This window comes from Thamnophis elegans, chromosome 1 (assembly GCF_009769535.1).
Source record: "Thamnophis elegans isolate rThaEle1 chromosome 1, rThaEle1.pri, whole genome shotgun sequence".
In the NCBI taxonomy this organism is placed as follows: Eukaryota; Metazoa; Chordata; class Lepidosauria; order Squamata; family Colubridae; genus Thamnophis; species Thamnophis elegans.
In genome coordinates, this window is record NC_045541.1 from 29,415,511 (window position 1) to 29,559,689 (window position 144,179).

General features: G+C 39.5%; 1 protein-coding gene across 1 annotated transcript; it reads right to left on the reverse strand.

Annotated features, from left to right (window-relative positions):
- Positions 1-21,191: 21,191 nt before the first annotated feature.
- SCN2A (sodium voltage-gated channel alpha subunit 2) lies at positions 21,192-88,497 on the reverse strand. Its single transcript, XM_032232369.1, is given in 29 exon segments — positions 21,192-22,381; positions 22,576-22,846; positions 24,431-24,535; positions 26,495-26,632; positions 28,545-28,598; positions 29,339-29,620; positions 30,782-30,904; positions 37,987-38,160; positions 39,297-39,451; positions 40,231-40,351; positions 55,359-55,838; positions 57,123-57,479; positions 57,926-58,099; positions 59,328-59,566; positions 61,100-61,232; positions 64,153-64,253; positions 64,305-64,500; positions 66,083-66,373; positions 67,447-67,653; positions 69,844-69,985; positions 70,682-70,745; positions 73,043-73,315; positions 74,268-74,359; positions 74,972-75,100; positions 76,454-76,544; positions 80,754-80,801; positions 80,804-80,851; positions 80,854-80,878; positions 88,228-88,497. Coding segments are annotated over 29 exon segments (5,973 nt in total).
- Between the last annotated feature and the right edge of the window lie 55,682 nt (positions 88,498-144,179).

The window sequence follows — 144,179 nt, forward strand, 5'->3', positions numbered from 1 at the left end:
ACCTGTTATCATTCAGGATGCATTCACTAATCCATATATATTGAGATATTTACAGCCTAAAGAGTACAGTACTATAAAGCAATATATTTAATTTATTTTTATTATAAGCTCATCAGATGCACAGCAATTTAAAATACACTAGTGACATCCCTAAGAAATAGGAAGAGCTGGTGCCACTCAATGGAAACTTTACAAAATTCCTGCCCAGATGTCTTGGGACTACAATGACCTGAATCCCAAGCCAGAATGGGACTTTTATGTTCAATATATCAGGCGATTGGAAAGAAGTTGGCTTTATCTTTTGTTAAATGATAGCATGGAAAAGCAACCTCAGAACCTACAGATGTGGTTACTAGGCAAAAGATGAACAGCAGACTGTTGAACGTTATCCATCTTTTGCAGCCCCAAACTGGTCACTCTGATTCTGTTCTCCATATAATAAATATTCATGAAAAACAATCCAAAATGGTAAAAGGAAAACCATATCATTTTGTATTGGCCTTTCTCAAAAGCTGGACTTTTTTTCTGTAAATTTTATTTGGAGTTCCTTAGACTTACTTAAGAGCCACAAAATTTAGAATGCTCTTCAATTGTTGGGGCACATGGGTGGGGGTGTCATCTTATCCAAAATGATCCTTCATATCCTGTGAAGCTATGTGTAATATTTTACACAATGAGAGGTGGGAAGACTGTGAACTAGAAAGCAGAACTTTTCTATGACTGCTCCAACATTTAAGATAGATAGATGATAGATAGATAGATATATAGATATATAGATAGATAGATAGAAAGATAGAAAGATAGAAAGATAGAAAGATAGAAAGATAGAAAGATAGAAAGATAGAAAGATAGAAAGATAGAAAGATAGAAAGATAGAAAGATAGAAAGATAGAAAGATAGAAAGATAGAAAGATAGAAAGATAGAAAGATAGAAAGATAGAAAGAGAAAGATAGAAAGACAGATTAGAGAGAGAGAGAGAGAGAGAGAGGGAGAGGGAGAGATGATAGATATGGATGGATGGATGGATGGATGGATGGATGGATGGATGGATGGATGGATGGATGGATGTTAGAATATTTGGATTCTGGAAGGCACTGAAGATGCATCTTTTTAAGAGAGCTTTTGATCCTTGATTCTGATAATGACTAGTGATCATTTTTGGTTCTGTGCCCATGGTCTTTTAATGCTATATGTGATGATAGATTGGCTTTGTAAGAAAGGCTTTTGATCTTTAAGTTTTATAGCTTCATGTTCATTAGACTGTACACACCCAGACTTGTTTGGAGAAGATAGTATGAAATGTTCATAAAATAAATATTTAAAATTGGCTGCCACAAAATGCTAAGATATGATTGCTCTTAGGCTGAGCCTAGGTGGATAAGCCTAGCATGTTCCATAAGAGGGATTTGCTCATCTCCCTAAGCCAACCTTCCCTTCCCCACAGCCAGGTTATACTTTGGTGTTATTGTGGGAACCAGCCATCAGTCTTACCTGTAGTAGAGAAAAAGCATACTGACCATTATCAGAACTATTTAAACTTAATCCAAGATGACATTTCAGATCTTGTAGCTAAATGTGACATCGCATAAACAACCAATAGGATTTAATCATTTTGAAAAATAGTGCTATCGTCTGAACACAGAAAATAATATTGTTGTGTGTTTGTGTATGAAATTAGTTTTCATTGAGAGAACAGACAAAGGAAGTGTAATGGTATATGGGAATAACCTTGAGGAAGACCCACAGACCCAACTGTCAGGTAAAAGGTTACCTCAGTCCACAGAAGAAGGGGTGTGAGAAGTGTTTCAAAAGGGACCCTATCTTTATATCATTATTTGCATTTCCTGAGTGAAATGTCTCGATTCAATTTCATCCTACTATTTTCATCCATTTGTGTACATGAACAATGTCAATTTGCATTTTATTTCTGTTTTCTAGAGTATGACTAGGGGTGAAATCCTCCTGGTTCAGGCCGATAGTTAGGAGCGACTGTTCCTGGTTCTACGAACCGGTAGTAAAAAAAGCTTCAGAGGGTTGCACGGCTCAACTATGAGCAGCACAATCATCTGAAGCTTCCCCACACACACACTTTTTAAAGCATTTCTTTCCTGCCTAATTGCCAGGAACCACCAGGAAAAAAAATGCTTTAAAACAGTGTTTCTCAACCTTGGCAACTTGAAGATGTCCGGACTTCAATTCCCAGAATTCCCCAGCCACCATTTGCTGGCTGGGGAATTCTGGGAGTTGAAGTCCAGACATCTTCAAGTTGCCAAGGTTGAGAAACACTGCTTTGAAATGTGAAAAAAATTGGCCACCCATCCACCCATTCACATGACTCTCTCCCCACCAAGCCACACCCACAGAACCGGTGGGCAAAAAAAAAAAAAGATTTCACCATTGAGTATGACACTATTCTACTGAATCTTAACTCATTTGCAAATTTGTTAATCTTTCTCCCTACCTCATTATGAAGAGCAGAGGCCCTAAGATTGATCCTCTTTGCACACCATTTGATATCTCTGTTCAGTTTAATGAACGATTGATGAATAAGTAAGCAAACCAATTTATTGTAACTGCAAGTCATAATGTATAGTATATCTTAAAATACCATAAATATTAATAAACAACAGTGGAATCATTACATTATAAAATGAAATGATAGATGTAAGAATATCAGATATAAGAAAGTCAACACAAGGTAAAGCCAGAGCTACAACTAACAACTCCGCAGCCATTTAAACTTATTTTTTTAGAATTAAATAATTTTAAATGACAGCAGAGCAAAGGTAGAAATCTGACTGCTAAGAGTTGGACAAACATCTGCAAGAAGATACATTAAGCTGTTTGTCTAAACTTTCATGTTCACCTCCCATAATTTAGCCCTAATCCCATTGTAAAAGGGGCAGCAGATCAGAAGTGGGATTCTACCGGTTTGGCCCAGTTTGGGTGTACAGGTAACTCCAAAGATAAGCTGAGAGCGAACCGGATCGCTTCGACCTTCAGGTGGGCCTGGCCACCCCTGGGCTATTCTCACCCATATTTCCTTGTTTTTTAGCCCAGCTGATAGGCATGGCAGAGTGGATTGCTGTGCCTCAGCTGTTTTCCTGTGAACTGCGCACGTTGGGTGCCCGCAAGTTCAGCGAACTGGTTGATAAACCAGTAGGATCGCACCCCTGCTGCAGATGATATAATGAATCATGTCCTCCACTTAACCAACAACACGAGGAGGGAGATATTGTTCATCAGAATGTGAAGGGAATTTCCCTATGTTCTTCTATATATAAGCCACAAGTTCCTTTTGTACAGACAGTATTTTATAAACGTATCATAATAATGTATCAAAATAAAATTCCATATGGACTAGTCATTTGGCATTCTGATTCTCCTAGAAAGAATATCAATATCATTTTTTTAAAAAACCATGTAGAATTTTTTTAGATTATTCAAATAAAATAGAGGGCATCTTTTTAGGCAGCCCTGTTGGGCTGTAATTTGAAACATGCTAAGACTGCTTCCCTCTCTCTTTTTTTGAAAAGTTTTTTATTTTTTGTTCTCTATATACAATTATAGGTATACATTCACATAGTTATTCTTTTTTACATTCGTCGTTCTTATACATTTGTCATTCCATTTACAGGGTTATACCATACCATTTGGTTTGCTTTGTTTACCATCCCTCGCCTGTTTTGACACCACATTCTTTTCCTTTTCTTTTCTCCCTCCCTCCCTTCTCTACTTTCTTTCTTCCACTCTCCTTTCTCTTCCTTCTTCCCTTCCTTCTCCCTACTCCTCTCTTCCTCTTCCCCTTCCTACCCTGCTTCCCTCTCTCATGTGGTACATTCTACATGTACTAGATTAAACTGCCATTATACTAAATCAGCAGAAACCCTGATTATCCTGGTTGAATTTGATGGAAAATAATGTTTAATTATTGAGTAGAAGGCAAGACTAAGGAGCAAGAATCTCTGAACAGAGAAAGAGAGCCTTCCTTTTGAATAAATGAATATGACTGCATTCCACTTTGCCACAAAAACAAATGTCCATGTACAAAATGGTTGCTAAGGTTTCACCGATGTTTAGTGTTGAGTCCTCGACTTACGACCGGCCACAAGTCCTCGACTTATGATTGACAACTGGCAACTGCTCAGCTGCGCCTGATTGGCCTTCTCAAGCCGTTCCATCGCCGCTAGTTCACCTACCTGTTCCAAGTTTGCCATCTCCATTGGTAGGCCTGGATGACGTCACCCGGAGCTCCACTCCCATTGGGGAGGAGCTACTACAGGAACTACCTACCTTACTGACTGCTCCTCTGCAACTGCGTCATTCTGGACGGGCTCAGTGTCTTCCTGTCTATCTAGGCGAGTTCGCATGCGCTCTTACCGCGCATGCATGCCCACTGGGGGGGAGGAGTGTTGAGTCCTCGACTTGTGACTGGTCCTAAGTCCTCGACATATGACCGGCTACAAGTCCTCGAGTTACAATTGACAGCTGGCAACTGCTCAGATGCGCCTGATTCGTTTAGGTGCGGCTGGCTGAGTGTGGGCTGTTTGCACCTTTCCCATTGGTCGCCCTGCTTGACAGCTCGCGTATAAATAGCAGTCAGGCAGGGCGAGGTGCTGAACTCTGTACATAGTTATTCTGTTAACTGTTCTGTTGGAATAAAGCTGTTCTACTTACCTCAGTCGTTCCACGCCTCTTCATTCTGTCCAGTTTTCAATATTTAGCACTCTCAGATGATATATGATATTTGCATATATCAAGATAAAGGTTTCTTCCATATAAATGCAAAAGTAGACTTATGTAATAACTCTTCACAGACTACTGTGGAATAATGCATACCTTTATGCACAGATTTAAATGCAGGATGTCACATGGAAACCCACTTGAACTCCAAATTAAAGGAACCACAAAGGTCACCATATTTAACAACGTGCTGGCATGTATAAGAGAAACGAGACGCAAAAACTCTTATAAATAGCCAATAGTGTGAGATGCAATTAAATGTCATCCAATTCCGCATTCTACAGAAAAGAGAACAAAGAGTTAGATCAAATATGTCTTCAGAAAGAAGCATTTTTGCTCATGTTTTAAATATTTTATATTTCATTTCACTGGCAAGTTTATGACTGTGATTTACTTGATTTGCCTGAATGATTTATCACAGTCAAATAAAGATACATTTGGGCTGATAGATCTGACTTGTTAGAGCAGGGGTGTCAAACTCGGGCTGTCAGGGTGGCATCATTGCGACTTCCCCCACTTCGCTAAACCGGTTGTGGGTGTGGCCAGCACTTGACGCATCCGGCCCAAAGGCCGTGAGTTTGACAGCCCTGTGTTAGAGTATCTGTTACTGACAATACTCATTTTCACGCAGATGTTTTTAAAATGGATGATTCTTCAATCTTGTCTGGAAAGCTGTCACTATTTGGTGACATCTAGTTTCTGTAAACCTGTTTTTTGTAACCAAGATTGGAAACCCTAATTATCCCACTGAAAAGGTAAGGAAAAAGCCTTGAATGGACTAAACACTTGTCCACATCTCATTCTTCCTTGTGAATCCACTATTAGGGTGCTTTAAGTTCATTGGTATCTGTAAGCATGTCTTGAAATGTCTCTCAATGAGATTTAATTTTGGCTGTGAAGTTTTTGAATCTCTATTTTTCTCTTTATGTTTATACCCAATACTCAGCATACCCCTAAAGAGGTTGGAATAAATTCAGAGTCTGCATCAGTGCCACAGAACAACCAAATGCATTCAAAATAAATGCATAAATTCAATAATGCATTCTTGAATTTTCAAGTTCTCCAGAACTCTTCATCAGTTTTATTATGATCCAAACATCCAAGATGGAGGAGAAAAATATTAAAAGTCCTGAAGTAAGACCAAATATTGTAGCTGTAAGAGGTATAATTTAAATTGAGCTTGAAAATATAAATTACAGGTGGGATACATTGATAAATTGATACATGCCGTTGATAAATACCATGACTATCAGATTTTAAAGATCCTTGTAATCTTAAAAAAGTAATGGATGAATGCTAACCTTCTGGGAATATGAAATTGTCTTTATTATTTGTTTGATAGATTTATAATCCCCATTTCCTCCAGAAGCTCAAGACAGCTTACATGAAGTCTGCCTTAATATTATGCTCTTAGCAATAACCCTGTGAGATAATTGGATTGTGACAGAGTTTAGAGTATTAGCCCAACTCACCTAGTAAGTTTCCTTGATTGTAACTGGACTTGTATCTGTATCTCGCCAGTCCTAGTCTAACACTTAAACCACAATACACGCTGACTTTCTGGAATGGGACAACTTGGTGTTGCCACCTCACCACAGCAACTTGGCATTGCCAACGTGCCATGAGATATCATTGCAGAACAGTTTGCTGTGGGACAATTCAACAATTCAATTTAAATATTTAAAATAATTTTAGCATTATTTTAAAATATCATTATTATTATTGTTTTAATTTTTGTCATTCACATTTAATTTCCCCCCTCCTTTTGTATCCTTTCTTTAATGACTCTGTTCCACCATTTCTTCAATGTTAGTGTAACTTTTGTCCTGTGGCGAATTGTTCTGTGATGAGTTGACCATGGCAAGTTGGCGGTGGTGATTTGGCCGTAGCGATTTGGCTGTGCTGAGAGTTAGTAAAGGAGAAATATGAAATCTTCACAAAGTTAAATGAGAAGGTTTTGTCTGTAATCCTCCTTAATGTTACTCCAAAATAGATTGTATTTGTTTATTGTCATTACTGATTAAGTTTGCTTATGATCTAGTGTTGTTATTCAGTTACTTTGCTCTGCCTGAATATTGACCAATTTGAGGGAACAAAGGTAGAGATAGAGGAAGTTGTGGAGTCAACTGGAATTCTTGCATTACCATGGTTTATAATACCACTGGACCAGAGGTGGGTTTCAAAAATTGTTCGAACCTACTCTGTGGGTGTGGCCTCCTTTGTGGGAGTGGCTTGCCACCCATGTGACTGGATGGGAGTGGCTTGACGCCCATGTGACCGGATGGGAGTGGCTTGCCGCCCATGTGACCGGATATGAAGATGCCGATGACACTTGTCAGAACCACCTTAAATTACCTCACACACAGCACTGGCATGCATAAGAATATGATGTAAATTTGTTTTTTTAAAAGCATCCTTTGTTTGCGTTAAAACAACTTCAATACACGCTGTTCTGATTGCACCACAAATGCAGTAGTCATCCTTACCTTTCACAGAGGCACTGAGTTTTATAAATATGAGCATGATAGTGTAGAATAATCATATCCAAGGACCAGTGGTGGGTTTCAAAAAAATTTGGAACTTCTTCTGTAGGTGTGGCCTGCTTTCCAGGTCCACTGGTAGAACCTCTTCTAACCGGTTCTTTAGATTTGACGAACCGGTTCTACCGAATAGGTGCGAACTGGTAGGAACCCACCTCTGCACTGGACACAATGAGAATTCTTGGTTATGGTGTCAACCATATCCTACTTGTATTGAAAGGCACCACAGCATCTAGTTTTGTGATTTTGCATTTCCTACTTTCTCCAGCATAAGGATGGACCGTCTACCATTTTGGAAGGGCAAGACGAGATCTCATTATTATGACCCCCTAGCCTAAGCTGCTGAGAAGGTGGCCACTTCCTGAGTTTCCTTGCTCTATGTCCAAATTAACCTTTCCTCCTGTTACTCGTGCAAGCAGGGCAATGAAGGATAAACCCTTCAATTCCTATTGGCTGGCATGTATTTTGATGAGCATTTTGTGATGGGTTGCCTTCCCTCAAAGGATAGAACTCAAAAAATAATAATATCCTATTATTACTGCAAATATCCTATAAGTGCACAGAGCCAGTTTGGTGTAATTTTTAAGGCACCAGGCTAGAAACTGGGAGACTGTGAATTCCAGTCCTGCAGTAGCCACAAAGCCAGCTAGGTGACCTTGGGCCAGTCACTTTCTCTTAGCCCTAGGAAGGAAGCAATGGCAAACCACTTCTGAAAAATCTTGGCAGGAAAACTGCATGGGTTTGCCCAGGCAATCACCTGGAATCAACATTGATTCAAAGACACATACATACCAGGGGCGGGTTCCTGCCAGTTCTAACCTCTTCTATAGAAGAGGTTCCACAAATCTACCGTGCCGTTTAGAACCGGTTCCAGCTCCCTCCCCCCATCTGTCCGCATCACGCTTGCCCCGCCCACCGCTCACTGATTGGCTGGCTCACCAATCTCTCCGCCCACCTCTAAGAGTCCTATCTAAACCTTAAAGTCTTAAAGCTGTCAGGTTTGAACATCCCTGGTTTTTTTTTTCTAAAAGGTTAGGGATGCAAGGGTCTTGTAACTTGACAGCTTTAAGACTTGCGTACTTCAAATGCCAGAGTATCTGAGCCAACTTTTTTGTTGCTAAGCAAGAGCGTTGTTAAGTGAGTTTCACCACATTTTACAAGTTGGCCACACCCACCCAGTCACATGACTGCCAAGCCACTCCCCCCAGTCAAATGGCTGGCAAGCCACTCCCACAAAGCAGGCCACACCTACAGAAGAGGTTCTAAAAAATTTTGAAACCCACATACATACATACATAGTATTTACGGTGTTGGCCAAATTATATGGATGAACAATATCATTTGTAAAATGCTCCATATGTCTAGAAGATCAACATGAAAAATAATTAAACTGCTTAAAATATTTCCTGCGTAGAAACATCAAGTTTAAATTATTGCCTTTTATCTTGTTTACAATTGTTCTGTTAGTCTATTTGTCAGAGTCTTTCGTGAACACTCTTTGATTGAAGCAGTAAACATACTTTGTAAAATAAATAAATGAGTAAGTACGGTAGATGAATAAAAGATCCAGGTGTATAAAATATTTTTTCAAATGTTCAAATTGCAGGTTTATATATATATATATATGTAGCGTCTGGCACGGTGGCAGAAGGACATCTAGTGGTCAGTTTAAGCAGGATTGAGTAGAATAGTAGTAATAGTTGTAAAGTACTGGAAAACAATACAGGTAACCCTCAATTTACAATCACAATTGAGCCCAAATATTTTGTTGCTAACTGAAACATTTATTAAGTGAACTTTGCCTCATTTTACGACCTTTCTTGCCACAGTTGTTAAGTGAATCACTGCCATTGTTAAATTAGTAACATTGTTGAATCTGGCTTCCCTGTTGACTTTGCTAGTAAAAAAGTCACAAAAGTGATCACATGACCTCTGGACATTGCAACAGTCATAAATATGAGTCAGTTGGCAAGCAACCAAATTTTGATGGTGTGACTGTGAGGATACTGTCATAAGATACTTTTTCAGTGCTGTTGTAACTTTGAATGGTCACTAAATGAACTGCTGTAAGTTGAGGACTACCTATAGTTTGAAAAACAGTAGAAGACTGAAGTCAGGAATCTGCTAAATGTCTAGAAATTGAAACAAGCTGTCGTATGACTTTGGAATTGTCCCGAGTTCAAAAGGTCCCTTTTTAATCTGAGAACTTCTGGGATGGAAGCAGAACATCAGGATACTGTTGAAATGAAATAGCCTACTTCAGATTCAAGACAGTCATTAATAAAGAAAAATATTTGTAGCTCAGGATTGAAATGAGGGGGTCCTTGGTGTTTTCTGAGCTTGGCTTTTTTCTTGAAGATGTTTCATTAACAAAACTAGGTAACATCATCAGTGGTAGTCTGAGGCACTGATTATGTTACCCAGTTTGGGTAATGAAACATCTGCAAAAAAAATCAACCAAGCTCAGAGAGTACCAAAGACCCCTCAAGGCAGTCAATCTAGCTGAACTATTTTTGCATACCTCCAGAGAAACTACTTAGCTTCAGAGCTTCAGCCAGTTCAGACCAGTTACAGCAAACCAGTAGCGGAGTTCCTGGTTCTATGCTGTCCTATTTAGCCATGGCTTTGAGGCCGGGCACATGTGCGGAATGCCAGGTGCATGCACGGAAGGTGCGCATGTGCGAAACGAGCATGCGTGCGGGGTAAGCGAAGCAGTGGTAAAAATAAGTGAAACCTACCGCTTGTTCTTTTTTTCCCCTCCATAAGTTAAAATATATCAAAAACAAAACAAATCAATGAGAAGTTTTTGCGGGATTCAATCTAAGTCAGTTGTAGGGACCAAAGGTTTTGTCTTCTGAGCTTTCGGACTTTTGCTGGAGCCCATCTTCAGAGAACTTCTCTTTAGATCAGTGGTTCTCAACCTGTGGGTCGGGACCCCTTTGGCGGTCGAACAACTCGTTCACAGGGGTCGCCTAAGACCGTAGGAAAACATGTATTTTCAATGGTCTTAGGAACCGAGACACCAATTTTATGGTTGGGGGTCACCACAACATGAGGAACTGTATTAAAGGGTCGCAGCATTGGGAAGGTTGAGAACCACTGCTCTAGATAGCTAGAAGAGAGAAGAGAGGAAAGAAGTTCCCTGAAGATGGGCTCCAGCAAAAGTTCAAAAACTCGGAAGACAAAACCTCTAGTCCTGGTGTCCGACCCAGATTGGATCCTGCAACATTCAAAAAAGTTTTTGATTCCTAAAGAAGGGGCCTTTTTTATCATCTATGGGGGACATGTGATAAAGCAAAAGCTTTTCGGAGTATGGTCCATATTTTAGTACAAAAATATCTTGGAAATGGAGATAAAAATGAAACCAGAACATTTTCCTTTTGGGTTTAATGGAAAAAGAACAAGAGAAAAAAATTGGAACTTTGTTATTATATATGTTGACAACAGCAAGACTCTTGTATGCACAAAAATGGAAGGACACTTCAATTCCTACTATGAATGAACAGTTGCAGAAGTTGATGGAGTTGGCTGAAATGGCAAAATTGACCACTTCGATGAAAGAAAAGCCCATAAGTACCTTTGTTTTCACATGGAGACCGCTTCTCAACTTTGTGCTTTATGTGGAGAAGAATGAAACTCTAACTTTCCATTCTACTGATTAGATATATCTTTATAGAAATGCCTTGTTCATTTTATTATGAAAAAGCAAAAAGCTGTGATTTGATATTAATGCCTTATTTTACTGTAAGAGAGAGAGAGTTGGAAATCCATGCTTCTTTTTCTTGTCTTACCTTTCCTCACCTCTCCCTCCCCTTTTCCTCCTCATTGTTTTCCTATTTACTTTGTATTTTCTCTTTTACATTACTTTAGAATTCAATAAAAAGGTTAGTGGAAAAGTTTTTTGATTCCATCTTTGGTATGAAGATCCAAACTCATCCGTGTGTGCAGTGTGTGTGTGTGTGTGTGTGTGTGTGTGTGTGTGTGTGTGTGAGGGGGGGGGTGGGCTTTATCTTTGCAAAAAACGACCGTTTTGTTGTGTTGCCAATTTGTTAGATATGGAGTCACTAACTTGATGGTGTTTTTAAAAAGAAAATGATAACGTGGCACCTCCTGGAATCGCTTTTGGTTTGAATGCATCACCCAGAGTTGCTCTGTGAGTGAGATGGGTGGTTTCTAAATTTGATATATAAATAAAGTGGGCTGCTGGGTGGAAACCAAAGCTTCAATTTACAGAAGCAAAGGGTTTTTTTCTCTCTCTCTCTCTCCAATCTGAGAAGAGTGGGGTTGGGGAGAGGGAACATTTTGTGCACGCATATTAAAAGCGATGTCTCACACGTTGCAAGACGAAGAATAATGCCACAAAACATCTGGCTGTAGATGTAGGTCCAATGGGGCTTTTCAGAATAAGACTGAACAAGAATTGCTTTTCAAAACAATGTAATGTTCTGTTTCCTGCCTGCTTGCTTACCTGCATATAGTTTTGAAATTTGAATCAGTGGTGGGTTGCTCCCAGTTCATCCCGGTTGAACTGGTAGTAGCAGTGGTGGGAGGCCCCACCCACTCGCCTGGATGCTTCTGCGCATACGCAGAAGCTTCTGCACATGAGCAGAAGGATTGCGTGTGCAGGAGCGCGCCCGAACCGGTAGTAAAAATATTTGCAACCCACCACTGTTTTGAATGTATTCTGTGTGTGTTTTTACCTCCTAACTCTTTATTGGGATCATGATAGGCTGGCCAAATGACAAGGGCTCGATCCAAAACTGTCCTAAGGAGGTAAATGCAGATGAGGTAAATTTCTGTCATTAGCATTGTTATCTGTCCTGCATCACCTCCAAACATGGCAAGATCTTCTTTGATGCTCGCCCAGGTTCCCTGCCTCATCAAAACATCCTGCAAGACCAAGAGACAGTTTATTATTCTATCTTAACAGGTAGTCCTCAACTTATCTCCTTGCGACCTATTAGATCGCATAGATTAGGCCTCCTCCGAGTTCCATCCGCCAGTCAGTGTCGACTGGCAACCACACGGAGGAGAGCCTTTTCAGTAGTAGCTCCGACCCTTTGGAACGATCTCCCCGTGGAGATTCGTACCCTCACCACCGTCCAGACCTTCCGCACAGCCCTCAAGACCTGGCTATCCCGTCAGGCCTGGGGATAAAGATCGTAATCTGTCCCCACCCGAATGATGAATGAATGTTGTGTACTATTTTTACTTATGTATTGTTTTATGTTTACTGTTTTGTACCCCCCTCCCTATATTTTGTAAGCCGCCCTGAGTCCCCTCAGGGAAAAGGGCGGCCTATAAATAATAATAAAACTAAACTAAACTAAACTAAACTACAGTAGTTTACATTTAGTTCAACATTACCAGGGCGCTGGAAATAAGTGACTTATGACCATTTCCCCACTTAATGACCATTACAACATTCTCATGGTCACATGATCAAAATTCAGACGCTTGGACACTTGCAGTATTCCAGGGTCACGCGCTCCCATTTTGCGACCTTCGAACCAGCAAAGTCAATGAGGAAGTCAGTTTCACGTAACAATTGTGTTACTAACTGAACAACTGCAGTGATTCATTTAACAACGATGGCAAAAAAAGTTGTAAAATGGGGGAGGGGGTGAAATGCACTTAACTACTGCCTCACTTATCAATGGAAATTTTGGTTGTAAGTTGAGGACCACCTGTATCTACGATGACTCTCCTGCGTAAGTTCAGAGATGGTCATACAAAATAAAACCAGTAGAAGATGCAATCTTCGTTCTCAAAAGTTGTGGTAGCCACCAGCATTGACGGCTTTAAAGGTTGTTAAAGGCTGCTAGCCATAGTAGTTACATCTTATGTATCTGACAAGCGTCTCCACAATAAATGCCAGGCCTTATTTTAATTTTGCAGTAGATGGTGAGTTACCTTGAATCATTTGAAATGCCCGTATGAGAAGAGAAATCATGATGAAATGGAGTCTTGGCCTAATCCAAAAAAGCTCTTCCAGTATTCTTCTGTCTTGGAAATTTTCTGGAAATCATTGAGACTGAAATTAAGATCCTTAAAATATATTAGGCCAAGATGGATTTCATAGTCAGGCTCTTGTCCAATTGTATTTTAGACTTGTCTGTAAAATGTTTATTTATACCAGTGTATTATTATAATGTGAGTGCTAACATAATTATTAATGGCTCTAGTGGATATAAAGTAATTGCTGTGTGCCAACATTTATTAGAGTGGCTGACAATAGGCAATCCTATTAGCAAAATTCTTTTATTTAAATTTTAAAAAAGAGGAGAAAGAAAATTGACAGAGTTTTAAGAAATATCAAGGGACGCGGTGGCTCAGTGGCTAAGAAGTTGAGCTTGTCAATAGGTTGGCAGTTCGGCGGTTCAAATCCCTACCGCCGCATAATGGAGTGAACTCACATTACTTGTCCCAGTTTCTGCCAACCTAGCAGTTTAAAAGCATGTAAACAGGCAAGTAGAAAAATAGGGACCACCTTTGGTGGGAAGGTAATAGCTTTCAGTGAGCCCTCAGTGTTTAGTCATGCCGGCCACATGACCACGGAGACCTCTTTGGACAGCACTGGCTCTTCAGCTTTGAAATGGAGATGAGCACTCCCCCCTCTAGAGTTGGGAACAACTAACACATATGTGCGAGGGGAACCTTTACCTTTACCTGTAAGTAATATCAATGCAGCAGTACAAATAAAACTGACAATACTTATGATTCCTAAAGACTAATCTCCATCTAAAATTGAAGCTCTCTGCCAAAACATGAAATGTTGTCTTGAAGCAAAGAAGCCACAATTTAGATTTGATCACCAAGAAGGCCGTTTCTCTTATTTTCTTGAGCCATCACAACTGGGTCATAGGGAAGAGCTCTTCAATAGATCATAGAATTTGTGCAAGATTTTGAGGGGGAATGACGTTCCTCAGATCTGCTCTCATCATCATCCCAGGAAACAAACTGAAAGGGAGGGAGCAGCATAAGTGCCAGTTATGGCTTGTATAAGCATGATTGGATGGAGATGGAGTAGTCCAACCTTTGATGTCATTGGACATTGAACAACCAAAGAATTAATCTAAATCATTAACCATAACAGAGCAATAAAAGCCAGCAAGCAGAGCTGATTGGGGAAGATCTGAAAGTAATTGATCAATAAACACTTGAAAAGTAACACAGGCATGATAATGTAATAGACAGTCATATCCGATGCATCACTTGCTAGTCCTTTAAATGACTTGACTTGAGCCAAAACTGATATTAAAGATGACTTCATCAGATCTTCACTCATCTTCATAGTGCCACACTACTCTAATTTCATTTTAGCTTCAATGCAAATGTGTACATGGACCCTTTTAATAATATTTGACCTGAATTTTTGAATTGCACTAAAAATAGAGAGGAAAAATTTGGGAATAATTAGGCTTCTGCTGTATTGAAGTTAAATTTGGATATATCATCATCACATTATTTCTGAATTGTTTGAAGATTTGTGTAACTAACTGAAAACCTTATTTGAAATGTACTGTGGTAATTGTGTACCTGTTTGGAAAAAGAAACATAGCTCAATATTTAAATTGCTGTAATTAATAATAAAAGAAAATTGCATGTTCCTTACTAATTTTTCTATCAACCAACATCTCCTTCCTAATTTTCCTATCAACCAACATTTTTTTGCTTGTTGCAAAGAAAAGAATATTACATGTGACCTTATTCGTGGTTGATCAAAAATTATGGTTACCATAGGAACTGCAAAAAGTCAGTGATCATATCCCAATATTACAATGCAATGGGTTTGCTATTAATGTTGCCTCTATTTCTCAAAACAGAAATGCTTGGCTAATTTTTGCAAAGCAATTTCTCAGGGAGGAAACTCAATAGTCAATGCATTTAGATTAATTTCTACATGAGAAATGCAACATTTCTCTCGTGGTTTTATTAGTGGTATGGAAAAAAACAACAAGTAGCCTCTAATGGTTTGGCTGAAAAATCAAATTCTATCACTGATAAAGCCTGAAAAAAAGTCTGTATTGCTCATTGCTGAAAAAACACGTACAGGTAGGAAGCAGTTAATGCATTCCAGCTAAATATGGAATAAACCATATACATTTTTAAAAGAGTCAGAGGAGGTGGCCTGTCAAAAAAACCTATCATTTGGAATCTAACTTGGAATCTAATCTAAGAAAAATGATAGACTAACATTTGAGTATACTATTTTTACACCGCTGGTCAGATATTTTAGTCCTCACATTGTGGATAACGGTAGCCAGATAATGGTTTACCTCAAACAGCAGCACCTGACCAACCATGTTTGGGAAGTTAAGCAAGGTCACACCTGATTAGTACTTGACTGGGATTTTAAGCTAGACTAGAACTGTGAATTTGAGGGGGAAATTCCAGAATGTATTGCAGCAGAGAAAACTATATGGACATATCCATGAAGTCATGGGAAGTTTACCTAAAGGGAGCTGTTAATGTTTTTATGGATGTCTATGGATATTCTTAGTCATTCAATTGATAGTTGTCCCAAAGGTGTTTTGTTCCAAAGGTGTTTTGTCAAAATGAACTTTCAGATTCGGGTTTTCCCCACCCAAACGAAAGTTCAAGTCCCTGCCCAGCACCCACATGTCCATCACAAGGTCCAATCAGCCACCACCCCAACTGGAGATGCCTCCCAGTCACACCACTCCAGGTGCAGGGCAAGTTGTCCTTGACTCTCTGAGAAAGGAATGTTATTTTGACTATCTCTCTCTCACTCCATATAATCCCCCCTCCCAATTTCTCACAGCATTAAATGTGGCAGGTCTGAAGGCCCAATGCAAAAGATGGCTTCAAGGCCTGACAACTGGACTTTCTTTGTTTTTTTTTAAGATGTTTTATTTCTCATCCAAGAAGCTTCCTCAGTTTTCTTCTTCTGAGAAGCAAAACATCTTGAAGGAAAAACAAAGAAAGTCCAGTTGCCTTTTGAAAAAGCACCTGGATTTTTATGGGTGTTTAGATATTTATTTATTTATTTATTTATTTATTTATTTATTTATTTATTTGACTTATATACCGCTTCATAGAGCTTTCAGCCCTCTCTAAGCCGTTTACAGATTTTTAGCAAATTGAGTCAGCAAATTGCCCCCACAGTCTGGGTCCTCATTTCACCCACCTTGGAAGGATGGAAGGCTGAGTCGACCTTGAGCCGGTGAGATTTGAACCGCTGAACTGCAGATAACAGTCAGCTGAAGTGGCTGCAGTACTGCACCCTAACCACTGCGCCACCTCGGCTCTTATAGGAATTATAGCAAGGTTTCCTATATTATATAGATAATATAGGAAACCTTGCTACCTGACAGGATAGGTAAGGGGATGTATGATGTCAGGTGTTTTTACTTAAATTATGGTATTTGAAACCTATACATATTAAATATAAGTTGCAAACTTGATGTCACATTGCATTAATAGTTCTTCTATAATGCGCATTTATTTTAGTTTCCTAAATAAAATCCTTTGGAATAGTCTCCATTACATTTCATTACTATTTTTCTAACCTTTCAAGATATTTTCTTCCTCTTTATCCCATCCGCTTTTGTACCAATTGCAGACTTGCTAAACCAGGGGTGTCAAACTCAAGGCCCGGGCCCCAGATCCAGCCTGCGGGGTGCTCAAACCTGGCCCGTGGGGCCAGCCTGGAAATGGCAAAGGACTGGCCCATGGTGCCTCTGGCAGCCAAAATGGGGTGATGGAGGTTGTGTGTGCCCCCCTGTGCCCTTTTTCAGGCTGGACTGTGTCCTGCAGCACTCTGCCAGCCAAAATGGGGAACAAGGGGGAATCACACACAGCCCCCATGCCCAATTTTGAGCCTGGGCAGTGTCCTGCAGAACTGTGCCGGCCAAAACAGGGTGTGGGAGCCCGTGCCCAATTTTGGCCAGCAGGGTACTGCAGGAGATGTCCATTCTATCTCCTCCCTGGCCGGCTCACGGAAGGAAACTACAATGCTGATCCGGCCCTCAAAGAAATCCAGTTTGACACTCCTCTGCTAAACATTCCATTTATTTATCCAAATAATTAATGATGCCCACAGCTTGGAGTTTGATCCTGACCGGCTCAAAGTTGACTCAACCTTCTATCCTTCCAAGTTTGGTAAAATGAGGACCAGATTGTTGTGGGGGGGGGGGGGAATATGCTAACATTTCCAAATGGCTCTGTGAGTACTGTAAAGCACTATGGAGTGGTTTCTAAGTGCTATTGCTATTAATGATGGGTAGAGGACCCAGAACTTATATTTGTTGGACCATGTCTTGGGATCCTTTTAATCTGCTGATGAGCATTCAAGTATGACTTTCAATTGTCATGTCATCCCACCTATATTAACTAGTCCGCTAATCAGTATGCTCTGGGGTAACTGCGAAACGCTTTGCTGAAGTCAGAATAGATCATGTCTATAGCAATTTCAGAATGTATTAAGGAAGATGCAAGACTTCTTTTAACTAATTCTTAAAATTAATCAAGATACTAGCTGGAATAAGAAAATATGAATGTGGTCATATAAAAATAATTAGTCACGTGAAAGATTTTTTTGCCCAGTTATTTCATGTAGAATAATAATAAAAGTACTTAAGAGTATAAAAACTTGGTTGCACACACACAAATATATTTTTGCATTGCTGGGTTCCTTTTCATATGCATGTTTATTAGTTTGTTATTGAAAGTTGAAGTTCTTTCTTTTTCGCTCAGTTGGGCCGACATGCTTCAAACATTTCCCAGCTAAATTTAGAGTTGTCAGCAGAGCTATTCTGTTGGTTGCATTGTAGAGGAAGACCAGCAGAAGCAATTTTGATCTTCTGATTTTTTTTTCACTTATTGCTGATCTTTATGAATATTGCAACTTTTAAGAATTGCAGTGTGATATATGTTGTTCTTCTTTCCTCACCATTTTTCCCCACTTTAGTCAGCTGCTGGCAGGAATTTTGTTCTTCTTTATTCAGCTTATGGTTTGGGTAGCTTTTCAGCTAAAGTGGTCAATAATGTATAACATACAGATAAATCAACAAATTATGCGGCTAGGACTTTTGTACTACTGCAGAGCCAGTTCATCTCAATGAAATCAATTCATGAATCCCTTCCAAAGTCATCAAAGTCAAGTGATGAAACGTTAGAATGTGGTCTATGTGTATTTCTCATGGAGAGAAATATGAGGGTGTAATTTCTCAAAAATGAAACTAACCTGTTCCCAAAGGTACTACTATTTTGGAGTTGATAGCAATATGACAAGTTATTCTATGCTTTATGACTGAGAAATGGATTCGTGTTCAGGATCAATCCAGTGACAAATATACTACAAGCCCCCGGAAATGTACTTATGATCGAAACATCAATTTGTTTTTATTTTTATTAAGTTTATGAGCACATATTTAAGGCCAGAAAGCACATAAAAAATGACAGAATCATGAAATAAAATAAAATAAAAAAGAAGTCTTTATTCTTTTGGCTCAACTGTAGTGTAGCTTACCGTTCTTTATGGTAATAGCATTTTCTCTGCATGCAGTTCACCAAGACACAAAGTCAACAGTTTCAGTAAAAGAAGGAATTAACATTTAATTTTTCTTTGTGGATGGAATACAAAAAAAAATGTCCTGATGGAATCAAATATACAAGTTAGCTACTTTTTTTTTTTGAGGGGGGGAATAATAATTGTGAAATCGCGTATAATATTTAAAAGACTTCTAGTGCAGCATGAATCAATAAGAAGAATAATAGTCTATGTAAACAAACACTGGAAAAGATTAAGGATGTTGAATAATAAGACTAACTGCTGATGCAGGCAGTGCTAGAATTTCAAACAAATCTTTCCCACCACATTTCAATTACAAGTTATAGCTATTTGGAAGCAAGTGCATTTTGGACTCAGTCTGGAAAAAATCACATTAAGATGTGTGCAAAAATACAGTACTAATTAAAAAAAAAGAAAGCAACCCAGAAACCTAACATTCTCCCCATACCTTTTTTTTCGGTATTTTCCCACTTTGTGAAATTCTTCAATTAAAAAGTGCTGTGAATAAAAGGACCTTCTGCGACGTTGACCTGAAAATCAGTTTTGTCGTTTATGTACAAAATGCTGAAAAATAAAACTGAATGGAAATTTGTACACTATTTATAGTTTTCCATAGAAAATGTTTAACCAGTTATTTTGAACAGATTATGCTGTTTGCAATATGAAGTGTACAGCTGGCTACGCACTGTAGAATACTCACATAAAATTCCAGAGAAGAATAAAAGAAGTTAGGGCAGAGCAAAAAGCTTCCCTCCCTCCCTCCCAAACCCCCAACCCCACTAGCTGCAAACTATTGCTTGATGAAATGAGGAATGATGTCTGGTTGAACAATTTTGTTTCACTTTTACCATCAACATATGGCTTCCCATATTAGATTTCTGAACAAATCCAAGAAAAATACAGTAGCGAAGGCAAGATAAACAACATGCATCAGTGATAGCCTCCAAACTACTTATAATGGTACAGAATACATCATATTTTCCTGTTCAAGGTTTGCGAACTACACTTATTGTGGTACATATTTGATGCAATCAATATTGTGCACAGGTCATTTATTCCTTTGCTCAAACATGCACCACAGGGTTAAAGTAACTATTTACATAGACAGCTTTATCTCATTGACACATACAATGTCAACCTTGCTGAGAGCAGAAGATGGCTAAACAATACCGCAGGAGAAAGTAAAAACTAACTTACGGATGTCCGACTTCCCCCATCCCCTTATTGGACAGTACAGTGCTCCAGATTAATGTAAGGGATGCTCCGGGATTCTTAAGAAGATTCTTCCCATATCTCCACCCAATTTTACAATTAAGAGTACAATTTATATATGCTCTTCCTCTAAAGTATGGCCTCTGAACTCAGTGGGAATGATGGATCCAGTATCTACACATGGATGTACACTATAGTCAATGTTCATGTCACCTTCATAATGGAATCGTTTGGAGGAGGAGGAGGAGGAGGAGGGGAGGAGAAGGAGTGGGGAGGAAAAAAATCTGAGTTGAACAACTGTTGATTTTATGAGACTTACAGGCACATAAGAATTGTCAGGATGAGACATAAAGATCTATATTATTTTTAAGCACCTTGGGATCTGGAGCCATCCTGAAACACAGAAGTCTTTGAAACTCTTGTGCAAAGAAGTCCTACATGTTTCCATGCATGGTCTACAAGTGCAGCATGCCTTCATGCAAATCACTTCTGCCTATACATTACAAGAGAATCAAGACAGGACAGCTGGTCCTCCTATCCCCCACCCCCCTTGACCCTGGAATCCCCCTCCCCACCCCCCCACAACATAAAACCCATTTACAAAAATAGTCACATATAATAGTAAACAACCTGTGGATTAAAAAAACGACAACTTCACCAACAAGGGGCTTTTTTGTAAAAATTATGGCAAACGTGTGGCAGTTGGAATGCAAACAGCGGATACAATTATTGTTTCTGAGTGTTTTATGATCAACACAGGTCAATTCTAGGTTTGCATCTCTTTTTTACTGATCCCTACAGTCTGGATAGCCATTTTTCTTTTCCTCTTCAGCAGTGTCAGCTGGGAATGCCAACAGGAGACGCCTGTCAAAAGTGCCATCCCTGTTTTACAGAGCAGCATTTGAATTGACAAGGGGTCACTATCTTGTTAATAGGCACTGACCTTAAGTATATAGCTAACATTTGTATGTATATATATATATACACATATATATATATATACATACATACATATATATTTATAGATATTTTTATGTGTGTATGTCTGTTTAAGTGTGCAAAAACAGTCAGTTTGGCATAAACCTCCTACAGGAGTCCTTTTGAAATAATACTTTACTTTCTCAAGCTGTAAACAATTTGTCATACAGGTATAATTCATTTATTTTTTATAGTCCCTGACATCTTTACCTCTATCTTCTTTTTCTGATTTGTCTTTCTCATATTTATCTTTGTCGGGCTTTGTAACGCTATCGTAGGAAGGTGGAGAGGTGGTGGAGGGGGTCATATCATTTTTTTCAGGGGTAGAATTGTCATTTAGCTTATCAATGATCATATCTTCTTTGATAACTGTGCCTTCTTTAATTCTATCTTTATTAAACATGCAGGAAACTTTTTTAACTTTTTGCCTTAAGAGGTAGCACCTAAAGGCTCGCTGAATAATAACAGCGGATACTTCCTCTTGTTTTCGTTTCAATGTGGTGGTAATTGGTTCATAAGAGGCTTTGGAAGGGTTGGCAGCCATAAACCGGTCTTCCATTTGCACTCGGAGGGCGTCCATTTCATCGCTTTCACCCAAGACACGTTTGGTGAAAGCAAATAAGATGTCAAGGCAGTGGATTCTATCGCCACTCACCATGGGCAGGTCCATCGCAATAAGCTGAACTTTGTTTGGTTTTGGTATTAGAAGAGGAGGATCCAAAGAGGCTGCAAAATCAGAGAGTTTGGCAAATTCTATGAACTGGGTTGCATCTGGATCAAACTTTTCCCAGACTTCATAGAACATCTCAAAATCATCCTCGCTCAGAGGTTCAGCACTTTCTTCGGTAGCCACACTGAAGTTCTCCAAAATGACAGCAATGTACATGTTGACTACAACTAAAAATGAGATGATAATGTAGCTGACAAAGAAGAAAATCCCAACTGAAGGATTGCCACAGTCTCCCTTGACTGAGCTACCCGGATGGTCTATCTCAGGGTCACAATCTGGAGGCCCGCTGTTTAGAATGGGCGCTAGCAAGCCATCCCAGCCAGCAGAGGTGGTAATTTGGAAAAGGCAGATCATGCTGTTGCCAAAAGTTTCAAAGTTGAACATGTCATCAATACCAACTTCTCTCTTCACATAGGCAAAGTTGGACATTCCAAATATGGCGTAGATGAACATGACCAGGAAAAGCAGGAGACCAATGTTGAACAAGGCAGGGAGAGACATCATCAAGGCAAAAAGCAGAGTGCGGATCCCCTTTGCCCCCTTGATTAGACGCAGGATTCGACCTATCCTGGCAAGTCGAATTACTCGGAACAAGGTAGGGGACACAAAATATTTCTCAATAATCTCTGCGAGGAACATACCTATAAACAAACATTAAATGCCTATTAATCTGAAATGAAGATTTATAACTTTAATTAGAATGTAATTACAATCTTGTATGAAAATGTAAAGAATGAAACCTATCAGTATTGTAAATATTAAAATCATCTGTTAATTTCTCATAGTTTTCATTTATAATATGTTATATCTTTTACTACAATGCAAATTTTCTTACCTACAATAGATAAGATGACAACCACAAAATCAAAAATATTCCAGCCTATTGTAAAATAATAATAGCGGAGTGAAATCAGTTTCAAGACACATTCTCCAGTGAAAAGGACAATGAAGATAAAATTAATCCGATACAAAATAGTTTCCATTGCATCGGTTTGGTCATCAGTTTCTACCATCATGGTAACCATGTTAAGGCAGATAAGAATCATGATGCTGATGTCGAAGGCTTGTTTTGTTACAAAATCAAAGACCATGCCTTGAAATTTGTTCTGCAGTTAAAAAAAATAAGGATTATTCATGTATCTCACGATCAGTTATAGACAATTATAATCTATATATTAATGATCTGATACTTCTATAAACTCATTCTACAGTATACTAGTCAAATTGTACCGATAGAAGGTGCAACAAGAAAAGAATGCCACTATGTCCCCGGAAAGTCAGTTAGCACTCCATAAGTGTGAAGTTATGAAATATGAAGCATTATGAAGCATATCCATTAATAGCCATCCTGTGGGACTTCACAGTCTCATCGAATACCTGAATCAGGTACCAAAATCCCCCCCCTTGAAAATATGACCTCTCCGGATAATAAGCCCAACCGGGCTTTTGAGAGCATGCGCTAAAATATGCCGTCCCCTGTAAATAAGGTCTCCCCGAAAATATTGGAACACAGCAGTAGCGATGAGGTGACCACGATCGCTGCCTCCTGCACCTCAAAAATAATAAGACCTCCCCAAAAATAAGGTCAAGTCTTATTTCAGGGGTCAAAAGAAAATGTTTTGGGGAAACATGGTAGGAATATCATAACAATTACTGCTGTAACCCTGTTTAGATTTGTTAATGCTAGATTGGCTTGCTCATCCCCAAATTCATTTAAATATAAAGGACATATCCTTCAGCGCTCTTCCAATTATACTGCAGAATTCTGGCGGCATAATTATTGAAAATCTGTAAAATGTTTTTTCCAATGTGTCTGATCTAGAAACCATTGAAAACTGTAGAGTAATCCAGGGGTCTCCAACCCCCAAACCGCAGCCTGCTATTGGATCATGGCCTGTTGGGAAGCTTCATTTGCACACGTGTGGGATTAGGTTGAGCGCGCAAATCTGTCCCCTCCACTCTGCTGCCGCCGCCATGCACCACCATTGCCAGTCCATGAAGCCAAAAAGGTTGGGGATTGCTGGCATAATCCCTAAATAGGTTTAACATAGTTTAAGAAAATAAGAAGCAACTCTCCAAAATGGAAAATAACCATATGATGTCATCCACTGTCCATCTCAGTTACTTAACGAAAGGCTTTGCTCATAAAAACATTACCATATTTTTCGGAGTATAAGACGCACCTTTCCCCCTCAAAACAAGAAGGTGAAAATCTGGGTGTGTCTTATACAGCGAACCCAGAATTTTTGCCCTATCGAAACCCTTTGCAAAAATTGACATGCAGAGTTTGGGAGGCTTGCAAAGTGCTTCTGAGGGCTCGGGAGGGCAAAAAAGAGCCCTCCCCAGCCCCCAGGAGCACTCTACAAGCCACCCAAAGCCTCTGAATCCCCCCCCTTTTTTTCAAAGAATGAGGCATGCAGAGGGTTTGGGAGGCCTCCAGAGTGCAAAAAAAATGTTTTTTTTTTTAAATTTACCTCTTCAAAATCATGGTGTGTATTATACTCTGGTGTGTCTTATAGTCCCCAAAATACGATAATTCTTTAAAGGTGTATTATTTTTTCTGAACCCACCCCTTCCTCAGTTACTAGTTTAAAAAGATTTCGGGGGATTATAAGGTGTAAATTGCTTTCCAACTTTAGCACACATTTTGAAAAACAGTGAGTACAATGGGAAAAAAAAAACCCACTTACTGCTGGCCTTGGTATAGGTTTCTGTGGTTTCTTGGAGCCCAGTTTTTTCATTGCATTATAGTATTTTTTCTGTTCTTCTGTCATAAAGATGTCTTGACCTCCAAAGTAAAAAGGAGAAACAAATACTAGTTACAACCAGATATTTCCATTCCATTTTTCTTTCTGTTTTTCTATACATTGACTTTTATTTGATGGGCAATGTCTTTCCTTGGGCTGCCTATTACAAAAGCAAAAGCCAAGCAAGTGGGGGAGAAGCAATAGCAATAGCAGTTAGACTTATATACCGCTTCATAGGGCTTTCAGCCCTCTCTAAGCGGTTTACGGAGTCACCATATCGCCCCCACAATCTGGGCCCTCATTTTACCCACCTCGGAAGGATGGAAGGCTGAGTCAACCCTGAGCCGGTGAGATTTGAACCGCTGAACTGCAGATAGCAGTCAGCTGAAGTGGCCTGCAGTACTGCACTCTACCCACTGTGCCACCTCGGCTCTAAAGCAAACGGTGGAAGCAGCCCCAAATGCAAGCCGTGCTCCTTTGTACAAGGGTTGATGTATGCATGGATGTACAAGTGTGAAGAGTTTCAATCTGGAAGCACCCACCCACTCTTTTGCCCTTCCCTTCATTAGGGGTGGCTCCCTAATGGCTAGAGAACAGTGCATCCTTCTCCCATAGTTCAGGCAGGGTTAGGAATTTAATCTCAGCAAAGTTACAGCAGACTGAAAAAAGGTGTAGTGACTACAGTAGTCTCTCAGCACTGCCACCATCATTTCTGTCGCCGTTATTATCATCCTGTATTAAAGGTTTGTCTAAATTTCCCGTTTCTTACTTCAAAATAAAATACCATAAAAAACATCCATAGTTGGATAAAACGTCAGATAGTAAAACATCCAGGTTAAGAAATAAATAAATGAACAATTGAAAAAAAAATACTTTTCAGCTCTCATGATACAAGTACCTTCAACAGCTAAAAACCAAAACAGACCAAAACTCAAAGCCCATATTTAAAAACTAAAAGCATGATAAAAAAAATAAGTATGAAAAGGATCATATCCCAAATGACTTCCAGAAGTGTTCATCTTCTGTTAATTTCCAGAAAGTCATTACCAAGAGTAACTATTTATTATTTATCTAGAAAGAGTGCAGAGAAGAGCAACAAAGATGATTAGGGAACTGGAGGCTAAAACATAAGAGGAACGATTGCAGGAACTGGGTATGTCTAGTTTAATGAAAAGAAGGACTCGGGGAGACATGATAGCAGGGTTCCAATATCTCAGGGGTTGCCACAAAGAAGAGGGAGTCAAACTATTCTCCAAAGCACCTGAAGGCAGAACAAGAAGCAATGGGTGGAAGCTAATTAAGGAGAGAAGCAATTTAGAACTGAGGACAAATTTCCTGACAGTTAGAACAATTAATCACTGGAACAGCTTGCCTCCAGAAGTTGTGAATGCCCCAACACTGGAAGTCTTTAAGAACATGTTGGATAGCTATTTGTCTGAAATGGTATAGGGTTTCCTGCCTAGGCAGGGGGTTGGACTAGAAGACCTCCAAGATCCCTTCCAACTCTGCTATTGTATTGTATTGTATTGTATTCAGCAGGTTTTCTGCCATGTTCTGGAGAACCAGTACCAGAAATTTTGAGTAGTTTGGAGAAATGGCAAATACCACCTCTGGCTGGCCCCAGAGTGGTGTGGGAATGGAAAATTGGTTCCCTTCCAACTCTGCTATTGTATTGTATTGTATTGTATTTAGATTTACGAGATGTTTATGCATATTTATATAAAGTAGTGCATTATCTTACAATGTAATTGTTTATGTCTCTGGCATTTAAAACTAATTCATGGTGGAAATCTTTCATTTCATGTATTGGTTTTAACACACTGTATGCTTCTTTTTTCCAGTGGCAATTTTAGAATTCAAGTTTACAACTTATGTTCAGGTTTACACAATGGAATAATAATTGATACTTGAAAGAAAGAAAAATTAGAAGAATTACACAAAGCACAATGTTTTTGTTAAAACAAAACCTGTGATAATCTGCTGAAATCACAGTGATAGAATACTTATCTTCTTTTTTTGCTGATTGAAGTTATCTATGATGACACCAATAAATAAATTCAAAGTGAAGAAGGATCCAAAGATAATAAAGATGACAAAATAAAGATACATATAAAGGTTATCCTCATAATGTGGCTGCTGTTCCACCTGCAAGGGAAACAAATTTAGAAATAGAAAACTGTGTGGAAAAATATATTCAATTCTATAAAATGTATGGGTATTATTTTTATGAAGTATGAACCCTGGGTGAAGCCTTACCGTATTTAGTCTTTTTATGATGCCGTTATTAAGAATAGCCATAGAGAAGGGTTTGATCAATTTTTATTTTAACTTTAAATAGAGTATTTATGTACAATTATTTTCTCAGTTATTACTCACTTTTTTCTATTGGCTCTCCTCTCTGAAATCCACTGATATAGATTTCATGCTAGACTACATGGCTTTTGCTAATAGACAATTGAGGTGTTTATATTCAAAGAAATAGTTAAAAAGAAAGACACATTCTGAGCTTAGGAGAAAGTGAGAAGAAACTGAATGAAAATGAATGAAACAGACTTTCTTGATGAGACAGAAGGCTGCCTATACTGTCTGCTAATTATGATGCTCACAATGTGCTGATGCATTTGAAAATGTTAGCTTTAAGCATGTAGCCACAGTTTTTCTTTGGGACCACCAATCATTAGGAAAGAGTTTTATTGTTTTCTTGGAAAAGAGTCATTTCAACAAAAGAAGATCTCCTATTAGGTTGTGCAATTTGTAGCTACGGAACTGTAACTCACCTAGTTTCTTGAAACTGCTTACCTGCACTTACACATATACACAAAAATATAATTAAACAAAAAGTGTATGTTGTTGTATGTGTCTGTATGTTTTTGACATCTGATTCGTTTTTCTTTTTTTCTTCTCAGAAATAGGATAGTAGAATAAATTATTATAGAAAACCTTATCAGAAGGCATCTGAAATAGAGTCTTTTTACTGATCTTAATGCGCAAAGCAAATGTTTTAGATTTTATGTCTTAATTTCTATCGTATCTATATCAGATTATATTTTAAATATTCTTGACCTGTATTATTGTTACAGATGAATGCCGTAAATGTGCATTTATCTAGTTCCTATTCTGGGAATGCTTTGCATCAGTTGCTCATTTACTGCAATGAAAAAATTAGAGTCTTCATTCTAATGAGAAAAAAATGAGAATTATGTACGGCTAAGATAATCTGATTTTTTTGAACAGCAGAGTATGACAGGATTGAGTTATTTCTTTTTTTTTTTTACTTGCACTGGTTGACCATCAAACTGGGCCAAAAGATACATTGCTATTTTTATAACTAGCATAGGGCAATATGTTCTCATTACTTCCAGTCATTATCCTTTGATAGGAAAGGATTCCTGTATTTCCTCGCGGGCTTTAGGCACACTGGAGTGTTTGAGACCCATTTTTTAAAATCTTTGTTTACATTGAAGGAGTAGGGCAAGGATTGGAAGATTTAATAGCAAAAATGGATGCCTTAAGCCTTTATGGCATCCATTTTACCTCTTAAAAATTCCCACTCCTGTTTTTCCTGTTTCTGGGGAGAGGTTATGACTCCATTCTTACCTCTTAAATTATCCCCTAAGGTAAAATGCACTGGGAAACAAACAATCAAACAAGAAGTATCTTGTACACTGGGAAACAAACAACACAGAATTATCTTCCAGCCATAACCTGCTCACTCCTATCTCTCATCCCAGCATCTTACCTGTCTTGCCTCCTTGAAAAAGAAAAGAAAGCAGACAAACACTATGATCAGTGGCAAGTTTGCTTTAATCCTACTTTACTAGCCTTAATTTGAAAAAGAATTGGAAATGCTTCTAAGGAAACACTTGCTGATCTGATGAGTAGCTATGGAGGATATGGATGCAAGTATCCATGTAGTAAACCCACCGTATTTGGGCTACCAGGCAATTACAAGATGGTACTAAAAAAAGCAAATGTTATGTATCTCTTTTCTGCCGTCTTGTAGCCAATCATATTTTTGCAGTTCAATACTGGTTTCCCTACCCAATAGCATACTTACATTTCGTGAATCTACAGCTGCGTACATGATGTCCATCCAGCCTTTGAAAGTGGCCTGCAAGCAGAAGTCAGGCGATTATATTTTAAGCAAGGGACTAAAAGCATACGGTACATAATTCCTCAACGTTCATGTTGTGTAAATTATAAATGTCTTTTAGAAGACTCCATGACCCCCCTGCCAGTTACATTTCGTGAATCTACAGCTGCACACATGATGTCCATTCAGCCTTTCAACCCACATATATTCTATTTGGAAGAATTCTTGAGGAGTTGGTACCAGATTGTGTTACAAGAAATAAAAAAGGCAAGTAATTTTCACTCAGCTCTGTTGAATTTCACCCAAAGTTGTGTTCTGTTTAGCCTCCATTGCTAGGCTAGTACAACACTGAAAATCGGCCATTCTCTATATCCAAATGTCTCTTCTCTGGTTATGGATAATTTCCTTTATTAAATAGGGGTAAATGAGATTGCTTGATGTGTAGTTAAATAAATAAACGACCTATCACAGGTGCATCTGCATTTTACTAATGATCATTTTGGTTCATGTATAAGATTTATATGGCACACAAAAAGTTTACTAACAGGTACACTTTAGAGAAGAGCTTAGAAGAAAAAGATTAAGGGATGCCACCTATGATGCAATCAATCCACTTCAAATCCTGGCAGCTGAATCATTTGTAAAGTGACTGACAGTTCACATTGATGGAATTTTCTAATAAAAGAAAAACCTGCTAAAGAGAGGAAATAAAACGGTTGTGTTGTTCAAATTTTAACATAGAAAGAATAACTACTTACTACTTGAAGCAGAGAGAGGTAGCCAAGTCCCACATTATCGAAATTGACTTTTACATTTTTCCATCTAGCTGTTTCATTTCTTTCGATGAGATTCTCACATTCAGTCTGATTGTCAACTTCATCAATGCTGAACATTTCCCCAGTTGTGGTGTTAACACAGTGGTAGAACTTGCCAGCGAACAGATTCACTCCCATAATGCTAAAGATTAGCCAGAATATAAGACATACAAGGAGCACATTCATGATAGATGGAATTGCTCCCAAGAGAGCATTCACCACTACCTGTAATACAAAGAAATAAACACATAAAGCCAAAGAAGTGAAAACATATTTGCTAAAGTGAGACATGAAAAGGGGAATTTCTAATTCATAGTTTTGCTTCTTGGCCATTTTGTGCTACAATTTAATTGTTAAAATTTAGGGAAAGATTTGAGGAAGAAAGATTTCCCAAAATTTAGCTTCACAAAATTGAAGAGAAAGGACCATAACATATGGCAGAACATGTATTGAAGGTTTTATAACTCAAGTGCAGTACCATATCAATACTCTAACCCTAAAAATACTCTTTTCTTACACATTTGGAGAACCAAATTGCAAGTCAGAGGAAAATGAATTCTAAGGAAATATTAGCATTTAAATTTCAAATAACCCTCAATATGGTCATCATTACACTGCTCAATCATCTCCTCCTTATAGTCTCCGTAGCCAAGTGGCAAGGACAGTCCAGGTGCCATAATGAAGCAACATAAGCTTATGAAAAGTAATTTTCCAGTCAGTTAATATGTTACCTTGACAACACATCAAGAAAACAAGCAGCTGAAGTTCTGAGTTAGCGCAGAAACATACGTATATATATATATATATATATATATATATATATATATATATATATATATATCGGCTCTCCAAATATTTCAGTTATTTTTTTTACTAGTAGCAAAAGGTCTAGATAGATCTGTGAAACTAGTCTGCAGCTAATTAGTTCATGGTTATTTCTCACTAATATATATCCTGGCTGGGATATGAACTCCAAGGATTTGGTTGGTCCATCAGCCATGGAGCAGGTCTCCACGCAATCTTTTGATTTTTCAAATCAAGGAGCTTCTTTAAATGATTTTTAAAAATCTGGGGCAAGGGTACAACAGACAAGATTAAATGTGGCACAATTTTAGCTAGCCTTTTTTAGTCGGATAGCCACCATTTCAGAGCTGTGATTTAAATGAAAATAAATAATCTGACAATGGGGTAAATAACTTCAGACACTGCCTAGATATACTGGAATTATTTCTCTCATGTTGCCTAGAGGCTAAGGGAATAGAAGTAGCATGTTGCCCAGGGCCATTTTAAATGAAATTTAAACTAGTGGCTTTGAGATACACATTTGTAGTATACCTTTAAGAAAATAATTTGCTTCAAGCATATGTTATTTCATATTTTTCTTACCCTCATTCCTTCGAACCGTGACAAGGCTCTTAGAGGTCTTAAAGCTCTTAAAGTCCTAAGAGATTTAATTGCACCAAGTTCAGAGTAGCCCAAGGCATTCGCTGTTAAGCTAACGATAGAGACCTACACATGAATAAAAAGAGAAAAGAAAGTAATCTACTGTGTGAATAATAGTCAGCATTTCAAGAAATCTCTGGTAACACCACTTCTCTCCAGTCTGTCACAGCTGAAGATTATCTTACAAAATCAAACTAGTTCACGGGAGTATAATGAGTGATATCAAAGAAAGACACGGCAAGGGGGAAAGGAGGAGCCACGTTGCGGTGTCACAACGTGCAGTCTCAATTCTCTGAGACCACCATTAACACTTTTGCTGCTGGACGGTCCATTGAGACCTAAACTGTCCCATAGAGACAGTGATCAGGAAGACAAAGCCTTGCTGGTCTCAGGGACATCGCAAAGTCCCTGATTGACCCAAGGAAAGCGCTTCAAGCCGGCGGTAAACAGGAAGCCCCCAGGCTGATGAAGTCGGGACAGCTCCAGAAGGAAGGAAGTGAAAAGAGAAAGTGAGTCCATCTGGTGAAGTATTTTTTCTATTTTGCGAAAGACTGCCCAAAGAAATTTTTCTTTAAAGCCGAATTAGATCCTTAAGCAAAAGAATTGTGGCGAAATTAATCCTAATTGGATTGCTTTGGAAAGCTTTTTTTTTTTCCTTTGTAACTATTCTTTGTGGATTTCTCTTCTTAAAGTGAACGGATTGATTTTTTCTTTTTCTACTTTTTGTTGCTTTATTTTTTTACTTCTGGATTAAAACCGTCCTTCTTATTTTAACAATTCTTCCTATTACTTGTTATTAAATTTCACTAAAAGAAATCTAAAGAACTTTGTTTCCTATAACCCAGAGATAAATATTAGAAAGTGAAAAGTAGCACACTGCCACTCGAAGGTCAGAGGCTGGGTTTTTTGAAACAACGTATCTCTTCTCTTCTTTGATTTCACTGACTTAATAGTTGAAGGGTTTGCAACTTGTTTACAGAAACTGATAAAGAGCCAAGGGCATGAATTGTTTTTACAGGTGCCTTTGAGAACTATTTTGGCAGGGGAAAGAAAGGGGGGGGGAAAACAGAACCCTTTTCCTTTGAAGAGCATAAAAGAACTTGTGTCCAAGTCAATCTAAAATAAAAAAAATAAAAGAGGCCTGGAAGACTAGAATGGCAGTGGCTATTAGTTTTTTTTTCTTTCTTTCTTCTGTTTTGGAAACATGGATCAATATTCAGATGAGGAAACCTTAAAATTCCAAAATATCTTGGCTGGAATTCAAAATCGATTGGAAGGATATGGGAGAATTGAGAAGAAGTTGGAAAGACTAGTCTTCCTCACAGCAAAAGATGATGGGGTTGGAGCCCCCAAAATTAAAGGGGAGAATGAAGAAATAGAAGATAAAGATAAGACAATAGATGAATTTATTAATGGAGCAAATGTGGGTGAAAGTGGAAAGATGGGAATATGGAAAAGGGAATTCAACAAATTGGAGCTCTACCCCAGATTCCAGGATACAGAAGAAAAAAAATGGTAAAGATGATGGACTTAAGAAGATAATTTTTTTCAGAAGCAAGATTGACAACCAAAGACAAGCTAATTTTAGTAGCAGGGCAACGAGATTATCTGAGAGATCCTTCAAGCAACAAAGTGCGGAGAGAAGTCTATAAAAACCTTATAAAGGAGATAAAAAAAAGACTGACACCACAATTGGCAAGAGAGATAAGACTGTTTTGTTACTGGAAAGATACAGGTTGACAATGAAAGTTGATAATAAAAAATTAGTTCATTTTGGTGATTAATAAGTAGGAATTTAGTTTCAGGTTTTCAGGTTTTATTAGCATTTATATGCCGCCCACTCCCTAGAGACTCTGGGTGGCTTACAGATAAAAACGGGGGGGACGGGGGGGACATATAAAAATAAAAAAGAACAAACATTAAAATTTCACAACATACATACAGCTTAGAGTGGGGCTGGATAAAATCAACAGCCCCAGGCCTGCTGGAACAGCCAGTTCTTAATCGCTTTGCGGAAGGCCGGAAGAGTAGTAAGGGTCCGGATCTCCACGGGGAGATCGTTCCATAGGGCTGGAGCAGCTACAGAGAAGGCCCTCCCCCGGGGAGTCGCCAACCAACATTGACCGGCAGATGGAATCCAGAGGAGGCCTAATCTGTGTGATCTTATTGGTCTCTGGGAGGTAAATGGCAGGAGGCGGTCTCTCAGATAGCCAGGTCCTAAACCATGTAGGGCTTTAAAAGTAACGACTAGCACCTTGAAGCGTATCCAGAGACCAATGGGGAGCCAGTGCAGCTCGCGGAGGATAGGTGTAACGTGGGTGTACCTAGACACCCCCACTATCGCTCGCGCGACTGCGTTCTGGACCAACTGCAGTCTTCGAACACTCTTCAGGGGCAGCCCCATGTAGAACGCGTTACAGTAATCCAGTCTTGAGGTGACGAGTGCGTGAGTGACCATCCAAAGGGCCTTCCGGTCCAGATAGGGTCACAACTGGTGCACCAGGTGAACCTGAGCAAAGGCCCCCCTGGTCACAGCCAACAGATGTTCTAATGTCAGCTGTGGATCCAGGAGGACACCCAAATTGTGAACCCTCTCTGAGGGGTGTATAATTTCACCTCCCAGGCTAAGAGATGGAACGACTGGACCATCCTTGGGAGGGAGCATCAATAGCCACTCGGTCTTGTCAGGATTGAGTGCAAGCCTGTTCGCTCCCATCCAGACCCTGACAGCCTCCAGGCACTGGCACATCACTTCAACTGCTTCGCTGAGTGGGCACGGGGCGGACAGATACAGCTGCTTATCGTCCGCATATTGATGGTATTTAATCCCGTGCCAGCGTATGATCTCACCCAGCGGCTTCATGTAGATGTTAAACAGGAGGGGGGACAGGACCGAACCCTGCGGCACCCCATAATTGAGGGGCCTTGGGGTCGATCTCTGCCCTCCAACCAACACCGACCTGTCCGAAAGGTAGGAGGAGAACCACCGTAAAACGGTGCCTCCCACTCCCACCTCCCGTAACCGTCGCAGAAGGATACCATGGTCGATGGTATCGAAGGCCGCTGGGAGGTCAAGAAGCACAAGGATAGAGGAATATCCTCTATCCCTGGCTCGCCAGAGATCATCGATCAGCGCGACCAAAGCAGTTTCCGTGCTGTAACCAGGCCTGAAACCTGACTGAAAGGGATCCAGATCTTAGATTGTTTTAGATTGTTATTAAATGTTTATTTGTTAACAAATAATTAACTATATGATAACAATAATGAAATGATAATGGATACAGCTTAATGATATATACATGTACTGGAAAATTAGTAAAAGAAATTTGGATATAAATTGCAAATTGTGACTTGGGAAAAAGACCTATAAATTTTATTAACAAATTTTTATTTAGATCTTGTTATAAAGGTGTAAGGTTTTTTTTGGGGGGGGGGGGTCTGACAAGAGGAGATGGGACATTAGTAAATGATTTTTAGCAAATTATAATAACAACAAGGAAGTGTCAATGGACATTGATTAACAATATATACATGCTATGGTATTGGCAAAAGTAACTTGGATATAAATTCTAAACAGTGAGTTGGGGGGAAAAGGGGGGGGGAAGGTTTAGAAACTTTATTAATTGACTTTTACTTAAAAGATGTCATAAAGGTGTAATGTTATTGGAGGATTTTTTGAAATAGCTAATGAATGCCATTATGTGGTTGTGTCTTTAAGTATGAATGATTTGAGGTAAAAACATGTTCAAATAATTGTAGTCAAATGAGAATTGTGATCCATTGATAGTAAGATATACAAAGATTTTTGATTTAAAGTGTATAATCGAATATGAACTATAAGTAATGACTGTGGAAGAAATGCATGAAAGTTACCTGTAACCAATCGACACGCTTTCTACAAGATGTAATGAAGGATGATTCTTTTGGGGGGGGGGGGGGTTGTTCAATTAAAATTAAAAAAAGCTTTAAAAAAAAAAAGAAAGACACAGCAAGAAAATGAACTAAGAATCTTTGCTCCTACTCTGAAGTTTATAATTTTTATATTTATTTACTTGTAGCCTGCCTTTATTATCTACAAATAATTCAAGGCAGCAAATATATCCAACATACTTTCCTCCAAACAACAATACTGTAGGTGAGTAAGGCTGAGAGAAAATAACTGGCCCAAAGTGACCCAGATGGTTTTCATGGCTAAACCAAAAACTAAAACTCACAGTCTCTGGCTTTCTAGCCTGGTAGCCTTAGACAGGGGTGTCAAACTGGTGGCCCGCGGGCCGGATCCTTCACACACAGGCCATGCCCACCCCAGCTCCGTGAAGGGAAAAAACATTGTGATATGTCATGTGATGGCAACATGACGCTGCAAGTTTGACACTCATGGACTAGACCAAACTGGTTCTCTATTTACTCCAAAGTTTACTCCAAATTTTGCTCCAAAGTTACACTTCTCATAAAGTCAGTTGGCAGATCTGAATCAATTATAGGAAGATACAGCAATATTTTTTTTTTTACCAGATTTAATAATTTTCTGCTTTTCAGCCTTGTGCTAGTTTACGTATTATTGTCCTAAATGAGCAATTTGACCAATATCTCAATATTTAAAAAAAATCATCCTGGCCAAATTACAACAACTGAAGTTCAAAATGGATTTGTGCAGGAAACAGTTACAATGGACGGGTAGAAATTATTATTTTTGTTCATCTCTTATGGAATTAGACCATCTTATGTTATTTATTTGTTTATAAAACTTACTGGCTACCCATCTTACCATAGGGTAACTCTGGGCGGCTTATAGTTACATAAAAGCTAAAACACAAAAAAATAAAAAACAAACATTCAAACCAAAGATACATGGGGAGGGGGGAGGGGAGGGGGGGTTTCTGTTATTACTCAATAACCCATCTCTTATGGAATGATGGAGGAGTCACCAACCCCTAAGTATTTCTAGCTCACTCCTTTCAGTTTTTGATACATTCCTGACTCCTGCTTGCAGGAACCAAAACTAAAATGTCATCACCAGGACATTTGAAGTGGTAAGTCCTCAATCCCTGAGGAGGTTACTTCTCTCTTCCAAATCCTTTGTTTTTTATACTGCCTTGTCTGCCTATCTGCTTTAGCACAGCAGCTTTACCCCTTTGCTTCACCCAGTGCATTGGATAGATAGGAATCCCATACTCCGTACTGGTAAATCACAGAAATGAGAGAATGATAAAGGCGAGCTAAAATCTATAGTGCAGTCTTCTGTAACTAATATGAGCTTGAGACATGTGCTAGAGAAAAAGCCACCTGGGAGTCGAAACAATAAATCAAGTGTTAATTATAAGTTAAACTTACTGGCAATCATAATCATTTATACTGGTAACCGTTTATCCCTCTCAACATTCGGCAAGTCTCTCAAGACCTGGCTATATTATTAGGCCTGGAGGTCCCAAGGGCTGAAGGAGATTTTGCAATGGCTCTCGCGATAGCAGTTAGTGTTACTCCTCCCCTGTTTTATGTGCCTTTTTGTTATTTTAATTGTGAAGTTTTTATGTGATTGTTTTTATTAATTAAGTGCTGCCAGTGGCCCAGAGTCACTTTCATGTGAGCTAGGCGGCTATATAAATATGGTAAATATGATTAGAAATATAAAGCCTTTTCTTTTCCCATTAATCAGCATCCTGTGAAACGAGAGGCTGCTGGGGAAAATATTCCTAAAACAGGGCTGAAGCCACAGACAGGATGTTAAAAACATTCTACCTAAAAATAGTACAAAAGAAAAAATAAGATTGTATGGTCTGCTCTTGCTTGGAAGTATCTTGGGTAATAATGTTCAAAGATGCATGAAAAAAGGAGAATTATATACTGTATTTTTCAGAGTATGAGACGCACCTTTTCCCCCCCAAAAAAGAGGGTGAAAATCTGGGTGCGTCTTATACACTGAATACAGCATTTTGGGCCTCCTGAAACCCTGCCCCCTTCACAAAAATGGATGTGCAGAGGGTTTGGGAGGCCTGCAAAGTGCTCCTGGGGGGTGGAGAGGGCAAAAAACGAGTGAAAAATGGGCCATTTTTGTGCATGTCCTGCTTTTTGCAAAAATGGGGCCATTGTTTGAAAAAACGGGCCATTTTTTGCTCCTTTTTGCCTCCTCCCAGCCCCAGGAGCATTTTGCAGGCCTCTCAAACTCTCCGCGTGCCCAGTTTTTCACAAAAAACAAGGCGTGCAGAGGGTTTAGGAGGCCTGCAGAGTGCAATTTTTTTAAAAAAAAAAATTACCTCTTCAAAATCTTGGTGCGTCTTATAGTCCAAAAATACAGTAAATCAGAATCTGCACATATGAAACTAGAGACAAAGTTACTTTGACTTTCCTTTAACTCAGGGATGTCAAACTCATGGCCCACGGGCCGGATGCGTCATGTGTTGGCCCTGCCCGGTTTAGCGAAGGGGGGAAAAAGTCCCAATACATCACACGATGCTGCCGTGACGCCACCGAATTTGACATGCCTGCTTTAATTGTTCTAGAATGTGCAGTATTACTTTTTGCAGTTCATTGTTAAGGTCCACTTCTTTTACACTTTCCTCCAACACCATCTTGTTGGAGATGCCTCTCTCCCTCTTTCTTTCTTTATCTCTTATCATGCCTCTCTCTCTCTTTCTTTCTTTCTCTTCCCAAAGAGGATGAAGTAAATTATCCCTGGGTCCTTCTTGCACAAGAGTGGACTTTTCTCCCTTGCCTGCCCACCTGTTCCTATCCACTGCTCATGTGCTCAGATGAAAAGGAATCAGATATTACTCTTGAGATAGCTGAAATGAGCAAATGTAGTGAAGCAGGGAGCAATGTTTGGCCATTCTTTACATCCTTCCACAAGTATCATAAAGGAAATAGGAAAGTTTTAAATTTTGTGGATCTACATATGTCCTGTCACATCTCATTTCAAGCTTCCTGTTGATAGGGGCACCACACTTCTACCTCTCTGTAGATTTCTGGTTCCAGAAGTTGTGCTTCACCATGGGAACCCCGCTCAGTGGCAATTCTACTGAACACCATTCACCCAGCTGAAAGCAGAAGTTTCCCTTTTCTGAAAGTAGTGAGTTTATTGTATATGCAATGATTCTTATAAACATTTGTGCTACAATGTATTAATTGGTTAAAGAAAAAAAAATACCTACATCAACAATGAGGAAATCTAGCCAGCACCAGGCATTGGTGAAATAGACTTGAAAGCCATAAGCCACCCACTTCAGAAGCATTTCTAAAATGAAGATGTAGGTGAAGACCTTGTCTGCGTATTCCAGGACTGTCTTGATAGTCTTGCGCTGCTCAATGTATATGTCTTCGAAAGCCTGGGGACAGAAGTTCCCCCCAACCCCTGGTTTTAGTATGGCTTATTATTTATTGTTTGCTTTCCAATTCTAGAACTAAAAACCAGTCCTCCCCTCTTTCTATTGAAAGGCTCAAATGCTTCACTTTAATCAATATACTTATTAGAATATGATAAAAATATTAAAAGCATTTTTGATACTTATAGAGTCTACTTTATAGAGTTTACTGGTAGAAGCTATACCTTGGTGGTTGATGACATGTTTTATATGTAATGCACTGGAGATTCAATCATTGACATCTTTAATTAAATTAAGGTATCTCCTTGGGATTTCTACTCCCAAATTTCACAAACTAAGATAAATAAAGCTGTTTGATCATATGTAGCCCTTTATGTTTCTTCTGTTCCATTCCATAGAAAAATAAAGTTATGAAAAAAAATTTTTAAAGGTGGGAAAGCCAAATGTCATGGTAATCTTGATTTTAGACCCAAAGTCCTAAATCTAAAAAAGTCGGACTGATTATTTCCCTCTTTAATCCCTCACAGAGAAGTCACAATGGAGTTTAAAACATTGTTCCAGTATGAATCCAATATATAAGTATGGATTGCTATCCCCTTTGGAACAATTTAGAAATCTAATATTATTGTGACCATATTGCTTAACTAGCATATCATTTTTAGAAGAAAAATCTTTACAATAAATGCATGCATCTGCTCTGTAAAGCTATTTGGGATTAAAGGAGCATCAAAAATCAACCCTCTTCTGTAGGAATATTATATGGAACAATTTAAACCCAGCTTCAAGTCTACCCTGAACTGCATAAATTCACTGTGACTGTGACTAATTGCTCTGTCAGTCAAATATACTTGTAGAGGTGTAATTGTGAGGAAACAATGGTAGGACAGAATGCTATGGGTAGCACCTTGAGTTTCTGACTGAAAGATGGATATAACTCTAACAATTAAGTAATACTTAATATTAATATTAATTAATAATATTAATTAATATTAATATTAAAGTAATACTACTTTAGCTCTGACTCATAGAAAAGATAATCCCTACTAAAAATTCAGAGGTTTTCAGATAATTATGTGTCTGGGTTATTTCCTATGCTAAATCTCTATGATAATGAACAGTTTTCAAGTTCTAAAAATTACCAGAGCACCACTGCTAAGGAGAATCATGAAGACAATAAAAGTCTCAAACCAATTATGTTCTACGATTTTGTAACAAGTCTTCCGAAGATTCCACCACAGTTTTCCTTTCCCATCTTCTAAACTGACTTGGCAGCACTTGAATTTCCGGATGCAGCCTGGCAAAATATGCAAAATGATATGGCCAATGAAAACAGAATAAAAATTATAATACATGTCTTGAGCAGAATATACTCTTAAACCAGCAGATGTTTTTGGAGCTTTTTCTCATTCTAAAATTAATTGGTCTACATTTGAAATGACGCTTTGGAAATCTATTATGTTGTCAAAATCAGTTTTCATGGGACAGTTTCAATGAGGCCCAAAGGAAATTATTTATCACAACTGAGAGTTTGTATACAGGTATTTCAGTTGATTCAAGATTCTGTTCCAGTCCCTGGAGGTTTGGATGGGGACGAACTGTCTCTGACTCAATCCAGTGAATATGATATGGCTATGGATATTTGAACTGTTCAGATCTGGAAATATTCCATCTTGAATGGGGTTCCACCCAGAGGTGGAACTCTGCCAGTTCGCCCTGGTTCGGGTGAACCGGTAGCAGCAATAGCAGGAAGCTCCACCCACCCACCCAGACATCAGCACGGATGCTCTGTGCATGCGCAGAAAGTTCTGCACATGTGCAGAAGCGCCATGCATGAGCACTCCCGGTTCCGAACCTGTAGCGAAGATAAGAGGAAACCATTACTAGTTCCACCTCTCCCTTCAAGGTTGGTACACAATACGGGTGTCTTCCTAGACTCACAGCTCTTGCTTGAAGAGTCAGCTGTGACTAGGAAGGCCTTTGCACATCTCCTTTTGTATGCCAATTGTGTTCTTTGCTAGATCTGGGGTCCTCAAGAGAGTCACTGAAAGATTTGCAATGTTTTATATTATTCACCTTCTGTAAAACAGGCTTCTGGTTCAAGAGATTCTTCAGGTTCAGCTTCAGGTTGTTCTCCAATTGGGGGAAGTCCAACATCAACTGTACTACCTTCAGATGAACTAGATGCATTTAGTTTCTGCAAATGAATAAAAAACTGTTAATGACAGTTTTGTTTGTTATGGTCTTGGATGTGCTTAGTACATTTCAGAATGCTCTCTTTTTATTTAATAACTTTGAAATAAAAATTAAATTAGCCTACGCATACATTAATACCAATTTATTTTCTGAACATGAAGGCATAAGAAATTATATCCACATTGTTTTCTCCATGACACATTGTTATATTCATACTAGGATTCACAATTTGGAACCAAATTTGTTAACACTGTGAGCCAAATTCAGAACTAAAAATTCAGAAATGCTTTATTAGCATGAATCATAGCTAGCTGATTATTCAAATGAGGTAAAATAGAGAGCAGTATGAATTGTAGCATTTCCCCAAAATTATGACCAAACCAACCAAAAACTGAAAGCAGCATTTTCATGTCTGATGCAGATAGAATATGCATAAGCAGCAAACCATATTTAACCAGTTACTTCCCACTGACATGAAAACACAAATTATCAGTGTGTAAGTACTTCTAAGTTTCTGGAATTCAGAAAGGAAAGCAGCATATTAATTTCAGAGCAAGAGCCATTATTTTGCATTCTCTTTTGGCAATGCACTTGCACAAATGACTGTGCATTCTAAAACTACTTTTTATTCTTGCATGGTACACATATAGGTCCTTTGAGTACATAGTGAAACGTATATGTGTATTATTTGGTGTAGCATTTAAAATGCAAAGTTGACCTGTTTTGGAAGAAAGGCATTACCCTCATGATGAGTAATGCTTTAAACAAACTGTCAACTGGTTTCCTGATCCTATTCAGAGAAATGAATGTTGTGCCCCATGAAGATAATATGAGTACCATTGTGAATAAAAGTAGTGATCATGTCATTTTTAGCCTTGTACAATGTTATTAGCGTGTATAACATTAACAAAACGGCTGCACCGGTAAGTAACTAACTTTATGTGGGAATGATGTAAGCAGATGGTGAATTGTCACATACTTGTATTGGTCTTTTTTTTAAAATCAGGTAAAGCTAAAGGCATTTATTCATAGGCATCAACCTCGTTTCGTGAATTCTAACCAGCTTAAATGTTAGTTTGAAGAAGAAAGTACTTTACCATCTTTGTTTTGCTCCAGTTTGGGATGTTAATTGTATAAACAGCAGAAAAGTTTAGTTACCTTTTAAAACTTACTGAAAGCACTTTGGATGATCCAAGCAGTTTTTGCCAATAAAAGCAGGTGTTTGTAGAGTCTCTTCCCATAACCACAGCATAAATATCAGGCAACATCTTTTTTTACCCAGTGTCCCCAGGATGATGCTTGCATCTTAACCCCAACTCAATGAAAGAGACAGCTTAAGCCTTCCTTTGCTGTACCAGTGGCAGAGGTGGGTTCCTACCAGTTCGCACCTATTCAGTAGAACCGGTTCGTCAAATCTACCGAACCGGTTAGAAGAGGTTCCACCAGTGGACCTGGAAAGCAGGCCACACCTACAGAAGAGGTTCCAATTTTTTTTGAAACCCACCACTGGTCCTTGGATATGATTATTCTACACTATCATGCTCATATTTATAAAACTCAGTGCCTCTGTGAAAGGATGATCAGGATGGAACATATATCAGTCGAAATTTTTTTTGCCACCTCAAGGATAATGGTTAGCATGTCTATTCTGTTATGAAGGAAAATACCTGGCTTATTTCAACCAGTTTGTGATTAAACATTTGTTTCTGAAAAATATTTAGAATTTCAGGTTGGTTACTGCAATCTATTTCTAGAAGGCTTCAAACAATTACACCCCACAATAAACAACAGTTAATTTTTTACTTGACTTTTGAAATGTTACAGTAGGAAACAAACCAGAACTAGTCTGAATGCACTTTTCAAGATCAATTCTCCTAGTTGTTAGGTAAACCAATATTAGGAGATTAATTTTGTATTACAAAGAAAATCAACTTTGAAAATATTGCACTATAGTAGACATTATTGATTAGAGAACATGCTGCTGTATTTATAACATGTATGAATTATAGATAACTTTAAAAAATAACCTTATTAATGTCAAGTAGTAGAGATATAATGGAAATATAAACAATGCATATTCATTCATGATTATATATTTTTGAGAGTACAAATAATTATTCTACACTGACTGTATTAAAAATAATCATAATAAAATTTACCATGTTTTATACTTTCCACTGAGTTTTTAATTATGAAAATCTAGAATTATGCTTTAATTACCAGTAATAGTTTAACTAAAATTAAGTAGAATATAACTTCTTGATCACATGGTCCAAGTAGGCTTCTGTAATCAACTGGCATATTATCAAAACCAGTCAAAATAATAACATTTCAAAAAATCATATTACCCTGAGAGTCAGTTTCATTGTACATTTGTATTCAGGATTTTTTTCATATTTTATTGTACATCACCATTTGTGACATACATGGTTAAAGCAATTCTGTTTCTTTTCCTTACTATTACATCCAAGAATAGGTTTTGCATAGGAATCATTTCCACATATTATACTCATGATGGCACATAACCAATTAATGCTAATCATAAATGACATATTTTACCCTGCTTAGAAATTGGTCCTGAGTGAAATTGCTATAATATAAAGTTATACTGTATCATATTGAAATCAGTGTCTGGATTCTATGTAAAGCTATACAATTATGCGTATGCATATCTCAAGCAACTCAAAAACATTCCAGTGGACAGTGCACAACTTATGAAATAAGTATATACAGGAATTATAGCATTCATTACCGCATTCATTCTACTAGAAAAGTCCAATCTACTTCCATAGTAAATGCCAGATGCAATCTCTTATATAAAAACTGCAATAAATGGAGATTATTCAGATGCACTACATTTATTTAAATGAAATCTCTTATGCCCATGACCATTGTTGGACTGAAGCATAAATTCCAATCTGGTTTTATAATATTAGCTATGTATATTTTATGTTTAAATATCAAATTATCCTGTATTTAAAATTTTAGAACTGTGTAGCAGTTTGCTTGCATCATTTCATCCCTCTTTTATAGCACTATTGTTACAACAATAGGAGCACAAAAGCCAAAATCAAAGTAAACAGGCATCTTTTTGCTTTCCAGAAAAAAAGATGGTATAATTCACATATTCATTTCAATAAAGAGGTAAAATAATTTCTGTGTATTGTTTCATAAGCAATGAAGTAAAAGAAACCACAGGTACAAATTTGACCTTTTTTAAAAATATCCTTCATCTGCAAGTCATTCATTATATTAGTATGTTGGGTATTTCATGTGCAAGCAAAAAGATCGGGGGAAAATTAGAGAAACAGATGTCATGCAAGTAAGTACTCTTACATCTAGCCTAGGAATTTACAATTAATGAATTGCAAATTTAGGCTTGTAAAAATTATTCTCAGTGGAAAAGATGGTGTTTTTTTAATAACCACAACATCTGGATTAGATGCTGCATAGAACCCAAACCATTACAAAAATGAAAGACCCCAAGCATTTGAGCTCTGCTCATGCTACTGACCGACAGAGATGGTTAAATTGGAGGGGTGCCTCCATAGCCCTGCTGTAATCTCAGAAAGAGTACAAAGGAGAAGGGTGATCAACTACCCATCTTCAAACACTTCAGATGGAGCTATGGACCAGGACAGCTATTAAGAAAATAAGATAACCAAGTCATAGCACAGGTGAACACAGTGCCACATATGCATACATACGTATCACATTTTTCCTTGCAGAATGCAGAAAGGGGTTAAGAAAGAGTAAGCCAAATGAATTAAAAACATGAAGTAAGAAAAAAGAAATATACACTATTCATTCTACCTTTCCATACTTTCAATATTTGCAAGTGATCTTTGTACTGATTTAAACATAGACTTTTGCTTGTTAAACTACTCATCTCTTTCTTTTTTGAAAATCGATCCAACCACAACTTTCTGTTTTCACTTTTGTCTTGACTAATTCATTCTTCATATATTGTAGTAATTAGAGCCTCCTTTGTTCTGTTATATGACCAAAGCACCCCATCATGCTTCTTTCAGACTAATATTCAACTTCCTATTCATTCTACATTCATTTACCACTGGTTCATTCTTGAACTTTTCTTTTCTTTTTACAATACATACTTTGTTTGCACTGCATTCAGCTTACTGTGATATTTCTCCTACTCTCATTTAATCCAACAAGTAGACAAGAACATACTTCACACACTGACTCTTCTGCTTCTTCTGACCAATATTCATTGTTTGCAACAAGCCATAAACAATCTACTACCTGCTGCCAGTATTTGCACATCTTAAAACATCTCCACTCATTTTTCTAACTTTATATAACTTGCAACCATTCTCTTAAGTTTTTCCCTCTTCAATATGACTGCCTTGGTATTTGAATAATTGATTGGCAGATTAATATTTCTTGATGCATTGTATAATCTCTTTCACTGCAAATCACTGGGGATTTGCACAGAGAGTGCTAACAACATGCCATCATCTGCATACCAAGGTACATTCACATTTATGTTGCTAGGCAATACACCCTCATTTTCACTACAAGCTTTCCTTATACATTCATCCATACATGTACATGTATTAAAGAACCAAAGAGACATTAGACTTTCTTGTTTTTTTCCCTTGTTCAAGTTTTGAACAATTCACCAAGCATTTCATTATTTTCTCATATATGTTTACTTTCCTTATTGTCAAACTTCTCTCTAGATTGGAAACAATCCAAGTAAAAGCAAGTCTTTCAGAGTGCTGATTGGCAATACTTATTAGAAGGAAAATTAAAGTTACAGCATAAGAATTTTAATAAATGTTCTACTTTCAAATGAGAACCCTATATAAGCAGTCTTAAGAGGCAAAACTCTGGCTTGTTTTCTTGCTTGTTTTCAGTGCAAAGTGAAGGAGGTTCACTCTTTTGTGATGGTGGAGCATTCTGCACTGCATTGATTCTTAGTCATGTGAGAAATTGCTCTCACAACTGCATGCATTCAGCCTCCAATTTTCAATTTCACATTCACACAATCATTCTATGATTCAAGTCTATTCATTTTATTACATACTTTCTCCAAATCAACACACATTTTCACACATTTTCACATTTCAGTAATCTAATGAACAAAAAAAAATCTGTTCTATATACTCCCTTGCACAGCCAAAAGACACAATAAACCTCAAATTTTACCCATTGTCATCTCTTTACCTTCCCAATCAAAATTCCAACTACCGTATATACTCGAGTATAGGCCGACCCGAATATAAGCCGAGGCACCTAATTTTACCACAAAAAAACTGGAAAAGTTATTGACTCGAGTATAAGCCTAGGGTGGGAAATGCAGCAGCTACCGGTAAATTTCAAAAATAAAAATAGATACCAATAATGTTTTTGAATATTTATTTCAAAGAAAAACAGTAAACTAGCGGTGTATTCAATGAAATACTTCACTCACCTCATGATGCTGATGTCCCGCTGTGATGATAATGTCCCGTGCAGCCGCGGGAGCGATGTCCCGCCTCCTATGACACACGGCACAGTGATTCCTATCATTGGATCACTGTACCAGAGGAGGTGGGACATCGCTATGTGGCTGCTTGCCATAACAAGGAGGAGGTGGGACATCGTTGCAGAGCGGCAGGAGGGGGAGGAAGGGGAATCGTAAGACAGCCCTGCATTACATTAGAACGTGAGGAGGGGGGATGGTGCGGTGCGCGCTGCGCGGCAAACTGACACAGAGGGAGGGGAAACTCACAGGGGCACTGGGCCATTCACGAGTGTCACCCAGCGGCATGGCCCCGCCCCTTTTTCTCCTCCATTTCGGGCAAATTTTTCACTGACTCGAGTATAAGCCGAGGCGGCTTTTTTTCAGCCCAAAAAGTGGGCTGAAAAATTAGGCTTATACTCGAGTATATACAGTACACCTTTATAGGCAAACAGAGCAAACTAATCCCCCCCACCCTGTAGCTTTTATAGTCATCAGTACTTTTTTGCTAATATCTCCTTTAAAGAATAAGAATAATGGGACTCTCTCAATTATCAGGCATGGACATATGTCTATGTCTTACATTACATATGTTGCAAGTCACCCCTCAAGCAAATTAAATAATACTTTAACATTTGGAATGCCATCTACATTTTAATCTTTTTCAACATTTTAAAGGCATTATGACTTCCTTTTCAACATTTTTCTCTTGAACATTAATATTTGTACTAGTAAGAAAATAAATAGGAGATCCCAGTATAAGCTACCTTTAGTTTATTTCTTTATTAAATTTATATGCCATCCATCTTGAAATAACTGGAAAAAAATGTTAAAAACAAAATAAAGAAATAATCATCTTCATTCTATTCCTAGCAGCCTCTACTTGCTCTTATCATATGTTCAGATTGGGAAAATATTATATTAAGTAATCTGTTTCATAGATAGGCTCTCTTCCTGCAGTTTTCCTACTTCCACTGAAGGTAATTTCCTTCATTTCCATTTATTAAAGATCCAACTTGACACTACCTAATAATGGTTTGTCCAACAATGACTCTAGAAAACTATAATAACAAACTCTTCAAAATCATAGTGACATGTGTGCTATTGATGCAAATGCCACACATTATGTAATTGTATTCTGTCCCTGAATGGTTCAATTATCAAATACTACTTTAGATTCACACTTGCATATTTTTTCATATATTAGGCTGATATGTCACCTTACACAAAGCCATCAAAGTCTACTAAGCAAATACAGTTGACCTGGTAGTTTAATCTAGAAACTACTAAAAAACAGATTATGAAGTCCAGACAATATTGAAATTGTTGATGTCATCCTTTCAGGGAAACTAGGAATCCAATATTATGTAGAATTGTAGGACTACTTTTATTGTAAAGTTATATGAGACCTTGCAAATTTTAATGTGCTCCCCCCTCTTCCTTATCTTCATGAAAACTAGGCAATGTCTCATATGAGACATTTACTCAGGTTGCATTCCTGCCATAGTTCTTTTTTAGCTGACAGTTGTTTTAGTAGTAGCTCTTCATCCTGTCCTTCAAAACCATTTCTTCTGCTCTATACTTCTAAGACTGCTTATTTATTCATTATTCACATTCATCAGCAAATTTAATTACCCTCAATAGTAGTTTCAGTCAAAGAACATGTGTTGGTTCAGATTTGGACTATGAATGGGGCAGTGACGTGCGGTGAGGTTTATGGCTGGTGAGGCACTGACACAGTGGTGGGTTTCAAATTTTTTTAGACTTGTGGACTTCAACTTCCAGAATTCCACAGCCAGGCATGCTCAGTTCCGATTTAAAGCGATAGCATTTGTTTTTCTCCTTTGTGAAAGAAGTTTCCTTTTTTTCTTTTTCTTTTTCTCCCTTCCCCTCCTTCCTCCCTCTCTCCATCCCTCCCCCCTCTCTCAAACACATACACACACACACACACACACACAAGTTGGATTGGACTATCTCTCCTATTCCCTTCTCTCTCTCTCACTCACTCTCTCTCAAACAAACACACACACACAAAGTTGGATTGGAGGGAGAGCACCAGTGAGGAGACCACAGGAGGAGGCAGGAAGCCAGTCAAAGAGCCATACTGGAGCACACCTACTTTCCCCCGCCCTGGAAGGATCCAGCCCAGCTTCACTGATTACAGGTTTGAAAAGGCAACGTGGCTCTGCCTGCAATCAAACTACACTTGGGGAGGGATAGCACAAGCGAGCTAGGGTCCTTCTCTCCAGCCTTTGCCCAAAGCCCCGCACCAGAAGGATGAAGTTTGAATTCCTCCCCCTCCCTCCGACCCACACATACCTTTTCCAACTGTTTCAGAGAGGATTTCAACTCTGCTCTTGCCTCGGGTCCTCTGAAGAAGTCCCGCCCAAACAAGCGCCCTCTACTATGAGGCAGGAGAACTGCGTGCCTCACCTACATCAGGAATTTTTAGGCTTTTAAACCTTGCTTAACTCTGCTCGAGTGATCATAAAACACCTAAAGTCAGACTAGATGAGGCACACAATTCTCCTGCCTCATAGTAGAGGGCGCTTTTAAGAGGCTTTTTTAAACAGTTAAGCAGAGTCATCTATGGTGAGGCAGCAACTAGCTCAGCCTGACCTCAGCTCTCGCCTTTTTCCTTTTACATTTTTCTTTTCATGATGGGAGTGGTGAGACTGTGCCTCCTCTGCCTCACCTGACTGCACGTCACTGGAATGGGGAAACCCAAATTTAGTCCCTTCTCGTGAAAAGTCATGCTCTCTCAGCCCAACCTACCTGACAGAATTGATGGGAGAAAAATAAATCTTGTATTGCACTTAGATGTTAAGTATACATTAAATATACTAATTATTTTTCTTTTGTGAGGAACACTCTCATTTATATGAAGACCCCAAAATACCAAGATAAAATAAATTCAGCTTCATTAAACATACTTCAATTCAATGGGACTTCATTAAGAATAAAAACATAGGATTGCATTGTTAAGACTGTCCTCCCCACCCTCTAATTTTAAAATAATTGTTAAAATAAGAATGTCAACCTCCACCATCCTTTATGAAACATGCCATGACTGGCATCTTACCCAAACAATTTACTATGGGAATTAGGTTACACTAAAAATGTTATTAAAGTTCAGAGGCTATATAAATATTAACATATTCTTTCTTTTTACATAATAAATGCATCAGATTATAGCAATATAGCAATAGCAATAGCAGTGGACTTATATACCGCTTCATAGGCCTTTCAGGCCTCTCTAAGCGGTTTACAGAGAGTCAGCATATTGCCCCCAACAACAATCTGGGTCCTCATTTTACCCACCTCGGAAGGATGGAAGGCTGAGTCAACCCTGAGCCGGTGAGATTTGAACCGCTGACCTGCTGATCTAGCAGTAGCCTGCAGTGCTGCATTTAACCACTGCGCCACCTTGGCTCCTCAGAGATAATATCAGAGATTATACATTGCTAATTGTGTAATGAGTATATTCAGATATATTTTAATTGTTGTTTTAATTTTCAGAAATCTGTCATATACCAATAAAAGATACACAGATACCATTAGGAAATATTCTTGTTCAAATACACATCAAATTTGTTATCATGCTTTCATTCATTCAGCAAAATGACATTGCAAAAGGAAACCGCTTTTCAGTTTAGAAAAGTGAAGCTAATATCAGAGTTAAGCATGATTGCCAGGGAATACTTTTAGAAAAGCAGCGAACCAGCCTAATTAGTTTCAGAAAGCAGCGAACCAGCCTAATTAAAGCGTTCTGAAAGTGACCTTTTTATATAAAAAAATAAAATCAACTATTGCTATGATTCCCATAGTTGTATTCATATTCATCACTTTGAAAGATTTTTTTTAGATTTATGCAAAATGTTAAAAAGAACTCTTCATGTTATATTCTTTAATTAAAATTAGACATGAGAGAAAGGGATTATTGGGAGAAAAGGCTAAATGGGGACTATAGCAGAATGATGGGAGTTAGAAGACAGCATGTAGAAACTGTTCAATTATTTATTTTTATCATATATCTGGGGAGAAGAATCTTAACTTAAAGGAAATCATTCTTTCTTAAACCAGCTTGGGGGCAACACTTAGCCAACTTAGAAATCTGAGCAGGATCAACTCTGGATTGGAGTTGATATAGGAATTAGACTAGGAAATTGACAAAACATGAAGGCAATGTCCAGCTACTTGTATATCACACCAAGAAAGGTCAGGACTGTCCATGTTATGATTAGTTTTTGTTGCAATCTAGAAAAATAAACATTATGTAAACTAGTGCTGATTTTCTTCCTCAGCATGAAAGGTGGCTAATGATTATAACACTACAAGGGAAGGAAAAATCTTCATTTGATTTGGAGCAATGGTTTGTTTATACAGTATATCACACAGGGGCAAGCAATATAGTCAATAGATTTAAAACTGTTCTATTTATAAAATAATTTAATAGCCCCCCCCTTTTTTTCTTTTTAAATTATAATGATTATAAACTATGACATCACATTATTTCATTACCTCTGGTGTATATAGGAAGACTTTTCTTTCACTATAATAAAAATTATTTTAGCCAACATATCAAATTCTTTAAAACGTGCATAAAGAAGCAACTTTGTGCATGCTTTTTAGTTGCAGTATCTGCTTGTTATATTTCCATACATGAGAAAGAGGAATGCATTCCAGTACTAAGGATAATGTCTCTGGAAGAGTATGCGTTACTTCATATGGACTGTGTGGAACCAGATTTTCAAGGAATGTCTCTAAATGTGTTCACAGTTGCCCATTAATTTTGCCTAGAACTGACAGTTTTTGGATTGGTATACAAGTCTCAGAGCCAAATTGTATCTTGTTAAATGTGACCTTTTTGCAGATATGTGCAGAGAAAAAAAGTGAAATGTGGGACACAGAGATGAGTCTTGAGTTCATGGCCAAATCACCATTCCTATGAACAAGGAACTGAATGTTTACATTGGTGAATAAGTTTAAAACTTTAAAAAAATCTAACAGAGGGAACCTGATGAAGGCCATCATGGGGCAATATCATTTGCGCTACAGTTAATTAAAATTTCTCTGGCCCAAAAAACTGCGGTTTTATCACTTCCAAAGTCAGTGTGTGGAACTGTCATAATTGTGGGCCTGGTTGGCAATGTTACCACCTTGTCAACATGCTTTCATTGAAAAAAAATAGCATTGCTGAGATGATTTCTCTTTTTTATAAATTATGTAACTAACTGGCAGAAAATTGGTAATATGTGGCATTCAAATTTATTAAAATGATGATTCTCATTAAAAAGAAAAAGCACGAAGATAATCCAACAATGTATATTTGTAAATAGGATAAAGTTCACTCCAGTTTGATTAAATAATGAATACTTTAGTTTGTCCAGAATTAAGCTAAACCAATGCTTTCAAAGTTGAATACATTGCATGCAGCTTGTTCGCATTGCTAAAATTGTATGGTAAAGAAACACAGGTGAATTAGAGTCTGAAATCCTACAAATGTTCTAGTTGCCAGTACTGCCTGACCATGCTGTGGTGTGAGTCATGTGACTCGGCGGGGAAGTAGCGGTGAGGTTTCTATAATACTGCAATGAATGGGGAAGGGAGATGGCAGAGTAGCATGCAGGCCAGTCAGTCCTCATTTAAAATATAATATCATACAGAGGTAGAACTTGCTTAAGTAACCTGTGCAATATTGGTGCTGTTCGTTGCTGTCTGACAAAAAAGCACCAGTTGCATTCTTGAATGATCCAGCTTGATTTTAATCCTGCGAGAAGTAAGAATGGTAAATTTGCATACAGTATCTTGGCGTTTAACTCCGGGTAGGTAAGTATGATTTGACTTAACAATATGACTATTTTTTGTAAAATTAAATATAAAAACAAGAAAATAACTGCTTATTTTTATGTGAAGAATGGCCAGATTGGCCTTGAAGCATGTACTGCTCAGTCTTCTTAGAATTCATTGTAAGGAGCCAAGATGAAATGGAAGTGAAATTTTAAGACAGAAACTATATTGACTTGTTGAATTGGAAAGTTTACTTGAAGACTTGTAATTTGTTTGAAAATCATGCACAAAGCAGGAATATTCATATACTTCAAAGATCTAGCCTTATTGTTAGTATTCAACATAAAACATGAGCTAGAGTTTCACAATAAAACTCAATAAACAAATGTCTTCCAGCCATCTTATATCACCCAAAATCTGAATTGGATCCAGATTTAGATGTGTGCATTGGAGTTAATGCAAGTGGACCTCTTCTTGTTCGTCAAAATGACTTACCCTGTGAGGAGATTTTATAAATCATTTTAAAAAATTAAGATCAAGATATCAAGACAAGGATTGACTTACGTAATGACAAATTAATTGTGGAAAATTTTGCATAACGGAGCTTTCTAACAGCAAGCCACATATTTTATTGCCAGGGCTACTTGCCAAGGCAGTTCCAATTATTTGTTATTATTAGCATGGGCTACACAAATTAGCCATAGATGAATAGCTTACAGAATCACAAAGAGTCAGGCATGAGTCCGAAAAGTCAACTTTGATCCTTTTTTTTTACTTGCATGAAAAAAAGCTTCAGAACTAAATTTAATCAATATATGTATGAAGGGAAAATTACATGTTTTCTTACTGATGCCACTGTAAAATTTAAGCACGAGCTTAAGGATTCATTCTATTTTCTGTGGATGAGGAACATGAAAGGTCGTATTGTGCTTTCTCAGAGGATATTAAGATCCCACTAGGCTTTTCTTTTGATAAGAAGCCTGTTCACCACACAGGGTGCAATCCCAATCAGGAGTAAAAGGAAACACAATCCTTGATGAACCTCTACATCATCTCAATAAGAGGAGTAATATTATGAGTTGATTGGTAGCTCCATCTTTCCCATATCTTTCATTGTTCGCATAGAGAATTCCTGTAAAGAAACTGTAGCCTAAATCTCTCCTTTGGAAATCAAGGACAGATTTACAATCAACAATCTTCAGAATCAGAGGTGGGTTGCTACCGGTTCATACCGGTTCGGGCGAATCGGTAGTGACATTTTGCCCTGGGTCGCAGAACCGGCAGTAACCCAGGCTGGCCATGCCCCTGAATTGGTTCCGTGGGGTTTTTTAGTATTTTTTTCATGTTCTGCGCATGCGCAGAACACTTTATAATCAACTGCACAAAGTGCACACAAAGTGAACTGGCAGCAATGCCGGCACTAACCTATCACTGTTCAGAATGGATAATTAATGTTATTAGATTTTGTTTTTGAGAGACTCTGAATGGAGAGACTCAGTGGTAGTAAGTAGTAGTAGTAATGATTATAAGAGAATGCACATATTCTCATTTTCTCATTTATAGAGGTTCTCTTAAAAACAATAATGGGAGAAATAGTGAGGAAAGATGGGAGGATTAAAATGGTGAATGGAAACTTTCTAATTTCTCATAAAGTATTGATTGAAAGTATTTGTGTGGAAACATTATTTCCTTTTTTTCCTGTCTCTTTCAGCCTTCCAAGTACAAAGAAGAAGAAAAAACTGCTCCAAAAATGTAAGTGGAAAGAGTGGCTGGGAATCTTAAGTTGTGAGAAGTTGGGTGGTATAAAATTACTGTATTGGAATGGATGAATGAACAAATAAATATTGCCTTTTTTCTCACTTCTGGAGATGGCAGCAATTTCAAAAGCTTATTTAACAGATGTCCAGTATTTAAATGTTTAATATTTAGCAGAATTAAAATATAATCCTTGAAGAATTGCATTTATGAAATGATGGACAATTTATTTCTAAAGTAACTTAAAACAATATCAAAATCTTAAAGAAATGCTATTATATCATATAACTATATGTTAATAAACATTAACATAAGATGATTGATGGTGATAAAGAACTCAAGAAGTTCAAACTTAAGGAATAGTAAATGGCTTTTTAAATATCATAATATAGTTAGTAAAATATTTATGGATTCTGATGAACCATGCATAAAAATCTCTGAATAAATCAAATAAGCCATGTTTAGAATCAATTAAAGTTTTCGTTGCACAAATGTATGAAAACAAATCTGATCAAATCTTTATTATGGTCAGACCAGCATAAGGAAACTGGTCCTTAAAAAAGTATAAAGTGCAAAAAAATATAAACTTCATGCCTAAAAATAAAAAATTAAATCTAAAGGAGATATTTAAGCAGCTATTCAATTCTTCCATGAAAATAGATGAGATTGGAAATTTAAATTTCTCTGGATTACAAACTAAAATATTAAAAGCTGAAAATATTATAAGTTGTTTGATAGGAAAAATATCACAAATTTATATTGCCTGAAATATAGTACTAGGTTAAAGGAAAGGAATATATATCTTTTTGGCTTCAAGGACTTAGCTTTTCATCTGTAAATTACTAAAGTTTCTAAAACTATTTAAACTATTATTTTGTTGATATTTTTTCCATCTCGATTATTTTATTTTAATTACAATGTGCCATGGTTTTATACATTGCTATGGAAAATCTTTGCCAAGAAAGGTAGAATACAAGTTATATGAAATAGCTAATTAATTATCAAATTATGTATCATTTGGTATTTCTAAAAACTAGGGTAGTTAATCTGGCCCTTTATAAACCAATCATTAAATTATAAATGGCTTCTATGAATACAAAATGGCTCAGTTTTTCCTAGCCCAAGGAGTATTTTATTTCATCCCTCTGGAATGAAAAAAATATCTATCCATTACCTAAAGAATTAAAAAAGATTTATAAATAATCAGGTTCTAATAATAGCCAGGTTCTAAATTTGGCTTTAATGAAACAGACTGAAATTTCTCCTCAAAGTAATACTGTAAATGCAATCGAAACTATAATGGCAATGGCAGACATACTTACTAAGAAAAATTGGGAAAAAGAAAAATGGCTTTATAGCTGATTTAAGACTTTGATCCTTCATTAAAAAACTTCAACTTCAAATGATTTACAAAATAATACATAGAAAACAAACCAAGTAAAATTAGCGCACCCACTTTTTGCTTGCATGCTAGTTAGAATGTGTGCAGAATTCTGCAATTTTCATCAAATGTTAAGTCCTCATTAGCTCATTTATAAAGTATAAAATTAACACTCAGAACACGATTGATTTACATTTAATGCTGCAAGTTAATTTCCATCCCATTTGAGCCAATTTCTAAATGCCGAAGAACAGAATGGCTCTTGAGTCACCTCTGTTATAATATAAGTTAAAGAGCTGTGCAGCAATATTTCCTAAAATTGTGCTATGAATAACAAACATTTAATTGCAATCCTGTATTTTTTCTGTAAGTTAGAAAAATAAAAACGTCAATGACATTGATGTTAATCTTCTGAGAAAGGCCAACATATCTAAAATGATCTTAATGGATGATTATAATATGTTGGCATTCATTTCGTACAATATTAAGTAAGATATGTGGATTTATTTGAAAAGGTATGAAAACAGTACCTGTGAGTTTAACTTTTTAATAAGTGCAAATCATGTTTTGAAAAGAACACCACAATATATGTGTTGCATATTACATAGGACTTACCTCTTTGCTTTCTTCCAGATCTGACTCACTGCTAAACTCCTCTGTATTTAAATTTTCGAAATCTGATTCTCCAACAGCAATGGGTACTGTCACAGTTACACTTGGGTTATTTATGAATGACATGTAATCACTTTCATCAATGATGTATTTTTCCACGCTGCTTCCTATGCCGCTGGTAGTCCCATTGCCATCTTTCAGATAGTTAAAATCTTTGGCAATATCTACTATCACATGATTAGAAATGCAACTGTCTTTCTTATTGTTTAGATCTTCAAGGGGCTTGATTTCATCCAAAGCCTTTTGTTTTCTCACAAACGCCTTTTCTACACATTCATGAGCTTTTCTTTTTATAAAATCTATTCCTTTCTGAATCCTAGCCACTGCAATTTGGAGGTTGTTCATTTCATTATCATCATCTGTAGCAGCAAGATTGTCTGAACTGAAGGAGCTCAGGAGCAAGGCCAGAAAAAGATTCAAAACCTATTAGAAGAAAAACAGGGTCACTCAGTTTATCATGTTATTGGCCACAAGGTTTGAATATTTTGATGTAAAATATTCAAACACCAAGTATTACTTCTTCTTGAATACTCCTATATCAGAGAATTTTAATGCCTATGTTCTGCTTCCTAATCTGATATCTTTTTTGAACATAAGGAACCAACACTGAAATAGATCAGCATTCTTATCAACCCACTTCTGTGTTAGGTTATATTCCTTGACAGAAAATGCATTAATTTGATTGTTTAAGATACTCTAACACTGTTACTGACTAAACATAATAATTCAGATTAACTAATCATGATTTGCACTTGTATCTAATATTAGCATCCTTTAGAGCCAAAAAAGATGTTCTCTACATGTAGCATAGACATCATAGACTTAATTAGATCAGTGATCTGACTTCATATAAAGTAAGGTCCCTGTGTTTTCCTGATAAAAATGGATAATGTCCATGATAATTATAACAGAAGTACCCTTAAAAAGCACTCTCCTGCCCACTTAACAGTGTAAAAGCATGCAAAGGTGAGTAGATGATTAATAGGTACCACTTCGGTGGGAAGGTAACAGTGTTTGTTTATATATATATATATATATATATATATATATATATATATATATATATATATATATATATATATATATATACACATACATACATACATACATACATACACACACACACACACACACACACACACATACACATATACACATATACACATATACACATATACACATATACACATATACACATATACACATATACACATATACACATATACACATATACACATATACACATATACACATATACACATATACACATATACACATATACACATATACACATATACACATATATATATATATATATATATATATATATATATATATATATATATATATATATATATATAACAAACTGATAACGGATAAGAGCCTGTGGCCTAATGGCTAAGATGTCTGCCTAGTATGTAATATAGCCCAGGTTCAAATCCCAGTAAGGGTATGGCTAGCTGATGAGAGCTAAATAGCTTGAAATAGATCTATACTAGTCTCCCTTTATTTATTTATCAGCACAAATATAACAAAACATGTATATATGTAGTATTTGCATGACCTTCTGACTAGAATAGAAAAATAATTTTTTAAAATCAAAACTGTTTTAAATTTTAAATTTATGCCAATTTTTCAATGTCAATATTTAAAGAATCCAGTTGTTATGTTCTACTTGCCTTAAGTGGACATTTGTTTGATACGTACCACTAAATTGCCAATCACCATGACCATCATGAAGACAGTAAGGCACATGGGTTGTCCAGCAACCTCCATACAATCCCACATAGTCTCTATCCATTCTCCACAAAGAACTCGAAAGACAATCAAGAAAGAATGAAAAAAATCATTCATGTGCCAGCGTGGGAGTTCACAGTCATTGGAAATCTTGCAGACACATTCCTTGTAGTTTTTGCCAAACAACTGCATTCCAACCACAGCAAAAATGAAGACAATGATAGCCAAAACCAAAGTCAAATTTCCCAAGGCACCAACTGAATTGCCAATAATCTTTATTAACATGTTTAATGTTGGCCAAGATTTTGCCAGTTTGAAAACTCGCAGCTGAAAAAATAAAAGCACAAAGGCAACAGTATCAGTGTTAATTACATTTGATTTTAATTACTTTTAAATCATAATAAAAAAGAGTTAACTTGTGCAGAAATTCTGCTCCTGAAAATGGACACTGGATTTAGAAATCCATGTGAGGGTTTTCCAGAATATGTAAAGTCAATACATATTGGTAGCTTTAAGTAATTGTGTTTGAGACTCAAGATGTGTACAAACCTATTTTGAAAAAGATCTTACTAGTCTGGGTGAATTTAATATCTAAGAAAATATTGATCAATATTTAAATTCTGCTGTTATATTCTTCATGCTGTTAGTTTCTGACTTATTTTATTTTTGAATAGCATTCAGGTATCAGAATACAGTATGTATATTCACAATTTGATTACTCTGAATACATAATACAATCAAAATGTTTCTTGAAACCTCCTATGGATATTTACCAATCTGAAGGATCTTAGAACAGACAACCCTTCCACATTTGCAAGACCCAACTCCATCAAGCTCAGGCTGACTATGATGCCATCAAAAATATTCCAGCCTTCTTGGAAATAATAATAAGGATCCTTGGCAATTATTTTGAGAAACATTTCTGCTGTGAAGATGCCAGTAAACACCTACATACAAAAAAAAATAAAATCATTTGTTGTCAGTCCTAAATAACAGTGAACAGTCTATTCATAAAAATGTTGTTGAGAAAGTTAAAGGAAAATGTAAAAAAGTATCTCCAATTGAACAGTTTGCTATTTTGAGAAATGGAAACACGTATTTTGATATGTGCATTTTTGTATATCCTTACCACTAGGCATAATATTCAGTCTCACACACTCCCCATTCATAAGGCAGCTATCTGCTGGGAACAGCTGTGAAGAAAACATCTGATACCAATTCCTCTAGAATAGTGATGGCAATCCTTTTTTGGCTGCAGTGCCAAAAGTGGGGGCAGCAGAAGGGGATCGTGCACTGGTGTGCCACACCCATAATGCTATGTGCCCTCCCCAGTATGTGTGTGCACGATCAGCGACAGACCCCCTGGTTTTACCATGGTTTTTTTCGCCTTCCCCAGGCTCCAGAGGCTTGCTAGGAGCCTGGGGAGGGCAAAAACAGCCTTCCCCCTAGGATGCTCTACGGAAGCCTTAGGAGATTCCCTGAAGCCTCCGGAGGGCAAAAAACGGCCCTACGGGCAACCCGGACATTCGGGAATGGTGACTTCTGGTTTGTCCATAGGGCCGATTATCGACCTCCAGAGCCTTCAGGAGGCTTCCGGAGGTTGAAAATCAGCCCTACGGACAAACCGGAAGTCACCATTTCCGAACTGGCGCCTTCAGGGGCCTTTAGGAGGCTTCCCTGAAGGCTCTGGAGGGCAAAAAATGGTCCTATGAGCAAACCGGAAGTCCATTCTCGAACTTCTGGTTTGCCTTGGAAGCTTTGGAGGCTTCAGGGAAGCTTCCGGAGGGCGAAAAACAGCCTCAAAAGAAGGCCAAAGTCAGCTGGCCAGTGCGTCCATGTGTACTGGCCAGCTGACAGGGCATTGCTTCGCGTGCCCTGAGAAATGGCTTCGTGTGCCACCTGTGGCACGCGTGCCATAGGTTCGCCATCACGGCTCTAGAAATTGCCAGATTTTGTAAGCAGCAGATCTCATGCCCTCCTTGCACTTCAGCTTCATATCTAGAATTAAAAATAGTATTAATAGTATTAAAATCAATCGGATTTCAGTCTTGGTATATTGATTTGAATGGAACCCCCTTGAATGACTTAAGCTAGATCTAAGCAGAGTCCAAAAATTCAGTAATCTGTCCAATAAATATAATTCTTTGCTCTCTTATGGGACTGCGGAAGACTTACCAAGTTTCCAACGGAGAGCACATTATTAAACTGTTGAGTCATCGGGTAATGTTCCATTGCCATAAACAAAGTATTTAAAACAATGCAGATGGTAATAGCAAGGTCCACAAACGGATCCATCACAATCAAATTAACAATATGCTTTATTTTCAGCCAAGGAGCCCAGCAATCCCAGATTAAGCACATGTTAGCAAATTTGTACCAGCAGGGAGGGCACTTCTGTCTGGATTCCTCAAGTTCTAGAAAGAGTGAAAAGAAAGCATACGGAAAGAGAAACGTTCAAAAAGCTAGCCACTTTTTCCATTCAACACATACATTAAGAAACCAACACGAACGAGGATTTTAGGAACAACTTCCCTATGGACCAAGGACTCATTTTATTTTTTTACAAATGGCCAGAAAAATGCAAACAACTATTCTTTAGTAATAGCAATAGCAATAGGAATAGCAGTTAGACTTATATACTGCTTCATAGGGCTTTCAGCCCTCTCTAAGCGGGTTACAGAGTCAGCATATTGCCCCCAACAACAATCTGGGTCCTCATTTTACCCACCTCAGAAGGATGGAAGGCTGAGTCAACCCTGAGCCAGTGAGATTTGAACAGCCGAACTGCAGAACTGCAGTCAGCTGAAGTAGCCTGCAGTGCTGCATTTAACCACTGCGCCACCTCGTAAACATGGATTGAAAAGAAGAGGCATGTTAGCAATATTTTTCTTTGGTGTGCAATGGGGACAAGGGATGTTCCTCTGTCTTCCTCTCTGGTGGCCACATATCCATGACTTGCTTGACTATAATTTAGGGCAGAGAGATGCCTTGTTTTGACAAAGTTCTGAGAGGAGAATCCATCCAAATTTCCTTCATGAAACAGCTCCACCTTACTTGTATCAGTGCAGAAAAATGGCTGCATTACTTCTATAAAGTCCACCAGAAGATTTTTTTCTCTGCAACCTTCTCTGGTACTTTCAGACTATGAAAGAGGATTCTGTACATGGAAGTGTCAGAGGAGCTTCTATCTATCTATATATCCTGACCCCTCTTCTAGTTTTTGCAAGTGCAGGATGAGTCAAAGAGGAGGAAGAGGTAAAAGATTACACTGACGTGATGAGGCAACAGGAACCCCCTTATCAAGGTAAATTGCAGGCATCTTTGTTGAAACAAAACACATCATTTCTGGCAAAAGGCCAACTGTAGTTAAGAGTTTCAATTGGCATTTAGGAAATAGGACTACACTCTGATCTGACACCACATACCCAACACATGGTTGGTGTTATGCCTGAATCTGTGCCAATTCACAGAAATGTGATTTGCAAATCATATTTATATTCGCGGTAACCTGTGCTTTGCTGTTACATTTGCATTTGAACATTATGAAAAACTGGAGTAGGGAAGATCTAATTAGAACCCTGTTTTATCTGAAGAAATTGTTGCAGCATGAAAATCCGAGTTAAACAGAGAAAACTGAAAGCAAAAAAGAAGCACTGTTCTGCTCCATTTGACTGGCTCTTTGAACTAAATAATCCAGAAGATTAGAATATTTAGAATTTTCTCCTAGAAGAACAAATCTGGTGTCTTTATTAAAAAAAAAATATTAGGTCTTAACATTATACTGTACTGGTAACAAAGAAACAGTTTATATTGGGAAAACAAAAATCAACAGCCATCAACAAATCAATAACATTTAAATTAATGAATATGAAGATGTTTGTTTTTAAAATGGAAATTCAGATTTTGCCCTCTGAATTTTAGAAGCGTTGTTTACATGGGATGCTTACCTTCCATTGTGTTGGTAAGTATGCTAGCTATACTCATTGCTCTTTGCCTTGCAGTAGGATCTGAGAGAAAATCCATTGACATGTGGTAGGAACTGGAGCGTCTTTTTCTTAGTTCTGTTTCTGTGGTGGTACCCTGAAAGTATAGGATATATGAATTGGAAGAATATGGTTATTCTTTGACTTGTAGAAATAGACTACTAAACAAAACCGAACAGAATACTAAAGGTAGCAATATTCAATTCTTTGATACATTTTCCGCACATAAAAAGTGAGTCAGAGAGATAATTTGGCTTGAACAATCATTTCTATTATCAAGCTTGGTGCATCTTGGCTCAATCCTTGTTTGCAAAAGTTTGCCCAGAAGTAGTTACTGAAAATATTAACGCTCTGTAGCCATCTGTCATCTGGACTCCTTCAGCTCAAATATTCCTAATTAAGGAAGCAATCCATTTAAAGATGCCTTAAGGATTTATCTAAGGACTTTAAGGGTTTAGTTAATTATATTTGCATACAAATAAAAAGTTACATCAGCTTCCATTTATAATGCTCAAATTTATTGCGCACTAGGCTTATAATTTCCCCCTTTTCATGTCTCCACCCTGTTTTTATAGTATGAAAACGAGGAGAGGCTTTTTTCAGAGCAGATAAACAAAAGTCTGGTATGAAGCTCACGGGTCAGCATCATTATCCTTTCTAGCAACTGTTGCTAATGCCAACAGCTACTACTTGGTAGATCTACTTTGTATAAATCTGCACAATCTGGACATGACAGCAAAGGGTCCCTTTTCTGCATTTTTGCTGCCATTTAGTGGCCATTTGAATTTGTGCAGCCTGGATTTTCATTTTTTTTTTTTAAATCAGAAGCAGTTGGAATGACACATTATGAAGAAGCAGCATTGCTCTGACACTGCCCTTGAGTTAAATACAGTATTCTCAGCCTAATTTTCTTTCTTTAGGAACATTTTTTTTTAATGAGAACATTCCCATCAGAGCAATGCATCATCATCATCATCAACAACAGTGTTTTTCTTCTGGACTAAAAACAAAGATGGCTACTGACTGGTATCCTTTAGGGAGAAATATTGAATGTCTTAATCTCACTTCAAGAGAGTTCTAGATCTCCGTTGCCCTTTAATGTTAATGTTTCTTTGATTTAGTTACATGACAAACTGCTGAACATGTTAACACAGTGTTCCAAGTTGGGCTTACAACCATTGAACAGGAACACAATGAAACAAAATTCCTCTATTTAAACTATATGTTTTGAATCTCCTCAGTCTATATGCCTAGTCAGATGGCCACATTAAGGAACTAATCACTGGCCTCTGAGTTGCCAGAAAAATTATATCTGAATAAAATTTGCTGTCTCAAATGTCAAGCTCTATTTTGCCAAAGTAAAATGGCTGGTGATAAATGTTGCTCTTACTGTTTTGATGAAAGGTAGGTTTAGGAAAGCAATTGGTCAATTTCCCTACCTTCATTTCCCATCCTACCAAACACTGTTTTACAGTAAAGAAGCTATCAGCAACCATTCCCCCCAAAGTGGAGCAGGAGCCTGGAACAGGACACTGAGCTACCAATCAAATTGCCTAATAGTTTGCAGTTGCTTTGGGCTTGGCTTTGTCACTTGGGCTATTTCTGAATGTGAATCTAGCAGTCTTCTGAAAAAGCATTAAACTCTGAGTGTAGGGGGATGTTAGACATGGAGATTGATAACAACCTCCAGGTAAACTAGGACTGCAAGAAAATGGCAGTATTGACAAATTAAGTCCTGTCCTTAGAGATGGCAACACCAAGAATGAAAGAGGAGGTGGAATGCAGAGGTGGGTTGCAGCCGGTTCGGCCTGGTTTGGCCAAACCGGTAGTGGTATTCAGGCCTGGGTCGCAGAACCGGCAGCAACCCAGGCCTGCCACGCCCCTGAACCGGTTCCCTCACTGCTACTTGGCTGCTGCCATTTTGGATTTTAGTGACTGCACATGCGCAGTTCACTGTACATTGTTTTGGCATGTATGCAGAACAATTTACATTGAAGAGTGCATGTGCGCACAGCGCACATCTGGCGCATGCATGCACATGCATGCACATGTGTTGCGAACCGGAAGTAATGTTGGCAGCAACCCACTCCTGGCGGAATGTAATAGGCAAACAGTATTCCTTTTCCCCAAAATAATAAAAACAGTAGAAGTACATCCACACAAAACCTCACTGGCAGAGAAGCAGAACACCTGAAACCACCCAGTGTTTACAGAATACAGCTGGAATAACCTGGGATGATATGACTCTTTTCAAAAAGCTGAAAGAAAATTCTCTGAGTTCACCCTATGATCAATATTTTTTCTATGCTAGATTCCTTATTATAGGAAAGCTCTGCAATTTAGCTTAACAGGATCAATGCTGTTTAACAGGATACTGCATTCTTCTGAAAGTCTATTTGAGGTGCTTTTTTAAAGTTTATTTTAATTTACATGCGAGTATAGTAGCCAAGTGCATTTCTAGTTTAAATTGCTATGATGCCAAAGTGCATGTAGATCTGAATTTAAATTTCAAATCAATGCTGTTTTGTCCATTGCAGGAATCTACCACCAACCCTTTTGGGATTTCTGATCCCCCTTTTCTGCTTTTTCGCAAGCTTGGAGGAATTTAGCAATAGCAATAGCACTTACATACCGCTTCATAGTGTTTTTACAGCCCTCTCTAACTGGTTTACAGAGTCAGCCTATTGCCCCCAACACTCTGGGTCCTCATTTTACCCACCTCGAAAGGATGGAAGGCTGAGTCAACCTTGAGCCTGGTGAGATTTGAACTGCTGAACTGCAGCTAGCAGTCAGCTGAAGTAGCCTGCAGTTCTTCACTGTAACCACTGTGCCGTCTCGGCTCTTTAATTTAACAGACCAAATGAATGCCTTAAGTATTGCAGGTGCATAAAGAACCCATTCCATCCCTTAAAATTCCCGAAAGTACCTCCCTGTCAAAATTAGCCAAACTTCTTCACATGCTAGGCAAAGTTTGGCCTAGTCCTTGAGCCAAGATAGTTGTTCAGATCTCTTATTACCTCAGGAAGAAGCTGCCCAGTGGGTGACATAAGAGGAGGAGGCCCACCAACTAAGGAAACCACCCCATTGCAGTCCACAGTGCTGTGCATCTTCCCATTTGCTGGAAGGATAGGCATCACCCTAGATGATCGGCTGGCCTGACTGATGGTACTGTTGCGACGCTCACTGTGCCGGTGAGGAACAAAGAGGGAATCTCTCCTACTCTCGTTGTCTTCAAAAGTGCTGTGCTCATCGTCAGCAAAATCATTCTCCGATCCAAAATCCTTTGCCCGGCCTCTGAAGCTGAAGAGGCTCGTTTTGCTGCTGCGCCTGGGGGAAAACAGCGATCCGCGGATGCTCAGCAAAGACTGTAAGGGAATGCAAGATCAGAAACATCCATAAACAGGTTGAAAGACGATGGGAAAATTAAAGATCCTTCTTAAATATAAGGAAATGAATGAACACAGATATTTTGGTGTCTCTCAAGAGTACAGGAACAACATCCATTTTTATTTTTTAAATATTAAATAAATATTTATTAAATACTTTCTAAATTAGTGCCACTATTTCTCTTGGCTTTACATTCTATATATAATAAATCATAATGGATCCTTCTTTGAGGGAGATGGGCGGTTCAGAAATGTGAAAAATAAAATTAGTAAAACCCCGACTTATCCTTGCTTGCCTCTTCTTGGCATTTGCTTTATTGTGCAAACCAAAGGTTGGTATTTTGTTGAACCAGCCAAGCCCCCCCAACCCCTTTTAAGAGGCCACTGGTCATTCCTGGAGCTCTCTAGCATTCACTGTTCCTTCTCTTTGCAGCTGCTGCCTTGCTATTCTCTTCTTTTAAACAAGCAGGAAATAAGGCTAGAGGAACACAAACAAGAATGGCAAAAATTGACAGGAGATTGAGGCATATTCTTCTCATTTAAGGAGTACCTCAAAGAATTGCTTTACATTTTACTCAGTAAGTTTTTTTTTCTTGAGGCTTGCACATAAATTAATATAAACATAGAAATGAATTGAAATTCTGCACAATTACATACCAAAAAGTAACCAACTAAGAAGACCCATGAGAAGAAAAAGGGAAATAAGAAACCTAGGATTTAATTGAGGCATAGCCCATAAAGTGATCCAAACTCCAACCATGTTTCCTGATAATAAGGCCATGCCACATTTTTCTGGTGGGCAAAAATATAAGCCCTCCCCTGTAAATAAGTCCCCTGGACAACCCCCCACCTCTGGCCAGACAGAGCACCGCTCACCAACCTAGCGGTATCCCAAAGGTGCCAAGCCACAGGAACCGGGGGGGAAGGCAAAGGTGATTACGTTGCTTAGTGCCTTCGGGATACCGCTAGGTTGGTGAGTGGCTCTGTGCCCAGCTGAAGAGGAGGGTTGCCAGGCGGCTGCTCCCAAAGAGCTGGGCACAGCCTCATGGGCGAATGGATGTGTTGCGCTGTCACAGCAAAGCAGCAGAGCAGCCATTATGCGACCACACTCATGAGCAGCTACCCGGCAAACCCCCTTTCCAGCCAGGCACAGCACCATTCGCTGATCTAGGGGTATCACTAAGCTGCGTGAGCGCCTGTTCGCTGCCGCCTGGCTCCTGCGGCTTGGCGCCTTTGAAATGGCAGTGAATGGCACTCTGCATGGCTGGAGGGGGGGTTGCGCGAGCGGCTGTTCCGCTCTCGCTCACACGCCTGCCAGTCTCACGATGCATGGCCCAGCTCACTCCGGAGAGTCAGGGCACCTCCACCACTGTCACCACCACATGGCTTTTTCTGCAGCTTCCAAATCGAGTCTTCCGGCAGTGGCCACTCTGGGCATATGCTCTATGGTTGTTTGCTCTGCTGGCAGCTGGACCCTGTCTTATTTTCGGGGAAACACAGTACAGTAGTGAAATGTGCGTTGAGCTTTCAGATTTACTTAGTCCACGTATATTCTCCATACCTGGTGTGGGGAAGAAAATCTTTTTTCATAGGTTAATCTGTTCCCTTCAATAGAGAACCGAAAGCCTTTTCTGCGGATGCTGTCCTCTGATTCTGATTTGTGAAATTCATCGTCTTTTTCATCTCCTTCAGACTGTTCTCTCTGTTTTCTCTTTTTCCGTCTATTCTTCCTCTCCTTAGCACTTTTGGAACTCAACTTTGATGTTGCTGAAGAGCTCTCTGAGAACCCACCTACACCACCAATTTCACTAAATTCTCTCGATTCACCAGCGGCGGCGGCTAAAGCTGCTGCCTGAAAGTTAAGTACATTTAAGATACATCATACCGATATGTTAATTGATAGGTTTTTTTAAAAAAATCAGGTGACTTTGATGCTTATAATAGTAAGCCTACATTTCAAGGAAAAAGGAACTTGCCAAATAACATGGCATGTTTAAATGAATATGAAGCCTTGATCTCATTAAATTTACCTCAGTATGTCAGGCTAAAAAATTTTCCATCAAGGGCGCTGCTCTGAACCTCCAGGAGATCTACAATTTAGAAAGCCTTATGGCAAACTTGAAATGCCAGTCTTTGCTTTCATCCACTACCTCTCAATTGAGAGATAGTTGTTTAGTTCGCTGTATCGTTTTTGCTATAGTGAGAAGTACAGTATTGAGCACAAAGGACTGGGGAATCACTAAAATACAGCCTTCCTGGGCAAAGAGGTGAATAAAAAGCATGGGTGAATAACTTCTGGCTGAAGTGATGCATGCAATTCTCTTGCTCCAAGATTTCTGTGTATTCCAGTTTCCTCCCTTGTTGTGGCTAAATTTCATTAACTATGTTAACATTAACTATATTTTATTTCTGATGGAGGGATATTTTATTCATTCTGAAACTATAGGAAGAACAGAGTTTCATTTAGCGCTATTAGTTGAAATTTTGCCTCAAGACAGAAGTGCCTTTTTAAGGAAAAGGCACCAGTAATATTTAGGGTCCAATGCTTCCTTTGTTTTCTTTTTCGGGAGAACAATTTTTGAGGACAAGGAGTTTTAATTTTTGTATAGGTACATTTCTATTGGAGACTTGATGCACCAAGTTTTTAGTTTCCTGTCCTCAAATCATTCAATATTATGGGATACAAAAGAAGGAAGACACATGGTAACTTTCTTCCTACTCCAATGGTCATCAGTACATAACTTTGAATATATGTATACTCATGCCTACTAGATGTTGACATCTTGAAATGTTCTAGTTCTCCATAACCCTGGAGTCAAACAGCTGGAAGTCACAAAATTTGATATAATGAACCCATGACTTTACATATCATCTTTTCTATGTACAGGACAAAACATAAAAGTTGTGTTCCACTCATTAAGTAACCTGAGCCTCTTCTTGCTGTTTTTTCAGCTGTTCCAGCATCTGCTGGAACTCTGCCTCTTTCTGCTCAGCTTCTTCCATGGTGGCTTGATTCTGCTCTTCATAAGCCATGGCAACAACAGCCAGGATCAAGTTGATCAGGTAGAAAGAACCCAAGAAAATCACCAGGACAAAAAAGATCATGTACGTTTTGCCCGCAGCACGTAGAGTCTATAAAAGAAAATAAAGAATCAATAGTTTTAAAACAATCCTCCCAAACATATTAGCCTCCTTTTTTCTTATAGTCTAGAGAGTGAGCATAAGACAAACAGTGTTCTAATTTTATGAGACTTTATTGGTTAAATGTGTGTGAGTTTATGTACAAGGTTGCATGTTAATCTACAAATAAACCTAGTTGCTGTAACTATCATAGATAAGACACATTTGGGCTTCTGAGCTAGTACAGCTGGAAAACACCTCCCTTCATCACTGAGACAGTGGTACTTCCGCTATCTTAAACATAAAGAAATGATTAAGGAAAACTGGGACATTCCACTTGAGGCTTTTCCAATTCTGTCAACACGCACAATAAGACAGCAGGGAAGAATGTATGGCCCTACAGGCATTACTTAATTCCAACTCTTACCATCAGTAGCTAGGGTGACCAATGATGGGAACAATAAAAAATGAAGTTCAGTAATAACTGGAATGGAAGTAAAGATTATCAACCTTTGCTTCACTCAGCTGTGTTTCAAGATAACATCAAAAATTACTGGCTAGGGACCAAATTAGGAAGGGTGTGTTAAGGTTAACTTACTTCACCTTATAACCAATTGCTAAGTCACAATGAAGATGAACACTAACCAAACTCAGCATGTCCCTCAAGCAAGTGCATTTGCTACCTGACCCTGCCAAAGATGTTGCATAAATATAGCCCATACTTCTGTACTTGTGCAATATTATGGTTGCTTCTAATGTACCTGTTTGGCATTTTACAGACTACACTGAGCAGTATGGTGAGTAGGAGCATAGGCAATACACTGAAACAACCAGCAAAACTATGTTTTGTAGAGAGCAATGGGATGCTGGTCAACATTCTCTATTTCACTTCCTCTTACTCACTTAAGAGCTTTTTCTTCCCATTTCCTTTAAAAAAAGCTATCCATGAGATGCTGTCTGAAGATTATGGAGTTCATCTGGAGGACGTTTAACTGGGCAGAGAATAGGATCTTGCCCCTTCACTTCTATCTGATTTGTGAAATGAATTATTTATAGGGCCAATGTAGGAATAGATGACATGGTGCCCTGCAGATAGCCAAGTTACCTTACTCTTATGAGAGCTATAAGAATTATGAGAGCTATTAGGGCTTATGAGAACATTTGAAGTTTTCAAGTTGCTGACCCTGAAAGTAATGTTTGTCTTGGGTGGAAAAACCAACAGGAAGGCTCCCACAATCCAGTAATAGCTCCTGGTATCAGGTAAGGGACTGCAGCACTCCATGACATTGTGGGTTCTTTTCCTTGGTATTTCCTGGTAATAGAATCCCTATCTCAGCAATCTTTATGGCTATAGGCGTTAATAACATGAAGTTCCATGAGCTGTGGTGGTGCAGTGGCTAGAGTGCAGTACTGCAGGCTATTTCTGCTGACTGCCGGCTGACTGCAATTTGGCTGTTCAAATCTCATCAGGCTCAAGGTTGACTCAGCCTTCCATCCTTCTGAGGTGGGTAAAATGAGGACCCAGATTGTTGGGGGCAATAGGCTGACTCTGTAAACCACTTAGAGAGGGCTGGAAAGCACTGTGAAATGGTATATAAGTCTAAGTGCTATTGCTATTCCTTTGAGAAAGGGAAGTTGGAATGGTTCTCTGTTGCCCAAGAGCTCCAATGTTCATGCCAAAATGGTTACCAAAGTTGGATACCACTGATGCAAAAAGTTCTGGCTGCATGTAACCTATCATTATTCCTTTTCTGACCAGCAAGTCACTCACAGAGGATAGGGACAAGTATTGGGTACTTGTTTACATTGTGGAGAATTTGGACATCAAAAGGGAAAAAATGCCTCATGATTGCAGACCCCTTGTCTCCCATACTCTTCAACCTCTCAAAATGATCACCAATTTGGAGTCCCACCTATTTTGGAACACAGGCCTCAGTATGCCAAGTAAAGCCTAGATGGCTCTCATGTGATGAAAATTAAGACCTTGTTGTATACATTTAACTCTCAATGAAATAAGGAGACTTTGAAGTTCTTTATTTGAGCATTTGAGTATACAACTGTTATGCTTCAGAAACAGTTCATCGTGGCATAACAGTTGTAAATTTTTGTTTGCAATTCATTCAGGTGCTCATATTAAAATGCTGCTTTACACCATCAGCCTCAGTGCTACTACTGGTACTTCCTGCTTACAAAGACCCTCACCAGTTGGTAAAGATTTTCCCAGAAGTCCTGAGTCATCAGCCGAAATAGTGACAAGAAGGCCCAGCTGAAGGTATCAAAACTTGTATAGCCATAGTTGGGGTTTCTACCAGCTTTTACACACATATATCCTTCTGGACATTGACTAGAAAAAGGAAAAAATTGCCATTTTTAAAGATTATCCTAATCAATGTATGCTTTACTACAGACTGAGGCTTGAGCAAGCAGCCTGTTAATTTTCAATAGAATGAAAATTATACTCACTTGAAAATGTATTATGAAACCATCCAAGAATACCAATTACACACAAAGACTGACCACAATTTGATGCCCTCCAAAATGATGGATTTTAATTTGGCAATGTGGGATGAAGGATTAAACTAGTTAAAATGCAAAACATTGGAGGACAACAAGTTGAGAAAGGTCTGTTTTTAATATTAACTAGGGAAAATTATTGATTGGTTAAGCTACATCCTTAAGGCAGTATCATAAGATGCAGTCCTACCAGAACAATACCTCTTTAAATAACAGTTAAAGACCAGAAACCAAGAAAGAGGCTTATTTTGACTTTAGAAATTTCCAAGTTTCAAGATAAATAAAGTTAGACTGATAAAAAGAAGTGAAGAAATGGTTCATAGCTCTTTCCATCTCCAATATTTACAGCTTAAAGTTAGCTGCAAATATTTAAGCAGCAAAGGTCTGCCCCACCCTCATATTATCAAATTTGAAACACTTCAGAGAAGTGTTAAACTGTTTACCCTTACCATCATTTCAGTAGCAATTTCCAAACAAATAATTTATATATAAATAACAATATATATATAACAGATTATTCTCTTACCCTGCATCTGAACCATTGCCACACAGCAAAGCATCATTTTGTCCTTCCAAGAAGTAAAAGTGACCTATTTGGAAAGAGAATTGGCTATATTTACTTACACTAAAAGTCACTGTTAGCACAAATAAGCTAAACAGACTTGTGGAATCCTAAAGACTAACAAATACATTACAACAATGTTATAGGAGAAATACTGAGCTAGCCTATTAGTTAAAAAAAAAACGAAGTCTGGTAGGTTAGCTGTTTCAAGCTAAAATGCTAACAATTTTATTAAAAGGCACAAGCTACAATGTTCTTCATGAGATGCGTAGGGTGATTAAACTGATGTAAGATTGGAATAAGCAAGACGCGAGGGAGAGGAGAAGAGTGGTTATACAGATGCAGACTGTATGTGTAACAGATTACAGTTAAGAATTGTAATGCATTAAACACTCCTCTGTTTGTAAAGACTTTGTGCAACAGCCTGACATAGGGGAATTCAGCAGCCTCTCATTCTATGGAGAATCATTTCTTTGCTCCAAAATAGTAACCTTGAGATCGGTAATCAATATCCTGGGAGTTTAAAATCCTCTGAGATTACTTTCTCCTTGTTTTGAGTCCTGTTGTCAAACGTGTGTCCATTAATTTTTGTGTGCCTAAAGTCTGATCTGTTTGTTCAATGTAGCACCCAGAGGGACCTTGCTTTTCCACTAATGCTACAACTGACAGCAATGTCTAAAAAGGTCACACCGGAGCCTTTTTCATTTTTGCATCTGCTGGACTTGGTGTCCATCTACATGTCAGAACAAATCTGTAAATCTTCAGATATTTTTCAATTGCATCTAATTATGCCAATTTTTCCCCCCTGGCAACGTTTTTTCCTCCCTATGTATGATGTTGCCAAGCCATTGGTAGCCGATGAGTGCTTGCAATAGCTGTATAAATGTTTTCCTGTATTCTGATGTCATCTAAGGATAATCTTAAAGTGTACAAAAAACATTAGGCTTTGCCACCCTTAATTTTCAGAGAAATGAACAGCCCGGACGTGGCCTCCCACATGCCCTCCTCATCCTCATATCCAAGTGGCCTACTCATTATCTGTTGAGGAGAAAGCAAGCCTTCAGTTCAGTGCTAGATGGTCACAGAGGCCAGCTAAAGCCAGATCAAATTTGTTTTCATCATTGGAAAAATGGAACAAGACCTCATCTGAAGAAACATCCTGGGTCCTAAGGGAGGCCGGTGACCTCCAATTGGGTCATTGAAGGATGTCCTCCTCGTCCCCCCCCCCCATCTCCAATCTCAACATTTTGCTTTTAGCTGGATGTCAGAGTGAGTAGAATTTTTCTAGCAATTAGATTTTACCCTTGGAGACAGTGGTTTCCCAACTCACGTGCTCTCTTCCCGTTTTGGAAGGAAGATCTAAGTGACTGGGAGCAGAAGCAAGAGAAGCACAATAGCCATGATGTCAGGAATATCATGCTGGCATCACTTTTTGCAGATTGAAGAATGGCTGGATAGTATTTCAGCAAAATCAGCAAAAGGAAAGGCCTTTAAAGGCTCCCAAATCATACTTTTTTGTTTGTGTTTTATTAAACTCATATGGCAATCTTTCTGGAATGTCTCGCTATTTTTTTTTAAGTCATCCACAATATAAGAATGTACAAAATGCAATTTGTCACAATTTAAACCACAATTTAACATATTTTCTTAATGTTTATACTAATACAGGTAGTCCTCAACTTAAAACAGTTCAATTAGTGACTGCTTGCACTGAAAAAAGTGACTTATGACCGCTTTCACACGTATAACGGTTGCAGCATCTCCATGGTGACATGATCAGAATTCAGACGCTTGGCAACTGACTCATATTTATGATGATTGCAGTGTTCTGGGGTCATATGATCACCTTTTGCAATTTTCTCACAAGCCATGGAGACAAGCAATGGAGAAGCCAGATTTACTTAACAACTATTTATTAACTTAACAATTGCAGTGATTCACCTAACATGTGTGCCAAGAAAGGTCGTAAAATGGGACATAATTTATTTAACAAATGTCTTGCTTAGCAACAGTAATTTTGAACTCAATTGTGGTCATACGTCAAGGACTACCTGCAGTAGAAAAGAGCAAAACCAATATTCCTTGGGTTGGAAACAGAATAACATAGCAAACCAACCATAGCATTTGCTTACAATGCACCATTTCTGCTAAGGATAACTTTTGGAAGAAAGGTTAAAACATAAAGAATATGTAAGTTTTAAGGTTTGGTTTTAACATTCTATGTTTTAACTAAGAAGTAACTGTAAGCTGCCCAGTATTACCCTATTGGTAAGATGGACAGCCAATAAATTTTATAAATAAATTTAAAAAATCTCTAGTTCTTACTGTCATCACGGACATATTCTTCCCAGTTAAAAGTGGTCACTGTCGTATTTACAAAGGTACCGTTTTCCTCCCATTGAGCTATTGAATAGGAAACGATGTTTATTGTATAAGTAGAATTGTCCGGTGGCCAAATCAGGCATTTATGCCTCAGGTTCCCCATGAAAAGTTGGAGCCCTATTAGTGCAAATACACTCAGACAAAACACGGTCAAGATCATGACATCTGAGAGCTTCTTCACAGACTGAATGAGGGCCCCTACAATTGTCTTCAGGCCTGCAAGCCAATAAAGAAAAAAGAAAGCAGTTTTGATATAGTGTTCAAGATTTCTTAAGAATGCATTGATTCAAGTAATTTTTCATGCAGTATGGCAATGAAATGAATTGTCTTTGTGACAGTTTCATGAAAAGCCTGATTGCCTATGAACATGAATGAGAAGCTGTTAAGTATAGGCTGATCTCAAATTTTATACACAAATAAAATAGATCTATATTTATAGATAAATATACATTGTATGTAATCAGAGGAACGCTTGGCCTAAGCAAAAAAATATGATTTTGCTATCCATGCTATATTTCTATGGAAAAGCACATTATTTTCACCTGCTGTGTTTCTTGCCCAAACCGTTATTGTGAGATCACTTTGTAAAGTATTCAACAATGTGCCTCTGTTTATGTTTATTAATAAATGTATATGATATAGGCTGTTTGAATGATACTGGATTAAATCTTATAGTATAAAACAGGTGATGGTTTGGAAAAGACAGACAACTTCTAGGAAATCCCCATGCATGGCCCATACTATATTTCGTGTTCTGCATATTTAACACATTGCATTTTTTAAAAAAGTATATAAACAACAGATTGCAAGCTTGTCTGAAGTGCCTGCAAAAAATGATAAAATTTGCATCAACATGAAAGCCTCACTATATTGGCCTTTAATTTAAAAGTGGAAAGCTTGATGTCATAAGATGCAAATCGTATAGCCACCTACTGCAAATGTCTCATGCAAGAATGTGTTAAACACAAAGGCTGGACTGGAAACAAAACTTAAAGCTGAAATATTTAAAAAGCAAAGAATCACATTAGACTGAAAGCAATGTTTTCGATTCTTGCTTTTTATTTTTGCTTCTACTGTGCAGTGAGCAACATGGCTTATGCCTAAAAAGGTGATTTTATCTTCCATGGAGTTCTAAAAAGTCAGCCTCTGAGTTTAACCTAGCTCTCACCTGGAATGACTGATATTGTTTTCAATGCCCGGAGAACTCTGAATGTTCTCAACGCTGAGACATTACCCAGGTCCACAAACTCTGTCACATATCTGTAATAGGGGAGTTCACACACAAACACAATGACAGCACACAAAAAACAGCTGGAAATACCAGGGGCCTGGCACTTCGCCAAGCCACTCCTTACCTGGAATTACAGAAATAGTTTTCAAAGCTCTCAATACTCTGAAAGTTCGAAGAGCTGAAACATTGCCTAGGTTTACAAATTCTGTTACATACCTGTAGAATTAAACCACAGTTATTCAGAATTGAGGCAGAGCTTAGGCTACTTGCTGGGGGGGTCTTTAATTAACACCTTGTCTCCCTTTGTTGCAATTGCCTTGTATTTACTAATATGCTTTCCTGACCTTCAAATTAAATAAGTCAATGCACCTATCACATTTTTTTTTATTCATGAAAATTAATTTGGGAATTTGAGAAGTGTATTCATTATTATAAGCAAGTGGCCAAACACGCTACTTTGCCTCTATAGCCCAGACTGCTTCTGACATGCTAAAAAATAAATAACATGAATCATGGAGATTAGATTTATTGTTATAGAACCTTTCAAAATACTTTTCCTTTTTGGATAAACTTTTCTCCTGGGATCACTCCCTATTAAATTCTTCAAAAGTGAAATAATCAGAACACAACGAAACACTTACGCAAATGTTATAACTGTGAAGTCCAACCAATTCCAGGGATCCCGGAGGAAAGTGAAATTTTCTAAACAGAAGCCCCTTGCAAGAATTTTTATTAGTGATTCAAAGGTATAAATCCCAGTGAACGTGTATCTGAGAAAATTTCAGGACAAAAATTAAAGGAAAACCATTGTTAATTATAACAATTATATATACAACACTTTCAAGGTACCAGTAAAAAATTAAAATGGAGACAATGCTAGAAATTTAAAATAGCAAACAATTCTGTTCCTGGGAATAAAGAAATGACCTGGTGATAATTCAAAAGGGAAAAAAAGCAGATGGGAGCAACAGTTCCATTTATGTTACATTTCAAACCAGAAGGAAGCTGCGAGGAATTAAAATAAAATATTCAAGGATATACATAAAAGCTATAGGGAAGTAAATATAACCTTGCAGATGATAACAATAGCAATAGCAATAGCAGTAGACTTATATACCGCTTCATAGGGCTTTCAGCCCTCTCTAAGCGGTTTACAGAGAGTCAGCATATTGCCCCAACAATCTGGGTCCTCATTTTAACCCACCTCGGAAGGATGGAAGGCTGAGTCAACCCTGAGCCGGTGAGATTTGAACCGCTGAACTGCTGATCTAGCAGTAGCCTGCAGTGCTGCATTTAACCACTGCGCCACCTTGGCTCTTCAAAAATACATATATCTCCACCGGTAAGAATTATGCCAATGGAAGTACTTGAAATGAAGGTAGTGCACTGTAACTCACTGTATAGAACGGGGTGCCAAACTGGCAGGCTGTGGGCTGGATGCGTCATGCCCACCCCAGCTTCGTGAAGGGAATAAACATTGTGAATGTCATGTGACGCAACATGACACAGCGAGTTTGACATCCATGGATTAGAACACGGGTGTCAAACTCAAGGCCCAGGGACCAGATCCAGTCCGTGGGGTACTTAGACATGGCCCACAGGGCCATCCTGGAAACAACAAACGACTGGCCCGCAATGATCTGCCAGGGAAAATGGAGCTTGAGAGTGCCGCATGTCCCGAGTTGTTTTTGATGGCAGAGGGTTGCAGGAGGCCGTGGCAGTCAAAAACAGCTCGGGAGCTCATTTTCACTGGCAGAGCACTCAGGCCACCACAGGTGCCCCCAACACAAGAGATGTTGAGCTGGCCACCCCCACCCTGGCCACTCCCACCCCCAAGGTCAAACACAACCCTGATATGGCCCTCAATGAAATCAACTTTGACACTCCTGGTATAGAACATTGGTCGCAGTTTCAGGCCCAGTTTACATCACATTTTCCATGCCTAATCTTAAAGGGCACTAAACACTGTAATCTAGGACAGTTGGCATAATTTGTAAAAAACAATGTTATGAAACTCATTATTGAAGTTTGCTTGCCATTAGAATAAGTCACTTGATTACTGCATATAAAAACACGGTTTCTGGCTTGGTTAACATGTTGAATGGAAATAAAATTTGACTTACTCTACATTCTTCGTCCATTCTGGAGGATTACTCATGGTCATAAATACACAGTTGGTTAAAATAGTGCACATAATAAGCATGCTGAATAATGTATTAATAATTAAGGAAAACATACTGGAAAACACTTCATGAAAATTATCACATGCACAATGTATTTTGGCTTTATATATGGATTTTTACAAAATGAAAGATGGAAACAAGTTGTTACCTCTTTTATTAAAAGTAAAATCAGGTAGTTGCAGCGAGATGTTGGTGGCCAGTATAGCACCAGAATGCAAATAAGTTGACCAGGCCACAAACAAAAAGGATAGGCAACCAGGGAAGACCATTTTGATATGGAGGAAAAATCGTATTCATTTCAATATTCACTGGATTTTTATAGAGCTAACCTATGCTCTGTAAGACATTGATTAGTGAGCACTAATAATTCTGAACTATTAATGTTTCAAGGCTCAAATACAGTCTGATATTCAATATTCTATAAACTGATTTAAAGTTACATGTTATACTTTCCAAAGGCAACTTCATACTAGCCCTACCCCTTTAAGGTAGTCCTGGTGGAATAATCAGATCAATTTTTTTTGTACTTTTAGGGAGAATGCAACTAACATTTGACTGGCTTCAAAACAGCTGTATGCTTATTAATGGAAGGCAGGGGTGGGTTCTGGCAGTCGCTACTGCCGGTTTGCACGTGGCCGTGTGCTGAGCGTGCATGCGCAGTGCAAGAAAAATTGTTCTGTGCATGCACAGAAGCAAAAAACAAGATGGCACCGCCTATGGCACCGCAGGGAGAACTGGTTGGAGGGCGTGGCAGGCCTGGGTCACTGCCGATTCCAGCAAACCAGGCCCTCAAATCACTACCAGTTTGGCTGAACCGGTCTGAAGTGGTAGGAACCCGCCACTAATGAAAGGGCTTAAGAAAGTGGTGCTGTGGCCATGAGGGCTGCTTGTTTGAAAGCCTTGCTCAAAGGGAAGAAGAACAGCAATTCCAGGAGTATCTGCAAAGGATCAAAAAAAGTAAAAAATAAAGTGGCCACAGACAGGTACCATATTTTTCGGAGTATAAGACACACCTTTTTCCCTCAAAAAAGAGGCTGAAAATCTGGGTGTGTCTTATACACTGAATACAGCATTTTCTGTCTCCCGAAACCCCAGCCCCTTCACCAAAATGACGTGCATAGCCTTTAGGAGGCTTATAGAGTGCTCCTGGGGGCTGTGGAGGGCAGAAATGATTGAAAAATGGGCTATTTTTTGCTCAATCCCCCCCCCCCGGCCCCAGGAGCACTCTATAAGCCTCCTAAAGGCTATGCATGCCCTTTTTGTATACAAAAAATGGGCCCATTTTTGCAAAGAAAACATTTTTACCTTGTTTGGGGGGGGGCACTGCCCAGGAGCACTTTACAAGCCTCCTAAAGGATATTCATGCCCTTTAAAAATACCCGAAAAACGGGCCGTTTTGGGGAGGTTTAGGCTTATTAGATTTATATGCCGCTCTTCTCCCAAGGACTCAGGGTGGCATACAACATTAAAGAAAGACATAATACAAAGTTTAAAAAATTAAATAGAATATCCCAAAGAAACCCAATTAGAATTGACAATAACATTTTTTTTAAAAAAATTCAAATTAAAATTAACAATGATCAATAATTTATTTTGTTTTGTTCAGGCCAGGCTAACTTGTTGGAAAAGCCAACTTTTTAGGGTGCGTCGGAAGGACCAGAGGTCGGGGATTATATGAAGCTCCGGGGGCAGCTCATTCCAGAGGGAAGGAGCTCCCACAGAGAAGGCTCTCCCCCTGGGGGTAGCTAGCAGACACTGTCTGGCCGACGGCACCCTGAGGAGGCCAACTCTGTGAGATCGCACTGGACGATGGGAGGCTACTGGTGACAGTAGGTAGTCTCGCAGGGCCTAAGCCATGGAGCGCTTTAAAGGTCATAATTAGTACCTTGAATCGCACCCGGAAGACAAACGGCAACAAGTGCAGGCCACCTAAAAGGTCTGCAAAGTGCAAAAACCTTTTTAAAAAATTTGCCTCTTCAAAATCTTGGTGCGTCTTATACTCTGAAAAATACGGGTATTTAAAGCCCTACCTTCTTCTTTTATTGTCTGTTGTGTCACGTGTTAAAAAAAGGTTAGGATACTGATGGTTTGGCCATCATCTTGACTTTTTTGCTTTCCTTCTTGGGGTAATGGCTGAGTCATGCAAAGAATAATTCAAGGTTTGTGTTAGAATTCTTCCCTGTCACCATCTTAATAGGAAATGTTTTCTTGTATATGAGGCATTAAATGGCCACATGATGGCAGCATAAAACAAAACATGCTGAGAGCTGCTTTATTTGAAGGGCTGGGTAATATTAAATGTGCATTTCACCTTCCTAGTGGGCGCTCAGAACAGTATACAAGGGATTATTGGGATGAACTGCCAAAGTGGTAAAGGTTTTGAGCCGGTTGATTTTTAGGATGAAAGGAGGCTTCTGCCAAGGAGTGTTCAAGAACCAGAGGCCTTTCCTGACAATTCATAGGGATGTAAAGAGTGGAACAGGTGCCCTCCTTCTTCTAATAACCTTTAGTTTTTTTATAAGATGTTTCCCTTTTAAGTCTGTTTCATTCCCCACACAGGTACAACCAAGTTGTTCATTAAGAATTTTCTAAAATGTAGCCTTTGAGGACCAGAATGTGGCGGTAAGGCTCAAAACAATATTTGTGAAAAAGAGCTCTCGAAAATCATAAAAATATGAATTCATCTGGAATTGTATACATATTTGTATACACTGGGAATAAGTAACACGGAATACATGAGACATTTTAAAATAGGTATGTGTTTGTGCTGAGAACAATGGAATCTACTCACTCTCTGGAGCTGGTCCAGTGTATCACAACTTCAAATAGTAAAAAAAAAAAATGACATACATAAATCGATAAAACTTGACTTTATGGATTGATGTGCATAGGATTCCACTGCAAAGTACTGAGGTTAGAGTATAGAAACTGCAAAAACTGAAAGCTATGCTGCTTGACATGAGCATATGCTGTTCATTAATATTTTGTGTGGCCTAAAATTGGAGAGAAACTGCCTTGCACAACATCTTACAAACTTCACAGATGAATGGAGTAGTATAATTTTATTCTCCACATCACATTTGCTCTAATTTATCTAAGAACCAGTATTCAGAGTTCCCTTGTGATTTTCAAGATCAACTGAAATATAGATTCAGAATAATTACACCATATTAAAATTACATGAAAACATACCATACTATCTGAAAAGGATATTTTAATTCTGTATAAAAAGGAAAACATAAAGATTTACTATTTGGACTTAAGTTTGTACTGAATGCTTGTACAACCTTTGTGCACATATATATACATATACATAAAGCAAACTTCAACTGTATCTTTTTTTCATAGAAAAAGTCAAGATGCAGTTGATAGCCTTGAGTCACAATGCAACGTTTTGAGAGATATTAGAATATACAGAACAAAACAACATGGAGCATCCTAGAACATTTTTGAACGTTCGTCATTTATGCAGTGGATAACAAGGAGACAGCCTCATGATTTATTGAATGAATACAGAATGCAGCATCTTACAAGTTATAGATGAGTTTCAATAGGCGTAACTTCTAGACTGCTCCAAATTTATATTTTTAACTGTCTGAAAATAACTGTGAACTATCTAATAAATCAATTTATATATAGCATGGATCCCGAGAATTTAGTAGAAAATTCAGGGATATTTTTCAAGAGGCACAACTCAGTTCACGTGGAAATTTGATTTGTCTTGATATGTCTAATTAGAGCCCTAGGAATTTGAAATGGCTCTTCCAATATAAGCCAAATCTCCCATTTATCTCACTGCAGGGAAAGAATGATTGGCAGATGAATTAATTTTAAGAAAAGGTGCATATCCTTATTGATTTTACTGAGGAGCGTCTGATAACCATCTAAAAATCGTAAGGTCAAGAGTCCAAATCATTGGTGTTTGGTCTAATAAAGCAAAATTCAAAGCAGGATAAGAAAAATAGAGGCTGCAGACAAGAAATCATGGGGAAAAACAGAAGAAGAAAAGGAAGGCTTTTAACCTTTATTTTTAAAGCTCCACTTTTCATGAATAGGTAGAGGGCAACATGGCAGAAATGGGTAAATAATAAAATAAAAATAAACAAATGGTAAGAGGCAAAAAGAGAAGATGAACAGGGCAAAGCAGGACGTAAACAAACAAAAACCCCATGGTTTAAATAGTCAACTTACTGAAAATAGAAATAGCATTATTTCAATCATTATGAGATAAGAACTCGAAAAGGATATGAATGTACCAAAATCTTGATAGCTATTTTTCTAAGAGGGTGAAAGGAGTTAACAGGTACACAGCAGACGTGGCACTGAATCGGAAAATTGCCTTCCTCTATTCAATACTATAAATGTCTAGAAAAAAAGCAACAGAATTAATGGAGAAAATTGGATTCAGAACCTGCAAAATGAGTTCTGCATTGGTCTATCTATCATATATACAAAAGACATTATTAAAGTAGCAGTTACAAATATAGAAGGTAATTTATCTGTCCCCCCAATATAATTTTGTTCATTCATATCTATTTATGATTCGAAGTGGGCTCATCAACTAAGCAGATCCTTTTTTAACATGGACCCAGACTTATGCAACCAGATAAAAATCTAAATATTGTAGATTAAATTCAGGAGCAAAACCTAGATTTTGACATCCTGAAAAAAGCTCTTTCCTTCTATTTTAGACTAGTTTCTCACCAGCTTCAGCATAAGTAACCCAGCAGTTTCCTCCCCCACCCCAACATCTTAATCTATTGAGATCAATGGATTAGACAAGTCCAGTAATGCTGCAGAGTTCTTCACTGTCCAATAAGGAAAGCTCATTAAAAACTTTTTTTAAAAAATCAGGACATGAGTCTCAACAACTGAAAGGTATTGTATGCGTTCTTGTGAAGCTGCACTTGGTGCTATATATATCTATATATCTATGTTGTATTTGTGCTGATAAATAAATAAAGGGAGACTAGTATAGATCTATTTCAAGCTATTTAGCTCTCATCAGCTCCAGCGGTCCTTGGAGGAAGCTAGCTATCTTGACCCATTCCAGTCTGGCTTCAGGCCTGGCTACAGCACAGAAACCGCTTTGGTCGCATTGACCGATGACCTCTGGAGAGCCAGGGACGGAGGCTACGCCTCCATCCTGGTTCTCCTTGACCTCTTAGCGGCTTTCGATACCGTCGACCATGGTATCCTTCTGCGACGACTGCGGGAGGTGGGGGTGGGAGGCACTGTTTTGCGGTGGTTCTCCTCTTACCTCTTGGACAGGTCGCAGTCGGTGTTAGTTGGAGGGCAGAGATCGACCCCTAGGCCCCTAACATATGGGGTGCCGCAGGGTTTGGTCCTGTCCCCCCTACTTTTCAACATCTACATGAAACCGCTGGGCGAGATCATTCGGCGGCACGGGATAAAATACCACCAGTATGCGGACGATACCCAGTTGTATCTGTCCGCCCCGTGCCAACTCAATGAAGCGGTGGAAGTGATGAACCAGGGACTTGAAGCTGTTAGTGACTGGATGAGGGCTAACAAACTCGTGCTCAACCCAGATAAGACCGAGTGGCTGTTGTGTTTCCCTCCCACCAATTTGGCTAGTATTCCATCTCTCAGGCTGGGGGGGTCAAACACTACGCCCCTCAGACAGGGTCCGCAACTTGGGAGTCCTCCTGGACCCACAGCTGACTTTCGAACATCACTTGTCAGCTGTGACCAGGGGGGCATTTGCCCAGGTTCGCCTGGTTCATCAGTTGCGCCCCTACCTGAACCGGGAGGCTCTCACAACAGTCACTCATGCCCTTGTGACCTCTAGGCTGGAATACTGCAATGTGCTCTACATGGGGCTGCCCTTGAAGAGTATTCGGCGACTTCAGCTAGTCCAGAATGCGGCCGCGCGAGCGATTGTGGGTGCACCTCGCTTCACCCACATAACACCTATCCTCCGCGAGCTGCACTGGCTACCTGTCGATCTCTGGGTACGCTTCAAGGTGCTACTTGCCACCCATAAAGCCCTCCATGGTAGTGGATCTGGGTACTTGAGAGACCGCCTACTGCCAATTACCTCCACACGACCTATTAGATCTCACCGACTAGGCCTCCTCCGAGTTCCATCTGCCGGTCAGTGTCGACTGGCAACTACGCGGAGGAGAGCCTGCTCGGTGGCAGCTCCAACCCTGTGGAACGATCTCCCCGTGGAAATTCGTACCCTCACCACCCTCCAGACCTTCCGCACAGCCCTCAGAACCTGGCTATCCCGTCAGGCCTGGGGTTAAGACTACAACCCACCCGAATAGTATGAATGTTGTGTTTTAATTGTGTATTGTCTTATATGTTAAAAGTTTGTCTCCCCCCCCCCTTTTAAGTTGTGAGCCGCCCTGAGTCCCCCCAGGGAAAAGGGCAGCATATAAATAAACTAAATCTAAATCTAAAAAAAAAAATCAGCTAGCCATACCCTTACTGGGATTCGAACCTGGGCTGTATTACATATTAGGCAGATGTGTTAACCACTAAGCCACAGGCTCTCCTCCTTTATCATCTATATATCTATATATCTATATATCTATATATCTATATATCTATATATCTATATATCTATATATCTATATATCTATCTATCTATCTATCTATCTATCTATCTATCTATCTATCTATCTATCTATCTGATAGATAGATATATAGATATATAGATATAGATATAAAGATATAGATATATAGATATAGATATATATAGTGCACCATGCTTATACTTCACCTTGTAAGTGTGGTTATTATACTTTTTAAAAATTGTTATGCTTCCAAAAATATCTGTAAAAATATACTCATGCAATATATGGAGTGTTCTGTAAATCCAATATACAGATAGGTACTCTAATTTTACTAGAGTTTGGGAAAAATTGTAGTGAACATATTCTGCTTTCCATTTCAGATTCCCACCAAATTCCACCAATTTCAGGACATACTCTGTATTTTGTAAGCAAAGTGATAGGGGAACTGTGATTGTGTTCTCCATTGAAAGAAGTGAAGAAAAACTGTATATAACCTCTGCAGAGATGTATTATTTGTTGTGTAGAATTGATAAGTTGGGGCATATAGCAGATACAGTGTTGGCTTAATCTTCAAGAAGTCACCTGGTAGCTCTCATCCATGAACTAAAACCCTGAATTTAAAATTACAATTATCCTACTAAGATGTAGAAAGATGGTAAGTTCGGTATCATCTGCATATTGATAGTATCTCACTCCCAATGAATCAATGACTTCTCCTCATAGTCTCCTGTATATAATGAACAGCAGGAGAGGAAGGATATTCACCAGTGACTACAGGATGGCTTGATTTCTATTCCCCACCCATCACAGATTGGACCTGCTCCCTCAGAAAATAAAAGGCAGCACATTTAACTCCCAGTCCTCTAGACCAGTGGTCTTCAACCTTGGGAACTTTAAGACCTGTGGACTTCAACCCTCAGGGTTCCTCAGCCAGCTTTGCTGGCTGAGGAACTCTGGGAGTTGAAGTCCACAAGTCTTAAAGTTCCCAAGGTTGGAGACCACTGCTCTAGACAGTCTAGCAGGATAACCTAGCTAATAGTATTAAACACCCCTGAGAGATATAAAAAATACCAGAATGGATGCATTTCCTCAAAGTGTTGAAGGTCATCCACCAGAATAAAATGCATTTTCATCCCATAACTGAATCTAAACTGAGGGTATGAGCACCCTATTCACTTCATCAGAGTTCACAGATCAAAAGGAGTCCTAGATAATATTGCTGGTGATGCCTCAGGCACACACTTCTGATTGAATAATTAAGATTACAGAGAATGTGAGCAATGTTAACAGCAAAATCTTGTACTAATAAGTCACAAGACTTTCTCCTGTTCTTATTTCTCTATCTAGAAGCAGTCAAGTTTAAACAAGTTCCTCCCCACACTTAAAGTCACAGGAGGTAGGCTTGACTATACAGGTATTCCTTGACTTACGACCATTCATTTAATAACAATTCAAAGTTGTGACAGTACTTAAAAATGTTAAGACTGATTCTTGCATTTATGACTGCCACAGCATCCCTCTAGTCATGTGATCAGAATTGGCAACTGACATGTATTTAGAATAGTTGCAACATCCTAAAGCAGTGTTGGCTAACCTTTTCGGCACCGAGTACTGATAGACTTGGTCTTCCGGTTTCTGGCATGCATGCGTGCCAAAAGACCAATTGGCCTGCTGTATGCATGCACTGGAAACCAGAAGCTCAGCTTCCTGGCGCACACATGCACATCGGGTAGCTGCTCTTCCAGGTTCCAGCGCTCTCATGTGCACGAAGACCAGCCGGCCAGCGTGCATGTGCACGCTGGAACCCAGAAGAGCAATGGGCGATGGCTGGTGTGCCTGGAGAGATGGTTCTGCGTGACACTTCCAGCATGCATGCCATAGGTTCACCATCATGGTCCTAGAGCAGTGGTTCGCAAACTTTTTCAGTCCACCGCACCCTTGGTGCTACAAACTGATCCTCAGTGCCCCCCACCCAGTGGTGGAATTCAATTTTTTTTACTACCGGTTCTGTGGGTGTGGCGTGGCGGGTGTGGCTGGGGGTGGGTCATGTGACTGGGCGGTTTGCACAATGGAAGGAAGATAGTAACAGTAAAATTCAAAACTGTAACAATTAATTGCACATTTATTCAAAATCCAATTTAAAACCTTTTTAGTTAATGTTAATTCAACAAAATTGTTGAACATGATCCAGTGATACCAGGTTTTCAAAGTCTGATAGTCATTTATCAAGAACCTTAGTAACTAGTAAACTCAGTAAAATTTAGTAACTACTTCACTGTTCAGTAAATTCTTAATGTGATGGATGGGCTTGATGAAATGATATCAGTTTCCCAATGTCTGCTTTTAAGTCACTTAGCAGGAGTCTTAAATCATCATGTTCAGTAATCTGGAGTCGATTTCTTTGCTTGGAGAGAAGTTGGATGACCACACTGAAGCCACGTTCCACCAAATATGATGTTGGAAATGCAACTATCTCCTTCCCACACTCCTTTCTTACTCTCCTCTCTCTCCATCTTTCTCCCTCTCACTTTCTTTCTCCCTCCTCCCCTCTCTCACTTCTTTCCTCCTTTTCTTCCTCTCTCTCTTACTTTCTCCCTTCCTCTCTCCTTCTCTTTCTCTCCCTTCCTCTCTGCCTCCCTCCCTCTCTCCTCCTCTCCTTGTGAAAAAAAGAAATAGCTTGGCAAAAAAGAAAAACTTTTTCCCCTCCTCCTGGCTGCTCTATTGCCCCTCTCCCCTGCCCTGGATTTTAAACTGAATGCTAGGCTGAGCTCTGCAAGGGAGAGCCCAGATGGAGGGAAATAGCTTGGGAAAAGAATTGATACCTTGGCTGGGGCATGGGGGAGATAGCTAGAATAGAAGCAAAGGAAGACTCACCGGGCAGAGATCTGCTGGGCTGTGTGGTTGAGATAAGCGAGGGAACCAGAGAGCAGCAGCAGCAGGCGAGGTACGAAAAGGAGTACGAAAAGCCTCTTAGCACCTCCTTGCCGCCCCCCTTGCCTCTTACCGCCCCCTAAGTCATCCCACCGCCCCCCAGGGGGTGGTACCGCCCACTTTGGGAACCACTGTCCTAGAGTCGTGATCACCATTTGTGACCTACCAACGGGGCTTCCAACAAGAAAAGGTAATGGGAGAAACAGATTTGTTTAACAACTTTGGTGAGTCATTTAATAACCATGGCAAATACTTAATAAGCACATCACCTAGGGACAGATGTTTTGGGTTCAGTTATGATGAGAACTACCTGTAGTTTATACTCAAGCTCAGTCGGATTATGGTACATTTTAGCCTACTTTCCCTTCACTGGCACTTCAACTGTTGCACGTCTTGTCCCATAAGTCCTAGTAATACAAAGAACACCTGCAATTCCAATCCCAGTGTCAACCAGTATAGAAAGAGGATGCTTGGGAAGAATCATACTAAGCATCCCAATTACCACCTCATGCCAGATGTCCACCAGGCACTCAGTGGAACAGCCTAGCACAGGGGTTCTCAACCTGTGGGTCGGGACCCCTAAGTCCATCAGAAAACACATATTTTCGATGGTCTTAGGAACCGAGACACCAATTTTATGGTTGGGGGTCACCACAACATGAGGAACTGTATTAAAGGGTCGCATTGGGAATGTTGAGAACCACTGGCCTAGCAGATGATATGAAACTCACCAGAAACCTTCCAGAATCAATCACAATCCATTAGATCTTCTTCATGGGCCCATCTACCCTGTAGTGAGTATGAGCAGTGAAAATGCCATCTGGACCAGGAAGTAATTTGACTATGTTAAAGGACTCAGTCTAATGTCATCCATATCCATACTAATTATTCTAAGTTAAAGATGTGGTCCAATGTCTGCCGGGGTGATTATGTGCCTGATTATATGCTAAAAAACTCCCTCTACTTCTTCTATTCAGTGGAGTTAAAAATATTAACTCCAGTCTTTTGGAATTAAAAAAAACCAACCTGCTAACTGAGTTGTATAAAAAGGAAGCTTATTTTACTTTTTGTTTAGCTCTTAGCAAAAGGGCTCTAGTCAGAATAAAGAAGTGGACTGAAGTTTTGGAAGCTACTCATTGAGCAGGATTTGATATGCATCTACTGAGGGTATAAAAACATGTATCTTACTGTTCTTGTATATTTTCTCATAGAAGAAATTAGAAGGAAAAATAATGTTCTGCTTTAAGGCTTACAATGGCCTTCTCCAAATGCTGTGTTAACATATAGGATTCCTAGAAAACTTGACCTTCCCCTTTCTGGCTATGAATTCTGGGAGATGAGCATGTGAAGGATACCAGGCTGGAGATGACCAGGCCAAAGAATTATTTTAATTTTAGTTCAATTGAAAGCAGGATTTTCTGCCTGCAAGAATTTCTTTTCTTTTCTTTTTATAGCCAGAATCAGGTGGCTCTAAGGCTACAGATCAAACAGCCACCCAGATAGCTGTAGGATAGTACAGAAACCAAATCAAACATTTACATCCTTACTGGTACGAAAAGAACTAAACCGGAGGGCAATTGCTAAACAGATTCAATCATTTAAAAACACTAATTCTATAAAATGAAGATTTGTTGCAAATGTCATTTTAACTTTTGTTAAATATTTTTTCCCTAATCGTTTTCCTCCAGTTGTGCAAATACAAAAGATATAATAAAACTGCTTCACAATAATGGGGCGGGGTTATGGAATAACATGTTTACAGTATTGTAGTATTTTCTCCAAGTAATGCTTTAGTTCAGTGGTGGGATTCAAAAGTGTTTACTACCGGTTCTGTGGTTTGGTGGGTATGGCATGGCTTGGCGGGCGTGGCAGGGGAAGGATGCTGTAAAATCTCCATTCTCTCCCCACTTCAGGGTAAGGTTACTGCAAAATCCCCATTTCCTCCAGCTGGGACTCGGGAGGCAGAGAATAGATGGAGCAGAGCCAGTCAGAGATGTTTTTTACCGGTTCTCCGAACTACACAAAATTTCCACTACCAGTTCTCCAGAACTGGTCAGAACCTCCTGAATACCACCTCTGCTTTAGTTGTGAGGATAAATAAACAAAAGTAGTAATCCATATTTAGAAGATAATAATCTGAGGTATAGAAGTTGTCCTCCAATATATTGATTAAAGAGGACTCTGCAGAATCCCCCCCCCTTCCCAAATTCTGTGTTAAAATCCCAGCAGAGGACTCACTTTTTTGTTAACGTAATATGGGTCCAGGTCCTCCAATGGCTCAGACACCATTCCCGGAGGTATGTCTCCATATATAAAGGGCAGGGATTTGCCAGCTTCCAAATCGCTATTCGGTTTTGGTCCATTTTCATCATCATCGACGTCTTTGCGTTCTTGCTTGGACTTCTTCGCTTTTTCCTCGGCAATGCGTTGTTCAATAGCTGCCAGTGACTCTTTCGTAAAAAAGTGGAAGCTGTCAGGTCCTGGTGGTACCAGCACTGACTGTGCCATCTTTTCATCCTGCAGCTCTTAATTACAAATGTGCCCCATGCATAAAAAAATGCTAGGATACAGAAAAACATAATACAAAAAATTAGTGTCATGCTCTCCAGATCAACACAGAAATGCTTGCTTATTATTTTCTTCAGGATCGGCTAGGTTACAAATGGGAGACTAGGCTTTCTTGTCCATTTATTTATTGATTTTCTTAGCAATCAGTTTTCTTCCTCCTTTTTATATCTTTTAAACGAATCAAATCCATTCTCAGGAAAATCAGTTTTCTTATGAACAGCAATACATAGGCAATGATGTAAGGAATGTTCTGCACCAAACACATTGTTTTCCTATTTTTTTTAAATAATAGTGTACAACAGCTTTCTTTGCAATGCACAGCACAAGTGACCAACCATATTTTAGTTTACAATGTTGTGTAAATACAGCCAAAGTATTTTATTAGGATACTTCTAAATGCCAGCATTTCTGTCTGAATTCAGTATAAAATAGTGATCTATTTGGTGATTAGAACATGACAAGCACAGCAGAAGTGGGTTCTGCCCGGCATTACTGCCGGTTCGCTCATACATGTGCTGAATGCAAGCTATACGTGCATGCACACAGTTCAATAGAAATTGTTCTGTGCATGCGCAGAACTAAAAAAAAATATGGTGGTGGCAACGACGGCAACCAGGGAACCAGTTCGGAGGAGTGTCCAGCCTGGGTCGCTGATGGTTCTGTGACCCTGCCCGGCATGCCATTACTGGTTTGGCCGAACTGGGCCGAAACCGGTAGGAACCGACCTCTGAAGCACAGGCATATTTATATATCTGTAACTGCCGGAGTACAGCCAGCCAATAACTGATCACAATAATTCCAGGATATTAAATGAGTACCTCATTTAACCCTTCTAGCCTAAGTCGAAACATATTTCTGTACCCTTATAATAAATTGCTGGTATTCTTTGGTTTATACAGTCCCCACCCCATTGCAAACATCTATCGTCTTTAACATTTCTAATGCTGACATACCAGCAATTCTGCATTTCCTTTGCTAACCATCATGATCAGATCCTAGAAGGTGGGAAGATGGAGTGGATAAAAATCTCTCCAATTAGAACTCAGATAATCGTTATAGAAGTAAAGCAGTAATAACCATGGAATTTTGCAATAGATGTAGCTGGAAAACCTACTGCCTAATTTCAGTCAGTGAAAGTTACGGTAAAAGGCAATATGTGATGGAAAAGTGAAGCGTAATAAAATATATGATCAATTTGATATATCTGGATGATACCATAAATAGAAAACATTTAAGTTGGATATAGTAGATCCACTGATTCCAATTGGTCTGCTCTGCAAATGTTTAAGTTGGATTCAAGTCACTTTCTGGTTGGTGATTCAATCGTAAGGGATGTAAATTTAGGAAAGGATATGGAGGTTTTAAAATAAGTCAGGTGTCTGCCAATTGCTACTGCCAGCAGAGACAAGAAGCGTATTCTTAAGATAGTCAAGAATGCAAGTAAGGACTGTGATGTTGATGCTATTATACATCTTGGCACAAATGATCTGTCCCAAAAGGATGTACTTTCTGTAAAGAATGATTTCCAGAGCTTGGGGTATGAACTTAGTAGTGCAGGTTGTAGGCTTATCTTTTCAGAGGTTTTACCAGTATATAAGGAACAAAAAGGGAAGGGCCAGTGTGTAGCAGCATTTAATGTGTGGCTAAAGGAGTGGTGTAAAAGGGAAGGCTGCAGCTGGTCCAATGAAAAATTGTACAAAAGAGATGGTTTGCACCCATCCAAGAAAGGGACTGAGTTACTTGGCATTAAATTCACAGAATTTCTGGATAAACATTTAAACTGAACAGTGGGGACAGAGAATTAATTGATACAGAACATTTCTGTCCCCAGCAATCTAAAACTCATAGGGTTATCAGTGCATGTAATATAGATGTTTGTGTGGGTAAGATTATCATTCCTGCTGTCAAGCAAAACCAAGCATTTAATAGTGAGTGCCATACCATGTGCACGAATCATACAAGTGGCAAGAAAATAGGAGCAGTCAGGCATAACACAGGTTATGTGGACAATAAACACAGATCAATCAAATGATTCAAATGTCTATACATCAATACACAGAGTATGGGGAATAAACAGGGTGAAGTAGAAATTCAAGTAAATGAGGGCAGATACGATATTGTTGCCATTACAGAAACTTGGTGGGATGAAACCCACAAATGGAACATACAGCTAGAAGGATTTAAATTATTTAAAAGAAATAGACCAAATAAAAGAGGAGGTGGAGTTGTACTATATATAAGAAATAACTACATCTCTACAGAAATAGAGCACAACAATGATGAGAACTATCTTGAATGCATTTGGGTCAATATTAAAGTTGGGGGGGAAACGGCATTGTCATAGGTCTATACTACAGGCCACCCAACCAAGCAGAGGAAGTAGATGAACTTTTTGCTAGTCAGCTAACTAAAGTATGTAGGAAGCACACCACAATAGTAATGGGGGATTTTAACTACCCTGACATCAACTGGGAAACAAACTCTGCACCAAGTGGAAGATCCAACAGGTTCCTAACGAACCTAGCAGATAACTTTGTTTCCCAAAAAGTAGAGAAGGGAACAAGGGGATCGGCCATATTAGACTTAATTCTCACTAACAGAGAGGAAATGATAGAAGGTGTTGAAACCACAGGAACCCTGGGGGCAAGTGACCATGCAATATTGGAATTCAACATTATGCAAATACAAGTAGTAGAACAAAGTCAAACTAGAGTCTTGGATTTTAAGAGAGCTAATTTCAATAAACTTAGAGAGAACTTGGAAAGAATTCCATGGATGAGAATCCTCAAGAAGCTTGGAAAATTTTGAAAAATGAGATTACAAAAGCTCAGTCTAGCACAATACCAAGGAAGAAGAAAAATAACAGCTCCCAAAAGAAACCAGCATGGCTGTATAAAGAACTCTCTGGCAAATTGAAAGACAAAAAGGATAAATATAAAAAGTGGAAAGAGGGGGACATAACTAAGGCAGAATATCAACAAATAGCCTGAGCCTGTAAAGATGAAGTAAGGAAAGCTAAGGCTCACAATGAAGAAAGGCTTGCCACAAAATTAAAAAATAGCCCAAAAAAGCTTCTTCCAATATGTTAAAAACAAGAAAAAGTTTAAGGAAACAATTGGTCCATTGCTGGGAGAAAGTGGCAAGAAGATGACAAGCAACAGGGAGAAAGCAGAACTTTTTAACTCATTTTTTTTGCATCTGTCTTTACACAAAGGGATAAAACAGTCCAACCTATCAAAAACAGCACCACAAAAATCATATTAGGAACACAAATTGAAATAGGGAAGAAAATGGTAAGTGAGCACCTGTTTACCCTAGACGAGTTCAAATCACCAGGACCGGATGGATTACACCCCAGGGTTCTGAAGGAACTGGCAGATGAGATCTCAGAACCACTGAACTATATCTTTCAGAGATCCTACCAGAGGACTGGAAAAGAGCTGATGTTTCCATCTTCAAAAAAGGAAAAAAAATAGATTCAGAAAACTAGAGACCTATCAGCCTGACCTCAATACCAGGAAAGATTCTGCAAAATATAATCAAGCAACAAATTAGTTAACACCTAGAAATAAACAAAGTAATAGCCAAAAGCCAACATGGGTTTGTCAAAAACAGATCATGCCAGACTAATCTTATTGCATTCTTTGACAAAGTGACAAAATTACTGAACCAGAGGAATGCCGTCGATATAGTTTACTTGGACTTCAGTAAGGCATTTGATAAGGTAGACCATAACCTACTACTAGATAAAGTAGAAGAATGTGGGTTGGACAGCATCACCACCAGATGGATTTGTAACTGGCTGACCAACCGCACTCAACGTGTAGTCCTCAATGGAACTGCATCTACATGGAGGGAAGTATGCAGTGGAGTACCACAAGGCTCTGTTTTAGGCCCAGTACTCTTCAACATCTTCATCAATGATTTGGATGAGGGAATAAATGGGGAACTCATCAAATTTGCAGATGACACCAAGCTGGCAGGAATAGCCAACACTCCAGAAGACAGGCTTAAGATACAGAAGGATCTTGACAAACTTGAACATTGAGCACTATCTAATAAAATGAAATTCAATGGTGAAAAGAGTAAGGTTCTACATTTAGGCAAGAAAAATGAAATGCATAGGTACAGTATAGGTGTATACTTGCTCAATAGTAGTAACTGTGAGAGGGATCTTGGAGTCCTAGTGGACAACCATTTAAATATGAGCCAGCAGTGTGCAGCAGCTGTCAAAAAAGCCAACACAGTTCAGTTCTAGGCTGCACAAACAGAAGGATAGAATCAAGATCTCATGAAGTGTTAATACCACTTTATAATGCCTTGATAAGGCCACACTTGGAATACTGCATTCAGTTTTGGTCGCCACGATGTAGAAAAGATGTGGAGACTCTAGAAAGAGTGCAGAGAAGAGCAACAAAAATGATTCGGGGATTGGAGACTAAAACATATGAAGAATGGTTGCAGGAACTGGGTATGTCTAGTTTAATGAAAAGAAGGACTAGGGGAGACATAATAGTGTCCCAACATCTCAGGGGTTGCCACAAAAAGTGGGAGTCAAACTATTCTCCAAGGCACCTGAGGGTAGAACAAGAAGCAATGGGTGGAAACTAATCAAGGAGAGAAGCAACTTAGAACTGAGGAGAAATTTCCTGACAGTTAGAACAATTAATCAGTGGAACAGCTTGCCTCCAGAAGTTGTGAATGCCCCAACACTGGAAGTCTTTAAGAAGATGTTGGATAGCCATTTGTCTGGAACAGTATAGGGTTTCCTGCCTAGGCAGGGGGTTGGACTAGAAAACCTCCAAGGTCCCTTCCAACTCTGCTATTGTATTGTATTGTATTGTATCTTCTGTTTATTCCATTTTCTCCTTTGTATAACATATCACTCTATATACATATCTTGTTATGATAAAAATTATGATTTATTCAGGTTTAACTAACTGAGTTAAAACTGCTAAAATTCAAATACAGAACTCTACATTCACTCAACATGCTTAACTGGATACTAAATTGATTTATATATTGGTCTGAATAGTACACTGAACAATAACCCAACCAAATTAGCTAGATTTGCGTAACATAAGCAATGAAAAGACTAATATATTTATCATGACAAGCAAATGTAGATGTTAGGTTTTCTCTAACCTAGCTGTGTGTGTTCTGATATCACAACTACTGTCAGTAATCTTTCTGAATTTCTAGGCAGTTGGTGAGGGGAGAACATTTTTTGCGCATAAGCAGATAAACCAATATTCAACTTTTATCCCTCTCACTTTAAAACAAACTCTCATAATTTTAAGGCAGTAATATTACACCCCAAAAACATCAGTTAATATGTCCACAGATCACACCCAATTAAACATTTCTGTTTGTAGCATGTGCACTGATCTTAGTTGTTATTTAGGGCATCTGGCCAGGTTTTAACTAGTATTTAAAAGCTTCCTGACATAAATTGGCACATGCTGAATGATTAGTGTCAGATCATGAAAAAGTATAACTGACATAGGAAGAATACATCTGAAGAAATTGGGAATACATAGCTAACATCTTACCAAGCAAATTGGTGAAGTGGTCTAGAGGATGGAGACTATGACTTCTAGTCCTGCTTGAGACACAAAACCAGCTGGGGGACCTCAGGGCAGAGAGACAGTCACTCTCTCTTAGCCCTGAGAAGAAGGCAAGGGCAAATCACTTCTGAAATCTTGCTAAGAAAACTGAAGGGACTAGACCAGTGTTTCTCAACCTTGGCAACTTGAAGATGTCCGGACTTCAACTCCCAGAATTCCCCAGCCAGCATTCGCTAGTCCAGTCCAGACAGTCTCCAGGAGTCAAAACTGACTTGAAGGCACAAATACACATATCTATTTCACCAGTTGGCTGAATCAATCAATTAACTGTTTTAAAAGAAACATCTACATTTTTGAGTCCAAAACTAAGGGAATTCACCTCCAGGCTACTTTAGCACCGCAACCACAGTCATCGAAGGCCTCTTAAAAGCCTCATTAATTTAGTGAGCTGGAGGCTGCTACTATCACCTAACAAATTCAGTTATGTGCTCTTCCCCAAGGAGCTGCAATAATATATAGTAACTGGAAATCTGGCCTGGATCCTTGAAATTCCCTGCTTTAATACACGACATCATTTTTTTAAAAAAATAATCCTTTATGAAATTAGGAGTTTGTCTGGTGGGAGGATAACCAAACCCTTTCTTATGACTAATGTTTTTTGCTTACAAATGTGTACATTTTATTTTTACAGATTGGAAAAGAGAATTTTTTCATGCTTCTTCATGCCCCTCTTGGCTGATTTTTTAAATATATCTTAATGCAAAATATGTGTTAATCTTTGCCATGTTGCTTTATTAGAAATTAGAATAAGCAAATAAGCAAAATAATTGTAAGCAATGAAATAGTTGCAAGGACAAAGTCAAAAATGAAAAGAAAATAAATTCTAGGTAGGCCATTATTTGAAGGGACTAAAAGTTATGATTGATAGAAATAAAAAGAAGAATATAAAGTTAATCTTAACTTTTAGTCCCTTCAAATAATGTCCTACCTAGAACTTGTTTTCTTTTCATTTTTGTCGTTGTCCTTGCAACTATTTCATTGCTTCCAATTATTTTGCTTACTCTAATTTCTAATAAAGCAACATGACAAAGATTAATGCATCTTTTGCTCTTAATGGTCTCTGGTATCCCTAAACAGATTTTTGCTGACCAGGACTGAATAATGAAGCTTTAAGGATTTGTTTTTCTTTCCATATCCCATCTCCCATAGAGATGGGATATGGAAAGAAAAGAAAAACTGATAAGTTACTAAAATTGTTTATACTTGTTATGAGGAAAGACATTTCTTTATAAGTTTATTTCTTTTTCTTTATTATATTTTATCTTTTCTTCCTTTTCTATTTTTTCTTTTCTCGACTTTCTGTTTTTTCTTTTATTAGTACGGTATGTATTAGTTCTTATCCTTTAATTGTAATATTTAATAAAATTAACATAAAAATAATTTTACCTGAGCATGGTGTGTAGTGACCAGCTCTTGCTAACACACCGCCATTGTGTGATTTGAAGTATACTGAGGGGCAAAAAGCCACCCTCATGGACCAGCATGGACCTTCTGTTTTGAGGTAACCACACTTATGGATGATCAATGACTGGAAGATGAGATTTCCCCGATGCCATTCCCCCCTCCCCACCATTATAAATTGATTTCTCCCACCACATCAGCATTCTGGGGGAACCCAGATAGAATGAAAGGAAAATATTCACCCCACACAAGTCTGGCTAATTACAGAAAGAAAATCGAATAAGAAAGTTGGGTCATTAGCTCAGCCCAGCTGAGGTGGGTGATAGATGGCAACTGGCCAATTGAAACAAAAATCAACTTTATGAGATGCACCAAAAGAAACTTCTTCAGCTGAAGAAGCTTCTTGGATGAGAAGCGAAACATCTTCAAAGAAAAAACAGAAAGTCCAGTTACCTCTTGAGAAAGCACCTTTGGGACAACCATGATCTGGATGACTCAGAATCTCCATAGACACCAAAATAAAGTTTCCACTCATGTAACAGTTTAAATGCAAAACAACAACAACACCCCTAACATACTTCTAATTAAGCTAATTTTCCACCTGGCTGGAGATCACCCCTCTCTCACCACGCACGAAACTCGTCCTGCACCAAACTTGACAGAACCCCCTTCTTTTCTTCTATTATCTCTCTAGGCATATGAGGCTGGCTTGTTCTTCAAAGGGTCAGCTGTACCCCACCATAGGGAAGGAAGAAACTGCTGTGCAGCATATCTTTAGCATGTCCCGGCAAAGGTGCACCAGTCCCTGCAACTGTATCTCTGGGGGCTTGATAATGCAGAGCAGTCAGAGAATGTGGGGTACAACCAATCAGTGGTGGGTTCAGACCAGTTCAGCTGAACCGGTAGTGGTTTGGCGCCTGGGTTGCTGGAACAGGCAGTGACCAGGCCTGCCATGCCCCCGAACCGGTTCCCCGGTCGGCGCTGTTGGTGCCTCCATCTTGTTTTTCAGTTCTGTGCATGCGCAGAACAATTGTAATTGTACTGTGCATGTGCGCACGGGCACAAAGCACACACACGAGCGAACCAGCAGTAGTGCCGGCCGGAACCCACCCCTGCAACCAATCCTGAAAACTTTCCTGAGCAAAGTCTTCTTACTACACCCGCCAGGATTGTTGTGGGTCTAAATAATACCAACATACATTAACTGTGTAGGAACAGGAGCCAAGATTGCCACACACTCACAGCTACTGAAATTAGCTCCCAGCTTGCAACAGGCCTTATCACTTCTGGCTTAACCCGCTGCCTCCAAAATGGCACTCAGAGACAAGAAAAGAACACGGACCAGCCCTAACAATGTTACTGTGGGAACCATAAGTCTAACACAGCAGAAAAACAGATGAGGATTGACTCTTCTCATTGCAGAGGCAACTAAAAGTGTAAGTAATGGATCCATGGTGCCAGAACACCCTTCACCTTCAAAGCCTGTAATAATGCAGGATCCAGCCTGAAAAACTGGCTTCCTCGTCACCTCTCCAAAGACTTGCCAAACCATCCCCTTGAGCAAGGAGATTAACTGTGAGGTTAACTCCCCACTGAATCTAGGGCTTCTGCTCAAAAGTACACTAGCCCACATTTTAAAGTAGAAACATGAAAAGAGAAATAAATATTAGTTGTTTTGTTAGATTTTAACACCCCCTTTATTACTTTATAAGTAACTCAAGGTGGCAAATATACATAATACTGTAGCAATAGCAATAGCAATAGCAGTTAGACTTATATACCGCTTCATAGGGCTTTCAGCCCTCTCTAAGCGGTTTACAGAGTCAGCATATTGCCCCCAACAACAATCCGGGTCCTCATTTTACCCACCTCAGAAGGATGGAAGGCTGAGTCAACCCTGAGCCGGTGAGATTTGAACAGCCGAACTGCAGAACTGCAGTCAGCTGAAGTAGCCTGCAGTGCTGCATTTAACCACTGCGCCACCTCGCCACTGTAATACTCCTTCCTTCTATTTTCCCACAATAATCACCCTGTGGGGTGGGCTGGACTGAAATAAGAGAGACTGGCCCAAAATCACGCAGCTGGCTTTCATGCCTAAGTTAGGATTAGGCATGTCTCCCAGTTTCTAGGATAGCACCTTAAACACTACACCAAACTGGTCAAGAGGCAAAAGCCTGTTTTTAGGCAATTCTTGGTTATCATTCTTGTTTACGGTAGAGATAATATGTTACCATTTGAGATGATAAAGGATGATTGGAACTTGTTCAATGACAGGAGAATTTTCAACCTCTCCTCAGTCACATGGCTGGCTGAAAAAAATGAGAATATGGATAATATAATATATTCTTTCATTTTATTTGTGCTATTTTCTAAAAAAGCTGGCACTCACCTTTCATTTGTTAATTAATAATGTGAGGAATACAGTGGTGGTGTTTGGTGATCATATGAAGTTATTTAGAATATTTAGGACATAAGAGAGTCAGCAAGAAAGCAAAAGGGGAGGGTGGGTATTAAAATAATAAATATTTTTATTATTAATTTAACAATGGTTCACTAATGAATATGGGAGTATGAAAAGCTTACTGCTTGTTTCATATTATTAAAACCTAGGGTTAAGGAAACAGCAGAGTTGGGTTCCTACCAGTTCGCACCATTTTGGTGGAACCAATAGTAGAAATGGTGACTGGGCTGCTGAACACGTAGGGATAGCATACTTGCCACGCCCCTGAACCAGTTCCCCAGTCACCGTGACATCTTTTTTTTACCATTTAAAATGTTCTGCGCATGCACAGACCTATTTAGAAGCAATTACACACACGTGAGTGAAGAGAGCGCGCAGGTGCAAAATTGTTCTTGCACCAAGCCGGCAGTAATGCCGGTAGAAACCCACCCCTCGGTTTCTACCGGCAAAGGACAAATTCAAGCAGTCAAATGGTCGGACTTGTTTCTCAAGCTTATCATGATAATGAACAACTTTGATAGCTTTGTAACTCAGATGAATAGGAGATAAAACTTTACTAGTTCAACTCAAGAATGATCCTTGTTACCTCCATTGCAGAGTGTACTTATAAACAGACTTTCAATTCAAGAACCAGCCCAAGACCTTCCAAAGTGACCACTTGCAGCTAACTAGTGATGGAGTACATAACACTTATTAACATTGATAAATTATTTTAAAAAGAGCCAAAAGCTAGCTAGCCAGCTGGGAGCATTATGATGGGAGCTCCATTTATTATTTCAGATCAGAAATATATTAACTTTTCTACAATAAAGTTGTGTTTTGTTGTAGGATCATGTTGCAATGCAAGCAACTCAGTTTTATTTCTTACAGCCATACAGGTGCTACTAGGATATAAAACGCAGAAGTGTGCAAACTTACAACCTTTTTTCTCATTGGGGTTGGAAAACAATTTTTTAAATTTTGCTGTGAGATCAAGATTGTAGACTCAATTGTAAAGCATTAGGGGGAAGAGATAAATTTTAGTACTTCCTAATGAAAGTACTTTGCATGGCTTTCTAAAAGATGTATCCTGAAGATCATTAAGACTATAACATAAATAGTTAGGCATACTATTTTTTCCAAGATCACAGACGATATGCCTCAGAATTTCTGAGGATGAGAAACATGAGCATACTTGGGGGGGGAGCATACTTGGGGGGGGATTCCTAGAGGAATGAGAATGATGCTTTGGAATAATCCAGCAACACTCTTATGTTCCTTTGTTTATTTCCTGTTGTATATGTGCTATTTTCTTGATACTGGATTCCCCCCCCCCCACACACACCTCTACATGGGAATTAAGTAGGATTTTGGACCAGTAAGTTATTATGAAGCAGTTCATAATATGGTATGTCTCTAGACTCGAGAAATGTATGTTACCAAAACGGGAAGCAACTTGTTTTGTACATATAGCAATGGGTAAATAGCTTTTAAAAAAAATACATGGCAAGTTCAGAAGGATTTACAGACTTTGGGAAAGGAAGACTTTAATACTTTTCATCCTGGTAGGTTTCTGATCAAGATTGAAGGCACTACACCCTGCTATTGGAATTGAGGGCAGAGAGTATGTGTATTCTCAGACCCATGCCTTCTTTTCTGAATACAAATAATGGGTCTGGCCAAAAAGACTGATCTGTAATAGATCACAACAAGGGATAAATGCCACCATGTCAAGGTGGCAGATTAGATTGGTCCCCTTTGCTTGTAATTTATACATTAAAGAAACATTCACACATTTAGTATTGATATAAATGCCATACTTCCTAGTTCAGGAGTTTAAAAAAGTGCAGAAACAAAATGGTGATAGCTGAACAAGTAGTTTTGTAGAATGTTCCCCATTCAATCCTTACCATCTTCACTTGGATCTAGGAAAAATCTAGACCTGAGACCTGGAGAAAGAATGCTACATAGATCACCTTAAATTAAATAGATCAGGGGCTAGACTCAGTTATAAGGCAAAAATCACTTTCCTACAGAAGTGCAATACCTGCAAGATTTAAAATCAGCATGGAGCCTGAAGTTCATCTTGAAGTCATCACTGTTAGATCCAGGAAGTAGATGTGATGCCACAACATGCCTCTGGAGCATATCAGTGAACAAAACAACTTATTGATTTCTATCTGCACTTCCTTCAGCTTCTGGTTGGTTAGGGAACAAACTAGCATGCTTGTGTGCCTCTGTATAGCTCTGTTTCCTGTTGCTTTGACAACAAAGCACGGCAAGGGCAGAAGAAGGATAAGGATAAAGTGAGGCGACAAATGATGGCTTCCACAGCCGATCAGAAGTGGAATTTTATAGATCACAGTCAAAGGGGGAAGGACACCACCCTTGAAAAGAGGCTTCAATATTTGCATCTGTCAAAGCCCTTCTTCTCTGAGGTATCCAATTAGCATTCCAAGCTACGGAGCTGTTTTTCTCCATGGTAATCAATTTTCAAGAATTACATAGAATCAGCCAAGTAATTATTAATGTATGGACTGGTGTTTCTATGGGATTTGTGGTTGAGTCTTTTCATATATGCTTATTTCTGCATGAGTAATTTTAAAAGTGTTGGACAACAATGTATTTGCACATCGGCATACTCCCTCCTAGCAAGAGAGGAAATATTGACTGGATTTTTGTATGAGCAAACACATGTCCTGCTTTTTGAACAGTGGTCAAAGAAAGTAGAAGCAGTAGTAAGGATGCTTTGGAAGATGAGAAACAATGAGGACTGGCAATGTTGCTGAACTACATCTTCCAGGAGGTCTAGCCAGTATGGCCCCAAATGAGGTTGCTTTCTAATTATCCAGCAATAGCTGGAAAGTCACCAGTTCCCCAATCTGGATAAAGAAGGCTAGTTTAAATTTATGCTGGTTCCATCATTTGACTGTAAATTTTCATGGATTATATTCTGGAGCAATAAAATACAGGTTATGGCCTTCACGATAATAATCTTTCAGATACTTGAAAAATGCTACTATCCCCCCCATCTTCACATAGTCATTTTCAACATTTTATAAATATCTACCTCACTTAATCTTTTATTGCAGAAGGTTGCTGCCAGTTCCCAGGTCATTTTTCTTACTCCTCTCTGGACCTACGTGAGTCTGAATATTTTTCAACTGTGATACTCAGAATAAAGAACATTATTCAAAGTAAGGTCTGATCAATGCGGAAAAGAATGAAATTGTTCTTATTCAACACATGTGTCAAACTCATGGCATCACGTTGCAGTCACAAGACGTTTCATAACATTTTCCCATTCGCGGACCAGGGATGGGCGTGGCCTGTGTGTGACACATCCAGCCCATGGGTTGCTAATTTGACACCTCTGCTATACATGATTCAGAAATTGATCAGATCCAGATATTGTGTTTCTTTGTTGGAATACCTACTTGTTATGGCAAAAAAATTTCAACCACAACAGTTAGGGATGAGCAAGAAATACAGACCTATTATTTGTTAAGAGCACCCAAAGACTCAGTGTAGGACAAATCAGCAAGAATATTTACTGCTATGTATTAAAGAATATTTTCACCCTGCCTTATCAGTATTGTCAAAAACCTAAAAACCACAGCCAGATTTGTAGACCTGCTATAACTGCAGCATACAACACAGTTTGGAAGTATAGTTGTTATACAGACTGTGCATATTAACTCTTGAAAAAAAAATTATTGACTAATTAATAACATGCTGAGGGATAGTCCTGTATAATGGGGGACAACGTAAGTAAGGTAAGACGATTAAACAACAGCTTCCCACAAGGCTCTGTAACAGCAGATACATCCGGGTTTTTTTCCTTCGCGGAGCTGGGGTGGGCGTGGCCTGCCCATGACACATCAGGCCTCCATGCCATCAGTTTGAAACCTCTGACTTACACTATTCAATTTACACATATCAGCTATGCTGGCAACAAGAGAATGCAAATTTGGATATGCTGATGACTTCAGTTTAGTTCAGTTTATTAAACGTGTATGCCGCCCTATTCCCAAAGGGCCTCAGCAGCACAAGAAAAACACATGGAGGTGGCAGACAGTCTCCTGTCCAAAGATCTTAAATCTTGGAGAAATTCTTCACTGATTGGAGGCTTACTCCTAGCACCAGCAAAATGGTATCTATGTGGTTCCACCTCAGTGGTGGGTTTCAAAAATTTTTAGAACCTCTTCTGTAGGTGTTGCCTGTTTTGTGGGAGTGGCTTGGTGGTCATGTGACTGGTTGGGAGTGGCTTGGTGGTCATGTGATTGGGTGGAAGTGGCTTGGCAGTCATGTGGCTGGGTGGGAGTGACTTGGCAGTCATCTGACTGGGTGGGCATGGCCAACTTGCAAAATGTGGTGAAACTCACTTAACAACGCTCTTGCTTAGCAACCAAATGTTGGCTCAGAAACTCTGGCATTTGAAGCACGTAAGTCTTAAAGCTGTCAAGTTACAAGATCCTTGCACCCCTAACCCTTTAGGAAAAAAAACCCCACAGTATTCAAACTTGACAGCTTTAAGACTTGAGGACTTCCACTCCCAGAATTCTTCAACTAGCATGGCTGGTTGGGGAATTCTGGGAGTTGAAGTCTGTACATCTTAAAGTTGCCAAGGTTGAGAAACACTGCTGTAGAGGCAGCCACTTTAACTGCGAATGTTTGGAGATGGGAGGGATTAGGAGGGATATCTCCTCTGCTATCCCCTCAATCTACTCTTACAAAAGCCTCCAGGTTAAGATAACCTTTGTTGTCATGTCTTTACAGTGAGCACACTGGCTGGCATCTATTAAAAATGAAATGGTGTTGTCTGCTCTCAAGAGAAAGTATACATCTACTTTGAAAGAGCCAAAGCCAAGATCATTTCTACATTGCTTAAGAGTGAACACACTAATTGAGGAGCCTGACAAAAGAAACCACATATGCAGGTAAACAAGAAGGAGCGGAGTTAATGAAGCCAGCGAGAAGGTGCGGCCACCAGAACTGAGAAATGGGAAGGTGGGGACAGATATAAACTAAAGAAAAGGCTTTTTAGTTGCCATTCATCTTTTCTTCTCAGCCCTCAAGGGGCTTCCATCAAGCAACGCCAAGGGGATGACCTAAAGATAGGAAATTGACTCTTTCAGCTTGACTCTCATCATTCACACATCCACGCAGCCCGCAGTCATTTCCAGGAGGTTGCGCCCAAGCGAGCCAGAAGGAAAAACCGCACATACCCCCAGGCACCCTTGACTCTCACCCACCCGCATTCCCCCCAAGGTTTGCGCACTTGCCGCCCCAAGGAAAACCTTTCAGCTCCGGCGAAGCAGTGGCGGGGCCCTCTCCTGGCCGGGCTCTTCCCTCTCGCTCTTCATGTTGATGACATCACTGCAGCTGCCAGGTGCAGATGGATGGAGATAGTCAGAGCAGCACCGAGGAGGTCTGGGCGGGCGAAAGAGTGAGCGAGTGACAGAGGATCAGGCAGCCTGATCCTCCCTTGCTTGCTCACTCGCCGGGAAGTACGGAGAAGAGTGCGAAGTCCAGTGGAGGCAGGAAGGTTCTCAGTGCTCTGGGAAGCCTGGGGAGCTCCGAGAACCTTCCTGCCTCCTCTGGACTTTGCACTCTTCACGCGCTCCTTGCAACTGCAATAGATGTCCAGAAGTGGCTTTTGGGGCTATTGGGGCTTGGCTTCCAGCTTGACAGCCCCCACTGCTTCTGGACGTCTAGTGCAGTTGCGAGGAGCGCGCGGAGAAGAGTGTGAAATCCAGTGGAGGCAGAAAGGTTCTCGGCGCTCCCCAGGCTTCCCAGAGCGCCGAGAACCTTCCTGCCTCCACTGGACTTCACACTCTTTTCCGCACGCTCCTTGCAACTGCAACAGACATCCAGAAGCGGCTTTTGGGGCTAGGCTTCCAGCCTGACAACCCCCGCAACTTCTGGAAATGTATTGCAGTTGCAAGGAGCGCGCGGAGAAGAGTGCGAAGTCCAGTGGAGGCAGGAAGGTTTTCGGCGCTCCCCAGGCTTCCCAGAGTGCTGAGAACCTTCCTGCCTCCGCTGGACTTTACAGTTTTCTCCACGCGCTCCTCGCTACTGCAATAGACATCCAGAAGTGGCTTTTGGGGCTAAAGGGGTTTGGCTTCCAGCCTGACAGCCCCCGCCTCCACTTTTGCTAGCCTCCCACCACCGCTGCGCCCCTTTCGGCCATGGGCTGGCGTATGCTAGCTTCCTGCCACCACTGCTGCCACCACCCCCTTTCGGCCACATGGTATATGCCAGCCATGGCTTTCTCTAGCCTCCCGCCACCGTGTCCCTTTTGGCCTGAAGTGGGGCCGTGAGGACTTCCCTCACAAAAGCCGCTGGTTGGCGTACCCTAGCCTCCTGCCGCTGCCCCCCCTCGCACTTAGTTGCTTCCCTGAGGGAATCAGCAAGCTGCTGGAAGGTGAAGCGAGGACCCGATCAGCAAGTGCAATGCGACAGCTGCTTGGGAACGAGAAAAAGGAATGTTGACGATTGGCACTCCACTTTTAAGCAGGTGTTAGAGGCGGGTGGGTCGACTCCAGCCCGCTCACTGATTGGCTGGACTCCAGCCAATCAGTGAGCGGCAGGCTGGTCTAGTTTAGTGCAGATGGGTGGGGGAGTGAGCGAGCTTCAATGTAATGGGTGGGGCGAGCGAATGGGCGATTTCCGGGTTTACAAGTGGAACCTCTTCTGTCCGGTATGGTAGATTTGTGGAAGCTCTTGTACCAAACCAATTAAAACCGGCAGATACCCACCCCTGTTCCACCTCAACAAACTAGCATATGAAATCCCAAAGGTTTACTTAAACAACTTATTCCCCTATAAGCTCCATCCAAAGGACTTTGGAGTAACAGTGTACCAAACTCTTTCCTATAAGATACATCTAGAGAATACGCTGGCAAAAATCAATACTAGGAACAACATACTCCAGAAATTATGTGGAACTAAATGGGGAAGCTCAGCTGCCACCCTCAGGGCATCAGCACTAGAGCTGCTCTACTTTGCAACAAATACTATGCCCCTGAATGGCTTAACAGCTGCCATACTAGTAAGTTAGACGCCAGACTTAACAATACCACTCCAACTTACTGGTTTCCTGTTCTGAACCATACAACACTATCGACTTTACGAAGGCAAGAGGCAGTAGTGACAATACAGAAAAATCATTCCTATCAATGCACGGCGAGCTTCCTCATTTATCAGCCGAAGACTCAAATCCCACTGGCGCTTTGACAACATGTGCCGACAACTTTAACATCGACTCTCTATGGAAAGTCAAATGGGTCATTGAACACCCAGACATAGGGAGACATAGGGAGACATATAAATGACCCCACAAAAATTGCGCCAAGCTTAGAACGATCACACAAACACAGGACAATCCTGAATAGGAATCGCATCTCACACGGTTTCTGCCAGTACTCACTATATAAAGGGGCATAGTTTCCTCCCCTCAGGGTGACTGCAGGGTCCCGCATCAAACTGTAGATCACATCGTGACTAGCTGTAAGCTGAGGGCATCAACCGGTCCAGTATCCGATTTTTTTTTATATACACGATGCTGCGCTTCAGGTGCCTAGACATTGGTATTTGAACATAGATCTTTTTAACATTTATATTTTTTTGTATTTTATTAATCTAGGTGAAATATTAATATATATTGTTAGTCCATGTATGATATGCCATATGCTAAATCAATAAACATTGCCAAAATATATTTTTACTATTTTATTTCCTTTTTTTATTACAAAGAATTCCTTAAGACGACCAGTCTCAACTCTTTAAAATCCATTTTAAAACAGAAATTGATCTAGGCTTTCTTGACTATTTTCTAATCTATTCCAGATATGAGGGCAGGACTGGCTGAACTAAAAGTGGCTTAGCAGAGGAATAGAGCTGAAAATCCTACCCCTCTTCTTCCTGCCATATTTACTGCCTTGAAATGGCATTTTTCTACCCAAGGAAACAGGAGATTTCTTAGAAGCGCTTATAGTGTTCAGCTTGCATAAATCACCAGCATATAACTGATCCTGCATGACAACTCAAAGTGTAAATTTTCCTACCAATGAGAACTTACTTTGTTCTCCACAGGTATTCCTTGATTTACAACAGTTCATTTAGTTACCGTTCAAAGTTACAATGGCACTGAAAAAGGTGAGTTATAACCATTTTTCAGACTTACGAGTGCTGCACCATCCTCACGGTCATGTAAGCAAAATTTGGACCCTTGGCAACTGGTTCATATTTATGACAGTGGCACTACCCCGGGTCACATGATCACCTTTTGTGACATTCTGGCAAGCCAAGTAAAGGAGAAAACCAGATTCACTTAACAGCTGTGTCATTAACTTACGGTAACAACTGCAGTGATTCACTTAACAACCGTGGCAAGAAAGGTGGTAAATTCACTTAACTAATGTTTTGCTTAGCAACAGAAATTTTGGGCTCAATTATGGTCATAGGTCGACGACTACCTGTATTCTATTATCATTTGCCAAGAAGCAGAAACAACACATTAAATCCAACAATGCAGACTGCGAATATTAGGAACAAGAGCAGCCTTGTATCCCAGAAATAGTCCAAAGAAACTATGCAACTTTTCATGCTGGGTTTGAATCTGGAACTTCTGTCCAAACCCTCTCTCCTGATGATGTGTGGAAGTGATGAGCAAGGTGAGAATAGGTATCCGGCAGAGGTGAGTTCCTACTGGTTCAGCCGAATAAGTAGTAACTTGGCCTGCCACGCCACCGAACTGGTTCTGTTGCCATCTTGTTTTTGGCTTCTGCGCATGCACAGAAGCATTTTTTTAGTATTGTGCATGAGCGTGCATAGCACGCATCAACGGCATGCATAGCACACATCAACCATGTGCACAGTGTGTCCCTGAGCGAACCAACAGTAGAAGCAGCTGAAACCCACCCCTGACCTGCTATTTCATTGGATTTCATTGGATTATGGTACAAAACAAAGAATCAATGATGTGGCAGGCAAATGTATCTTGAAACAATATTTAAAATACTATTTGACATGGATACTGTACATTAAGTATTATTATTTGAATACCCCAAATGTTTTTTCCCATTAACCAAAAGTAGTCAAAGTTAAATCTTTGATGGGAAATCAATAACATCCTCGATGTGCTTTAAATGTTACACCCAAAATCCATTTACAATATTAATTAAGACAATAATTCATTGGGATGCCTGCACTTTTTAAAATATACAGCTATTCACTAATGTGTAAATCTTAAAATGCCTTAAAGTGCCAAAATACATAAAATAAAAAGCACTCAAATGCAATCCCCTATCAGGTAATACAGGTTTTTTTGCATTACTTCTTGTATCTTAATAAAAGCTGGTGTACGCTACAACTAGCAGTTCTTGCAGTGATTTACAATATAAACTATGCATCTTCGCTCAGTAAATATACCACATTAAGTGCTCTGGAGTTTACACTTAGTTGACTCTATAAAAGAGAATAGTTTTAGTAAGGCCAACCTAAATGACCAAAGAAAATAGTGTTGTTTTTTTTAAAGTAAAAATATGAAAAAAATAGCTCTGATTTCTGAATCTCCTGACAAGGCAGTTTTTGCTTTGTCAGCTTATGTCAGCAAACTGTGAAACAAGAGGAGAATAAAAAAGGTGGGAAAGACCAGCTGTCCTAAGGCCTCCAGGTTGCTGTGTTAGCAATCGATTCATATTTATTCACCACTAGTAATTTCCCTATAATTTAGCACCAATTTGTGTGAAAAATAAAAACACATGCAAAAAAACGGTGGGGGTGCTTCAAATGAATAGCTCACCACTTAAAAGGCATCCGGCAGCAATTTGAACTTTTCGTCCTTAAAGGAATGTTGGTGAAATTCTAAACAGGCTTACAGAGGAGATGGGAAAGTTTTATGAGGAATATCGAACTGTTTGGAAGTGTCTCTCTCCAAATAAAGCAGGGTGGTTGTGCAACAAAAATTGATCTGTAATATCCAGACTAGCCCTTTGTCTTCCATGCAGCAAAGAGCACACCTTTCTCCTGCTTTAGGAGTGGTTAAGATTTGGGCCAAGGCTGACCACTTTTTTTTTAATGGACACAATGACTCTACCCCTCTCCTTATGCAGTTTTCCACAAACACCTGCCTCATTTTCTGGAAATTGCCATTCTTCTCCACATTCCTCAGCACAGCAGCCTCAGCTAATGGTTCAGCTCCCAGGGAAGATTTATTTCAAGGCTGGGAAAAGGTACTTATTACAGATTCTGAAATACCCAATATTAACAGTTCATTTACAATAGCTAAATGAACATTAGCTATTAGTTCTAAATGACTTTCAGTTGCCTGGCTCATTGCTTTACTCACCTTCAGTTCTCCATCAGACTCAGCCAAACTTACTTTTCCTGCACCTATCATCTGACTAGTAATATTTCATTACAGAAGAAGCTTTTCCAGTATAATAGCCAGGCTATCTGACTGCTAAGAAATGACATCATCAAGAAATGACTGGCAGATTTTCTTATAGAGTACTCAGGTATCCTAGAATGATTACTAGTCTTTTCTGGAGCTCCTCAGCTGAGTAAAAGAGCACAAGATGGACTCCATGTCACCATTTTCCCTAAATGGATATCTGTGCATCAGTAGTAGGTTTCAATTTTGTTTACTACCGGTTCACTAGTGCACGCACTTGCACTCGCAATGCTTCTGCACATACACATGCATGGGTGGAGCCTCCCACCACAGACACTACCAGTTCACCCAATCCAGGCCGAATCAGGAGCAACCCTCCACTGCTGTGTATATGTAATGCCTCTATCATAGGACCTTGCAACAAAAGATTTCCTATTTCTGGTTTGAACTGCAGGAAGACCATAGTGCCTGCCAATGAAGTCACTGAAATTCCTGTAATGCTTTTGGCATATTCCAGGTCCCGTCAGCTAGGGAGTGTTGTGTGATGGGGCATCCAACAAGAGACTCATTTCTGTTGTGTCTTCCATTTTATGGAACAACAACTCTCTGGAGATTAGATTGGCCCTTTCTATAAGACCTTAAAGATGTATTTTACCATCCTGCATAGGAAACCAGCACCGTGGTACAGCCTGCACAATGGCTGTGTTAAGAGATGTGAGAATACCTTAGCTTATAGATTCTGCAATATCCAGCTATATAAATTGAAATAAATAAATAACTTCTGCAAGGGTACGTAGCAGAATATTAAATGCTGCTTGAGGAACATATAATGGAATATATAATTTTATGTTCTGTTTTCTCGCATGTGCCTTTTAGGTATAACTTGTAGAGGAATATGTTGCTAGTGTTCAGAGTAGATAACATAAGGAAATACTTTGTGGTGTGTTTATGTGTATATTGGGAATGGAGTTAATTTTTTTTTAAGTATTCACATACATGTCTTCCCCATCCATGGGTTTATATCTATGGTTCCCCCCCCCATTTTGTCCCCAGTGTATATGTTTGCAATTTTTAATAGACAAGGAATTTTGACAGCTTATCACTACCTCTTATTTAGCAGATACATTGCAGGTTGGAATTCAGCAGCTGCAAATTCCGATGAAGGATGCAGCCAGTCAGTAGGTGCAAACTTTTCACATTACCAGTTAAGGTGCACCTGTACCTAAATTTCTGCCTGTAGTTCATTTGATAAAAACACAAGAATCTAAGTCATGAAGATATGTAAGTCAAAACAAAAGTGTAAAGGGGAGGGTGTCTCTTCACAGAATCACTTTCAACGTACTTATTGCATTTTAACTGTAGGGGAAATATTCCAAGAAATTTTTCAGTTAGAGTAACACAATACTCTATCATTCTTTTAGGTTAAAAATCAAAAGCAGTATACAGGTAGTCAACTCACAACAGTTCATTTTAATGACCATCTGTTACAACATGTGGAAAAAGGTGACTTGTGGCCATTTTTCACACATAAACCATTGCAGCATCCGCAAGGTCATGTGATCAAAATTCAGATGCTTGGCAATTGACTCATATTTATGAGGGTTTCAATGTCCCGGGGTCATGTGATCAGCTTTTGCAACTTTCTGACAAACATAGTCAATGGGGGAGCCAGATTTACTTAACAACCGTTAAGTGAATCGCTGCAAGTGCAGCGATTCATTTAACAACTGTGGGAAGAAAGGTTGTAAAATATGGCAAAACTCACTTAAGTGTCTCACTTGGTTCCACCACAAAACCGCGAAGCCCTTATCCGCGGAGACATAAGCGCGAAGGGCTAATCCGCGCCATTCGAAGCGCTAAGGAAAAACGCAACCCTACCGCGATGACATAATCGTGGAGGGCAAATCCGCGCCTTCCGAAGCACTCAGCAGCCTAAACCTAACCCTAAACCTAACCCTAAACCTAACCCTAAACCTAATCCTAAACCTAACCCTAAACCTAACCCTAAACCTAAAGCAAACCCCTAAACCTAATCCTAACCCTTACCTTAATTTAAATCGGCTTTCTGCCGCCACGCTGTTTTAAAACGCCCTTCTGTCGCCGCGCTGTTGTCACGGCGGTGATGATGCATGGTGATAACGTCGCGGCTTTAGCGACGTGGTTTTATCAACACTATTTTGACGAGCGCAGTTTTGTCGTGCCATGGTCTCACTTAACAACAGAAATGCGGGGCTCAAATGTACAGTGGACTACCGTATATACTCGAGTATAGGCCGAGTTTTTCAGCCCACTTTTTGGGCTGAAAAAAGCTGCCTCGGCTTATACTCGAGTCAGTGAAAAATTTGCCCAAATGGAGGAGAAAAAGGGGCGCCCCTTTTTCTCCTCCATTTCGGGACCCAGTGGAAGTTCTCTGCGCGAGGTGAAATGGCCGGCAGCAGCCTCACTCTCCTGCCGTGGCTTCCGTTTCAGTCGCGCAGAGAACTTCCACTCGCTTCCCGGGCTTGTGTTCTGATGAGGGGGAAAGAGAGGACTTTCCTTACGCCCGCATGAGAGCTGGACGTAAGGACTTTACCCCATTGATGAGGCGGGCGGCGCGGATTGTAGCAAGGACGGCCGCCGATCGCAGCCTGGCTGCGCTGGCGGGGACGGGCGGGGCGGGGTGGGATGAGACTCCCCACTCGCCAAGATGGTAGGACTCCAAGTCCCATCCCCTCCACCCGTCCCCACCAGCGCAGCCCCTGCCGCATCAGCCGGAATCTAATTTCCCCCTCATCAGAGCTCGGCGCGGATTGTAGCAAGGACGGCCGCCAATCGCAGCCCGATTGCGCCAGGGGGTTCCGCTGGTTGAAAGAAAGTCCTTCTTTGCACCAAGCGCTTTTCCCTCCCAACTAATTATAACTAATTATATTAATTAGATAGATCAGTGTTTCTCCACCTTGAAGACTTGAAAATATGTGGACTTCAACTCCCAGAATTCTGGGAGTTGAAGTCCACACACTTTCAAGTCTCCAAGGTGGAGAAACACTGAGATAGATGATCCACTGTGTTTATTTTTGGAAAAAAGCGCCTCCTGCTCTGGACTGCCGGGAACGCGATCGCGTCTCTCTCTCTCTTCCCCCCACCCCCGGCTGTTCCCACCCGGGAATGTTCTGGCGGGCTAGGCGGAGGGTGCATGTGCGTGCATGTGTGTCAAGGGTGGGGAGGCTAAGAGGGCGAGGTGAGATCCTGGCGGGGACCGCATTTCACCCGCCGAGCTTCCTTTTCCCCCGTCTTTTCCTCCGCTCACCGACTTCCTTTCTCCCGTGGCTGACAGGTGGGTGGGTTTCCCTCCTCCTCCTCCCTGCTGGACGTGGATCTGCGGCGTGGGTGGCCGTCCTTGTTGCCCGCCGGCGGCAGGTCGCGGCAAAGAGAGGGAGAGGGAGAGAGAGAGAAATGCCGCCGCTCCCCGGCTCGCCTCTTTTTCCCGGGATCGCCGTGATGCTTTGAGTTTTCCTTCTGCGGAGGTGGGGTGGAAAGAAGAAGAAGTGGGGCCCTTCCCCGCTTCTTCTCGGACTACCTAAGCGTTGGGTGCGCTGTCCCCATCTGGGCAAGTAGTGCTGACTCATCAGGTGTCTGGGAACGGGTGGGGCTGAGGAGCGGCTGGGGGTGGGGGGTGTTTCTCAGAGCGGCTGGGGGTGGGGGGTGTTTTACAAAGGGATGAGGTGGACTGAATTACCCCCTTGTATCTGCTGGCTGCAGCCTTCTGTGTGCAGAGTCCAGACACTGCTGACTCATCAACATGAGGTCACCCATAAGTATGCTCTGCACACACACAGACACACACACAAAAAAAGGAATGGGGGCTAACTAGGGTTAAGGGGAGGAAAGGAAAAAGGGGGACCCAAACAGATAATCTGCTGATTCATCATTTTGGGGGTAGTCAGACTTGACCTCGGATCCCCTTTCTTTCAGCTGTTTTGTCTATAAGCCCTTGTGACAGTTGCTGACCCTTAGCATTACTGTAGCACTGTGTGTATTTATAGGTAGGGAAGAGTGTGAACATGGTAAAAATGGTTTATGGGGTCATTGGGAATCCTTTGGGGAATGAATGGGAGAGCTGCTGGGATGTCCTTATACTCTGTGCACACCGATGCTGACACTCTTGTTTTGGATGGTAAAATTGTAGGTCCTGAAAACCTTAGCTTTATGGGAACACTCCTTCTGTTGCAGTGCATGTTGTCTCTTAGACCAGTGTTTTTCAACCACTGTGCCGTGGCACACTAGTGTGCCATGACATAGTGAATAGAGAGAGAGAGGATGTGTATAATTAAGGTGACCAGACGTCCCTAGCAAGGCCGTGGGCTGGCAGTAAAAGCCGCGGCCAGCTCCCCCCCCCCCCCCCCCGGTCAAAGGTGTCCCTCTTTACCAATCTGAAAATCTGGTCAGATTAATCATGAGATGAGTGAAGTATTTCATTGAATACACCGGTATTGTGTGATAATAATTTGTTATCCAGAGCAAATTTTTACAATGGCTACTGTATATTTAATGGGCACAGGCAGGCTGTATATGTTATTCAATGGGCAATGGCAGGCTGTAATTAATGGACACAGGGCAGGTTGTATATTCAATGGGCACAGGCAGGACACTGGTAGAATGTATATTATGAGCCTATGAGTTTTGAAGGATTTTAACTCTTGTGTTTTAGCTTGGTTGCTGAATGAGCTAAGGTTTTTGTACTTTTAAAGTTATTGTTGATACCATATTGTTTTTATTGACCCTCTTTTCCACTTACAGAGCTAGTTTACTGTTTTTCTTTGAAATAAATATTCAAAAACATTATTGGTATCTATTTTTATTTTTGAAATTTACCGGTAGCTGCTGCATTTCCCACCCTAGGCTTATACTCGAGTCAATAACTTTTCCAGTTTTTTGTGGTAAAATTAGGTGCCTCGGCTTATATTCGGATCGACCTATACTCGAGTATATACGGTACCTGTATTTCTAATTATGCACTTCTACTTTGCAAGAAGTTGAACTTCAGAGTACAGAGACATTGACAGTGCTTAAAAAAAATAGCATGCCTAGTTTGAATACCTAATAGAAAGCAATGGATGACAAAGCAATATTGGATTATTGCTCACTGATGCCATAAACTCTTCTGGAGGAGTCTGAGTGATCTGCAGTGGTTGCTGAAAAACATCACAATTTCTTAAGAGACAAAACATAGCACTTTGTTCTTAAAAGTGGGATATTTGGAAGAAGTTCAAGCTGCCCTGGAAATATACTAATGTGCAAGTTAACAAAAAATATCCTGTGTGGAGTCAGAAAACAAATGTGCAACAAAGGAGAGGTTTTTTTTCTGAGCAGAGTAAACCTTGCTAAATTTTGCTGGTTAGCTCTTGTTCTTTGCCCACCTACTTAGATTTACTTGCAGCCATCTAATTTAGGAGCTGCAGTGTGAAGAAAATCATTGCTGAATCCTGTCTGGTGGTCTTTGTGCTGTGCCACCTGAGAATTTTAAACCACAGCTCCAGATGGAATTACTCATCCAGCATTGCTAAAAATGCTGAGGAACAAATGTTTAGTACTAATGGTGCTGGAATTCCGAGTGAGGTGTTGCAGAAGGCTGATGAGGCAAGGGGGAACAGCATTATATTTTCATAGTCTCCAATCCTATCCCTTGTGGCACAATCTAAAGATGCCGATCAAGATGATGGCTTCTTGTGGTACAGCTGAATCCTGGTTACAATGTACCCAGATGTCACATTACCAGAAAATGGATGAGAATTTTTGGCTTCCTAAAATATCTTTATGACTTTAAATGTCAGTATTTGTGCCTACTCCCCCATATATGTACCCATTATATGATAGCCAATTTCATCATTAAAGGTAAAGGTTCCCCTTGCACATATGTGCTAGTCATTCCAATTCTAGGGGGCGGTGCTCATCTCCATTTCAAAGCTGAAGACATTTCATGGTCATGTGGCCGGCATGACTAAACATTGAAGGCGCATGGAACGCTGTAACTCTCCCACCAAAGGTGGTCCCTATTTTTCTACTTGCATTTTTACATGCATTTCATCATTACCAAGTTTGAAAAATGCCACTAAATAAATGAATCTCATACAGGTAGTTCTTGAGTCACAACCTCAATTGAGCCCAACATTTCTATAGCTAAGTGAGACATTTGTTAAGTGAATTTGGCCCTATTTTGTGACCTTTCTTGCCACGGTTGTTAAATGAATCACTGCAAATGTTAAATTAGTAACACACAAGTCTAGCTTTACTTATCAGAAGGTCTCAAAAGGCAATGATATGATTCTGGGACACTGCAACCATCATAAATATGAGTCAGTTGCCAGGCATCTGAATTTTGATCGCATGACTATGGGGATGCTGCAATGATTGTTAGTGTGAAGAACAATCAATACAATACAATACAATACGATAGCAGAGTTGGAAGGAATCTTGGAGGTCTTCTAGTCCAACAGGAAACCCTATACCATTTCAGACAAATGGCTATCCAACATCTTCTTAAAGATTTCCAGTGTTGGGGCATTCACAACTTCTGGAGGTAAGCTGTTCCACTTATTAATTGTTCTAACTGTCAGGAAATTTCTCCTCAGTTTTAAGTTGCTCCTCTCCTTGATTAGTTTCCACCCATTGCTTCTTGTTCTACCCTCAGGTGCCTTGGAGAATAGTTTGACTCCCTCTTCTTTGTGGCAACCCCTGAGATGTTGGAACACTGCTATCATGTCTCCCCTAGTCCTTCTTTTCATTAAACTAGACATACCCAGTTCCTGCAACCGTTCTTCATATGTTTTAGTCTCCAGTCCCCTAATCATTTTTGTTGCTATTCTCTGCACTCTTTCTAGGGTCTCCACATCTTTTCTACATCATGGTGACCAAAACTGAATGCAGTATTCCAAGTGTGGCCTTATCAAGGCATCACGTGATCTTGATTCTATCTCTTTGTTTATGCAGCCTAGAACTGTATTGGCTTTTTTGGCTGCTGCTGCACACGGCTGGCTCATATTTAAATGGTTGTCCAGTAGGACTCCAAGATCCCTCTCACAAGTCACTTTTTTCAGTGCCGTTGTTACAGTCACTAAATGAACTGTTGTAAGTCGAGGACTACCTATACTATATTTCCAAAATGATTATTCACCTCCACCCATAACTTAAAATCCTTTTTTTCTTCTAAATGGCAGAGGTTATAAATAAAATTTTAATATTGGTTCCTGCAGGTAGAAGTGTCTGTCTGATTTTGTCTGAGCTTGGAAACTGAACAGACTTGGATCCAGTTAGCACTTGGCCAGGAAATCAGAAATAAATGCCAGAGCTGGAGGCAACAGACAAAGCAAAAGTACTAAGGTATCTTGGAAAAGATCAACAGCAAACTTCTTGGATGTCTTCGTCAAGTCAGGTCATTTCAAATCAAGTTTGACTCAAGTTTATGTTTATCTTTACGATTAACAATTATTTGAACAAACTTTTCTCCCAGTTGTTTCTATCTGTCTGATCTGGTCAGGATCTGCATGTTTCCGATCCCATTGGCCAAAAAATGCCTGTTGGTGACACCTAGAAGACATAGCTTTTCTGATAAAGCACTTGCCTTATAGAACATTGATCCTCTGGAGGTCAGGATGGCTCCAACACTGATGACCTTTTGTGTGACCCTAAAGACCTGGTTCTGAACCCATATCTGGGAATCTGGCTGTCCATAGGAACCGATTACTCCGTTAATTTAATAATTATGAAATGTGATTTATTCTCAGCTGTTGCATATGTTGTATTATTGTAATTGCTTTTATTTTTCAAAATGTTGCTTGGCACCCAGAGTAACTTGATAAGATGGGCAGCTATACAAATGGAATAAATAATAACATAAAACAATATTGATTAAAGGTAAAGCTACATGAAATAAACTCATGAAACCCCTCTGCTATGTAAGATGGATTGGGTGCCAGTTTGCTTCTGAATTCAATTTGAGGTGTTGATTATCACCTTTAAAGCTCTTCATGGCATGGGACTAGACTACCTGATGAATTGGTCAAGCAGGAAGCGTATGTTGCAAATCTCATTAAATAATTATAGTTGGTGTGATCTAGGAAGAGAATCTTCTTAGCTGTTTCTCCTGCCCTGTATTAAGAGTATTAAGACCTTGCTCTGTCAATTGGCATGGGGAATGGGGTGTCATATTCAGCTCTGTGGATGTCTGGTAAGGTGAGAGTGCCCCTTTTGCCTTTAAAAAACTTATTTTAACTTTGTTCTTAACTCCCTTTTAACTTTGTTTTGTTTATGCTTTTCTACCACTTTTTATATTTTGACTGTACTTAGGTGAAATGGCTAGTGTAGAAATATGATCAATCAATGAATTACAGTACAGTTTTGTCCACTACTTTTTTGACAGTAGCCCAAAAAAAGCAACTTATCCTTGGGTTGGATATGGGAACATAGATATAAGTCAAAGTGAAAAACCAGATGCCATGGTTTAATTCCTAGGATTACTAGCTAGGTATATCAGTATGGACATAATGACCAGAATCCTGTCTCAACAGAGGTCATCCTCAACTTACAACTACAATTGGGACTATAACTTCCATAACCAAGCAATGCTGTTAAGTGAATTACACCCAATTTTAAGACTTTTTTTATGCTATAGTTGTTAAGTGAATACTGCAGTCATTAAGAGAATCACACAGTTGTTAAGTGAATCCAACTTCCCTCATTGACTTTGTTTGTTGGAATCCGCCTGGGAAGATGGAAATGATGATTATGTGATCCCAGGATGTTGTAACCATTGTAAATACATACCAGTTGCCAAGCACTCAAATTTTGATCATGTAACCATGGGGAACATTGAGATGGTCATAAGTGGGAGGCTGGTTGTCACTTTTTTCAGTATCATCATTACTTCGAAAGGTTATGTAAGATGAGGACTACATAATACTAATGTATCAGAAATCCACTATCATCTCATCTTTACAGCCTGTCTTTTGCACCTGAGACTTAAGTATATTGCCACCAAGTAGAAGTTTTGGTTGTTGTGGAATATTGCCACATCTTGTGCATTCTATAAGTTAAACACAAATATCATCCACAAGAGATAAATTACGTAAAATACTAATAAGACTTAACTTTACAAGCTTCTCTTATTCATAGGCTGCTGTTGCTCCAGGCATCTCTTACCTTGCTTACTATGATGGTTTAAATAAATCTACTGCTTAGAGAGGGAAAGCCTCTATTAATCTACTTGCCAAAGAAGCATCAGTGAGTTTTATGGCACTTTAAAGACATAAATGTGTTAAGGTTTATTTTTGTGCAGACTTCTGCCTGCTTCATCAGCAGCATGAAGTGTTGCTGTGATTTATGAATATATACATACAAAGGGTGGGTGGGAATAGGGCAGGAGAGTGTGGTCAGAGGAAAATTAACTGCAGAAGATGCGTACATTAATAACATTAATAAGAACTGCTATAAATATTATTATTAACCTCTTTTTCATTATGTAACTGCGTGAGTCAAAATCTCTCGGGCTCTGAACGAGTTTAAGTATCTGTTGAGTGCCTTTTCACTGCAGAATGGATTCATAAAGAATCCTCACAAAATAGGCTCCTAGCATATTACCATTCTCCAAGCTTCGTTTTTGAAAAGCAGATATCTCATTATTCTGCTACGTAACACCTTCAGCCCAGGAGCTTTGGAGAAAGGAAATTCATTGATTGTCAGGGATTGTACTTTCTGCTTTGCCTGCTTGTTGCACATACTTGGATAGGATGGCATCTAAGCACACACCAAACCAATAATGCAGACGAATCCTGCCAAGAATCCCCCAGAAATGCTCCATTGATGCCATTATCACTGGGAATGATAATGAAAATGTGCGCGACTCAAAAATCAAAGTTGAAAAATTCCAGTGCTACAACAAACTAACCCTGAGCTACTGGTGTTAGCTATTACATTGCACGAGCATTAGAATAAATCTCAAGCCAAAATTAAATCCAAACTGCCATTTAGCCATAAACCTCACTAGGATTGTGAGACGGATGCTTCCCTCTCAGTTTCTCCTGCCCTACAAAAGTTTTTGCCCCTACTTAATTGGAGAAAGGGTGGGGCATCGATCTAACATCTGTCTGGAAATGTCTACTTTGAAAAAATTAAGCATATATGTAGGTTATGGAGGTTTGTTTTGTTTTTGCAAATGAAACCGAAATGGATCTTAAAGGAAAAACAATCCTATCAGATATTGCAAGAAGGCAGAACAGATCATAGAGCAGACGCTGCACATCCATAACCTGAGCAGGAAGAAATGCTTTTCATCACATTTTCTTCCACTGTGCTTGTCTCTCCATCTGGAGAATTAAAAAAAAAACTTGTGATAAACAGAGGGCAACAGACAAGCAAATTAAAGAAAGGCTGTCTGGAATGAAAGGGGCTGAAGAGATAAGACTAAGGTAGCCTACTCCTTCATATAAGTAGGGAACCATGTTTTTCTGCCTCCTCTCTGTAAAGGGCCCAATAGCAGTCATGCTGCACAGCAAAGGGAGTGGGGAAGGTTGCCTAGCAACTGGTCCTGGAAGCTGCAGCAGGGAATTGTGACCTGGCAGCTAGATCAACAGTGTGGGGAGAGGGAGGAATGCAAGGGAGGGAGTGGGGTTTCCCCCCCACCCCCTGCCCCAGTAGTTGCTACAGCATATGAAGCAAATCAGCAGTTTTTAAGAAAGTCTTTATCATGCAAAGCATTTTTGTTTACCCCTACCTCAAGTATCTGCCGTGCTGTAAGTGAAGCTCCCAGCAGTTAAGGGATGGGAAAAGTAGCTGCACCACCGCAGTGAGGGAAGCGGGGGGGGGGGGGGGGATTCAGTGTGCAGGCAAGAAAAGGGAGGAGGGATACCCCTGTCATGTTGTGGGTAGGAAGATTCCCTTTGCTGGTGAAAGAGAAGCAATGCTATTTATACACACACACACACACACACACACACACACACACAAACAGAGGGATGCAGAACAACGAGGTGTGATCAAATGGAGAGGCAGAAAGAATCCGCATCGTCTGCCAAATGGGGAAGCACCAGCGATGGGAACTGGAGCATTTTGAGAAGGGGGATTGCCCCCCCCCCCCGGCCACCCTGGCCTGACATCTAGACTCTGAGCGATTCTGCAGAATAACTATTACAGGTGGTCAAAAGGAACCTGGAAGGGTTGACTTGATTCTCCTGGGCACCATCTGCCAGCTTTTGACAAGAGTTTCTATTGGAAGCAAGATACAGCTAGACACCTGGGATAATCAAACAGGGAGGAGGGAAAAGAAGAGAATACTGATAATTGTCAGAGGAAAAAAATCTATTTTAGGTTTCCTCCTTTGACACTGTATATGGAAGATGGATTCTGTGAACCAATGCATTGGGAATTAAAGGTGGTCCTTGAGAATTGCCTTGCTGGATGAGACCCACATGTACAAAAAGTATTTACTGTCCAAAAGAAATCTATCAGGTGCATCTAGGAAGCAGGAAATCAAGGAAAAGGAAAATAGAGATATGAGCATTTCTCAACCTCAGCAACTTGAAGATGTGTAGACTCTAATTCCCGTGAAGGTTGGGGAATTCGGGAAGTTAAAGTCCACACATCTTGAGTTGCTAAGGTTAAGAATCACTGAACATTCTATATTCAGATCTGCACAATGGAAAGACTTGCAAAACTTAATGGTCTATTTCAATGGTCTTCTCTTTTAGAGAAAGTCTTCTTGAGAGCCATGGTGGTACAGTGGTTAGAGTGCAGTACTGTGGGCCACTTCTGCTGACTTTTGACTGCCTGCAATTTGGCAGTTCAAATCTCACCAGGCTCAAGGTTGACACAGCCTTGCATCCTTCCGAGGTGGATAAAATGAGGACCCAAATTGTTGGAGAAAATATGCTGACTCTGTAAGATGCTTAGAGAGGGCTGTAAAGCACTATAAAGTGGCATATAAGCTTAGCTATATTGGTATTTATGAATCTGGCATTTGCCACCCCAGGTGATTCCGAAGTTATTCATATTGTGTTCAATATGGCTAACATCTTAGCAAGATGATTTTGGATCTTGAAAATTGGGGCTATTATTCTTTAAAGGCTATATAAAAAAGCATTTCCCTTTTCTGCCCTAAACCTACCTTTATTCATACTTCATTTAACCCGCTTCAGATACTAAATTATCTCATAGAATATGGATCAAAATAAACAGAGCCTGCCCATTCTCAGCCTTTAATAGTGTTTGCAGTTTTAGAAAGATGGGGTTTTTTTTGCAGAAAATGTAGACAGGGATTTGAGAGGAAAACAGTATCTGTTGGTTTTTATAAAATGCATTGGGCTATTTAGAATCTTGGATTGTAAGGAATAGTCTTACAACAGATGCTTTCTGGTTATATTGGGACCCTAATCCCTAGCCATTGACAACATTGAATCCTGGAGCTTGCCGTTCCAATACATCTGAAGAGTAGCATCATAGGGAAACATGTAGCATAAAACATAGTGTAAGGGCTGTTGAAAAATTAAAATGCAAACCACTGGGGTATTTTAAAAGCATGGGATTACCTCTGCTGGACTGGACAATGCTCCAGCTAGTCCTTCCCAGATATTTATGAGGAGCTATAAACAGCAGGTGGGGTTAACTAAGATGACCAGACGTCCTGATTTTGGCGGGACAGTCACGATTTCTAACAATTTGTCCCACTGCGTTTTTAAAAAGTCCCGATTTTCTGGCTTCATGTTGAAAGCGCAGTGGATTTGCTTAAGAAATCCTAACTGGGGCAAGACAAAAGACACTCTGTCTAACCTCTCTCTCTGTCTCAGTACTTTCATTGAAGATATTAAAACATTAAAGCAAGAAAACGGACCCCCCCCCGCCCCTTTTACTTACTTTTATAAGAAAAGATGACCCAGTACCATAGAGTTCCAGGAAATACTTTGGCTAGAGTAGTAGCAACTGTTCCTTCCTGGATTTCCCAGAGGGGAGGGGCACGGAGGTTGGAGGTCGGCTCGTGTGGGAAAAATGGTGGCAAGGTTTCTTTGAAAATATTTCCCTGGGACTAATTTCACCATTTTAATTTGCTCAGTTCTTTGTATTAACATCTACATCATTCTGGATTGACTTGGAGTGCCTGCCTGCTGGTAAGTGAGCCGGGTTTTTTCTTTTATTTTTTTAATGTATTTTAAAATAATATTTTATTTATTGTGCATAGGATTTTTTAAAATAGTTTTATTCTTTGTGGATTCTTTTTTTAAATTGTCTTAGACTATTTAAAAAAAGATTCTATCCAAAATAAATTGAAATAAACCATTTTAAAAATTCTATGCACAATACTTTGAAATGTATTGTGCAGAGAATTTTTAAAAATAGTTTTACTTCAATTTATTCTGTGTGGAATAGTTTGAAATGTTTTACTTCAATTTATTCTGTGTGGATTCTTTTTTTAAATTGTCTTAGACTATTTAAAAAAAGATTCTATCCAAAATACAAAATACCAGCTGCAGTTATTCACTTAAGAACTGTGGCAAGAAAGGTGGTATAGTGACCAAAGTTACAATGGCATGGAAAAAAGTGACTGATGACCATTTTTCGCACTTAGCGACCATTTTCACACTTAGCGACCATTCAGCATCCTCATGATCACGTGATCAAAATTTTGATGTTTGGCAACAGTTACAATTTATATTTGTAAATTGTAGTTATGTTGAAATAAAAATATATATTACAATACTATTTTTGCGTTGTATGAAAATTTTTGTTGCTCCGTATAAAATTTTTAATCAAGCCTCCCCCCCCCCCCGGTTAAAGGTGTCCCTCTTTACCAATCTGAAAATCTGGTCACCTTAGGTTAACTGCACTTTCTACTACTGGTAATCCTCAATTTATGATGACAATTGGGCCCAGAATTTCCAGTATTAAACAAGGCTGTTTTTAAGTGGGTTGCGTTCGAGTCTACAATCATTTTTTGCCACAGTAAAGAGAAGCACTGCAGTGAATCATATCATTGTTAAGTGAATTCTGGTTCCCCCATTGTCTTTGTTAGTCGTAAGCTGGCTGGGAAGGTGGCAAATGGCAATCACATGTGCCCGGATATAAATATAAATATTGTATATAAATGTCGGTTGCAAAGCATCCAAATTTTGATCATGTGACTGTAGGGATACTGCAACCATTGTAAGTGTGAGAACCAGTCATAAGTCACTTTTTTCAGTGCTGTTGTAACTTTGAATGGTCATTAAATGAATAAGTCAAGGGCAACCTGTAATCGATTTCCAGCAAGATTTTCAACAATATATTGCCTCTGGGGCTTATTAGAAGGCCACTTCCATGCAGCCATCAGTGTGGTTTGTATTGCTAAATGTGAGCCAAGTAGCATATATACATGTGTGTTACCAGCTCTTTTCATCAGCAGATTTCTTATACTGGAACTACACTGTATAGTATTGATTTAGAAAAAGTAAACAGACCTAAAATGTGGGAATTATGAAAGATAGGACTGGAGATTGCTTAATTTGATCACACAACTCAAACAGACTCTCTTGCACTTGACATATCAAATAACATAATAAAATTGTTTATGAAATCATTTATCCATCATTTCCCCCATATTTCAGACTTTAAAAGGCCACACAAGCACACTTGTCATTTTTATATGGAGCTGAGGTGGCGCAGTGGTTAAATGCAGCACTGCAGGCTACTTCAGCTGACTGCAGTTCTACAGGTCGGCTGTTCAAATCTCACCGGCTCAGGGTTGACTCAGCCTTCCATCCTCCCGAGGTGGGTAAAATGAGGACCGGGATTGTTGTTGGGGGCAATATGCTGACTCTGTAAACTGCTTAGAGGGCTGAAAGCCCTATGAAGCGGTATATAAGTCTAACTGCTATTGCTATTATATATTACACAATATGAACTAATGTACAGTTGGGCAAACTCCCCCACCCCAAATGCTTTGCATGAACAGAAAATATTTTAAATATATAAATAACAAATATTGCACACACACAAAGAAAAGTCCTACAAAATAATTAAATTAGACTATATGTGTTATTGTAATTAATGACTGTCCTGTTGTTATATGTTTGTATAATACACTGCAGTGACATGCGGTGAGCTTTATGGCTGGTGAGGCAGCAATTTTTTTAGACTTGTGGACTTCAACTCCCAGAATTCCACAGCCAGGCATGCTCAGTTCCGATTTAAAGCGACAGCATTTCCCCCCCTTGCAAAATAAGTTTTCCCATTCTTTTTCTTCTCCCTCCCCCTCTTCCTCCCTCTCCCTCCCTCCCCCCTCTCTCAAACAGACACACGCACAGAGAAGTTGGATCCCTCTTTCACTCACTCATTCTCAAACAAAAACGAACACAGAAGTTGGATTGGATATATTTTCCAATGGCTTGAAAGCAGCTCCTCTGCCACACACACACACCCTCCTTCCCCGCTGCCTTCTGGAGCCTTTGATTGCAGGTGAAGCCATGTTGCCTTTTCAAACGTAATCAGTGAAGCTGGGCTTATATACTTTTATCCAGCTGTGTGTGTGTGTTTGAAAAGGCAACGTGGTTCTGCATGCAATCAAACTTTTTTAATTCCTCCCCCCTCCCCACACACGCACCTTTTCCAGCTGTTTCAGAGAGGATTTCAACTCTGCTTTTGCCTGCCCTCATGAAAAGAAAAAAAAAATGTAAAAAGAGAAAGGCCAGAGCTCTGAGTCAGACTGAGCTAGTTGCTCCCAGAGAACTCTAAAAAGCCTGTAAAAATGCCCTCTACGGGAGGCGAGAGAACACGTGCCTCCTTTGCATAAGGAATTTTCCGCCTGTTAACACTTGCTTAACTCTGCTCAAGTGATCATAAAGCTAGAGTAAAGGAGGCCCGTAGTTCTCTCGCCTCCCACTGCAGTTAAGCACTAAGCAGAGTCATCCACTGTGACTCTATCAGCAACTACCTTAGCCTTTTTCCTTTTAATTATTCTTTTCTTTTCTTCATGACACTGGTGAGGCCACGCCTCCCCTGCCTCCCCTGACTGCACATCCCTGATACACTGTAAGATGTAAAATATAAATACTGCAAGATTTCAAAACATTTGTGCAGCACAGGGACATTGCTAGACAGCAAAACTGGATTTGCTACTGCTGCCAGTTAAAAATATTCAGTGGCAAAGCTGAGTTTGTTGCTTTTTAATGTATAAATGAACCCTGATAGCACATGGGCTGATTTTGCTCTGTTTGGTCCTTTTAAGAGTGATTTGCAGTTAGGTACATATGCATAGCATGTGCATATGTATCAGTAAGAAATTAAGTGTCTGCTTTTTTATATCATCCAAGTGAGTTATTTCAATGAAGCATAAGGAGAATAAACATTTTTGAAGAGAGACATACGGCACTGCCAGTAAATTACATGAGAGGAAAGGTCTCATTATACTTCTGTATCTATGGAATGACTTACAGAGAAAGATGCCAGATCTGCAACTAGCTGCTTGTTCAAATACTTTGTGAAGGCTAGGATTACATGGAAAAGGAAGCAGTGAATAAAAGAGGAATTATTGTAGCTGGTATAGTGTATCTTATTTATGTCTGTTGGATTTTAGTTCATGTCTTAATAGGAATGAGCATGAAAGTTAAGTACATATCTTAGTGGGCTTAAATCTAAAAAAAATCATTTATTCAATTTGATGTTACCCAATTCTGTCTTTATGGCTCACAATGCACTAAGCAAGATAAAAACAATAGGACAATTTTAAAACCTTAAAACTACAAAAGAGAAAAGGAACAAGATGGTGAATCCAGCAAAAAAACATTCCAGTAACATCCAACATCCAGTGAATAGGACTCAAACACTCCTAGGGCAAGGCCTTAGAGCAGTGGTCCCCAACCTTTTTATCACCGCGGACCAGTCAGCCTTTGATAATTTTACCGTGGCCCGCTGAGCGCGCGCAGGGGTGGGGGGGCGTTGTTCTGCAGCGATCATGGCCCCCAGCCATTAATGTCTAAACTGCTGCAAGATATAGTTAAATATTGATAAAATGTGAGGGGGTGTACTCACTTCTGTGATATCTATCCATCCATGTCTGTCTCTGTCTCTGTCTCTCTCTGTGTATGTATGTGTGTATGCGTGTATGTGTATATATCCTCTATCTATCATCTATCTATCTATTTATCTATTTATCCATCCATCCATCCATCCATCCCTCTCTATCTATCAATCACCTATCCACCATCTATCTATCTATTCTAGCTGGCTGGGCAATTTGGGGAGTTGAAGTCCAAAAGTGTTAAAGTTGCTGAGATTGAGAAATGAGGACGAAACAAAAGGGAAGAGAATGAAACAAGGTCGTAGAGAGAGATTGCAAAATGAAAGGGCAACTTCTCTTTTTATTTCCTTCCACCCCCACCACCCCCACCACCCCCACCGTGCCTCTCTGGCAATTGGCTGCCCAGGAGGTGGGGAGGGGAAGATGTTTCACAGACAGCTGCCACCCGCCCATCTCTCTCTCTCTCTCTCTCTCTCCGCCTCCCCATCTGACCTCGGCTGCTCCACTGCGGAGACCCCAGAAGGCAAGCAAAAAAAAAAAAAAAGGGCTCAGGAGTGGGGGAAGAAAACAAACCCCATCACGTTCCTATCTGTGAAAGCTCCCCGCTCCCTTCCTGGGCAGCCAATTGCCAGAGAGGCAGTGTGTGTACGTGTGTGGGGGGGGGGTTGGCAGGGCGCGGCACGCCTAGTCCGCTGTGGAACGCGCTGCCACCCACCCAGCGCTCGCTCTCTCGCTCTCTCCCCCCCCTCCAAGCTCCCGCTTCTGCTTCGACCGGCCAGCAACTTGTCCCCGCTTGCCCGGGGACTGGCCTCTGATTGGCTGGCGGGGAGAAAGCCTCGCCAGGGAAGGAGGCGAGGACTCCGCGGTGACGTCATGGGGACGGCGTCCCCAGGTAGCAGCGAACCGAACGCGCTCCGTCTCCACGGGCTACCAAGGCGGCCGGGCGGCCGGCCGGGGTGGGAGTGGGGTTTGGACCGGAGAGGCGGCTCTCGGGTTCGAGTCCCGGGGTTGATCTCAGGCTGCGCGTGTGGGTGAAGAGGCAGCAGGGATCATGGCCCCCGGCCGCTGCAGCGATCATGGCCCCCGGCCGCTGCACGGCCCGGTGCCAGGTACTCCACGGCCCGGCACCGGTCCGCGGACCGGGGGTTGGGGACCACTGCCTTAGAGCAAGAGTGGGGAACTAAGGACCTTTTATGACATGGTGGCTCAGGAATTCTGGGAGTTGAAGTTTACAATTCATAAAGGGGACATACGGTAGTTCCCCACCTTGTCTTACAGCATATGGGTTGATAGGAGAGAAAAATAAACAGGTTTTATATATCACTAGAATATTTTGAGTAAAGTTGGAAACAGCAGAATCTAGGAAGGGTGAAATCTGTAAATTTACCAAATAGAAGTGTTTGCTGTAAATATATGGAGTGCATACTATTATTCAGGGGCCACTAATATTTTAATGGTTATTATATGAAAACACACCCTTGGGAACCAGCTGCCTGTGACAGTTCTTTACAGCTGTGCAGTCCCAGCTGTTGTTGACTGAATTCTGCCTAGGGCAAAATCAACTGAACTCCTTCACAGTAAACCATTGAGACTCAGGTGGTCTGCCTCTTCCCTTTCTTCACCTGCTGTAGACATGCTCTGGATTGATTTCATCCATTTATAACCGAGAGAGCTTCAGCAGGTTGTACAGTAAATACTCCTCGTTCCAAACTAAAACCTGCAACTCATTTTTTTTTTAGGTTTAGATTCCCAGACCATCTTATTTAAGTTTTAAAATTTAAGAACTTGCTATGTTGTCATCGCGGCCTTAAGTCTAAGATGACTGCTTACAACAATGGATAACACTGCAATGTACTGTATTTCTTTACTAATCTAGGCAATTTTTAAAAATTAAAATACTACCCTTATTGGGTAGAATTTTTGCAATATTTATGGGGAAATAAAATTCAGACCATGGCTTGTTTTCCTTGGTGCTATAATCAGTGGTTTATCTGTTTATTATACTTCTGTATCACAGCAATTAAAAAACAGAGTCCTGGCAGGTTACAATATAGCATAAAACCCTTAAAAACAAGTAATAAAATTCCAAAATGTAAACAGCAACAAAAACAACAAAACCCTCCCTGAACCATCAGTACCATGACAGCTGACTCTAATCTCAATTAACAAAGGCCAGTTATATTGGCCAGCTACTACCCAGTCACCAACCTTTACTTCCTAGGGAAGACTTCTGAGAAATTGGTGGGTATGTGGAGCTGACCTGTTGCAGATGGTCATCTCCAGTGGGAATTCTCAAGTTTCCCTACATATTTTAGAAATGTCTTTTATAAGACAGCTTGTCTCCAGAGATTTGATTGGCACTTACCCTGATATCTTTTTGGAAAACTGTACTGTAAAGAGGACTTTTCCTTAGCTCTTTTGAGATTTACTTTTTGTCTGTTCTTGAGACTAGGGTTAGGTACTGAAAACTGAGGAGGGCTTCTGTGGTTATTATCAGAGGTGGTATTCAGCCAGTTCTGACAGTTCTGGAGAACCGGTAGCGGAATTTTGAGTAGCTTGGAGAACTGGCAAATAGGCGGGCCCGCCTCCACTGCCTCCCAGCTGATCTTCTTTTGTTGCCCTGAACAGGATAACTGAGCTGGAAAGCAGGTTAGTGGGGAGGGAATGTGGATTTTGCAGTATCCTTCCCCCAGGAGTGGGGAGGGAATGGGGATTTTGCAGTATCCTTCCCCCAAGAGTGGGGAGGGAATGGGGATTTTGCAGTATCCTTCCCCTGCCATGCCCACAAAGCCACGCCACACCCATGAAGTCACGCCACCCAGAACTGGTAGTACAAAAAAATTGAATCCCACTACTGGTTGTTGTTCATAAGATAGATTTCTTTTTGGTTGAATATGCATCTTTATTTACAGACTGACAGATGAACTACTGGTAGTTCATGACTACCAGTAGTTCTATGACTTTACTTTTGATGTAGATTGCCTTTTATTTGGAGAAATTGGCTATAGTGGTTGAAATAGGAGTTTATATAAGGTATTAAGTGAGAGGCTGAAGGGATTTGTATAATATTAAAAGGGAGATTGTAATTATCTTTTGAAAAGAAGGTCTAAAATCATTCATATATTTCTTAGCTTTAGGGTTTTTTCCCCCTGTTATTTCCATTCCTTGCACTTTCCTGTCTTTTTAGAGTAGTCTTTTATTCTATTAAAAAATGTAATCTAAATTAAAAAATAAGAAAAGCTAATGTTCTAGTGAAACTAGACATCTGCTTTGGAGTACTTAGGCTAATTTGGATTCTTGTGTAAGTCATAAAATGGTTTGCGTCACATTTGCTTTAGATTTATGGGTAAAGTTATTAAAATATAATTTTGATTTTATACTATTTAAAAAAAGAGAACAGGGAAGTGATTTTGACCAAAGTCATCAGGTTACTATGGTTCATGGCTGAATGGAGATTTGAATTGTTGGTGAATGTCTTAATAAATTCTAACCACTATGTCATACTATGTATATTTCAAAGGGTTGTTGCAGAGTAAAATAAAACAAAGTATAGATGCTGGTCCAAGTTTTGTTTGTTTGTTTTTGGCACACATCTAAATCTAAAACAAAACAGAATAAACAAGGTAACTTAAGTTTGTATGAATAAAGTTTTGACCTGGAACCAATAGATTGTAAAATTGGTGAGAGCCAAATATGAACGGCAAAGCTCTTCCACAGAATGCCCCCCCACCAGATGTCTCATGATGTATCTTCATGATGTTGCTTTGAGAACAGCTCCTACAGATTCTCAAGACATGAGGACAATCACATATAGAGAAGCAATCCTAATACTTATCTCAAGCAATTAGTATCAACTTTGTGAATTGGGCTTAGGAGTAAGTTGGTATGAAGTGCAATTCCTCCAGAATCAGTATGATATTCAGTACTCCCCATATGTTGCAGGACATTGACTGTGTTGGCTGTGACTTATGGAATCCTACTCCAAAATATCTGAAAGGTGTCATGTTGCCTATCTCCAGTGAAACGTGATCCCAACAAGCTGCTTTATTTAATGGTAGTGGCCACAATCTCCACAAGCTGAAGTTTCTAGGTCATCCTTAAAGGCAGATCCATGTATTGAGCTTTATCTCACTTAATTCATTAAGGAGGTTACCAGGTTATCCTGAGCAGGGACATATGGGTCAAACAGTTTCTACTGAGAAAAATGATACATACAAATCAGCTGAAACCAATACAAAGGTTCTTTACTGGCAAAGCTGGATCTTATAGTATCCCCAAAGTCATTCGTTGATAGAGTGCTCCAAAATAGGCTGCGCACCTATTTTGAGGACATACCAATGTATTCTTTCCAGGCTCATTAGTCTTGCCAGAATTCAGCTACAGTATCTTGTGTCTCATCTCTCTCCCTATGGAATGCAGAACTTTCTTGGAATTTGTATTGGGAATCAGCATATTAACACATGTGGAAAATTCACATATTTCAGAGGCATGCAACAATATTGAGAATTTCTAGAACACTTTCTCAGAAGAGTTTAGTGGGCATCATGCATCTCTTCTAACCTGAACACCTACATTGCAAAGATATTATTGTAGAAGAGGTTGGAAGGAATCTTTAAGATCATCTGGTCCACCCTGCTGCCCAGTACAGAAATCCATAACTTTCAGATAGTCAGTCACACCCTGGTTACCTCATGGCTTGAGAACTATTGAACACTATTATGTTCTACATATAGGGCTGCCTTGACCACCCAGAAACTTCAACAGGTCCAAAATTTAGTGGCATGGGCAGTGATGTGCCCAACTATCAGATTAAATTGTAGTGCTGTCAGATTACATTATCAAATTATGAGACAGGATCTCTCTATCATACAACCAATGACTCTGCATTGCAAGCCACTTTACACTATCTTGTCTCCCAACCTGATTGAGAATATTTTCTTTTCCAAGTCTTGATTTCCATCTAGAAAGCTACCCATCGCATTAATTCCATTGACCTGTGCAAAATTATGCCTTGACTCTTGAGGTACATTTAGGGTTATTGTTCCAAGCAGAAACCAAGGAGCATATCGAAGTAGGGTACGAAAGAGGAGAACAAGAAGTGAAGGAGCAAGAAAGGTATAAGTGTGACTGGTGCTGGCATCTGGCAACATGCTGGCAAGTAATTCTACAGAAATGATTCATTAGTACATCACCTTGAAAATTAGTGACTCCTGCTCACAAGAAATTGTATTTGAATTGCTGTAGACATGGTTGACAATAGCTTAATAAAAATAAGTAGGTATTTTTCAGAAGCCACCTCCATTTTGTCCTGCAATGCGGCAGGTGCGATATCATATGCAAGCTCATTTAGCATTGTTTCTTTGGTGTAACTAAAATGGCTGCTTTCTACCCAAAGATTAATCCATGTTCTTCCTGCCCTTTGCAGTCATTCTGGCGCATCTAGATTAATCAATATTTTAACAACAACAATAAAACCACAGCTGTGAAGCTTGTTCTGCAAATATATATTTCCTAAAATTCTCCATGTTCCATGGAGATGCCACGTTTCAGTAGATTCAGAATGAAAATTATCAATTCATATAAAGGAGCACCTAACCAAAGTTTCAGCTTGTTCAGAAAAAGTGACAGCTTCACTTACGGATATTATATCACATTAACAACAATCACAGTTGCCTTTGTGCTGATCTATAAATGGCATGAAGATGAGGATGAAATACATGATGATCCAGGGCAGCCTGAGCACGTATCTATAGAGTGAAGGATCAGTGACAGTTCATATTGGAGTATATCATAGAACCAAACCCAATGTAACCAACTGGTTTCGTATAACAGCCACCCAAAAGTAGGGGCTATGTTGAGCAATCAGCAAGCCAGAATAAATAACTGTTATATTTCTTTCAGTCTGATTCCTTATTTATTACATCCCACCTTGCCTTCAGGAGTTTGAAGTGGCATGCAGTATGGAGGACTAAATCCATTCCATGCACACACACCCATATCATTCCATCTCATAGAAAAAAAGGAAAAGGAAGGGGTATTAAGTATGTTCATCATCCTGACTTACTTATAAAGTAATAAAGGCAGGATAAAGATCTAATAAATAAAATGCCCAGAGATGTGCTCCTTCAAAGGACAGATGATATGGGGTACCTATTGGAGATAAATAGGATCCCATATAACAGCAGAACCTGGATTTCCAGATGAGTTTGAATGCCAACAAAATACTTAGCGTCTAAGATATTTTCATGTTTTGTTCTATGCTGGAACGTTGCTTGCAATAAAGACTTAGATGTCATACATCACACTTTTATAAAGTTCACTAATTTTTTCCCTTATTTCTTAGGCATATTCTAAGATCCATTTAGAAACAGGGAAGAAGTTTTGTGCTTCCACCCAAAATGAATACAATTTGGCAACCTTTTGATGATTGGGAGCTACCAAATTAAGCCAAGAAGTTTAAATAGATCACAGAAGCAAAGCCTACCTCCCATATGTGTCAAATGGTGGATTTTCTTCCATTCCCCTTTTCACCCCATTTCAAAAAAAAAGAAGCAACAACTGCTAGCCATTCAGTATGGCGGAAACATTGTATGTGTTATAGGCAAGTAAAGGGAGTTGGGTGAGCCAGTGATATCAGGACGTAGCACTGAAGGGCAATTAAATCATGATATCACATCTGCATATGTCATGATTTTTGATATCTCCATTTGTTGTAGATTCCTACAATGAAATAGAGGTTGCTTACTCTTTCTTAACTCCATTTGAAGTTTGACATTCTGTGGAAAGAGAATTTCATCCAAGAATTCAAAAACTCTGACTCTTATTATGATTCAGGCCCAGATGGGAACAATACATCTAGGAACCAAAAGAGATAAGATATTGAAAGCCATCTTAACAAGGACAGAGGCCTTTCCTCCCTCATCCTCAAACTTATCTTTGAGATTTATTGTTGAGGATCACTAAAGCTCTTCCCTTATAACCTGCTAAGACTTTCTTGGTTACTGTAGGCGCAAAAAAAAAAAGCAAGCAAACAAGCAAATAATAACTGGAGGGCTGTCTATTATATCCCTCTTCTCAGGGTTTCATCACGCCCAAATTTCTAAAACCTGTGGATGCATCAGAATCTGTTGCTTTTCCACAGAGACATTTTTTTTAACTTCAGTTTTTAAACCCTTTTGTGATATATTTATTCTCCTAGCTAATGGAAAGCTCAGGCAGTACAAAACAGTATTAGGAAACATTAAGCTGGTCTTTATTGAGTTTGTCATTTTTTATCTGAAGGAAAATTGACTGGCTAATTGGCTTGCAATTCAATAGAAAATACTGCATTTAAAACATTTGAAAATATTGGCTAGGCTTTATTTTCTTCATGCCCTACCTATTACTTGGAACTTTAATTTCATAAGACAAATGGATTAATGAGGAATTTATTAGGCAGATTCTTATAAAGTACCCTTTGGGAGGGAAAAAAAAGAGAAGAAAGGGCAGTTTTTTAATTAAAATGAGCTGGGAAAAAGACCAATTTCTTGTGCCAGAATTATCACTTGTAGGATGAAATGCTGCCATGCACCTACTCACTGAAACCTTTTAAAATGGAAACACATGTTTAGAATCCAAGTAGTAGTAAAATAAGCCAAATAAATTTATCTGAGCCTGTCCTTAGATTTAAATATATATGAGCAAAGTTGTAATATGGTACATACTTCAAACTTTGTAGTACTGTGATTCTCTAACATGATAAATGAACCTCCTGGAATAAAATTGATTCACTAGAGTTAGAATACATATACTTTAACTCCTAATTGTAGTAATTAAACTTTATCACAAGGGCTTTCAAAATGTTGGCATTGCAGCTTGAATGCAACTCTGTCCAACTTGAAATGGGCAAAACAGGGATAAATGCTTGAGGTGAATTGACAGTAGTCATTTTTACCTGTGGAAACCTGATAAATGTTAAAACATTTAGTGACTCCTTTAAGTTGCTTACAACCCCCTCAAGGAGATCATGTTAGAGAACCCTCTATTAATATATTTTAAAGCCTATCCAAAGCAGATTTTTTTTCTGTCAGAAATAAACTCCAGGATTGGGCTTTTCAGCAAGATAATATCTTCCTGTGGATGTATATACACAGCCTTTGGTTATGCTTTTAGCTGTTCCTAAACTGGATATCTTGGCTCATGAAAACTTAAAGCACAACATATATTCTTACTCATCAACCTGAATTCAGCTCACTCATTCCATTCTGGATGAGCTGCCTCACATTCAAAAGCCTTTCCAGTTGCCTTGGTTTCTATAAAACTAGGCAAAGGAAATAATTCAGATATAAAGCAAGTCTTACATAGCTTACTCGGCCACAGTAAAAATTAATTTTATAAAAATGCCACTCATTCTGCCTAAAAGTTAAATTTGTACTTATTAAATATAATTTTAGTGCTATAAACCAACACAACTGTTTCTCACAATGTGTTATTTATCTGGATTCTTTTACTGGGCCTGAAGACAAACACAAGAGTGTGTGATCAACAAAATGAACTAGATTTAAATTTAGCTGCAGCTGTGGTAATTCCAAAAGTGTAAATTGCTGTAGGATGTGACTGTAGATATTTTTCAGCATTCTCATATGATTCTGTATCCCAGGGTTTTATAGATAGATAGATAGATAGATAGATAGATAGATAGATAGATAGATAGATAGATAGATAGATAGACAGACAGACAGACAGACAGACAGACAGACAGACACACACACACACACACACACACACACACCTGAAGGACTAGTTATCATGTTTATACTTTTAAAAAAGTAGAGGGTCTGGATAAGGAGTTAAGATGTATGTTATACATTGTGTATGTATTTACAGTGAAATGACCAATGGTTCATAAAATCCATTATGACTCCAATCCCAGACATTTTAGAGTAATTTTTGATTCTGGACTGATGGAACATGACTAGGCAAAAAATGAAGATATATCTTGAGAAATCTGAATATATGTAAATCTACGGTTATCACTATTTGTTTTCTTGTTTGTTTGTTTATTTGGCTTTCCATTAAGACTAACATTAGAAACAGACACAAATTTGTGGTAATTTACTTCATCATTAAACACATAGCAATTTAGAATGAATTATTGCTAAGGAATTTTGGCCTACCAAGTGAAAAGGTATTTCTTATCCAATTCCTTGCCATAAAATTAAAGTTTACAATTTACATATCATTGAGCATATCTGCAAATTTATGGATATTCTTCTAGAATTGATTTATCTGGAATTGTATATTTTCTTGTACATGATTAACATTATTGGTATGGCCTAGACTTGTTTACAGAGCCAAGGCATTTCTACAGATCATCAGGGAACGTCTAATTCACATAAGAGACACACTTGGCAGATATTCCAAGTTACAAAGTTGTGATGTCCTTGGAGTCCTTTTGTACCAAAACTACAAGATACTCTTGGGGGAGGAAGAGTTCATTAAGAATTGTAAAATCTTTAAAAGGAAAAAACAATTGAAACAGTTTTGATTTTCATTGGGATTTAAGTTGATAAATGGGATACTACTACTACTACTACTACTACAGGGGTGGGTTTCAACCAGTTCGCGGCGGTCCCTGTGAACCGGTTGGTCGGCGAACCCGGAAGTAAGTAACTTCCGGGAACGGCGAAGGGCCGACCCGCCCGCCCGCGCTCCTTACCCGGTTTTGATGAGTTTTGCGCTTCCACGCATGCGTAGGACGCATACAGCGCCTGCGTGATCCTCCAGGAGCAGCTGGAGCATCGCACAGATGCTAGTACGCATGCGTGCGCCGCGCGCATGCACGAGGATGCTGCCGGCCCTGTTCCAACCGAACCGGTTGGAACGGGGCGAGAAACACACCCCTGTACTACTACTACTACTACTACTAATAATAATAATAATAATAATAATAATAATACGAAGAAGAAGAAGAAGAGGAGAGAATTTGATACCGTCTAAGACTACTATAGCTACCTAATCTGTGCTCTAAAAATCTGGGTAAGCACCAAACCCGATTCACAGCTCAGTACAGGGCTGCAGCCTTTTGGGACTGAGCTGCTGCGCAAGTGGTGTACACATGTGCACGAAACCATCCCCACTCCCTCCCTGCTGCCACCGGTCTACAGAGCCACAAAGGGGACCGCTGCTATGTAACCCTTTGTAAATTACCCTTTGTAATTGAGCGGATGTGATTCAACCTCCAAATGCAAGATGGCAATGCAATGCAGTCTTGCATGTGTATTTAAAACTATTTTTCCTGACTTTTAGAAGCGCATGTAATACTAGGGGAAGGGAGGGATGGAAGGGAAGAAGGGAGGGAGGGAAGGGCGGAAAGAAAAGCCATATGACACATGTGATGAATATTTGACTGCCACTGCTAATTTTACAAATTGTTTCATTATCTGCATTGCTTTTGTCCCTTGAACAAACTTTGGAGGAAGATAAATTTATTCCTTTACTCCCCTTCCTATAATTTATTTAATCTCCATTTTTAGATATGTTAACTGATAAGACATCATAGATACAAGCTGAATGACTCCTGTGGCCATCTTTACAAGTCTGTACAGACCCTTCAGTTGATGTTCTTTTACTGGTAAAGTTTCTTCATGACTAACACTATTTGTTCTTCCTCCCATAACGATGGATTTATCATGACACTGGGGACACTTGTTCTCTTTGAACATATCTTTGTATACCTTATATGGAAGGGAAGTTGTTATTTGATTTCTCTCTACTGCTTACTACTTTGTTCCTTTGCCAGATTTATGGTATCTATCTATTAAGTCCTTCTCCTTTCTCCTCTCCCAATGCTGCAGCTGAGCTATTGTTTTGATTCACCCTCCTTTTTATCTTTCTCTTTACATCTTGGGAAAAATCTTCATAAGTTTACTTTGCAAATTATCTTCTAGGATACTTCCTTCAAAAATTATCCTTAAAAAAAAGAATGCTTGTTTCATCTCTGTTACCCTGCATCTTATGAGAACAACAGGCTACTAAGATGAAAAGATAATTTTAAAGGCTAAAGAAATCTTACATTTCTAAAGTTATACTTGCTGTGTTTTTGTCCATTCTGGTAAACCTGTTCATTTTTGGACAAACTTTATTGGGCCAATAATAGGTTGTCCTTGGCTGAACAAAGCCAGGAACAGGTATGGGGGATTTTTTTCTCTCTGCTATGGAACTATTTTTTTTAAAAAAAAAGTTTATTATAGGTGTCCGACTCCAATGGACTCTGAGCAGCTACAATAAAATTAAATAATAATTTTTTCCCAGTCTTTCATATCAAACATTTTCTGTGGACATTTTGGAGTCTGCTGATATTAGCCTGCTAAATTAAGCTGTACAAAAAAAGAGATATTTTATTTAAGCAGCTTCTTGATTTGTTTGCAGAGCTTGTCAGTAGTGCTAAGCATCACCTTCAATTGTAGGGTCTTAAATCCTTTTATATAGTCTTAATGCAAAGCAAGACAACATTGTGAATTCCCCCTCCTTCTTTTCTTCACTTGCGATAAATCAGAGGTGTCAAACTCAAGGGCCGGGGATCTGGCCCACGGGGCCACCCTGGAAACAGCAAAGGACCAGCCCGCTGTGTCTCTGCTAGTGAAAATGAAGCTCAGGAGAGCTGCATGTGGCCCTGCCATGCTCCATTTTGCCTTGCAGGGAGTTGCAGGAAGCCATCATAGCTGAAAATGAAGCTTGCAAGGATTGTGTGTGACCCTTCCGGGCTCCGTTTTCTCTGGCAGAGGGTTGCAGGAGACCATTGCAACCAGAAACGGAGCTAATGGTGGTTGCATATGGCCCTCCTGGGCTCTGTTTTCATTGGCAGAGGGTTGCAGGAGGCCGTCACAGCCAGAAACGAAGCTTGTGAGCCTGTTTTTGCTGGCAGAGCACTTGGGCCACCAAAGACGCCTCTGACACAAGTGACATCAAGCTGCCACCCCACCACACACAAATGGAGGTCAAACACAACCCTGATGCAGTCCTCAATGAAATCGAGTTTGATACCTCTGCTATAAATCACTGAAGTCTTAGTACTTTCAGTGGTCTGCTTGGATGTGGTCATCTCGTTAGATAGTTGCCTTTTAATTGTAAAAATGTACCCTAATTTTTTGCTCTACATTACTATTTAATCAATGAATTTTACAATTTCTTGGAAACGACCGGTATTTTTCCCCCTATATTTAAACTGAACAGGATAAGTACCTGGATGGATTTACCCTGTATTGCTGTAGATAATGTACAAGCATAACTCTAGTTAATATATATCCTTTCATTTCTGGCATGTTTGCAGATATCGTTACTGAGATAACATGATGAGTTAGCACAATTTCCTTCAATACTTTACAAACATTGGGATTGCATGAAAGGAATGCATTGCTGCCTCCTGAGCATTGCACAGTCAGCATATCTCATTTTTATTTAAATTTGCCTTGTACACTCTTCTGTTATCAAATATTCCTTGAAGGATAGGGGTCACAGAAGCATGTCCTCCCCCTGAATGCCAACTTCTGTCCTTGAGTGCACTATATGCAGATATTCATTTATCTCCTGTGCTTGCTGGAATCCTTCCAATCATCCAATGACAACCTAGGGGGGAAAAATCACCCCACTCTTCACTGTGAACAGGGAAGAGCAACTTTGAAAATGGAAGTACAGGTAGTCCTCGACTTACAACTGTTCATTCAATGACCGTTCGAAGTTACAACAGCACTTTAAAACAGGGACTTATGACTGTTTTCACACTTACAACCGTTGCAGCATCCCCATGGTCAGGGGATCAAAATCCAGACGCTTGGCAACGGACTCCTATTTATGATGGTTGCAGTGCCCCGGGGTCATGCAATCCCCTTTTGTGACTAGCAAAGTCAATGGGGAACCCAGATTCACTTAACAACCATGTTGCTAACTTGACAACTGGAGTGATTCACTCAACACCTGTGGCAAGAAAGGTCGTAAAATGGGGCAAAACCCACAACAAATGTCTCACTTAGCAACATAAATTTTGGGCTCACTTATGATCATAAGCTGAGGGCAACCTGTTATTAGATTTGTCTACTAGGCTCATAGTTTTCCTGTTCCAATGGCAGGTTGGTATTGTAATATTCCGCTCAATGCACCTTTCTGGCTTAGTGTCTGAGGAGAATAATCCCTATGGCTTTCAATTCCTTTTGTTACACTAACTTAATTCTTTCCTTCTATCCCCAGCACAGCAATGAGATCAGCAGATGAAGCTTTGGAAAAAGAAAACAATACTTTTCAGCAAAAGCCCTCTGTTTAGGTTATCCATTTCTCTTTGTATGACTAAGCAGGGAAGCATCATGCTAATCAGCACTTCAGCAGCAAGGAAAGTTCAATCGGGCCAGCCATCCAGATATAAACTTTGCTCTATTCCAGCAGTGTTAAATTTATCTCCCTCATCTACCTTTCCCTTCTGCTTTCTTTCCCGCTCTAGGGCATGCCTATTAGTTTGTAAGCCTGAATTGGTTCTGCTTCTTGTTGTTGTTTTTTAATTTAAACATTGCATTTACCAATGGTATTGCGAATTATGATAACCGAGCATTCTTGAGGGAAGCAATTTTTACCTGAAAAGCATGATAAAATATTGTCATAGCCTTCACAAGCAGAACACAACACCTGGCAGTAGAAGGGAAGGGGATAAGTTACATGCCCCTGAAAATCTGGAGAGATCTTCAGGGGAAGAGAGCTTAGGAGAAAGAGAGACTTAGCATGATCACCTACAATTTCTGTAGGTGGAAATCAGTGGTACAATTTTCTAAAACCTCTTCTGTAAATGTGGCCTGCTTTGTGGGAGTAGCTTGCCAGCCATGTGACCGGGTGGGAGTGGCTTGCCAGCCATGTGACTGGGTGCGAGTGGCTTGCCGGCCATGTGACTGGGTGGGAGTGGCTTGCCGGCCATATGACTGGGTGGGAGTGGCCAACTTGTAAAATGTGGTGAAACTCACTTAACAACGCTCTTGCTTAGCAGCCAAAATGTTGGCTCAGGAACTCTGGCATTTGAAGCACGCAAGTCTTAAAGCTGTCAAGTTACAAGACCCTTGCACCCCTAACCCTTTAGAAAAAAAAACCAGGGGTGTTCAAACTTGAACTTTGACTTTAAGGTTTAGATAGGACTCTTAGAGGTGGGCGGGGCGATTGGTGAGCCAGCCAATCAGTGAGCGGTGGGTGGGCAAGCGTGGTGTGGGGGGGAGGGAGCTGGAACCAGTTCTAAACGGCACGGTAGATTTGTGGAACCTCTTCTATAGAAGAGGTTAGAACTGGCAGGAACCCACCCCTGGTGGAAATCTTCATTGGATCACAGGAGCATTTGCAATATTTTGAAGGGATATTAAAAAACATTTCATTATAATAAATGCTGGATAAGCTACTTGATTGATAATTATCTATTAAATGGCCTGTCCTATTAGGACCAAGTCCAACCAGATTAGTGCGTGTGTACACACACACACACACACACACACACACACACACACAGTCTATATGTATATACACACAAACACAAATGTGCTCTGGGATGCTAACAGATTTATAAATACAGCACAATACATTTTTTTAAAAAAACTTAATTAGGTGTCCAGTCCTCCTCATCTTTTCCCTTCCTTTCCCATAGGCCCAAATGTAAAGATGCACAGCTGCATCTCTACATTGCAGAGTCCCCAAACTCTTAAGAGTTAAGAAAAAAAAATAGCAAGTTTGCATGGGAACATAGTGAGTGGGGGGGAGACAGCTTGAGTAATAACACACGAAGAGGAGAATGATTGGGGGGAGAGGGTAATTTGAGCTCCAATTTAAGAAAGTGGGCTGAGAACAATCAAAATCTTAATATACATTAGTTGTTATTTATATAAAAATTGTGTAGCTGTAATGGTTAATCTTACAGTAAAGCACTGTTTATCAATCATATATATGTCACTTTTGAGACTGGCTAAATAGGGATGAATTGGCTGATTTTCAAATGAATACAAATATTATACCTATATAATGTTTAGTGCCAGCCTTAATTTTGTATAGATGCAACAGCTAGGAGAGTCAAGTTCCTGAATAGGAAGCACCATCCCCAACCACAATTGTGCAGAGGCTAAAATCGTGGTAATAGCCCAAATAGGGTTATGTGCTTAATACATAATTGACCCTGTTCAACTATTTATTAGACCCCCCCATGGCTGAAGTCCAGGTTTTCAGAACAGTTTCTTGGGCTTAGCCTTGCTCAGAACTGTTCCACATAAATATTTATTTTATTTTGGAATTAAAAGATGTATTTTGAACACATATTTTTTAAAAATTACTAGGACATACTTCCAAGCTATCAAGCTTAATACAATTGTGGCTGCAGAGAGATATTTGGGGAACTATGCTTTTGAAAAAAGTAGGTTTAATATCTAGGGTAAAACATGCATAATGTTGTGTGACGGAACAGTAATATCAACTAATATTATTGATATTTTAATTCTGTCAAACAGCACTGTCAAAGTATATATGAAGCAATAATTCAGAAAGACAGTAATAAAGTGTTATGAGTGAGGAAAACAGAACTTGGACGCAGTAAGTGTCATCCATTTGCCACAATGCTGTCAAATGCTTCCGTTTGTTACATGTTTTTTTTCGGAAAACAACACAGCATGAAGCTGGCCTGGGAACAGCACCATGTTGGGCTAATCTAAAGCTGAGTTTGGATGTATGAAAACAACCTTTGTCTTTAGTAAGCACATCACAATGAAGCTCAGAATTAACTTATTTTACAATTGGAGCGTTTCCCAATATGAAAGTAGCCAAGAAGCAGCGAAAAATTGTTGTTTTTTTTAAAAGAGCAAGTGCAACCATAACTGAATCAAGCAAGACTTTTCATGGGTGACGTTGGGGGCATTATCAGATCAAAATGTCATTTTATTCCTGCCTTGCATGAACCATATGGGTAGCTAGCCTTACCAGATTAGACAGCTGTATTACTGTAGTCTGAGTAAGTACAAGAAATGAAGGAGAGCCTCACTGTGTCGCCGGTACAGTCCTAGCATATAAACCAACAAGGCTAAAGAAGCTTCTTGGATGAGAAGCAAAACATCATCAAAGAAAAACCGGAAAGTCCAGTTGCCTCTTGAAAAGGCACCTTCGGGACAACCATGACCTGGATGACTGCTACACCAACTCTAGCTCTATTTATGCACATAGCTGGTAACCATAATCAGATGCACTTAAACTTCTTGCAATCTGCCATGTCAGTAGTATTATTTGTTACTGCTTATGCTTCCATTCACTTTTGAGGTTTATCCTCCCTTATTTACAAGATTAGTTAAATATATAACAGTTAATCATCACATAATAATCACATTAGTTCATTCGTGACTTTCTTTATTACTACTTTCAAATATAAATGAATAGACTGATTTTGTACTCCTTCACCTGCTTACTTAGGAGGAGATCCTACTGAAAAACATGGAAAAAAATTCAGAAAAGATATAATGTATTATAGGGTAGTGCTTTAATGTTTAAAACTAAGTATGGTGGATCAGATACAGGGGGAAAAAGAAGAGCTGAGTGGAGGTTCAGAAAGAGAACCATTTCTAAAATAATCACGTTATTAACCACCTTGCTTTAAAGGCAAACTGTAAAAAGTTTTTTAAAAGAATGGAAATATTACAAGGTAAAGGTTCCCCTTGAACATATGTGCTAGTCATTCCCAACTCTAGGGGGCAGTGCTCATCTCCATTTTAAAGTCGAAGAGCCAGCGTTATCCGAAGATGTCTCTGTGGTCATGTGGCCAGCATGACTAAACACCAAAGGTGCATGGAAGGCTGTTGTTACCTTCCCACCAAAGGTGGTCCCTATTTTTCTACTTGCATTTTTTATGTGCTTTCGGACTGCTAGGTTGGCAGAAGCTGGGACAAGTAATGGGCGTTCACTCCATTATGCGGAACTAGGGATTTGAAACGCCGAACTGCCGCCCTTTTTGATCGACAAGTTCAGCATCTTAGCCACTGGGCCACCGGGTCCCTTCAAACATTACAAAGTCTATACCTAATGAAGAAATTACAGAAAGGGGTCTGCAGAGAAGTTATTTTAAAGGATCTGGAGGACCATCGGAGTATGGCAGATGTCACCCCTGGGATTGTTCTATCTTTGGCTGCACCCTACCTATTTGAGATGGACCTTAGAAATAGATCCAAGTGTTTAAGCAGATTGACAAAGTAGAAGAACTGGATTCTATGCTAGGTATTGATGATTAAAGTTGTTGGTAAAGTTTTCAGAGGATGAGAAACAGGATTGAGAGAATTGGTGTATATTGTTGGCATCTGTGTTGTTTTGCTTCTTTGCATGTTTGACTGTTAAGTCAATCTATGAGAGACCTCTCAAGGATTGATAAACTGGGAAAGGAACTTTGTGAGAAATCTGACTGGTTTCAGATGTTAGGTAGGTACTAGAGAAAAAGGTACTACTAATGGCTCATGATTTCTGTTTTATCATGATTCCTCATAAAATCCAAAGTAAAATATTTGTTTCTCTCTCTCCTCCTATCTTCAATGAAAGGTTGGGAGGGAAATAGTGCATCTATGGTATTGTTGTGAGGAATGAAGAAAAAATAAAAGTTCAAGGTCAATGACACAGCAGGTAGTAGTATCTAGCTAATGTTTGCTGACATCAAAAAGCTTACAAGGGTCAAATGCAGCAAATACAGGTAGTCCTCAACTTACAACAGTTTGTTTAGTGACCATTCAAAGTTACAATGGCACTGAAAAATGTGACTTATGACCATTTTTCACAGTTACGACCTTTTCAGCATCCCCATGATCATGTGATCAAAATTCAGGTGCCTGGCAACTAGTTCATATTTATAACGGTTGCAATGTCCCAGAGTCATGTGATCACCTTTTGCAACCTTCTGACAAGCAAAGTTAATGGGGAAGCCAGGTTCACTTAACTAACTTAACAACTGCAGTGATTCACTTAACAACTGTGGCAAGAAAGGTCATAAAATGGGGCAAAACTCACTTAACAAATATCTCATAGGAATTTTGGGCTCAATTGTGTTCGTAAGTCAAGGACTACCTGTATTTGGATGGAAGATCACCAGGAGATTGGACTAAATTGGGCAGCCTGAACAAATTTCCAAATAAGGATCCAGAAGAAAATAGTGAATAGCTTCTTTATTATTTCTGGGAAAACTACGGTACATAAACTACGGTTTGCTAAACTATAAGTGATGTGAACTGTCTGAACTCTATAGCCTTTTACTTATGCAAGTAGTCTTTGGCATATGACCACTATTGTGACTCAAAATTTAGTCACTAGGTGATGGTTAAGCAAATCGTCATACGACCGGACTTCATTTTACAACCATTTTTACTGTGGTTGCAAAGTGAAACACCACAGACATTGAGTCACATGACTCTTAAGCGAATCTGACTTCCCCAGCTGACTGTACTTGTTGGAAGCCAGCTGGGAAGACCGCAAATCACAAACATGTAACCACAAGACGCTGCACCCATCATCAACGTGAACTGATTGCCAAGTGGCCAAATTGCAATTATGAGGATCATAACTTTGAGAATGGATCATAAGTCACATTTTCCAAGGTCATCGTAACTTCAAATTGTTAAACAATAAGTTAAGGATTACCAATAATTCAAGTATGGTATGGATCAGAGGTGGGTTGCTTCCGGTTCGGCCTGGATTGGGCAAACCAGTAGTAACAGCGACTGGAGGCTCCGC